The sequence below is a fragment of the Rhinatrema bivittatum genome, chromosome 1, assembly GCF_901001135.1.
Source record: "Rhinatrema bivittatum chromosome 1, aRhiBiv1.1, whole genome shotgun sequence".
NCBI lineage: Eukaryota > Metazoa > Chordata > Amphibia > Gymnophiona > Rhinatrematidae > Rhinatrema > Rhinatrema bivittatum.
The window spans coordinates 831,136,571-831,269,822 of NC_042615.1; the positions used below are offsets into that span (position 1 = coordinate 831,136,571).

Here is a 133,252-nt window from a genome sequence, read left to right on the forward strand (position 1 = left end):
AAACTTCCCAAGAGTTAGAAGTGCAAGGCAAGGCAAGAAAAAGCAGGCAGAAGGGGGAGAATGGGAAATGCCCGGGGCCGACGAGGAGCTGGAGGAGGCAGAGGCGGCGGTGGCATTTACATTGCAAGCACAGGGTCTGGAATCGAAGGCTCTCTGAGAAGCAAGGCGGACAAATAAAATACAAAGCAAGGCAGGAGAAATCAGATGCGTTTGCAGAACTTCCCGTCAGGGTGGAGAAATCAGGCTGGGTGGGAGCACTGAAGCTGCAAGTTTGGTGCACAAAAGCCTCTGATGGCAGGGGGAGGAGAGGAGGCGGCGGCGGCTGGCAGCAGGCGGGAGCTGTCCGAGGTGCTGAGCGGCGGCGGCGGCGGCGGTGGCTCCGGGCTTTCAGCACCGCTCCGGCCGGACAGCTCCCCCCCCCCCCCCCCCCCCGCAGCCTCTGCTTACCCGTCAGGCAGGTGGCGAGCAGCAGCAGCAGCAGCAGCTGGCCCAGAGCGCGAGCCCGGGCCCTCGCGCGCCGCATCCCGGGCCCCTTGCACCGCTCCGACAAAAGGGGCTTCCTGGCTCGGGGCTTTTCTCACGCTCCGGCTCCAGCAACATGCCAGCCCGTGACGTCAGCAGCCCAGCGCAGCCGGGGATTGGCTGCCGGCCCTGCCACTTAGCCAGCCCCCCGCCCTCGCTGTGCCTGAGCAGAAGTGCGCCACAAGAGGGGGAGGGGAGGGGGCTCAGAGAGGAGGGGGGGGGGGGGGGGTCAGCCCTGCTCTCACCCCCCCCCCCCCGGCGGCGCTTTAAACTTCCCGGTCCCAGCTCGCCCCCACCTCACCCCCGCAGAGCCGCTTCCAGGAAGGCTCTCCCCGCCCTCTGCATAATGCACTTCCCATCCCCCTCCCATCCGCGCTTCCAGCCAAGGGGAGGGCTCGGCGCTGAAAGCTCCTCTGCACGACTAATAAGTGCATTTATTTTTTTTTTTCAGGAGAGACATTTATTATTAATTCATTTCTATGGCAATTAATACTGCTCCCGGCTGCCTGAACTAATTTGCTGCTGGAATAATAATAATAATAATAATAATAATAAGAGAGGCGGCAGCCGCCTGGCACTCAAAATAGCACTTTCCCTAATGAATGACTGGACCTGCAGCACTGAGGAAACACAATGTTCGCCCTCAGTGTGAAGGGAGGCCTGAAGTGGCTTCCTGGCCTTGTTACTTCCACTTATCTCATCCTCTGTACAATAGAAGAACACCCGGAGCTGTGGGCAGATACACAAGAGACGGTCCCTGCTCCGTGGAGCTTACAATCTACCCAAGTGGGAGCTTTTACAGTAAATGCCATTAAAAGTTCCCAGCTAATTTACTGGCAAGAGAAGGTACCTGGAGATTTCACTTTATACTTAATTAACTAATGAAACTTCCGTTTAGAAATTTGGGCTGCCTTTACCTGTGGGTGAAAGGGGCAGCTGCAACTAGCAGCAGCCTGAGCAAATGGAGCCAGGGCTCTGCCACTGCTCTGTGTATGGTGGGAGCTTGACCTCTACTGCTTAACCCCTACCGCTCTGTTATGTAGGCGGTTGCTTCTGCCGTGCAGGGCCGTACCCTATGTGCTCTGATCATTAAGAGAGCGATGTGGCAGGCGGCCCCTGGAGCCTAGCAAGGGTCGGAGACTCTGAGGGAGGGAAAGCCTTTCCAGATGTGTTGGCTGACACATGAAGAGATTCAGGGCCTGTGGCTTTAGTCTCCAGCCTGGAGTCTGCCATGGACACTGGGGAGAGGAGGCCACCAGCTCCCGGCTGCCAAGGCTCACTTTCTCTTCCTACATCCCCCATCTCCAGCCTGAACTCTTTGTCCTTTGAATAATCCTCCACCTGATGAATGCTGTGTCCAGTTGTGAGTAATGATTGGGATTGTATTGCGTTCTTTGGACCAGAAGATTTATTATTATTATTATTATTATTATTATTGTGTTGCTAAAAGGTAGTGGATATTGAATAATATCCAGCTGTGTGTGCTGCTGTTATCTCTGCTATTTGAGCCTATGACTCATACGATGTTGACATAGCGTTGATGCACCAGAAGAATAAATACAGAGTTTATAAACTGGATCCAACAAACTATTGTATTGCACTGGGTTGATTTAATCTCAGGATTTGCGTTTGTGATCCAGAGTCTGACAAGGGAGGCTGAAAGAGTTAAGGCAGGACTTTCACTTGGGCGTGGTGAGCGGGGATTGAGGGGGAGGGGGACGAGCAGTCACATAATGGAAATAAGTTATTAAGATTTTTGTTTTTCCATTTCCCTGTTCAGTAAGCACCCCTCATACCCTCCTCACCACCATCAACCCAACCGAATCTGAACCCACAAACCAGGTGCCAGGTCCTTCCTGGGGATCACAGCAGAATAGTAAAATTACCCTCAGAAGCAATGATCCTATCTGCACGTCTGGATCAGCTGGATATAAGCGAGCTCACATTTGGCAAGCCTGGTTACTTCTGGCTGGCTCTCAGTTGGCCAGCACTGGAAATGCACATTAGCCACCTGTTGGTAGTCCCTGTCCAAAATCTGCTCCTAACTGCTTAAATTCAACCACCTTGTGCATTTGGGTGGCTATTTCTAGCCAATGAGCACGAGGAATTTTTACACACACACACACACACACTCACACATACACTCACACACACACACACATACACACACACTCACACTCACAGACACACTCACAGACACACACACACACACACTCACACATACACACACACTCACAGACACACACACACTCACACACACTCACACACACACACACTCACACACACACTCACACACACACACACACACACACTCACACACACTAAACAATGTATCCAGTGCAGTTTTCACAATCACAGTGCCACAGCTCGGACACCCTCCGCTTCTTCCCACCCTCCCCTGCAGATGAGCAAGGCTCGGCCAGGAACTGATGTGAACACAGAAAATCTGCTCCAGTGATCACACACATGAGTAATAGTCTTATAACGAGATATGACTTCATCATGACCCATTTTATCGCTTTCAGATGTTGATGACTGTACAGTAATGGTATTTACTGCGCTGCAGGTTAGTTGTGTTCCTGGCTCTGTCATTGTGTAAGCTGGGTTAAGTCGCTTTTAACTCTCTCTGCATTTCATTTCTAATCCTGGATCTGCCTTTCACTCTCTTTCAGGCCGATGCAATATCGTGGCGTTAAAAAAAACCGGGCGTCCAAACCGGGCGCACATCTTCTGAGGGCGCGCACGTCCACTTCTCCTGGGTGCTCATTTGCCACGAGCCGCCGCGCTAAAAAGGGATGCACAATGGGTAACTTGTGGGTCCCCAGCGCTCTGCATCCGGCACCCAGGAGCAGTGGCTGTGCACCCACGCTACAGCCTGGCCAGGGCTCCCTCCCCACCCCCCCCCCCACCCCCGGCAGCGCTGCTCCTGAACGATCCTTTGCACTAAAGCTTGTCAGAGAAAAGGACCGTTCCCTTGTCAGCACAGCTTTCTGAAAGGGGATTGGTCCTTCCACTGACACGTGACAGTGAATGCACCAATCAGCAGTAAGCAGAGTGAATAAATGAACATGAAGTGCCGGACACGTAATATTAAAATATCCACTCTTTCATTTACCACTGGCAGGGTTTCCAATGGGCCGGGCCTTGGGGGCGCTGCTCAGGAGGAACCACGGAAAGCAGGACTCTCTGAGTGCCGCATGCGTCAGTGCCAGCTTCCCGGGCAGGCGCATTAGCTGCGCGGCAATTTCTGGCATTGCGGGGTAATTAACTAATAGCCTCACCTACGTGGAATCTGCCTTTGCCGGGCGCCGTTAGCTGTGCACTCGGTGGGATGCGCGCTCTGGACATGCCAAGCCCCGTATTGCCTCGGGTTTCATTTTAGCGCGTCCAAAACGTGCGTCCAATGGAGCGCAGCATAGTGCATCGGCGGCCTGTTTGCGCGACTTCGGGAGAGTCCCTTTATCTTCCCGTGCCTCAGTTCTGATCCCAGCTCTGCTCCTGATCCCCTCTCATTTCACCTCATCCTCATCTGTCCTGATACGAATGTCCTTCAGGAGCTGCCGGGGGCCCGTGTCTCCCCCAATTCACTCTTCTTCTCCCCATCTCTCCCATGTCACTGCTCTCTCCTCTCTCCCCCATATCACTACTCTCCCCATCTCTCCCATGTCACTGCTCTCTCCTCTCTCCCCCATATCACTACTCTCCCCATCTCTCCCATGTCACTGCTCTCTCCTCTCTCCCCATATCACTACTCTCCCCGCCTCTCCCATGTCACTGCTCTCTCCTCTCTCCCCCATATCACTACTCTCCCCGTCTCTCCCATGCCACTGCTCTCTCCTCTCTCCCCCATATCACTACTCTCCCCGTCTCTCCCATGTCACTGCTCTCTCCTCTCTCCCCCATATCACTACTCTCCCCGTCTCTCCCATGTCACTGCTGTCTCCTCTCTCCCCCATATCACTACTCTCCCCGTCTCTCCCATGTCACTGCTCTCTCCTCTCTCCACCATATCACTACTCTCCCCGTCTCTCCCATGTCACTGCTCTCTCCTCTCTCCACCATATCACTACTCTCCCCGTCTCTCCCATGTCACTGCTCTCTCCTCTCTCCCCCATATCACTACTCTCCCCGTCTCTCCCATGTCACTGCTCTCTCCTCTCTCCCCCATATCACTACTCTCCCCGTCTCTCCCATGTCACTGCTCTCTCCTCTCTCCCCCCATATCACTACTCTCCCCGTCTCTCCCATGTCACTGCTCTCTCCTCTCTCCCCCATATCACTACTCTCCCCGTCTCTCCCATGTCACTGCTCTCTCCTCTCTCCCCCATATCACTACTCTCCCCGTCTCTCCCATGTCACTGCTCTCTCCTCTCTCCCCCATATCACTACTCTCCCCGTCTCTCCCATGTCACTGCTCTCTCCCCCATATCACTACTCTCCCCATCTCTCCCATGTCACTGCTCTCTCCTCTCTCCCCCATATCACTACTCTCCCCGTCTCTCCCATGTCACTGCTCTCTCCTCTCTCCCCCATATCACTACTCTCCCCGTCTCTCCCATGTCACTGCTCTCTCCTCTCTCCCCCATATCACTACTCTCCCCGTCTCTCCATTGTCACTGCTCTCTCCCCCATATCACTACTCTCCCCATCTCTCCCATGTCACTGCTCTCTCCTCTCCCCCATATCACTACTCTCCCCATCTCTCCCATGTCACTGCTCTCTCCCCCATATCACTACTCTCCCCATCTCTCCCATGTCACTGCTCTCTCCCCCATATCACTACTCTCCCCATCTCTCCTCCATATCACTGCTCTCTCCTCTCCCCCATATCACTACTCTCCCCATCTCTCCCATGTCACCATACCCTCCTTCACTCCCATCTCCTGCAGTCTCTTCCAACTCACTGCTCTCCCGCCACTCCCATGTCCCTGCTCTCCTTCTGTCACTCTCTTCTCATTGCTCACCGAGACTCCCTGCTCACTGCTTCCAGCAGCGCCTCCATGTCACTTCCCCCTCCTGCAATACCCACCTCACTCCTGTCCTCCTCACTCCCCTCTCACTGTTTCCACCAGGAGCTCCTAAGATGCTGATCTGTTCCTTTCCCTCTCATCTTGTTACCCTCTTCCTGTCACTTCACTTACAGCGGAGGCAGCAGAAATCGAGGGGACCACAGTGGCAATGGCCCTCACAAAAAAAGTTTGAGCTGCCATCGGTAACAACAGCTCCCCTTCTCCTAAATTTCCAAATGGCACCCTATGCTGAAAAATGCAAGAGTGTGAGACCTCCTCTGGCTAGAGGGCTGCAGGGGAGTACAAGAGAGTGACACTTCCTCTGGCTAGCATGCAGCAGGAGAGTACAAGAGAGTGACACCTTCTCTGGCTAGAGTGCAGCAGGAGAGTACAAGAGAGTACGACCTCTTCTGGCTAGAGTGCTGCAGGAGAGTACAAGAGAGTAAGACCTCATCTGGCTAGAGTGTTGCAGGAGAGTACAAGAGAGTAAGACCTCATCTGGCTAGAGTGTTTCAGGAGAGTACAAGAGATTAAGAGCTCCTTTGGCTAGAGTGCAGCAGGAGAGTAAAAGAGAGTAAGACCTCCTCTAGCTAGAGTGCAACAGAAGAGTGCAAGAGAGTGACACCTCCTCTGGCTAGAGTGCTGCAGAACAGTACAATAGAGTGGCACTTCCTCTGGCTAGAGTACTGCAAGACAGTGAGACATCCTCTGGCTAGAGTGCTGCAGGAGAGTGCAAGAGATTAAGAACTCCTTTGGCTAGAGTGCAGCAGGAGAGTAAAAGAGAGTAAGACCTCCTCTGGCTAGAGTGCTGCAGGAGAGTACAAGAGATTGAGACCTCCTCTGGCTAGAGTGCAACAGGAGAGTGCAAGAGAGTGGCACCTCCTCTGGCTAGAGTGCTGCAAGACAATGACACCTCATTTGGCTAAAATGTTGCAAGAGAGTGACACCTACTCTGTCTAGAGTGCTGCAGAAGATACAATAGAGTGACACTTCCTCTGGCTAGAGTACTGCAAGACAGTGAGATATCCTTTGGCTAGATTGCTGCAGGAGAGTGCAAGAGAGTGGGACCTCCTCAGGCTAGAGTGCTGCAGGAGAGTGCAAGAGAGTAGGACCTCCTCTGGCTAGAGTGCTGCAGGAGAGTGCAAGAGAGTGAGACCTCCTCTGGCTAGAGTGCTGCAGGAGAGTGCAAGAGAGTGAGACTGGCTAGAGTGCTGCAGGAGAGAGCAAAAGAGTGAGACCTCCTCTGGCTAGAGTGCTGCAGGAGAGTGCAAGAGAGTGGGACCTCCTCTGGCTAGAGTGCTGCAGGAGAGTGCAAGAGAGTGGGACCTCCTCTGGCTAGAGTGCTGCAGGAGAGTGCAAGAGAGTGAGACCTGCTCTGGCTAGAGTGCTGCAGGAGAGTGCAAGAGAGTGAGACCTCCTCTGGCTAGAGTGCTGCAGGAGAGTGCAAGAGAGTGAGACCTCCTCTGGCTAGAGTGCTGCAGGAGAGAGCAAGAGAGTGATACCTCCTCTGGCTAGAGTGCTGCAGGAGAGTGCAAGAGAGTGGGACCTCCTCTTGCTAGAGTGCTGCAGGAGAGTGCAAGAGAGTGAGACATCCTCTGGCTAGAGTGCTGCAGGAGAGTGCAAGAGAGTGAGACATCCTGGCTAGAGTGCTGCAGGAGAGTGCAAGAGAGTGGGACCTCCTCTTGCTAGAGTGCTGCAGGAGAGTGCAAGAGAGTGAGACATCCTCTGGCTAGAGTGCTGCAGGAGAGTGCAAGAGTGAGACATCCTGGCTAGAGTGCTGCAGGAGAGTGCAAGAGAGTGAGACATCCTCTGGCTAGAGTGCTGCAGGAGAGTGCAAGAGAGTGGGACCTCCTCTTGCTAGAGTGCTGCAGGAGAGTGAAAGAGAGTGAGACCTCCTCTGGCTAGAGTGCTGCAGGAGACTGCAAGAGAGTGAGACTTCCTCTGGCTAGAGTGCTGCAGGAGAGTGCTAGAGAGTGAGACCTTCTCTGGCTAGAGTGCTGCAGGAGAGTGCAAGAGAGTGAGACCTGCTCTGGCTAGAGTGCTGCAGGAGAGTGCAAGAGAGTGAGACATCCTCTGGCTAGAGTGGTGCAGGAGAGTGCAAGAGAGTGAGACCTGCTCTGGCTAGAGTGCGGCAGGAGAGTGCAAGAGAGTGAGACCTCCTCTGGCTAGAGTGCTGCAGGAGAGTGCAAGAGTGAGTGGTGTGCTTGCTGGTCCTGCACCTCCTCTCCTCAGCAGAGGATCTGCTGGTTCTCCCCTCTCCCACTCTGGATAATCTTACATTGTCACAGACCTGTTCTGTCTGCTGGAAGGAGCACAAATCACAGTCAGCGTACAAGAAAGAGAAAGCAGGAGGTGCACCTGTGTCATCAGCTTGTGACAGACTGGCAGCAGCAGAAGAACAGACCACAAGGTGAGGACTCTGTTTCTGTTGGGGGGTTTTTTCTCCTGCTGGGCCACTGCACGTGAGCTGGCTGGGCTGACCTTGCAGGAGGGCTGTGAAGTGGCCATTGACAGAGCCAATGGAGACCGTGAGTGCCTGACCAGAGGGTGAAGGAAGTGTGCAGGTGGCTGCGGCAGGCGGTAAGGGCAGGAACTTTACAGGATGCAGTGCCCTTAGCCAGCCCAAAGAGGGGATCCTCACTAACGGGCCGATACAGTAAAGTCCGCTCTCCTGTGCACGCGATTCTGTATTTAAATGAGGCCCAGCTGTAGAAACAGGCAAAAGGAGGTGCTAGGGACACTAGCGCGTCCCTAGCACCTCCTTTTGGACCGGAGCGGTGGCTGTCAGCGGGTTTGACAGCCGACACTCAATTTTGCCGGTGTCTGTTCTCGAGCCCGCTGACAGCCACGGGCTCGGAAACCGGACGCCGGCAAAATTGAGCGTCCGGTGTTCGGCCTGACAGCCGCGGGCCGACTTCAAATTTTTTTTTTCTTTTTGGAAATTTTCTGGACCTCCGACTTAATATCGCTATGATATTAATTTCCCGGTGCCCGAAGAAATTAGTGCCTACCTTTGGGTAGGCGCTAATTTCTGAAAGCAAAATGTGTGGCTTGGCTGCACATTTTACTTTCTGTATCACGCGGGAATAACTAATAGGGCTATCAACATACATTTGCATGTTGCGGGCGCTATTAGGTGCCGCGGGTTGGACGCGCGTTTTTGGCCCCTTACTGAATAAGGGGTAAGGGAAAATGCACGTCCAGTGGCGGGTTAACAGTGCGCTCCGTCGGAGCACACTGTACTGTATCGGCCTGTAAGTGCGCACATGAGCAGCAGTAGAAGCAGTGTGTGTGTGTGTATATATCTGAGGGAGCGTGCGAGTGTGTGTCAGGGTCTGAGCGTGTCTCGGAAAGTGTGTGTCACTGAGAGAATGCAAGTTTGTGTGTGTCAGTTTCTGAGATAAGAACAGAGTGTGAGTGTGAGTCACCCCTCTTTCCCTACCAATCTGAGGCTCACCAGCTATGCAGATGCCACTGCTTTTAGCGACTTTTTACCCAATCTGGAGCCTTTTCACAGTGCTCTGGTGACTTTCTTCACGTGGGAGCTGGCGACACCGCACGTGCATCAGAACGGGGTGAGCCACCCAGGCCCTTCCAGCCTTAGGAAGCTCAGGAGCAGACCGTCCCTGCCCTCAAGCAGAAGGAAGACCCTAGCAGTGCCAGTTTCTAGCATTAAGAATTTTTGTGGTAGGTCTGGGAATGCATAATTCTCATCTTTGATTTATGCAAAGAACGTAGATAAGAAAGAAAGACATTAACCTTTGCAAATTGGCAGCGGGGGCGGGGCTGGGGGTGGAGCCAGGGGCGGAGCTTGCTTGCCTCCCCCCCCAGCTGCCCCTACCTTACAGGAATAAGTTCCCACCAGCTTCCTTGCTCAACTCTTTGCCCTTCCCTGGTTCCTGGTCAGCGCTGACCCAGCCCTGCCTGCATCTCCTGGTCTGTACCTGTCCCAGCCTTCCCTGTCTCTCTCCTCCCTGTGTATCCCTCCTCTCTCCCCCTCACACCGACTTTCAGTGCATCTCTCTCTCTCCATCACTATCTGCCCCACCTCCCTTTGTGTTTCTCTCCCTCTCACACACACACAGTTTCTCTTTCTCCCCCTCCCTCTACATGCCCCTGCTCTTTTTCTCTCTGTCCCTCTCCCTGTCTCTCTCTCACACATACACAATTTCTCTCTCCATCTCTCCCTCCCTCCACATGCCCCTGCTCCTTTTCCCTCTCTCTCTCTCTCACACACATACACAGTTTCTCTCTCCATCTCTCCCTCCCTCCACATGCCCCTGCTCTCTGTCCCTCTCTCTCTCTCTCTGTGTGTTTCTCTCTCACACACACAGTTTCTCTCTCTCCCCTTCCTTCCACGTGTCCCTGCTCTCTTTCTCTTTGTCCCTGTCCCTCTCTGTCTCTCTCTCTCACACATACACAGTTTCTCTCTCTCTCACTCCCTCCCTCCACATGCCCCTGCTCCTTTTCCCTCTCTCTCTCTCTCTCACACATACACAGTTTCTCTCTCCATCTCTCCCTCCCTCCACATGCCCCTGCTCTCTGTCCCTCTCTCTCTCTCTCTGTGTTTCTCTCTCACACACACAGTTTCTCTCTCTCCCCTTCCTTCCACGTGTCCCTGCTCTCTTTCTCTCTGTCCCTGTCCCTCTCTGTCTCTCTCTCTCACACACACACAGTTTCTCTCTCTCCCCTTCCTTCCACGTGTCCCTGCTCTCTTTCTCTTTGTCCCTGTCCCTCTCTGTCTCTCTCTCTCACACATACACAGTTTCTCTCTCTCTCACTCCCTCCCTCCACATGCCCCTGCTCCTTTTCCCTCTCTCTCTCTCTCTCACACATACACAGTTTCTCTCTCCATCTCTCCCTCCTTCCACATGCCCCTGCTCTCTGTCCCTCTCTCTCTCTCTCTGTGTTTCTCTCTCACACACACAGTTTCTCTCTCTCCCCTTCCTTCCACGTGTCCCTGCTCTCTTTCTCTCTGTCCCTGTCCCTCTCTGTCTCTCTCTCTCACACACACACACAGTTTCTCTCTCTCCCCTTCCTTCCACGTGTCCCTGCTCTCTTTCTCTTTGTCCCTGTCCCTCTCTGTCTCTCTCTCTCACACATACACAGTTTCTCTCTCTCTCACTCCCTCCCTCCACATGCCCCTGCTCCTTTTCCCTCTCTCTCTCTCTCTCACACATACACAGTTTCTCTCTCCATCTCTCCCTCCCTCCACATGCCCCTGCTCTCTGTCCCTCTCTCTCTCTCTGTGTTTCTCTCTCACACACAGTTTCTCTCTCTCCCCTTCCTTCCACGTGTCCCTGCTCTCTTTCTCTCTGTCCCTGTCCCTCTCTGTCTCTCTCTCTCACACACACACAGTTTCTCTCTCTCCCCTTCCTTCCACGTGTCCCTGCTCTCTTTCTCTTTGTCCCTGTCCCTCTCTGTCTCTCTCTCTCACACATACACAGTTTCTCTCTCTCTCACTCCCTCCCTCCACATGTCCCTGCTCTTTTTCTCTCTGTCTCTTTCTCACACACACAGTTTCTCTCTCCCCCTCCCTCCACGTGTCCCTGCTCTCATTCCCTCTGTCCCTCTCCCTCTCTGTCTCTCTCAAACACACAGTTTCTCTCTCTCCCCCTCCCTCCACTTGTCCCTGCTCTCTTTCTCTCTGTCCCTCTTCCTCTCTGACTCTCTCTCACACACACAGTGTCTCTCTCTCTCACTCCCTCCCTCCACATGTCCCTGCTCTTTTTCTCTGTCTCTTTCTCACACACACAGTTTCTCTCTCTCCCCCTCCCTCCACTTGTCCCTGCTCTCTTTCTCTCTGTCCCTGTCCCTCTCTCACACACACACACAGTTTCTCTCTCTCCCCCTCTCTCCACGTGTCCCTGCTCTCTTTCTCTCTGTTCCTCTCCCTCTCTATCTCTCTCTCACAAACACACAGTTTCTCTCTCTCCCCCTCCCTCCACATGCCCCTGCTCTCTTTCTCTCTGTCCCTCTCCCTCTCTGTCTCTCTCTCTCACACACACACAGTTTCTCTCTCCCCCCCCCCCCTCCACGTGTCCCTGCTCTCTTTCTCTCTGTCCCTCTCCCTCTCTGTCACTCTCTCTCACACACACAGTTTCTCTCTCTCCCCCTCATTCCACGTGTCCCTGCTCTCTTTCTCTCTGTCCCTGTCCCTCTCTCCCTCACACACACACAGTTTCTCTCTCTCCCCCTCATTCCACATGTCCCTGCTCTCTTTCTCTCTGTCCCTCTCCCTCTCTGTCCCTCTCTCTCTCACACACACACAGTTTCTCTCTCTCCCCCCCTCCCTCCACGTGTCCCTGCTCTCTTTCTCTCTGTCCCTCTTCCTCTCTGTCTCTCTCTCTCACAAACACACAGTTTCTCTCTCTCCCCCTCCCTCCACATGCCCCTGCTCTCATTCTATTTGTCCCTCCCCCCTCTCCTTTTCAATGTATCACTATCCCTCGCTATCTTTCCTTCCCCTCTCCATGTCCCTCACCCTCGTTGTCTGTGCCTCTCCTTCCTGGTGTATCCCTGACCCTGTCCCTCTCAGTTTATGTCTCTCCCTCCCTCTCTGTGTACCTTCCCTCTCATTTTCTGTCCCTCTTCCTCATGGTGTGTGATTGGAGGAGTAGCCTAGTGACTAGCGCAGCGGAGGGAAACCAGGCGTTCACATCCCACTGACACTCCTTGTGACCTGGGACAAGTCACCTCACCCTCCAATGCCTCAGCTACAAACTTCAATTGTGAGTCCTCTGGCACCCGGAAATACCTTCTGTACCTGAAGGTGATCCACTCTGAAAGGCTGAAAAGCAGAATATAAATCAAATAAACAAAATCTCACTTCAGTGCCGGGAAAAGTAGTGGAAACTATTCTCAAGATCAAAATCACAGAACATATAGAAAGACATGGTTTAATGGAACAAAGTCAGCATGGCTTTACCCAGGGCAAGTCTTGCCTCACAAATCTTCATTTTTTTGAAGGGGTTAATAAACATGTGGATACAGGTGAACCGGTAGATGCAGTGTACTTGGATTTTCAGAAGGCGTTTGACAAAGTTCCTCATGAGAGGTTTCTAAGAAAACTAAAAAGTCATGGGATAGGAGGTGATGTCCTTTCGTGAATTACAAACTGGCTAAAAGACAGGAAATAGAGAGTAGGATTAAATGGTCAATTTTCTCAGTGGAAAAGGGCAAACAGTGGAGTGCCTCAGGGATCTTTATTGGGACCCTTACTGTTCAATATATTTATAAATGATCTGGAAAGGAATACGACGAGTGAGGTAATCGAATTTACAGAGGATACAAAATTGTTCAGAGTAGTTAAATCACAAGCAGACTGTGATACATTACAGGAGGACCTTGCAAGACTGGAAGATTGGGCATCCAAATGGCAGATGAAATTTAATGTGGATAAGTGCAAGGTGATGCATATAGGGAAAAATAACCCTTGCTGTAGTTACACGATGTTGGGTTCCATATTAGGAGCTACCACCCAGGAAAAAGATCTAGGCATCATAGTGGATAACACATTGAAATCGTCGGTTCAGTGTGCTGCAGCAGTCAAAAAAGCAAACAGAATATTGGGAATTATTAGAAAGGGAACAGTGAATAAAACGGAAAATGTCATAATGCCTCTGTATCGCTCCATGGTGAGACCGCACCTTGAATACTGTGTACAATTGTGGTTGCCACATCTCAAAAAAGATATAGTTGTGATGGAGAAGGTACAGAGAAGGGCGACCAAAATGATAAAGGGGATGGAAAAGCTCCCTTATGAGGAAAGACTAAAGAGGTTAGGACTTTTCAGCTTGGAGAAGAGACAGCTGAGGGGGGATATGATAGAGGTCTTTAAGATCATGAGAGGTCTTGAACGAGTAGATGTGAATCCGTTATTTACACTTTTGGATAATAGAAGGACTAGGGGGCACTCCATGAAGTTAGCAAGTAGCACATTTAAGACTAATCAGAGAACATTCTTTTTCACTCAATGCACAATTAAGCTCTGGAATTTGTTGCCAGAGGATGTGGTTAGTGCAGTTAGTGTAGATGGGTTCAAAAAAGGTTTGGATAAGTTCTTGGAGGAGAAGTCCATTAACTGCTATTAATCAAGTTTACTTAGGGAATAGCCACTGCTATTAATTGCATCAGTAGCATGGGATCTTCTTAGTGTTTGGGTAATTGCCAGGTTCTTGTGGCCTGGTTTTGGCCTCTGTTGGAAACAGGATGCTGGGCTTGATGGACCCTTGCTCTGACCCAGCATGGCCATTTCTTATGTTCTTATGTTCCTCCCATTTACCTGCCTCTCTCGCTCCCTCCCTCCCTCCCTGTATGTCCCTGTCGATCCCGGTCTCCCTCACTCCCCTCTCTCTACCTGTCCCTCTTCCTCCCTGCATTTCAAAATTGTGATAAATCATTTCATTCGGAGAGCAAGGCAAAGCCCCTGTAGCAGGTAGGAATGTAATGTAAGGTAGTCATGTGCGCTCCACCTTCATAGATCAATGCACGTTAACCAACAAAAAAACAATGCTAATCGTCAACAGAGCATGAGATATTTAAACCACGCAGTGGCGTCCATGAAAGCTTCCCAGTAACCAGCGGACACGCAACGGGGAACAGCGTAACCCAAGAAGCCTTCCAACCGCAGGCCTGAGGGCCCTGCCACCTGGCCAGGAGAAGCAGGACCCTCACCCTGTACAGTGAGGCAAAGCAGGAAACCCCTCCCCCTTACCCACCTCTTCCAAAAGTGCTGTCCCCAACTGCCCTTCCCAAGCCAAGCAACTCTCCCGCCAACCCTGCAGACAGCTCCCCATGCCACCCACCTCCCACCCGAATGTACACCCTCTCCCCACCCTCCACCCCCCCTCCAACTCTCAAATCCCCCTTACCTCGCCCCCCCCTCCCGTCCTAACCCCCATCCGTTCACCTCATCTGCCCTTCCCCGGGCGTCCCCTACCTTTTGGTTTCAGCAGAACGGCCGCTCGCTGTAAAGGACATCACTGCCCGGCGAGGAAGGGAGCGGCTCTCTCCGCGCCCCCCTCCCCCCCCCCCCCCCGCCCCGCCGGGCCTGCTTCTGCCCTGACACCCGCCGGAGGGCCGCCCCCCCGGCCCCCCCCGTGATTCTGCCCCCCCAGAGCTGAGGGCTGGCCTGAGGAGAGAGGGCGGTTCCCTTTAAGACACCCGGCTCACCTTGTTGTGCCTTGCTGATGTCACAGTGGCCGTTTGTCCGTGCATAGATTGTGCCAGGGCTGCCACTAGGGACTGAGGCTTTATCTGGGCGCTCCTACACCCGGCAGCGCTCTGCTGACACCCCTCAGGATCCCCCCCGTCCAGGAGCTGGCCGCAGGTAGGTCTCTGCCTCCCGGGGGGGGGGGGGAGGGGGTCAGGGGGGGGGCGGGAGAAGGCTACGCAGTGTGTCCGCCCGTCTGTCTGTCTGTCTGTCTGTGTGTACGTATGTTCGTGTGCCTCTCTCCAGGCGTCCCGGTCTGTCTCCGGGTAAGGAGCAGACCGAGGCTCTTCTCCACCCCCACCCCCGACAACGCGCGGCGCTGCCCGGGAACGTTTCCTCCGGCTCACCGCTTTTGCGTGCCCGGCCCGTGGTGGCGCGGGCGGTGAGAAGAGGCAGCGGCACCTGCTCATGTTTTTGTTTTTTTTTTTGTTTTTCTTTTTTTGCCGGCTCCATGCAGGGAAAAAAAATATCCTGCAGCTGCCGCCTGCTCTTGCCAGCTGCCCTCGCGCTGCTCAGCCCTATACGCGGGGGGGGGGGGAGGGGTAGAAAGCCGCCACCTGCCTCGCCCGCGTGCTCTCCCGCTTGCTTCTGTCGTGGGGGGGGGGGGTGGGGCCATCTGTCCGAGCGCCGGGCTGGTTCCACGTGGGAGCCGTCGCCCCCGGGCCGGCGCCTTACCCCCGACAGGGTGGCTCCCGCCGTGCGCCCCCAGCCGTCCACGTGCCGGTCAGAGAGAGCCGCTGAGCTGCTGCCCTCACCCGCTGGCGCACTCTGCCGGCTTGCCCCGGGTGGGAGCCGGACCCTACAGCCGCGCTCCAGCTGGGAACCTTTCTCCTCATCCTTGCTCCTAGCTCCCGGGTCTGTCTGTCTGTCTGCGCGCTCGTGGCCGTCTGGGGGGTCTGTGGAAGGTGTGGAAGTGAGGGGGAGGGTTCTTCCTGGCCTGTCTGATGAGCGTCAGCCCTGCAAACCCTCACCCTGGGCGGACCATTGCCCCTTCCGTGCAGCGCTGAGTCCCCTGCCCTGGACTGGGTCACCTCATTACTCTAGAAATGCCCCAGGAGGCAGGTAGGAGCCGGAGTCCTGCAGCGGGGAGCGGAAGGCGCAAGCACCGGGCCGGGCCAGAATTCAGCCAGTGCTGTTATTAGAAGCCCGGGGGGGTGGCGTTAGGACCGGCATGGGGGGTTTCGCTATCTCTTATCTCCTCTTCATGTCGGCTCTCATGACAGCAGCCTCCTGCCCTCCCAGGCTATATTTCCTGAATATTGCCCCCTCGGACCACCCCCTCCCCCCCCCTGCCTCGGCGAGGCCAGAATCCTCAGCCGCCGGCAGCATTCACTTCCTGGAGGTCAGGCAGGGCGAGTCCCTTCCAGGGCCAGACGGCACCGGCCTGAACTCCGAGCCGTCCCCGAGGTCAGCGGCCCCGAGCTACGCTCGCGTTCTCCTCGCCCCCTGGGGGGTGCCTTCCTGCAGTGCCGGGACGGCGCCTCCGGGCCTCCAGCACGCGCCCGTCTCGGCCCAGAAATGACCCGGCAAGAGCCTCGGGAGCTATTTTGAAGCTGGAAATCGTCCTCCCAGCTCCAGCCGGCTCTGATGCTCCTTGTCGGAGTTTTATTTACCCCCCCCCCCCCCCCCGGGTATCAGGGGCTGAGTGAGGGTGGAAGAGCGAAGGGCGGCCCTGAGGCTGTGAGCGCTGCAGCCACGCAGGCCGTGCCGGCGAGGGGGACGATGTCGGGTCACGTGCGCGGGGCGGCGGAACGCACACACGGGCAAATCGCGGGAAGACGTCGGCGCCGCCGAACACCCCCGCACCGGCTCTCGGCTGCATCTCTGTCCCGCCGTGGCGGTGCTGCTGCCCTTCAGTGGCGACATTCACGGGAGTGGTCCCGAAAACTCCCGCACTGCCGCAGACCCCCCCCCGGAGAAGGCCGGGGGCAGAGTCTGCTGTGCCGCGCACGGCTGAGACGGAGAAGCCGGCAGGGCGCCCCTTGCTTCCGCGGCCTGATAGGAAGAGACGAGCGGCAAGGCAGAGGTTGGACGTGCGGCAGGGGAGCCCCGCGCTGCTCCGTCCTGCGTCAGGGTGCGGAGTTGCTCTTGGTTTCCACGCTCCGCCTCACCCCAGGCCCCCTCCCCTGCTCGTCAGCGCCAGCCTGGCAACCGAAGCGGGAAGCCCGGGGCGGGTTTCTCCGGCTGCGTGAGATTCCTTGCAGGGGTCCCGCGTGCCTTGTCTGTGTCCTGGGCTTAACCTTGGAGCTGGGGAAGGTGGCGAGGGCTGGAGCTTGGGAAGCGGCATTGAGAGGACGTGCGTGGGGGTGGGGGGAGGGCAGACGTGCACCTCTCCCCCGCCCCCGCGATGCACAGGTGAGGGTAACTCTGACCTTCCCAGGTGTGGCGTGGGCAGGGAGGTGACTGGACGGGGGGGAAAGGTTTGCTACAAACAGGTAAAATGGGCCTGGCAGTGCCTTCTGAAGTGCGGGAAAGTGCAGATCCCGATCACGGAAAGATAAAACTAAGCAGCTGCGGAGGAGAGAAGCGACACCTCGGACCTGTGGCAAACAGAGGAGGAGACTGAGCAGTGAAACGTTTAGAAAGTGGCTGAGCCGGGTGGGTAAAAGGCCCTGCAGTTAGTGACAGGTTTGCTACAAAGCTTCTGAGTGTGGCTTTTTCGGCAGGGTTTGTGATGGGTCTCAATGTGCCCAGTACTGGAGGGAGTTTGCATTGCTGTTAATTAGATCTAAAATCTGATTAGTTTCATATAATCAGAACTCGTTAATTTTTTTATTCCACTTTTATAGGATTACATGCAGGTATTTCTCTATCCTCAGAGGATTTATAATCTAAGTTTGCAGCTGAGGGTTAAGTGACTTGCCCAAGGTCACAAGGAGAAGCGGTGGGATTTGAACTCTGCTCTCCTGGCTCATAGTGCACTGCTCTAACCACTAGGCTACTCCTCCACTCAATACCAGTATAAAAGAACTGACTTCATCATGGCTTAATGGCACACACTCCTGCTCCAACCCCCTACTGCTTAACAAGGTAGAGAGGAGATTCCTGATCCCTTGCATAGAGGTTAAGGATCTTTTATGTACAGAACTATTAATAATAGTAATAATAATAATAATAATTGTGTGTGTGTGTATATATATATAATATATATATATATATATATATATACAATGTATGTGTGTGTGTGTGTATATATATAATATATCTGTCTCTGTGTGTGTGTGTATATATATATAATATATGTGTCTGTGTGTATATATATTTATATATATAATGTGTGTGTGTGTGTGTGTATATATAATATATGTGTCTGTATGTGTATATATAAAAGGCTTATGTCATTCTCTTGCAAAGGTTTTTTTGTTATAATGTAAACCAAATTGATTTGTAACTTGTTACAAGAATATCGGTATATAAGAGTCCTAAATAAATAAATAAATAAATAATGTCATGTCACTCTGTGGCCGTCAGGTAATGATGCTCTGATCAGTAGAAACTGCACTGTGCAAAGACAATATGCTCTGTCTGCAAAGCCCATTCTCTCAGGCTCAGACACTCACTCTCACATACTCACACATACTCACTCACGTACACTCATATGCACACATACATTGACACACTCTCACATGCTCACGCATACTCACACACACACACTCATATGCACTCACACACACACACATACTTGCATGCACACATACATTCACACACGCACACTCATATGCACTCACACTCGCACACACACACACATACTTACTTGCATGCACACATACATACTCACACACGCCCACTCATATGCACTCACACTTGCACACACACACACATACACACTTGCATGCACACATACATTCACACACTCACATGCTCATGCATACTCACACTTGTGTATGTATGTGCATGCACTCACACTTGCATGCACATACATACACACTTGCATACACACATACATTCAAACACTCACACGCTCATGCATACTCACACACACACTCATATGCACTCACACTCGCACACACACACATACACACTTGCATGCACACATACATTCACACACTCACACGCTCATGCGTACTCACAAACACACACATATGTGTGCGTGTGTGAGTATGTGTGAGCTCACACTTGTGTATGTATGTGCGTGCACTCACACTTGCATGCACATACATACACACTTGCATGCACACATACATTCACACACTCACGCTCACGCATACTCACACACGCACACTCATATGCACTCACACTCACACACACATACTCACTTGCATGCACACATACATTCACACACTCTCACGCATACTCACACACACACACACTCATATGCACTCACACTTGCACACATACACACATACTCGCATGCACACATGCATTCACACACTCACACGCTCATGCATACTCACACATGCACTCATATGCACTCACACCTGCACGCACACACATACACACTTGCATGCACACATACATTCACACACTCACGCATACTCACACATGCACACTCATATGCACTCACACTTGCACGCACACACACATACACACTTGCATGCACACATACATTCACACACTCTCCCATGCTCACGCACACTCATATGCACTCACACTCGCACACGCACACATGCTCACTTGCACGCACACATACATTAACACACTCTCACACATACTCACACACGCACACTCATATGCACTCACACATGCACGCACACACACACTCGCATGCACACATACATTCACACACTTTCCCATGCTCACGCATACTCACACACTCACACACACACACTCATATGCACTCACACACACACACATGCACACATACATTCACACACTCTCACACGCTCACACATACCTACACACGCACACTCATATCCACTCACACTCGCACACACACAGGCTGTTCTCTTAATTTGTTGATTCTTATGGCCTGGATTGGCCACTGTTGGAAACAGGATGCTGGGCTTGATGGACGCTTGGTCTGACCCAGTATGGCATGTTCTTATCTTTTCCACTTTTCTTTGGGTCTGAAAAGGTACATTAGTTGCGAAGCAGCCAACCTGAGCAATGCCGGGTACTTGTTGGTAATATGCTCTATGTGCAAAGCCGTCTCTGTCCCACTCCCACACGCACACATACAGGATGTGAGGTCCATGCGGCCCTCTCATGGGATGGGCTCCTGCAGTGAGCCTCTCCTGCTTTGGTTGCCATGGGATGGGATCCGTGGTGGTCATCTTACAGAGCTCTCCCTCTGGTGTCAGTCGGTCCTGATTGCGTGAGTCTGAGCCCTAAGTGAGTGGGCCGTGTCCCACCCATGGCTACCCCACTGTTGTGGATTGTGAGCTGGTAAAAAAAAGAAAGGAAACAGAGAGTAAAACTAACTGGCCAGTCTCTTACTTCAGTGCCCCTGGATTTTTTTTAATCATCCTCTGCAAGAATCGTTATTTAGTGCTCTACACAGTTGGGCAACGAGAGACGTCTGATATGTTGTCAATGTAATTTATAGGGAGGTTCCCTGAGTGTTTAAATAAAACAATATTTATCGTTTTCACTTTTGTTCAATTTTAAAATTTATACCTGCTCTGGATCAGACAACCTGAGCAAGGCTGGTCAGTTTTTGCTAATAGAGAGAGACATGTTTAATAATCCCTAGCTCGGGGTGTTATGTTTTTTGTACAGGGCAAGGGTGCACTTTTTCACTTGGCCCAGCTAGCTCTCTGACTGAAGTCATTGCAAATGATAAAGGGCAGCGTTCCTAACCAAAACACAAAACTGCAGCCGCTGGCAGTGAGAATCAACCTCCTGCAAAGAGTCTCCTTGACTACATCCCTCTAATCTGCTACCTAATAGCCAACAGCACAGGCAAGCAACAGCACCTGCGCCCATTGTATGTTCTTGGAAAATCATTTACACGTATGCACACACACACACGCATCACTACAGGAGTCAGAGCAGACCCACACACACAAGCATGCATGCAGGTATCACATACAGGTGTCAAAAAGATACACACACACACACACACACAGATTTCACCTATGGGTGATCCAGAAAATTACAGACCTGTGAGTCTGACGTTTGTGCCAGGCAAAATGGTAGAAACTATAATAAAGAACAAAATTGCTAAACATATAGATAAGAACATGCCATACTGGGTCAGACCAAGGGTCCATCAAGCCCAGCATCCTGTTTCCAACAGAGGCCAATCCAGGCCATAAGAACCTGGCAAGTAACCAAAAACTAAGTCTATTCCATGTAACCATTGCTAATGGCAGTGGCTATTTTCTAAGTGAACTTAATAGCAAGTAATGGACTTCTCCTCCAAGAACTTATCCAATCCTTTTTTAAACACAGCTATACTAACTGCACTAACCACATTCTCTGGCAACAAATTCCAGAGTTTAATTGTGCGTTGAGTAAAAAAGAACTTTCTCCGATTAGTTTTAAATGTGTCCCATGCTAACTTCATGGAGTGCCCCCTAGTCTTTCTACTATCCGAAAGAGTAAATAACCGATTCACATCTACCCGTTCTAGACCTCTCATGATTTTAAACACCTCTATCATATCCCCCCCTCAGCCGTCTCTTCTCCAAGCTGAAAAGTCCTAACCTCTTTAGTCTTTCCTCATATGGGAGCTGTTCCATTCCCCTTATCATTTTGGTTGCCCTTCTCTGTACCTTCTCCATCACAATTATATCTTTTTTGAGATGCGGCGACCAGAATTGTACACAGTATTCAAGGTGCGGTCTCACCATGGAGCGATACAGAGGCATTATGACATTTTCCGTTTTATTCACCATTCCCTTTCTAATAATTCCCAACATTTTGTTTGCTTTTTTGACTGCCGTAGCACACTGAGCCAACGATTTTAATGTGTTATCCACTATGATGCCTAGATCTCTTTCTTGGGTTGTAGCACCTAATATAACATTGTATAACTATAGCATGTGTTATTTTTCCCTATATGCATCACCTTGCAATTTTCCACAATAAATTTCATCTACCATTTGGATGCCCAATTTTCCAGTCTCACAAGGTCTACCTGCAATTTATCACAATCTGCTTGTGATTTAACTACTCTGAACAATTATGTGTCATCTGCAAATTTGATTATCTCACTCGTCGTATTTCTTTCCAGATCATTTATAAATATATTGAAAAGTAAGGGTCCCAATACAGATCCCTGAGGCACTCCACTGCCCACTCCCTTCCACTGACAAAATTGACCATTTAATCCTACTCTCTGTTTCCTGTCTTTTAGCCAGTTTGCAATCCACGAAAGGACATCGCCTCCTATCCCATGACTTTTTACTTTTCCTAGAAGCCTCTCATGAGGAACTTTGTCAAACGCCTTCTGAAAATCCAAGTATACTATATCTACCGGTTCACCTTTATCCACATGTTTATTAACTCCTTCAAAAAAGTGAAGCAGATTTGTGAGGCAAGACTTGCCCTGGGTAAAGCCATGCTGACTTTGTTCCATAAGCACAGTTTAATGGGATAAAGCCAACATGGATTTAGCCAAGGGAAGTCTTGCCTCACAAATTTGCTACTTTTTTTTTGAGAGGGTAAATAAACCTGTGGATAAAGGTGAGCCAGCTGATACAGTGTATCTGGATTTCCAGAAAGCTTTTGACAAAATCCCTCATGAGAGACTTCTTACGAAATTAGAAAGCCATGGGATAGGGGGCAGTGTTCTACTGTGGATTGCCAACTGGTTAAAAGAAAACAGAGCGTAGGGCTGAATGGTAAATTTTCCCAATGGAGAAAGGTGAATAGTGGAGTGTCCCGGGGATCTGTTCTGGGACCGATGCTTTTTAATATATTTATAAATGACCTGGAAATGGGAAGAACAAGTGAGGTGATCAAGTTTGCCATTGACACAAAATTATTCAAAATTGTTAAATCACAAAACAATTGTGAGAAATTGCAAGAGGACCTTGCAACACTGGGAGACAAAATTTAATGTGGACAAGTGAAAAGTCTTGCACTTAGGGAAGAAAAACCCAAATTATTGCTACACAATGCAAGATTCACCATTAGGAGTCACCACTCAGGGAAAGGATCTAGGTGTCATCATTGAAAATACATTGAAATCTGCTCACTCCATAGAGAAACCATATAATGAGCATTGTGTGCAGCAGCAGCCAAGAAAGCAAATAGAGTGCTGGGGATTACTAGGAAAGGAATGGAGAATAAAACAGAGAATATCATAATGTCTCTGTATCACCCCATAGAGAAACCATACAATGAGCACTGTGTGCAGCAGCAGCCAAGAAAGCAAACAGAATGCTAGGGATTATTAGGAAAGGAATGGAGAATAAAACAGAGAATATCATAATGCCCCTGTATCGCTCCATAGAGAAACCATACAATGAGCATTGTGTGCAGCAGCAGCCAAGAAAGCAAATAGAATGCTGGGGATTATTAGGGAAGGAATGGAGAATAAAACAGAGAATATCATAATGCCCCTGTATCACTCCATAGAGAAACCATACAATGAGCATTGTGTGCAGCAGCAGCCAAGAAAGCAAATAGAATGCTGGGGATTATTAGGAAAGGAATGGAGAATAAAACAGAGAATATCATAATGTCTCTGTATCACCCCATAGAGAAACCATACAATGAGCATTGTGTGCAGCAGCAGCCAAGAAAGCAAATAGAATGCTGGGGATTATTAGGGAAGGAATGGAGAATAAAACAGAGAATATCATAATGTCTCTGTATCACTCCATAGAGAAACCATACAATGAGCATTGTGTGCAGCAGCAGCCAAGAAAGCAAATAGAATGCTGGGGATTATTAGGGAAGGAATGGAGAATAAAACAGAGAATATCATAATGCCCCTGTATCACTCCATAGAGAAACCATACAATGAGCATTGTGTGCAGCAGCAGCCAAGAAAGCAGATAGAGTGCTGGGGATTATTAGGAAAGGAATGGAGAATAAAACAGAGAATATCATAATGTCTCTGTATCACCCCATAGAGAAACCATACAATGAGCACTGTGTGCAGCAGCAGCCAAGAAAGCAAATAGAGTGCTGGGGATTATTAGGAAAGGACTGGAGAATAAAACAGAGAATATCATAATGCCTCTGTATCACCTCATAGAGAAACCATACAATGAGCATTGTGTGCAGCAGCAGCCAAGAAAGCAAATAGAGTGCTGGGGATTATTAGGAAAGAAATGGAGAATAAAACAGAGAATATCATAATGACTCTGTATCACTCCATAGAGAAACCATACAATGAGCATTGTGTGCAGCAGCAGCCAAGAAAGCAAACAGAGTGCTGGGGATTATTAGGAAAGGAATGGAGAATAAAACAGAGAATATCATAATGTCTCTGTATCACTCCATAGAGAAACCATACAATGAGCATTGTGTGCAGCAGCAGCCAAGAAAGCAAATAGAGTGCTGGGATTATTAGGAAAGGAATGGAGAATAAAACAGAGAATATCATAATGTCTCTGTATCACCCCATAGAGAAACCATACAATGAGCATTGTGTGCAGCAGCAGCCAAGAAAGCAGATAGAGTGCTGGGGATTATTAGGAAAGGAATGGAGAATAAAACAGAGAATATCATAATGTCTCTGTATCACCTCATAGAGAAACCATACAATCAGCATTGTGTGCAGCAGCAGCCAAGAAAGCAAATAGAGTGCTGGGGATTATTAGGAAAGGAATGGAGAATAAAACAGAGAATATCATAATGTCTCTGTATCACTCCATAGAGAAACCATACAATGAGCATTGTGTGCAGCAGCAGCCAAGAAAGCAAATAGAATGCTGGGGATTATTAGGGAAGGAATGGAGAATAAAACAGAGAATATCATAATGCCCCTGTATCACTCCATAGAGAAACCATACAATGAGCATTGTGTGCAGCAGCAGCCAAGAAAGCAAACAGAGTGCTGGGGATTATTAGAAAGGGAATGGTGAATAAAACAGAGAATATCATAATGCCTCTGTATCACTCCATAGAGAAACCATACAATGAGCACTGTGTGCAGCAGCAGCCAAGAAAGCAAACAGAGTGCTGGGGATTATTAGGAAAGGAATGGAGAATAAAACAGAGAATATCATAATGCCCCTGTATCACTCCATAGAGAAACCATACAATGAGCATTGTGTGCAGCAGCAGCCAAGAAAGCAAACAGAGTGCTGGGGATTATTAGAAAGGGAATGGTGAATAAAACAGAGAATATCATAATGCCTCTGTATCACTCCATAGAGAAACCATACAATGAGCACTGTGTGCAGCAGCAGCCAAGACAGCAAACAGAGTGCTGGCGATTATTAGAAAGGGAATGGTGAATAAAACAGAGAATATCATAATGCCTCTGTATCACTCCATACAGAAACCATACAATGAGCACTGTGTGCAGCAGCAGCCAAGACAGCAAATAGAGTGCTGGGGATTATTAGGGAAGGAATGGAGAATAAAACAGAGAGTATCATAATGTCTCTGTATCACTCCATAGAGAAACCATACAATGAGCATTGTATGCAGCAGCAGCCAAGAAAGCAAATAGAGCGCTGGGGATTATTAGGGAAGGAATGGAGAATAAAACAGAGAATATCATAATGTCTCTGTATCACTCCATAGAGAAACCATACAATGAGCATTGTGTGCAGCAGCAGCCAAGAAAGCAAATAGAGCGCTGGGGATTATTAGGGAAGGAATGGAGAATAAAACAGAGAGTATCATAATGTCTCTGTATCACTCCATAGAGAAACCATACAATGAGCATTGTGTGCAGCAGCAGCCAAGAAAGCAAATAGAGCGCTGGGGATTATTAGGGAAGGAATGGAGAATAAAACAGAGAATATCATAATGTCTCTGTAACACTCCATAGAGAAACCATACAATGAGCATTGTGTGCAGCAGCAGCCAAGAAAGCAAATAGAGCGCTGGGGATTATTAGGGAAGGAATGGAGAATAAAACAGAGAATATCATAATGTCTCTGTATCACTCCATAGAGAAACCATACAATGAGCATTGTGTGCAGCAGCAGCCAAGAAAGCAAATAGAGCGCTGGGGATTATTAGGGAAGGAATGGAGAATAAAACAGAGAATATCATAATGTCTCTGTATCGCTCCATAGAGAAACCATAAAATGAGCATTGTGTGCAGCAGCAGCCAAGAAAGCAAATAGAGTGCTGGGGATTATTAGGAAAGGAATGCAGAATAAAACAGAGAATATCATAATGTCTCTGTATCGCTCCATAGAGAAACCATACAATGAGCACTGTGTGCAGCAGCAGCCAAGACAGCAAATAGAGTGCTGGGGATTATTAGGAAGGAATGGAGAATAAAACAGAGAATATCATAATGTCTCTGTATCACTCCATAGAGAAACCATACAATGAGCATTGTGTGCAGCAGCAGCAGCTAAGAAAGCAAATAGAGTGCTGGGGATTATTAGGAAAGGAATGGAGAATAAAACAGAGAATATCATAATGTCTCTGTATCGCTCCATAGAGAAACCATAAAATGAGCATTGTGTGCAGCAGCAGCCAAGAAAGCAAATAGAGTGCTGGGGATTATTAGGAAAGGAATGCAGAATAAAACAGAGAATATCATAATGTCTCTGTATCGCTCCATAGAGAAACCATACAATGAGCACTGTGTGCAGCAGCAGCCAAGACAGCAAATAGAGTGCTGGGGATTATTAGGAAGGAATGGAGAATAAAACAGAGAATATCATAATGTCTCTGTATCACTCCATAGAGAAACCATACAATGAGCATTGTGTGCAGCAGCAGCAGCTAAGAAAGCAAATAGAGTGCTGGGGATTATTAGGAAAGGAATGGAGAATAAAACAGAGAATATCATACTGTCTCTGTATCACTCCATAGAGAAACCATACAATGAGCATTGTGTGCAGCAGCAGCCAAGAAAGCAAATAGAGTGCTGGGGATTATTAGGGAAGGAATGGAGAATAAAACAGAGAATATCAGAATGTCTCTGTATCACTCCATAAAGAAACCATACAATGAGCAGTGTGCGCAGCAGCAGCAGCAGCAGCCAAGAAAGCAAATAGAGTGCTGGGGATTATTAGGAAAGGAATGGAGAATAAAACAGAGAATATCATAATGCCTCTGTATCACTCCATAGAGAAACCATACAATGAGCACTGTGTGCAGCAGCAGCCAAGAAAGCAAATAGAATGCTGGGGATTATTAGGAAAGGAATGGAGAATAAAACAGAGAATATCCTAATGCCTCTGTATCACTCCATAGAGAAACCATACAATGAGCACTGTGTGCAGCAGCAGCCAAGACAGCAAATAGAGTGCTGGGGATTATTAGGAAGGAATGGAGAATAAAACAGTGAATATCATAATGTCTCTGTATCGCTCCATAGAGAAACCACACAATGAGCATTGTGTGCAGCAGCAGCCAAGAAAGCAAATAGAGTGCAAGGGATTATTAGGAAAGGAATGGAGAATAAAATAGAGAATATCATAATGCCTCTGTATCGCTCCATGGTGAGAGCTCATCTTGAGTATTGTGTACAGTTCTGGTCACCGCATCTCAAGAAAGATATAGCAGGATTAGAAATGGTACAGAGAAGGGCGACCAAAATGAGAGGATGGAGCAATTCCCCTATGAAAAAAGGCTAAAGAGGTTAAGAGTCTTCAGCATGGAGAAGAGACGGCTGAGGGGGGATATGACAGAGGTCTATAAAATAATGAGTGGAGTGGAACGAGTAAACATTAATCAGTTGTTTACTCTTTTGAAAAGTACAAAGACCAGGGGACACACAATGAAGTTACTAAGTGATACATTTAAAACTAATAAAAAATATTTTTTTACTGAATGCATAATTATTTCTGGAATTCATTGCCAGAGGATGTGGTGAAAGCTATTAGTGTAGGTGCATTTAAAAAAAGGTTTAGACAAGTTTCTGAAGGAAAAGTCCATGTACCATTATTAAGATGGACTTGGAGAAATCCACTGCTTATTCCTGTTATAAGCAACAGGAATCTTTTTACCCCTTGGGTTCCTGCCAGGGACTTGTGACCTGGATTAGCTTGATGGATCCTCAGTCTGACTCAGTATGGCAAGCCTTATGTTGTTATAGCCTTATGAATATGCATACTCATACACACACACAGACAAATACACTCTCATGCAGCATCTCCTACAAGCATCAAAACAGAGACACACTCACACTCAGACTGTCACTGTAAGAGATTCTGTATAACTATGCACACACACACACGAACAAACGTACGCAGGAATCATCTACAGGTTTCTTCTCAGATATCCGTGCAAGTGCGTGGTTACTTATAATAAAGATATATATATATTTTATGAGGCAGGAATCTATTCTGATAGGGGCTACGTTTCTTCTCAGATATCCGTGCAAGTGCATGGTTACTTATAATAAACATGTATATATATTTTATGAGGCAGGAATCTATTCTGATAGGGGCTACGTTTCTTCTCAGATATCCGTGCAAGTGCGTGGTTACATATAATAAAGATATATATATATTCTATGTGGCAGGAATCTATTCTGATAGGGGCTACGTTTCTACTCAGATATCCGTACAAGTGCGTGATAACTTATAATAAAGATGTATATATATTTTATGAGGCAGGAATCTATTCTGATAGGGGATAGGTTTCTTCTCAATTACCCGTGCAAGTGCGTGGTTACTTATAATAAAGATGTATATATATTTTATGAGGCAGGAATCTATTTTGATAGGGGATAAGTTACTTATCACATATCCGTGCAAGTGCGTGGTTACTTATAATAAAGATGTATATATATTTTATGAGGCAGGAATCTATTCTGATAGGGGCTAAGTTTCTACTCAGATATCCGTGCAAGTGCGTGGTTACTTATAATAAAGATGTATATATATTTTATGAGGCAGGAATCTATTCTGATAGGGGCTACGTTTCTTCTCAGATATCCGTGCAAGTGCGAGGTTACTTATAATAAAGAAGTATATATATTTTATGAGGCAGGAATCTATTCTGATAGGGGCTACGTTTCTTCTCAGATATCCGTGCAAGTGCGTGGTTACTTATAATAAAGATGTATGTATATTTTATGAGGCAGGAATCTATTTTGATATGGGCTAAGTTTCTTCTCAGATATCCGTGCAAGTGCGAGGTTACTTATAATAAAGATGTATATATATTTTATGAGGCAGGAATCTATTTTGATAGGGGATAAGTTACTTATCACATATCCGTGCAAGTGCGTGGTTACTTATAATAAAGATGTATATATATTTTATGAGGCAGGAATCTATTTTGATAGGGGATAAGTTACTTATCACATATCCGTGCAAGTGCGTGGTTACTTATAATAAAGATGTATATATATTTTATGAGGCAGGAATCTATTTTGATAGGGGATAAGTTACTTATCACATATCCGTGCAAGTGCGTGGTTACATATAATAAAGATGTATATATATTTTATGAGGCAGGAATCTATTCTGATAGGGGCTAAGTTTCTACTCAGATATCCGTGCAAGTGCATGGTTACTTATAATAAACATGTATATATATTTTATGAGGCAGGAATCTATTCTGATAGGGGCTACGTTTCTTCTCAGATATCCGTGCAAGTGCATGGTTACTTATAATAAACATGTATATATATTTTATGAGGCAGGAATCTATTCTGATAGGGGCTACGTTTCTTCTCAGATATCCGTGCAAGTGCGTGGTTACTTATAATAAAGATGTATATATATTTTATGAGGCAGGAATCTATTCTGATAGGGGCTAAGTTTCTACTCAGATATCCGTGCAAGTGCATGGTTACTTATAATAAACATGTATATATATTTTATGTGGTAGGAATCTATTCTGATAGGGGCTACGTTTCTTCTCAGATATCCGTGCAAGTGCATGGTTACTTATAATAAAGATGTATATATATTTTATGAGGCAGGAATCTATTCTGATAGGGGCTACGTTTCTTCTCAGATATCCGTGCAAGTGCGTGGTTACTTATAATAAAGATGTATATATATTTTATGAGGCAGGAATCTATTCTGATAGGAGATAAGTTTCTTCTCAGATATCCGTGCAAGTGCATGGTTACTTATAATAAAGATGTATATATATTTTATGAGGCAGGAATCTATTCTGATAGGGGCTACGTTTCTTTTCAGATATCCGTGCAAGTGCGTGGTTACTTATAATAAAGATGTATATATATTTTATGAGGCAGGAATCTATTTTTATAGGGGCTAAGTTTCTTCTCAGATATCCGTGCAAGTGCGTGGTTACATATAATAAAGATATATATATTTTTTATGTGGCAGGAATCTATTCTGATAGGGGATAAGTTTCTACTCAGATATCCGTGCAAGTGCATGGTTACTTATAATAAAGATGTATATATATTTTATGAGGCAGGAATCTATTCTGATAGGGGCTATGTTTCTTCTCAGATATCCGTGCAAGTGCGTGGTTACTTATAATAAAGATGTATATATATTTTATGAGGCAGGAATCTATTTTGATAGGGGCTAAGTTTCTTCTCAGATATCCGTGCAAGTGCGTGGTTACATATAATAAAGATATATATATATTTTATGTGGCAGGAATCTATTCTGATAGGGGATAAGTTTCTTCTCAATTACCCGTGCAAGTGCGTGGTTACTTATAATAAAGATGTATATATATTTTATGACACACTTCCTTATTCCAACACAAATTTTTGGACATAAGATTCATTGACCTTCATACTAGGCATCATAGTGTGGTAAATTTTTACCCGTGTCACTCTGCCTTCTATATAATCATAGGTCAGTCCATTTCATTTTTTGTATTTTTCTTAATGCAATTAAAACACCCGGTGATGATAAAACTTTTTTTTAAATGTGGATTAGAGTTATTAACCAAACTTATCTGTATATCGCCATATTCAGTACATGCTTTTTTCTCTTCCCGTATCTGGTCTTTGTCAAGCTCTGATGCCCTTAGTTAAATCAGCAATACGTCACTTATTCATATTGCTGAAATTTGCCCAATATGGCAAATAGGGCAAATTTCAGCAATATGAATAAGTGACGTATTGCTGATTTAACTAAGGGCATCAGAGCTTGACAAAGACCAGATACGGGAAGAGAAAAAAGCATGTACTGAATATGGCGATATACAGATAAGTTTGGTTAATAACTCTAATCCACATTTAAAAAAAAGTTTTATCATCACCGGGTGTTTTAATTGCATTAAGAAAAATACAAAAAATGAAATGGACTGACCTATGATTATATAGAAGGCAGAGTGACACGGGTAAAAATTTACCACACTATGATGCCTAGTATGAAGGTCAATGAATCTTACGTCCAAAAATTTGTGTTGGAATAAGGAAGTGTGTCCTTGATAACTGTGGGTGTTTGCTGTGGGACGAGTTTCCTATCATTAAACAGACAGGCTGGTTTGAGGTTAAGTCAAGTGTATATATTTTATGAGGCAGGAATCTATTTTGATAGGGGCTAAGTTTCTTCTCAGATATCCGTGCAAGTGCGTGGTTACATATAATAAAGATATATATATTTTTTATGTGGCAGGAATCTATTCTGATAGGGGCTACGTTTCTTCTCAGATATCCGTGCAAGTGCGTGGTTACTTATAATAAAGATGTATATATATTTTATGAGGCAGGACTCTATTCTGATAGGGGCTATGTTTCTTCTCAGATATCCGTGCAAGTGCGTGGTTACTTATAATAAAGATGTATATATATTTTATGAGGCAGGAATCTATTCTGATAGGGGCTATGTTTCTTCTCAGATATCCGTGCAAGTGCGTGGTTACTTATAATAAAGATATATATATATTTTATGAGGCAGGAATCTATTCTGATAGGGGCTACGTTTCTTCTCAGATATGCGTGCAAGTGCGTGGTTACTTATAATAAAGATATATATATATTTTATGAGGCAGGAATCTATTCTGATAGGGGATAAGTTTCTACTCAGATATCCGTGCAAGTGCATGGTTACTTATAATAAAGATGTATATATATTTTATGAGGCAGGAATCTATTCTGATAGGGGCTATGTTTCTTCTCAGATATCCGTGCAAGTGCGTGGTTACTTATAATAAAGATGTATATATATTTTATGAGGCAGGAATCTATTTTGATAGGGGCTAAGTTTCTTCTCAGATATCCGTGCAAGTGCGTGGTTACATATAATAAAGATATATATATATTTTATGTGGCAGGAATCTATTCTGATAGGGGATAAGTTTCTACTCAGATATCCGTGCAAGTGCGTGGTTACTTATAATAAAGATGTATATATATTTTATGAGGCAGGAATCTATTCTGATAGGGGCTACGTTTCTTCTCAGATATCCGTGCAAGTGCGTGGTTACTTATAATAAAGAAATATATATATTTTATGAGGCAGGAATCTATTCTGATAGGGGCTACGTTTCTTCTCAGATATCCGTGCAAGTGCATGGTTACTTATAATAAAGATGTATATATATTTTATGAGGCAGGAATCTATTCTGTTAGGGGCTACGTTTCTTCTCAGATATCCGTGCAAGTGCGTGGTTACTTATAATAAAGATGTATATATATTTTATGAGGCAGGAATCTATTATGATATGGGTTAAGTTTCTTCTCAATTACCCGTGCAAGTGCGTGGTTACTTATAATAAAGATGTATATATATTTTATGAGGCAGGAATCTATTCTGATAGGGGCTACGTTTCTTCTCAGATATCCGTGCAAGTGCATGGTTACTTATAATAAAGATGTATATTATATATTTTATGAGGCAGGAATCTATTCTGATAGGGGCTAAGTTTCTACTCAGATATCCGTGCAAGTGCATGGTTACTTATAATAAACATGTATATATATTTTATGAGGCAGGAATCTATTCTGATAGGGGCTACGTTTCTTCTCAGATATCCGTGCAAGTGCATGGTTACTTATAATAAAGATGTATATTATATATTTTATGAGGCAGGAATCTATTCTGATAGGGGCTAAGTTTCTACTCAGATATCCGTGCAAGTGCATGGTTACTTATAATAAACATGTATATATATTTTATGTGGTAGGAATCTATTCTGATAGGGGCTAAGTTTCTACTCAGATATCCGTGCAAGTGCATGGTTACTTATAATAAACATGTATATATATTTTATGTGGTAGGAATCTATTCTGATAGGGGCTACGTTTCTTCTCAGATATCCGTGCAAGTGCGTGGTTACTTATAATAAAGATGTATATATATTTTATGAGGCAGGAATCTATTCTGATAGGGGCTACGTTACTTATCACATATCCGTGCAAGTGAGTGGTTACTTATAATAAAGATATATATATATATATTATGAGGCAGGAATCTATTCTGATAGGGGCTAAGGGGCGGATTTTAAATGCCCTGCACGCGTAAATCCGCCCGGATTTACCCGCGCAGAGCCCTCGTGCGCCGGCACGGCTATTTTGCATAGGTCGCCGGCGCGCGCAGAGAAACGGGATGCGCATAAGTCCTGGGGCTTCGTAAAAGGGGCGGGGAGGGGGCGTGTCGGGGGCATTCCCGAAATGACACGGCGTTTTGGGGGCTTGACGCGGCTTTTCAGGTTCGGGCCTGGGGACGTGGCACCGGCCCGGGGGTGTGGTCGAGGCCTCCGGACCAGCCCACGGGTCAGGTGAAGGCGCGCCAGCAGCCCGCTGACGCGCGCAGGTTTACATCTCCTTTCAGCAGGCGTAAATCTGCCAACAAAGGTAAGGGGGGGTTTAGATAGGGCCGGGGGGTGGGTTAGGTAGGGGAAGGTGGGGGAAGGTGGGGGGAGGGCGAAGAAAATTCCCTCCGAGTCCGCTCTGAAATCGGAACGGCCTCGGAGGGAACAGGCAGCACGCTGGGCTCGGCGCGCGCAGGTTACACTAATGTGCACCCCCTTGCGCGCGCCAACCCAGGATTTTATAAGATACGTGCGGCTACACGCGTATCTTATAAAATCCAGCGTACCTTTGTTCGCGCCTGGTGCGCGAACAAAAGTACGCGATCGTGCAAATTTTTAAAATCTACCCCTAAGTTACTTATCACATATCCGTGCAAGTGCATGGTTACTTATAATAAAGATGTATATATATTTTATGAGGCAGGAATCTATTCTGATAGGGGCTACGTTTCTTCTCAGATATCCGTGCAAGTGCGTGGTTACTTGTAATAAACATGTAGAAATATATTTTATGAGGCGGGAATCTATTCTGATATGGGTTAAGTTTCTTCTCAATTACCCGTGCAAGTGCGTGGTTACTTATAATAAAGATGTATATATATTTTATGAGGCAGGACTCTATTCTGATATGGGTTAAGTTTCTTCTCAATTACCCGTGCAAGTGCGTGGTTACTTATAATAAAGATGTATATATATTTTATGAGGCAGGAATCTATTCTGATAGGGGCTACGTTTCTTCTCAGATATCCGTGCAAGTGCGTGGTTACTTATAATAAAGATGTATATATATTTTATGAGGCAGGAATCTATTTTGATAGGGGCTAAGTTTCTTCTCAGATATCCGTGCAAGTGCGAGGTTACTTATAATAAAGATGTTTATATATTTTATGAGGCAGGAATCTATTTTGATAGGGGCTAAGTTTCTTCTCAGATATCCGTGCAAGTACGTGGTTACTTATAATAAAGATGTATATATATTTTATGAGGCAGGAATCTATTCTGATAGGGGCTACGTTTCTTCTCAGATATCCGTGCAAGTGTGTGGTTACTTATAATAAAGATGTATATATATTTTATGAGGCAGGAATCTATTCTGATAGGGGCTACGTTTCTTCTCAGATATCCGTGCAAGTGCGTGGTTACTTATAATAAAGATGTATATATATTTTATGAGGCAGGAATCTATTCTGATAGGGGCTAAGTTTCTTCTCAGATATCCGTGCAAGTGAGTGGTTACTTGTAATAAACATGTAGAAATATATTTTATGAGGCGGGAATCTATTCTGATATGGGTTAAGTTTCTTCTCAATTACCCGTGCAAGTGCGTGGTTACTTATAATAAAGATGTATATATATTTTATGAGGCAGGAATCTATTCCGATAGGGGCTACGTTTCTTCTCAGATATCCGTGCAAGTGTGTGGTTACTTATAATAAAGATGTATATATATTTTATGAGGCAGGAATCTATTCTGATAGGGGCTACGTTTCTTCTCAGATATCCGTGCATGTGCGTGGTTACTTATTTATTTATTTATTTAAAATTTTTATATACCGGCATTCATGTTGCAAACACATCATGCCGGTTTACATATAACAGGGGTGTACAGTAAACAATTCAATAACCTATTTGTGTAGAAGGAAGCAGTTACAAATAACAAGGTAATAGAACTGGGAGGAGAGAAGAAAAGAAAGAGAATAACATTAGGTATAGGTATTTACATTAGTAATAAACTTGTAATAAACATGTAGAAATATATTTTATGAGGCGTAATAAACTTGTAATAAACATGTAGAAATATATTTTATGAGGCGGGAATCTATTCTGATATGGGTTAAGTTTCTTCTCAATTACCCGTGCAAGTGCGTGGTTACTTATAATAAAGATGTATATATATTTTATGAGACAGGAATCTATTCTGATAGGGGCTACGTTTCTTCTCAGATATCCGTGCAAGTGCATAGTTACTTATAATAAAGATGTATATATATTTTATGAGGCAGGAATCTATTCTGATAGGGGCTACGTTTCTTCTCAGATATCCGTGCAAGTGCGTGGTTACTTATAATAAAGATGTATATATATTTTATGAGGCAGGAATCTATTCTGATAGGGGATACGTTTCTTCTCAGATATCCGTGCAAGTGCGTGGTTACTTATAATAAAGATGTATATATATTTTATGAGGCAGGAATCTATTTTGATAGGGGCTAAGTTTCTTCTCAGATATCCGTGCAAGTGCGTGGTTACATATAATAAAGATATATATATATTTTATGTGGCAGGAATCTATTCTGATAGGGGATAAGTTTCTACTCAGATATCCGTGCAAGTGCGTGGTTACTTATAATAAAGATGTATATATATTTTATGAGGCAGGAATCTATTCTGATAGGGGCTACGTTTCTTCTCAGATATCAGTGCAAGTGCGTGGTTACTTATAATAAAGATATATATATATTTTATGAGGCAGGAATCTATTCTGATAGGGGCTACGTTTCTTCTCAGATATCCGTGCAAGTGCGTGGTTACTTATAATAAAGATGTATATATATTTTATGAGGCAGGAATCTATTCTGATAGGGGCTACGTTTCTTCTCAGATATCCGTGCAAGTGTGTGGTTACTTATAATAAAGATGTATATATATTTTATGAGGCAGGAATCTATTCTGATAGGGGATAAGTTTCTTCTCAGATATCCGTGCAAGTGCGTGGTTACTTATAATAAAGATGTATATATATTTTATGAGGCAGGAATCTATTCTGATAGGGGATAAGTTTCTTCTCAGATATCCGTGCAAGTGCGTGGTTACTTATAATAAAGATGTATATATATTTTATGAGGCAGGAATCTATTCTGATAGGGGATAAGTTTCTTCTCAGATATCCGTGCAAGTGCATGGTTACTTATAATAAAGATGTATATTATATATTTTATGAGGCAGGAATCTATTTTGATAGGGGATAAGTTACTTATCACATATCCGTGCAAGTGCGTAGTTACTTATAATAAAGATGTATATATATTTTATGAGGCAGGAATCTATTTTGATGGGGATAAGTTACTTATCAGATATCCGTGCAAGTGCGTGGTTACTTATAATAAAGATGTATATATATTTTATGAGGCAGGAATCTATTCTGATAGGGGATAAGTTACTTATCACATATCCGTGCAAGTGCGTGGTTACTTATAATAAAGATATATATATATATTATGAGGCAGGAATCTATTCTGATAGGGGCTAAGGGGCGGATTTTAAATGCCCTGCACGCGTAAATCCGGGCGGATTTACGCGCGCAGAGCCCTCATGCGCCGGCACGGCTATTTTGCATAGGTCGCCGGCGCGCGCAGAGAAACGGGATGCGCGTAAGTCCTGGGGCTTCGTAAAAGGGGCGGGGAGGGGGCGTGTCGGGGGCATTCCCGAAATGACACGGCGTTTTGGGGGCTTGACGCGGCTTTTCAGGTTCGGGCCCGGGGACGTGGCACCGGCCCGGGGGTGTGGTCGAGGCCTCCGGACCAGCCCACGGGTCAGGTGAAGGCGCGCCAGCAGCCCGCTGGCGCGCGCAGGTTTACATCTCCTTTCAGCAGGCGTAAATCTGCCAACAAAGGTAAGGGGGGGGTTTAGATAGGGCCGGGGGGTGGGTTAGGTAGGGGAAGGTGGGGGAGGGCGAAGAAAGTTCCCTCCGAGTCCGCTCTGAAATCGGAGCGGCCTCGGAGGGAACAGGCAGCACGCTGGGCTCGGCGCGAGCAGGTTACACTAATGTGCACCCCCTTGCGCGCGCCAACCCAGGATTTTATAAGATACGTGCGGCTACACGCGTATCTTATAAAATCCAGCGTACCTTTGTTCGCGCCTCGTGCGCAAACAAAAGTACGCGATCGTGCAAATTTTTAAAATCTACCCCTAAGTTACTTATCACATATCCGTGCAAGTGCATGGTTACTTATAATAAAGATGTATATATATTTTATGAGGCAGGAATCTATTCTGATAGGGGCTACGTTTCTTCTCAGATATCCGTGCAAGTGCGTGCTTACTTGTATTAAACATGTAGAAATATATTTTATGAGGCGGGAATCTATTCTGATATGGGTTAAGTTTCTTCTCAATTACCCGTGCAAGTGCGTGGTTACTTATAATAAAGATATATATATATTTTATGAGACAGGAATCTATTCTGATAGGGGCTACGTTTCTTCTCAGATATCCGTGCAAGTGCGTGGTTACTTATAATAAAGATATATATATATATTTTATGAGACAGGAATCTATTCCGATAGGGGCTAAGTATTTTCTCAGATATCCGTGCAAGTGCGTGGTTACTTATAATAAAGATATATATATATATTTTATGAGACAGGAATCTATTCCGATAGGGGCTAAGTATTTTCTCAGATATCCGTGCAAGTGCGTGGTTACTTATAATAAAGATGTATATATATTTTATGAGGCAGGAATCTATTCTGATAGGGGCTAAGTATTTTCTCAGATATCCGTGCATGTGCGTGGTTACTTATAATAAAGATGTATATATATTTTATGTGGCAGGAATCTATTCTGATAGGGGCTACGTTTCTACTCAGATATCCGTGCAAGTGCGTGATAACTTATAATAAAGATATCTATATATTTTATGAGGCAGGAATCTATTCTGATAGGGGCTAAGTTTCTTCTCAGATATCCGTACAAGTGCGAGGTTACTTATAATAAAGATATATATATATTTTATGAGGCAGGAATCTATTCTGATAGGGGCTACGTTTCTTCTCAGATATCCATGCAAGTGCGTGGTTACTTATAATAAAGATATATATATATATATTTTATGAGACAGGAATCTATTCCGATAGGGGCTAAGTATTTTCTCAGATATCCCTGCAAGTGCGTTGTTACTTATAATAAAGATGTATATATATTTTATGAGGCAGGAATCTATTCTGATAGGGGCTACGTTTCTTCTCAGATATCCGTGCAAGTGCGTGGTTACTTATAATAAAGATGTATATATATTTTATGAGGCAGGAATCTATTCTGATAGGGGCTACGTTTCTTCTCAGATATCCGTGCAAGTGCGTGGTTACTTATAATAAAGATATATATATATATTTTATGAGACAGGAATCTATTCCGATAGGGGCTAAGTATTTTCTCAGATATCCGTGCAAGTGCGTGGTTACTTATAATAAAGATGTATATATATTTTATGAGGCAGGAATCTATTCTGATAGGTGCTAAGTTTCTTCTCAGATATCCATGCAAGTGCGTGGTTACTTATAATAAAGATGTATATATATATTTTATGAGGCAGGAATCTATTCTGATAGGGGCTACGTTTCTTCTCAGATATCCGTGCAAGTGCATGGTTACTTATAATAAAGATATATATATATTTTATGAGGCAGGATTCTATTCTGATAGGGGCTACGTTTCTTCTCAGATATCCGTGCAAGTGCGTGGTTACTTAAATTAAAGATATATATATATTTTATGAGGCAGGAATCTATTCTGATAAAGGATAGGTTTCTACTCAGATATCCGTGCAAGTGCGTGGTTACTTATAATAAACATGTATATATATTTTATGAGGCAGGAATCTATTCTGATAGGGGTTAAGTTTCTTCTCAGATATCCGTGCAAGTGCGTGGTTACTTATAATAAAGATGTATATATATTTTATGAGGCAGGAATCTATTCTGATAGGGGATTAGTTTCTTCTCAGATATCCGTGCAAGTGCATGGTTACTTATAATAAAGATGTATATTATATATTTTATGAGGCAGGAATCTATTTTGATAGGGGATAAGTTACTTATCACATATCCGTGCAAGTGCGTAGTTACTTATAATAAAGATGTATATATATTTTATGAGGCAGGAATCTATTTTGATGGGGATAAGTTACTTATCAGATATCCGTGCAAGTGCGTGGTTACTTATAATAAAGATGTATATATATTTTATGAGGCAGGAATCTATTCTGATAGGGGATAAGTTACTTATCACATATCCGTGCAAGTGCGTGGTTACTTATAATAAAGATATATATATATATTATGAGGCAGGAATCTATTCTGATAGGGGCTAAGGGGCGGATTTTAAATGCCCTGCACGCGTAAATCCGCCTGGATTTACGCGCGCAGAGCCCTCATGCGCCGGCACGGCTATTTTGCATAGGTCGCCGGCGCGCGCAGAGAAACGGGATGCGCGTAAGTCCTGGGGCTTCGTAAAAGGGGCGGGGCGGGGGCGTGTCGGGGGCATTCCCGAAATGACACGGCGTTTGGGGGCTTGACGCGGCTTTTCAGGTTCGGGCCCGGGGACGTGGCACCGGCCCGGGGGTGTGGTCGAGGCCTCCGGACCAGCCCACGGGTCAGGTGAAGGCGCGCCAGCAGCCCGCTGGCGCGCGCAGGTTTACATCTCCTTTCAGCAGGCGTAAATCTGCCAACAAAGGTAAGGGGGGGTTTAGATAGGGCCGGGGGGTGGGTTAGGTAGGGGAAGGTGGGGGAGGGCGAAGAAAGTTCCCTCCGAGTCCGCTCTGAAATCGGAACGGCCTCGGAGGGAACAGGCAGCACGCTGGGCTCGGCGCGAGCAGGTTACACTAATGTGCACCCCCTTGCGCGCGCCAACCCAGGATTTTATAAGATACGTGCGGCTACACGCGTATCTTATAAAATCCAGCGTACCTTTGTTCGCGCCTGGTGCGCGAACAAAAGTACGCGATCGTGCAAATTTTTAAAATCTACCCCTAAGTTACTTATCACATATCCGTGCAAGTGCATGGTTACTTATAATAAAGATGTATATATATTTTATGAGGCAGGAATCTATTCTGATAGGGGCTACGTTTCTTCTCAGATATCCGTGCAAGTGCGTGGTTACTTGTAATAAACATGTAGAAATATATTTTATGAGGCGGGAATCTATTCTGATATGGGTTAAGTTTCTTCTCAATTACCCGTGCAAGTGCGTGGTTACTTATAATAAAGATGTATATATATTTTATGAGGCAGGACTCTATTCTGATAGGGGTTAAGTTTCTTCTCAATTACCCGTGCAAGTGCGTGGTTACTTATAATAAAGATGTATATATATTTTATGAGGCAGGAATCTATTCTGATAGGGGCTACGTTTCTTCTCAGATATCCGTGCAAGTGCGTGGTTACTTATAATAAAGATGTATATATATTTTATGAGGCAGGAATCTATTTTGATAGGGGCTAAGTTTCTTCTCAGATATCCGTGCAAGTGCGAGGTTACTTATAATAAAGATGTTTATATATTTTATGAGGCAGGAATCTATTTTGATAGGGGCTAAGTTTCTTCTCAGATATCCGTGCAAGTACGTGGTTACTTATAATAAAGATGTATATATATTTTATGAGGCAGGAATCTATTCTGATAGGGGCTACGTTTCTTCTCAGATATCCGTGCAAGTGTGTGGTTACTTATAATAAAGATGTATATATATTTTATGAGGCAGGAATCTATTCTGATAGGGGCTACGTTTCTTCTCAGATATCCGTGCAAGTGCGTGGTTACTTATAATAAAGATGTATATATATTTTATGAGGCAGGAATCTATTCTGATAGGGGCTAAGTTTCTTCTCAGATATCCGTGCAAGTGAGTGGTTACTTGTAATAAACATGTAGAAATATATTTTATGAGGCGGGAATCTATTCTGATATGGGTTAAGTTTCTTCTCAATTACCCGTGCAAGTGCGTGGTTACTTATAATAAAGATGTATATATATTTTATGAGGCAGGAATCTATTCCGATAGGGGCTACGTTTCTTCTCAGATATCCGTGCAAGTGTGTGGTTACTTATAATAAAGATGTATATATATTTTATGAGGCAGGAATCTATTCTGATAGGGGCTACGTTTCTTCTCAGATATCCGTGCATGTGCGTGGTTACTTATTTATTTATTTATTTAAAATTTTTATATACCGGCATTCATGTTGCAAACACATCATGCCGGTTTACATATAACAGGGGTGTACAGTAAACAATTCAATAACCTATTTGTGTAGAAGGAAGCAGTTACAAATAACAAGGTAATAGAACTGGGAGGAGAGAAGAAAAGAAAGAGAATAACATTAGGTATAGGTATTTACATTAGTAATAAACTTGTAATAAACATGTAGAAATATATTTTATGAGGCGTAATAAACTTGTAATAAACATGTAGAAATATATTTTATGAGGCGGGAATCTATTCTGATATGGGTTAAGTTTCTTCTCAATTACCCGTGCAAGTGCGTGGTTACTTATAATAAAGATGTATATATATTTTATGAGACAGGAATCTATTCTGATAGGGGCTACGTTTCTTCTCAGATATCCGTGCGTGCATAGTTACTTATAATAAAGATGTATATATATTTTATGAGGCAGGAATCTATTCTGATAGGGGCTACGTTTCTTCTCAGATATCCGTGCAAGTGCGTGGTTACTTATAATAAAGATGTATATATATTTTATGAGGCAGGAATCTATTCTGATAGGGGATACGTTTCTTCTCAGATATCCGTGCAAGTGCGTGGTTACTTATAATAAAGATGTATATATATTTTATGAGGCAGGAATCTATTTTGATAGGGGCTAAGTTTCTTCTCAGATATCCGTGCAAGTGCGTGGTTACATATAATAAAGATATATATATATATTTTATGTGGCAGGAATCTATTCTGATAGGGGATAAGTTTCTACTCAGATATCCGTGCAAGTGCGTGGTTACTTATAATAAAGATGTATATATATTTTATGAGGCAGGAATCTATTCTGATAGGGGCTACGTTTCTTCTCAGATATCCGTGCAAGTGCGTGGTTACTTATAATAAAGATATATATATATTTTATGAGGCAGGAATCTATTCTGATAGGGGCTACGTTTCTTCTCAGATATCCGTGCAAGTGCGTGGTTACTTATAATAAAGATGTATATATATTTTATGAGGCAGGAATCTATTCTGATAGGGGCTACGTTTCTTCTCAGATATCCGTGCAAGTGTGTGGTTACTTATAATAAAGATGTATATATATTTTATGAGGCAGGAATCTATTCTGATAGGGGATAAGTTTCTTCTCAGATATCCGTGCAAGTGCGTGGTTACTTATAATAAAGATGTATATATATTTTATGAGGCAGGAATCTATTCTGATAGGGGATAAGTTTCTTCTCAGATATCCGTGCAAGTGCGTGGTTACTTATAATAAAGATGTATATATATTTTATGAGGCAGGAATCTATTCTGATAGGGGATAAGTTTCTTCTCAGATATCCGTGCAAGTGCATGGTTACTTATAATAAAGATGTATATTATATATTTATGAGGCAGGAATCTATTTTGATAGGGGATAAGTTACTTATCACATATCCGTGCAAGTGCGTAGTTACTTATAATAAAGATGTATATATATTTTATGAGGCAGGAATCTATTTTGATGGGGATAAGTTACTTATCAGATATCCGTGCAAGTGCGTGGTTACTTATAATAAAGATGTATATATATTTTATGAGGCAGGAATCTATTCTGATAGGGGATAAGTTACTTATCACATATCCGTGCAAGTGCGTGGTTACTTATAATAAAGATATATATATATTTATGAGGCAGGAATCTATTCTGATAGGGGCTAAGGGGCGGATTTTAAATGCCCTGCAGCGCGTAAATCCGGGCGGATTTACGCGCGCAGAGCCCTCATGCGCCGGCACGGCTATTTTGCATAGGTCGCCGGCGCGCGCAGAGAACCGGGATGCGCGTAAGTCCTGGGGCTTCGTAAAAGGGGCGGGGAGGGGGGCGTGTCGGGGGCATTCCCGAAATGACACGGCGTTTTGGGGGCTTGACGCGGCTTTTCAGGTTCGGGCCCGGGGACGTGGCACCGGCCCGGGGGTGTGGTCGAGGCCTCCGGACCAGCCCACGGGTCAGGTGAAGGCGCGCCAGCAGCCCGCTGGCGCGCGCAGGTTTACATCTCCTTTCAGCAGGCGTAAATCTGCCAACAAAGGTAAGGGGGGGGTTTAGATAGGGCCGGGGGGGTGGGTTAGGTAGGGGGAAGGTGGGGGGAGGGCGAAGAAAGTTCCCTCCGAGTCCGCTCTGAAATCGGAGCGGCCTCGGAGGGAACAGGCAGCACGCTGGGCTCGGCGCGAGCAGGTTACACTAATGTGCACCCCCTTGCGCGCGCCAACCCAGGATTTTATAAGATACGTGCGGCTACACGCGTATCTTATAAAATCCAGCGTACCTTTGTTCGCGCCTCGTGCGCAAACAAAAGTACGCGATCGTGCAAATTTTTAAAATCTACCCCTAAGTTACTTATCACATATCCGTGCAAGTGCATGGTTACTTATAATAAAGATGTATATATATTTTATGAGGCAGGAATCTATTCTGATAGGGGCTACGTTTCTTCTCAGATATCCGTGCAAGTGCGTGCTTACTTGTATTAAACATGTAGAAATATATTTTATGAGGCGGGAATCTATTCTGATATGGGTTAAGTTTCTTCTCAATTACCCGTGCAAGTGCGTGGTTACTTATAATAAAGATATATATATATTTTATGAGACAGGAATCTATTCTGATAGGGGCTACGTTTCTTCTCAGATATCCGTGCAAGTGCGTGGTTACTTATAATAAAGATATATATATATTTTATGAGACAGGAATCTATTCCGATAGGGGCTAAGTATTTTCTCAGATATCCGTGCAAGTGCGTGGTTACTTATAATAAAGATATATATATATATTTTATGAGGACAGGAATCTATTCTGATAGGGGCTAAGTATTCTTCTCAGATATCCGTGCAAGTGCGTGGTTACTTATAATAAAGATGTATATATATTTTATGAGGCAGGAATCTATTCTGATAGGGGCTAAGTATTCTTCTCAGATATCCGTGCATGTGCGTGGTTACTTATAATAAAGATGTATATATATTTTATGTGGCAGGAATCTATTCTGATAGGGGCTACGTTTCTACTCAGGTATCCGTGCAAGTGCGTGATAACTTATAATAAAGATATATATATATTTTATGAGGCAGGAATCTATTCTGATAGGGGCTAAGTTTCTTCTCAGATATCCGTGCCAAGTGCGAGGTTACTTATAATAAAGATATATATATATTTTATGAGGCAGGAATCTATTCTGATAGGGGCTACGTTTCTTCTCAGATATCCGTGCAAGTGCGTGGTTACTTATAATAAAGATATATATATATATTTTATGAGGCAGGAATCTATTCCGATAGGGGCTAAGTATTTTCTCAGATATCCCTGCAAGTGCGTGGTTACTTATAATAAAGATGTATATATATTTTATGAGGCAGGAATCTATTCTGATAGGGGCTACGTTTCTTCTCAGATATCCGTGCAAGTGCGTGGTTACTTATAATAAAGATGTATATATATTTTATGAGGCAGGAATCTATTCTGATAGGGGCTACGTTTCTTCTCAGATATCCGTGCAAGTGCGTGGTTACTTATAATAAAGATATATATATATATTTTATGAGACAGGAATCTATTCTGATAGGGGCTAAGTATTTTCTCAGATATCCGTGCAAGTGCGTGGTTACTTATAATAAAGATGTATATATATTTTATGAGGCAGGAATCTATTCTGATAGGTGCTAAGTTTCTTCTCAGATATCCATGCAAGTGCGTGGTTACTTATAATAAAGATGTATATATATTTTATGAGGCAGGAATCTATTCTGATAGGGGCTACGTTTCTTCTCAGATATCCGTGCAAGTGCATGGTTACTTATAATAAAGATATATATATATTTTATGAGGCAGGATTCTATTCTGATAGGGGCTACGTTTCTTCTCAGATATCCGTGCAAGTGCGTGGTTACTTAAATTAAAGATATATATATATTTTATGAGGCAGGAATCTATTCTGATAAAGGATAGGTTTCTACTCAGATATCCGTGCAAGTGCGTGGTTACTTATAATAAACATGTATATATATTTTATGAGGCAGGAATCTATTCTGATAGGGGTTAAGTTTCTTCTCAGATATCCGTGCAAGTGCGTGGTTACTTATAATAAAGATGTATATATATTTTATGAGGCAGGAATCTATTCTGATAGGGGATTAGTTTCTTCTCAGATATCCGTGCAAGTGCATGGTTACTTATAATAAAGATGTATATTATATATTTTATGAGGCAGGAATCTATTTTGATAGGGGATAAGTTACTTATCACATATCCGTGCAAGTGCGTAGTTACTTATAATAAAGATGTATATATATTTTATGAGGCAGGAATCTATTTTGATGGGGATAAGTTACTTATCAGATATCCGTGCAAGTGCGTGGTTACTTATAATAAAGATGTATATATATTTTATGAGGCAGGAATCTATTCTGATAGGGGATAAGTTACTTATCACATATCCGTGCAAGTGCGTGGTTACTTATAATAAAGATATATATATATATTATGAGGCAGGAATCTATTCTGATAGGGGCTAAGGGGCGGATTTTAAATGCCCTGCACGCGTAAATCCGCCTGGATTTACGCGCGCAGAGCCCTCATGCGCCGGCACGGCTATTTTGCATAGGTCGCCGGCGCGCGCAGAGAAACGGGATGCGCGTAAGTCCTGGGGCTTCGTAAAAGGGGCGGGGAGGGGGCGTGTCGGGGGCATTCCCGAAATGACACGGCGTTTTGGGGGCTTGACGCGGCTTTTCAGGTTCGGGCCCGGGGACGTGGCACCGGCCCGGGGGTGTGGTCGAGGCCTCCGGACCAGCCCACGGGTCAGGTGAAGGCGCGCCAGCAGCCCGCTGGCGCGCGCAGGTTTACATCTCCTTTCAGCAGGCGTAAATCTGCCAACAAAGGTAAGGGGGGGTTTAGATAGGGCCGGGGGGTGGGTTAGGTAGGGGAAGGTGGGGGAGGGCGAAGAAAGTTCCCTCCGAGTCCGCTCTGAAATCGGAACGGCCTCGGAGGGAACAGGCAGCACGCTGGGCTCGGCGCGAGCAGGTTACACTAATGTGCACCCCCTTGCGCGCGCCAACCCAGGATTTTATAAGATACGTGCGGCTACACGCGTATCTTATAAAATCCAGCGTACCTTTGTTCGCGCCTCGTGCGCGAACAAAAGTACGCGATCGTGCAAATTTTTAAAATCTACCCCTAAGTTACTTATCACATATCCGTGCAAGTGCATGGTTACTTATAATAAAGATGTATATATATTTTATGAGGCAGGAATCTATTCTGATAGGGGCTACGTTTCTTCTCAGATATCCGTGCAAGTGCGTGGTTACTTGTATTAAACATGTAGAAATATATTTTATGAGGCGGGAATCTATTCTGATATGGGTTAAGTTTCTTCTCAATTACCCGTGCAAGTGCGTGGTTACTTATAATAAAGATGTATATATATTTTATGAGACAGGAATCTATTCTGATAGGGGCTACGTTTCTTCTCAGATATCCGTGCAAGTGCGTGGTTACTTATAATAAAGATATATATATATTTTATGAGACAGGAATCTATTCCGATAGGGGCTAAGTATTTTCTCAGATATCCGTGCAAGTGCGTGGTTACTTATAATAAAGATATATATATATATTTTATGAGACAGGAATCTATTCCGATAGGGGCTAAGTATTTTCTCAGATATCCGTGCAAGTGCGTGGTTACTTATGATAAAGATGTATATATATTTTATGAGGCAGGAATCTATTCTGATAGGGGCTAAGTATTTTCTCAGATATCCGTGCAAGTGCGTGGTTACTTATAATAAAGATGTATATATATTTTATGAGGCAGGACTCTATTCTGATTGGGGCTACGTTTCTTCTCAGATATCCGTGGAAGTGCATGGTTACATCTAATAAAGATATATATGTATTTTATGTGGCAGGAATCTATTCTGATAGGGGCTACGTTTCTACTCAGATATCCGTGCAAGTGCGTGATAACTTATAATAAAGATATCTATATATTTTATGAGGCAGGAATCTATTCTGATAGGGGCTACGTTTCTTCTCAGATATCCGTGCAAGTGCGTGGTTACTTATAATAAAGATGTATATATATTTTATGAGGCAGGAATCTATTCTGATAGGGGTTAAGTTTCTTCTCAATTACCCGTGCAAGTGCGTGGTTACTTATAATAAAGATGTATATATATTTTATGAGGCAGGAATCTATTCTGATAGGGGCTAAGTTTCTTCTCAGATATCCGTGCAAGTGCGTGCTTACTTATAATAAAGATGTATATATATTTTATGAGGCAGGAATCTATTCTGATAGGGGCTACGTTTCTTCTCAGATATCCGTGCAAGTGCGTGGTTACTTATAATAAAGATGTATATATATTTTATGAGGCAGGAATCTATTCTGATAGGGGATAAGTTTCTTCTCAGATATCCGTGCAAGTGCATGGTTACTTATAATAAAGATGTATATATATTTTATGAGGCAGGACTCTATTCTGATAGGGGCTACGTTTCTTCTCAGATATCCATGCAAGTGCGTGGTTACTTATAATAAAGATATATATATATATTTTATGAGACAGGAATCTATTCCGATAGGGGCTAAGTATTTTCTCAGATATCCCTGCAAGTGTGTTGTTACTTATAATAAAGATGTATATATATTTTATGAGGCAGGAATCTATTCTGATAGGGGCTACGTTTCTTCTCAGATATCCGTGCAAGTGCGTGGTTACTTATAATAAAGATGTATATATATTTTATGAGGCAGGAATCTATTCTGATAGGGGCTACGTTTCTTCTCAGATATCCGTGCAAGTGGATGGTTACTTAAATTAAAGATATATATATATTTTATGAGGCAGGAATCTATTCTGATAGGTGCTAAGTTTCTTCTCAGATATCCATGCAAGTGCGTGGTTACTTATAATAAAGATGTATATATATATTTTATGAGGCAGGAATCTATTCTGATAGGGGCTACGTTTCTTCTCAGATATCCGTGCAAGTGCATGGTTACTTATAATAAAGATATATATATATTTTATGAGGCAGGAATCTATTCTGATAGGGGTTAAGTTTCTTCTCAGATATCCGTGCAAGTGGATGGTTACTTAAATTAAAGATATATATATATTTTATGAGGCAGGATTCTATTCTGATAGGGGCTACGTTTCTTCTCAGATATCCGTGCAAGTGCGTGGTTACTTAAATTAAAGATATATATATATTTTATGAGGCAGGAATCTATTCTGATAAGGGATAGGTTTCTACTCAGATATCCGTGCAAGTGCGTGGTTACTTATAATAAACATGTATATATATTTTATGAGGCAGGAATCTATTCTGATAGGGGTTAAGTTTCTTCTCAGATATCCGTGCAAGTGCGTGGTTACTTATAATAAAGATGTATATATATTTTATGAGGCAGGAATCTATTCTGATAGGGGCTAAGTTTCTTCTCAGATATCCGTGCAAGTGAGTGGTTACTTATAATAAAGATGTATATATATTTTATGAGGCAGGAATCTATTCTGATAGGGGCTAAGTTTCTTCTCAGATATCCGTGCAAGTGCATGGTTACTTATAATAAAGATGTATATATATTTTATGAATACAAATATAAATGGATCCACAGGTCTCAGGAAATAATTGACATCAACAATTTATAAATGGTTCCTGACTATAGGAGAGCGGTGGGGAGCTCGTGGAGACCTCATATATTGAATGCCCAAGGGAAGGCTAATACAAGCTCATATAGCGTAAGCTTATTTTAATTTATAATCATCGGTCTCAAGGAGTATTTGAGGGGGCGCCATAGAAGTATAGCTGCCCCAATTATGCACTTAGTGTCAATTGTATCATAAATTTGTACTTAACTTGCAAATTTAAATATCCGGCATCGGGGTCCAAATGCTACTGAAGGTGATGGTAAAAGTGGAAAACACCAACTTTGATCCGACACGCCGTGTTTCGGAGGAAACCTCCTTCTTCAGGGAGTCGGGTACCACTGTTACCTGCTGTTGTAACAGACCGGAGATGCTTGCTACTGTTAGAAATAGAATGGGTACAAGAGAACAAGTGCATAATATGAAGCCCACCACTGGAAAAAGATGGCAGTAACAGAGGAAAAAACACTTACTATATGTGAAGCGTTAACTCAGTTTGTCGCGCCCTAAGGCGGCTCTGTGTGATTCTGCAGGAGAAACAATACATAATCAAATGTTATGACCTTGTATTGAGTGTTTTAGCCCGGGGAACCTAACCCATATCGATGTTACCTTGTCGCGATCGTAGAGTCACTCGCTGGACCGTGTAATTACTATCGGCCGCGGGGAACGTCTGGACTCTGACTTTTATAGACACTAAAGGCGCCAAAAGTGTGGGTGTGTCCAAATAAGGATACATACGTCACAGTGGAGGCCATTTTAAAACAAGAACTGTCCATAAAAGGGAAGGAATCTATTCTGATAGGGGCTAAGTTTCTTCTCAGATATCCGTGCAAGTGCGTGGTTACTTATAATAAAGATGTATATATATTTTATGAGTCAGGAATCTATTCTGATAGGGGCTACGTTTCTTCTCAGATATCCGTGCAAGTGCGTGGTTACTTATAATAAAGATGTATATATATTTTATGAGGCAGGAATCTATTCTGATAGGGGCTACGTTTCTTCTCAGATATCCGTGCAAGTGCGTGGTTACTTATAATAAAGATATATATATATTTTATGAGGCAGGAATCTATTCTGATAGGGGCTACGTTTCTTCTCAGATATCCGTGCAAGTGCGTGGTTACTTATAATAAAGATGTATATATATTTTATGAGGCAGGATTCTATTCTGATAGGGGCTACGTTTCTTCTCAGATATCCGTGCAAGTGCGTGGTTACTTATAATAAAGATATATATATATTTTATGAGGCAGGAATCTATTCTGATAGGGGCTAAGGGGCGGATTTTAAATGCCCTGCGCGCGTAAATCCGGGTGGATTTACGCGCGCAGAGCCCTCGCGCACCGGCACGGCTATTTTGCATAGGTCGCCGGCGCGCGCAGAGACCCGGGATGCGCGTAAGTCCTGGGGCTTCGTAAAAGGGGCGGGGAGGGGGTGTGTCGGGGGCATTCCCGAAATGACACGGCGTTTTGGGGGCGTGACGCGGCTTTTCAGGTTCGGGCCCGGGGACGTGGCACCGGCCCGGGGGTGTGGTCGAGGCCTCCGGACCAGCCCACGGGTCAGGTGAAGGCGCGCCAGCAGCCCGCTGACGCGCGCAGGTTTACATCTCCTTTCAGCAGGCGTAAATCTGCCAACAAAGGTAAGGGGGGGTTTAGATAGGGCCGGGGGGGTGGGTTAGGTAGGGGAAGGTGGGGGAAGGTGGGGGGAGGGCGAAGGAAAGTTTCCTCCGAGTCCGCTCTGAAATCGGAGCGGCCTCGGAGGGAACAGGCAGCACGCTGGGCTCGACGCGCGCAGGTTACACTAATGTGCACCCTCTTGCGCGCGCCAACCCAGGATTTTATAAGATACGTGCGGCTACACGCGTATCTTATAAAATCCAGCGTACCTTTGTTCGCGCCTGGTGCGCGAACAAAAGTACGCGATCGCGCAAATTTTTAAAATCTACCCCTAAGTTACTTATCACATATCCGTGCAAGTGCATGGTTACTTATAATAAAGATGTATATATATTTTATGAGGCAGGAATCTATTCTGATAGGGGCTACGTTTCTACTCAGATATCAGTGCAAGTGCGTGGTTACTTATAATAAAGATGTATATATATTTTATGAGGCAGGAATCTATTCTGATAGGGGCTAAGTTTCTTCTCAGATATCCGTGCAAGTGCATGGTTACTTATAATAAAGATGTATATATATTTTATGAGGCAGGAATCTATTCTGATAGGGGCTACGTTTCTTCTCAGATATCCGTGCAAGTGCGTGGTTACTTATAATAAAGATGTATATATATTTTATGAGGCAGGAATCTATTCTGATAGGGGCTACGTTTCTTCTCAGATATCCGTGCAAGTGCGTGATTACTTATAATAAAGATGTATATATATTTTATGAGGCAGGAATCTATTCTGATAGGGGCTACGTTTCCTCTCAGATATCCGTGCAAGTGCGTGATTACTTATAATAAAGATGTATATATATTTTATGAGGCAGGAATCTATTCTGATAGGGGCTACGTTTCTTCTCAGATATCCGTGCAAGTGCATGGTTACTTATAATAAAGATATATATATATTTTATGAGGCAGGAATCTATTCTGATAGGGGCTACGTTTCTTCTCAGATATCCGTGCAAGTGCGTGGTTACTTATAATAAAGATGTATATATATTTTATGAGGCAGGAATCTATTCTGATAGGGGCTACGTTTCTTCTCAGATATCCGTGCAAGTGCGTGGTTACTTATAATAAAGATGTATATATATTTTATGAGGCAGGAATTCTATTCTGATAGGGGCTACGTTTCTTCTCAGATATCCGTGCAAGTGCGTGGTTACTTATAATTAAAGATATATATATATTTTATGAGGCAGGAATCTATTCCGATAAGGGATAGGTTTCTACTCAGATATCCGTGCAAGTGCGTGGTTACTTATAATAAACATGTATATATATTTTATGAGGCAGGAATCTATTCTGATAGGGGCTACGTTTCTACTCAGGTATCCGTGCAAGTGCGTGATAACTTATAATAAAGATATATATATATATTATGAGGCAGGAATCTATTCTGATAGGGGTTAAGTTTCTTCTCAATTACCCGTGCAAGTGCGTGGTTACTTATAATAAAGATGTATATATATTTTATGTGGTAGGAATCTATTCTGATAGGGTCTACGTTTCTACTCAGGTTTCCGTGCAAGTGCGTGATAACTTATAATAAAGATGTATATATATTTTATGAGGCAGGAATCTATTCTGATAGGGGTTAAGTTTCTTCTCAATTACCCGTGCAAGTGCGTGGTTACTTATAATAAAGATGTATATATATTTTATGAGGCAGGAATCTATTCCGATAGGGGCTAAGTATTTTCTCAGATATCCGTGCAAGTGCGTGGTTACTTATAATAAAGATGTATATATATTTTATGAGGCAGGAATCTATTCTGATAGGGGCTACGTTTCTTCTCAGATATCCGTGCAAGTGCGTGGTTACTTATAATAAAGATATATATATATTTTATGAGGCAGGATTCTATTCTGATAGGGGCTACGTTTCTTCTCAGATATCTGAGCAAGTGCGTGGTTACTTAAATTAAAGATATATATATATTTTATGAGGCAGGACTCTATTCTGATAAGGGATAGGTTTCTACTCAGATATACGTGCAAGTGCGTGGTTACTTATAATAAACATGTATATATATTTTATGAGGCAGGAATCTATTCTGATAGGGGCTACGTTTCTACTCAGGTATCCGTGCAAGTGCGTGATAACTTATAATAAAGATATATATATATTTTATGAGGCAGGAATCTATTCTGATAGGGGTTAAGTTTCTTCTCAATTACCCGTGCAAGTGCGTGGTTACTTATAATAAAGATGTATATATATTTTATGAGGCAGGAATCTATTCTGATAGGGGCTAGGTTTCTACTCAGATATCCGTGCAAGTGCGTGGTTACTTATAATAAAGATATATATATATTTTATGAGACAGGAATCTATTCTGATAGGGGCTACGTTTCTTCTCAGATATCCGTGCAAGTGCGTGGTTACTTATAATAAAGATATATATATATATTTTATGAGGCAGGAATCTATTCTGATAGGGGCTAAGTATTCTTCTCAGATATCCGTGCAAGTGCGTGGTTACTTATAATAAAGATGTATATATATTTTATGAGGCAGGAATCTATTCTGATAGGGGCTACGTTTCTTCTCAGATATCCGTGCAAGTGCGTGGTTACTTATAATAAAGATGTATATATATTTTATGAGGCAGGAATCTATTCTGATAGGGGCTACGTTTCTTCTCAGATAGCCGTGCAAGTGGATGGTTACTTAAATTAAAGATATATATATATATTTTATGAGGCAGGAATCTATTCTGATAGGGGCTACGTTTCTTCTCAGATATCCGTGCAAGTGGATGGTTACTTATAATAAAGATATATATATATTTTATGAGGCAGGATTCTATTCTGATAGGGGCTACGTTTCTTCTCAGATATCCGTGCAAGTGCGTGGTTACTTAAATTAAAGATATATATATATATTATGAGGCAGGAATCTATTCTGATAGGGGATAGGTTTCTACTCAGATATCCGTGCAAGTGCGTGGTTACTTATAATAAACATGTATATATATTTTATGAGGCAGGAATCTATTCTGATAGGGGTTAAGTTTCTTCTCAGATATCCGTGCAAGTGCGAGGTTACTTATAATAAAGATATATATATATTTTATGAGGCAGGAATCTATTCTGATAGGGGCTAAGTTTCTTCTCAGATATCCGTGCAAGTGAGTGGTTACTTATAATAAAGATGTATATATATTTTATGAGGCAGGAATCTATTCTGATAGGGGAATAAGTTTCTTCTCAGATATCCGTGCAAGTGCATGGTTACTTATAATAAAGATGTATATATATTTTATGAGGCAGGACTCTATTCTGATAGGGGCTACGTTTCTTCTCAGATATCCGTGCAAGTGCGTGGTTACTTATAATAAAGATGTATATATATTTTATGAGGCAGGAATCTATTCTGATAGGGGCTACGTTTCTTCTCAGATATCCGTGGAAGTGCGTGGTTACTTATAATAAAGATATATATATATTTTATGAGGCAGGAATCTATTCTGATAGGGGCTACGTTTCTTCTCAGATATCCGTGCAAGTGCGTGGTTACTTATAATAAAGATGTATATATATATTTTATGAGGCAGGAATCTATTCTGATAGGGGCTACGTTTCTTCTCAGATATCCGTGCAAGTGCATGGTTACTTATAATAAAGATATATATATATTTTATGAGGCAGGATTCTATTCTGATAGGGGCTACGTTTCTTCTCAGATATCCGTGCAAGTGCGTGGTTACTTATAATAAAGATGTATATATATATTTTATGAGGCAGGAATCTATTCTGATAGGGGCTACGTTTCTTCTCAGATATCCGTGCAAGTGCATGGTTACTTATAATAAAGATGTATATATATTTTATGAGGCAGGAATCTATTCTGATAGGGGCTACGTTTCTTCTCAGATATCCGTGCAAGTGCGTGGTTACTTATAATAAAGATGTATATATATTTTATGAGGCAGGAATCTATTCTGATAGGGGCTACGTTTCTTCTCAGATATCCGTGCAAGTGCGTGGTTACTTATAATAAAGATGTATATATATTTTATGAGGCAGGAATCTATTCTGATAGGGGCTACGTTTCTACTCAGGTTATCCGTGCAAGTGTATGGTTACTTATAATAAAGATATATATATATTTTATGAGGCAGGAATCTATTCTGATAGGGGTTAAGTTTCTTCTCAATTACCCGTGCAAGTGCGTGGTTACTTATAATAAAGATGTATATATATTTTATGTGGCAGGAATCTATTCTGATAGGGGCTACGTTTCTACTCAGATATCCGTGCAAGTGCGTGGTTACTTATAATAAAGATGTATATATATTTTATGAGGCAGGAATCTATTCTGATAGGGGTTAAGTTTCTTCTCAGATTACCCGTGCAAGTGCGTGGTTACTTATAATAAAGATGTATATATATTTTATGAGGCAGGAATCTATTCTGATAGGGGCTAAGTTTCTTCTCAGATATCCGTGCAAGTGAGTGGTTACTTATAATAAAGATGTATATATATTTTATGAGGCAGGAATCTATTCTGATAGGGGATAGGTTTCTACTCAGATATCCGTGCAAGTGCGTGGTTACTTATAATAAAGATATATATATATTTTATGAGACAGGAATCTATTCTGATAGGGGCTACGTTTCTTCTCAGATATCCGTGCAAGTGCGTGGTTACTTATAATAAAGATGTATATATATTTTATGAGGCAGGTATCTATTCTGATAGAGGCTACGTTTCTTCTCAGATATCCGTGCAAGTGCGTGGTTACTTATAATAAAGATATATATATATTTTATGAGGCAGGATTCTATTCTGATAGGGGCTACGTTTCTTCTCAGATATCTGTGCAAGTGCGTGGTTACTTAAAAAAGATATATGGGGCAGAGAGAGAGAACTGAGACCGCGAGGTGAGGAGAAAGAACTTGGATCTCCCTCGCCTGAATTTTCTTAAAATATTACCAGCTGAGAAGTCCTCGCATAGACGCTTGTTACTGCCTGAGTTCCTTCCTGCCTGTCGCGCCGCTGACGTCATCAGGGGGTGGGACCGGTAAGGACAAAATCGGCCCCCCCTGCGGCGTGTAGACGGGCAGAGAGAGAGAACTGAGACCGCGAGGTGAGGAGAAAGAACTTGGATCCCCCTCGCCTGAATTTTCTTAAAATATTACCAGCTGAGAAGTCCTCGCATAGACGCTTGTTACTGCCTGAGTTCCTTCCTGCCTGTCGCGCCGCTGACGTCATCAGGGGGTGGGACCGGTAAGGACAAAATCGGCCCCCCCTGCGGCGCGCAGACGACGCCGGCGCGTTGCCGAAGCCGCGCGCGCCAAAGGGGCGCGCCGCTTTGACGAGATTGAACTTATTCTTAAGATATTTTCATTGAAATAAGATCTACAGGTAACTTCTCGGTGAGTAACAGTGATATTTTCTCTCTCTCTACCTCAATACTGTTTGCCGTTGAAAAAAAAAAGCTAGAGATATCCACAAGGACTGATATTTATGAACAGACAATGCCTCATACTAAACGTAAGGCCCGTGTAAGGGAGATTGTATCTTCATCTCCATTACCGGGTTCATCTCAATCCCACATTCCATCATTCTTTGCGGCAACAACAACTACCAAGCCGGAGGACAGTGCCGCATTAGAGGCAGATTTAGAGCGAGAATCAGCCTCTTTGGCAGAAGCCATCTCTTTGAGCCCCTGTGCTCCCAATATCCCAGCTCCACCAACTGTCCTACTGGACAAAATTGATGATACTTCATTTCCTGGTATAAAATTAAGTGAAGCAGGACCTGAGATGGGAAACATTGAAGCAGGGGTTCGAGAACTGGGTCAGTCTGAAGCTAGAATAATTGTAAATCCAACAACACCAGTGATTACAATGGATGTGCTATGGGCTGCAATTAAATCTCTTGAGAATGCAATAATAAATTTAACGAAAACACATGTAGAAGTCCAAAAGAAAACTTCGGAAATAGAGAAAAAAGTAATAACTAATCAGGCTAATCTAGAAAGTCAAGAACAACGTTTGGGTAAAGTAGAAAATATTCAAAATAACTTGGTTAAGAGCGAAACATTAAATATGAGGAAATTAGAATATATGGAAAACAACTTCAGGTATTCTAATATAAGAGTTTTAAATTTTCCTTTTTAAGAATGATTTCCCCGAAGGATATGTTTAAAGAATATTTACTACATATATTAAAAATTCCTGAACAGGCTATGCCTGTATTTGCTAAAATTTATTATATCGAGAAAAAATCTACTATAAGAGAAGTGCAGCAAGAGCAATCCATTGAATTGTCAGAGATTTTAGAAACTACTCTTGATACAGCTATAACAGTACGAGAAACTCTTTTTGTCTCTTTCCTGTTCCCACATGAAAGGGATACAGTCTTGCATTTATTTTTACGCAATAGACTGTTACACTTTCATGGTCAACAGATCTGGATTTATCCAGATCTGTCTAGGGCAACTCAGGTAAGGAGACGGGAATTTCTCAGATTGAAGTCTGAAACCCTGTTGAAGGGAGCCAGATTTTTGTTAAGATACCCTTGCAAGTGTGAAATCTGGTATAAAGATCAAAAGTATGTTTTCTTTGAGGTTCTAGCTTTACAGACATTCCTAGATTCACATCCCCAAAATGCAGAAAATGATTGAGAGCAAATAAACATAGAATGTGTTGTTATCTCTACTTGTTTAAAAATTATGGTAATTCCATTTATACCTTGTAATTTTCGCTTAGTTGTATTTCTCTCCAACGGTACACATTTTCTTTAAGATATTGCTATTATTTGATTATAAGGGTAATTATTGATTATTGCCTTATTATGATTGTTTATGTGTATGTAAGATGCATATTATTTCTGTTTTTTGCCTGTTATAATCTTAGGAAAATTAAAATAAAGAATTTAAAAAAATTAAAGATATATATATATTTTATGAGGCAGGACTCTATTCTGATAAGGGATAGGTTTCTACTCAGATATCCGTGCAAGTGCGTGGTTACTTATAATAAACATGTATATATATTTTATGAGGCAGGAATCTATTCTGATAGGGGCTACGTTTCTACTCAGGTATCCGTGCAAGTGCGTGATAACTTATAATAAAGATATATATATATTTTATGAGGCAGGAATCTATTCTGATAGGGGTTAAGTTTCTTCTCAATTACCCATGCAAGTGCGTGGTTACTTATAATAAAGATGTATATATATTTTATGAGGCAGGAATCTATTCTGATAGGGGCTAAGTTTCTACTCAGATATCCGTGCAAGTGCGTGGTTACTTATAATAAAGATATATATATATTTTATGAGGCAGGAATCTATTCTGATAGGGGTTAAATTTCTTCTCAATTACCCGTGCAAGTGCGTGGTTACTTATAATAAAGATATATATATATATTTTATGAGGCAAGAATCTATTCTGATAGGGGATAGGTTTCTACTCAGATATCAGTGCAAGTGCGTGGTTACTTATAATAAACATGTATATATATTTTATGAGACAGGAATCTATTCCGATAGGGGCTAAGTATTTTCTCAGATATCCCTGCAAGTGCGTGGTTACTTATAATAAAGATGTATATATATTTTATGAGGCAGGAATCTATTCTGATAGGGGCTACGTTTCTTCTCAGATATCCGTGCAAGTGCGTGGTTACTTATAATAAAGATGTATATATATTTTATGAGGCAGGAATCTATTTTGATAGGGGCTAAGTTTCTTCTCAGATATCCGTGCAAGTGCGTGGTTACTTATAATAAAGATATATATATATTTTATGAGGCAGGAATGTATTCTGATAGGGGCTACGTTTCTTCTCAGATATCCGTGCAAGTGCATGGTTACTTATAATAAAGATGTATATATATTTTATGAGGCAGGAATCTATTTTGATAGGGGCTAAGTTTCTTCTCAGATATCCGTGCAAGTGCGTGGTTACTTAAATTAAAGATATATATATATTTTATGAGGCAGGAATCTATTCTGATAGGGGCTACGTTTCTTCTCAGATATCCGTGCAAGTGCGTGGTTACTTATAATAAAGATATATATATATATTATGAGGCAGGAATCTATTCTGATAGGGGATAGGTTTCTACTCAGATATCCGTGCAAGTGCGTGGTTACTTATAATAAACATGTATATATATTTTATGAGGCAGGAATCTATTCTGATAGGGGTTAAGTTTCTTCTCAATTACCCGTGCAAGTGCGTGGTTACTTACAATAAAGATGTATATATATTTTATGAGGCAGGAATCTATTCTGATAGGGGCTAAGTTTCTTCTCAGATATCCGTGCAAGTGCGAGGTTACTTATAATAAAGATATATATATATTTTATGAGGCAGGAATCTATTCTGATAGGGGCTAAGTTTCTTCTCAGATATCCGTGCAAGTGAGTGGTTACTTATAATAAAGATGTATATATATTTTATGAGGCAGGAATCTATTTTGATAGGGGATAAGTTTCTTCTCAGATATCCGTGCAAGTGCATGGTTACTTATAATAAAGATGTATATATATTTTATGAGGCAGGAATCTATTCTGATAGGGGCTACGTTTCTTCTCAGGTATCCGTGCAAGTGCGTGATAACTTATAATAAAGATATATATATATTTTATGAGGCAGGAATCTATTCTGATAGGGGTTAAGTTTCTTCTCAATTACCCGTGCAAGTGCGTGGTTACTTATAATAAAGATGTATATATATTTTATGTGGTAGGAATCTATTCTGATAGGGGCTACGTTTCTACTCAGGTATCCGTGCAAGTGCGTGATAACTTATAATAAAGATGTATATATATTTTATGAGGCAGGAATCTATTCTGATAGGGGTTAAGTTTCTTCTCAATTACCCGTGCAAGTGCGTGGTTACTTATAATAAAGATGTATATATATTTTATGAGGCAGGAATCTATTCTGATAGGGGCTAAGTTTCTTCTCAGATATCCGTGCAAGTGAGTGGTTACTTATAATAAAGATGTATATATATTTTATGAGGCAGGAATCTATTCTGATAGGGGATAGGTTTCTACTCAGATATCCGTGCAAGTGCGTGGTTACTTATAATAAAGATATATATATATATTTTATGAGACAGGAATCTATTCTGATAGGGGCTACGTTTCTTCTCAGATATCCGTGCAAGTGCGTGGTTACTTATAATAAAGATGTATATATATTTTATGAGGCAGGTATCTATTCTGATAGAGGCTACGTTTCTTCTCAGATATCCGTGCAAGTGCGTGGTTACTTATAATAAAGATATATATATATTTTATGAGGCAGGATTCTATTCTGATAGGGGCTACGTTTCTTCTCAGATATCTGTGCAAGTGCGTGGTTACTTAAAAAAGATATATGGGGCAGAGAGAGAGAACTGAGACCGCGAGGTGAGGAGAAAGAACTTGGATCTCCCTCGCCTGAATTTTCTTAAAATATTACCAGCTGAGAAGTCCTCGCATAGACGCTTGTTACTGCCTGAGTTCCTTCCTGCCTGTCGCGCCGCTGACGTCATCAGGGGGTGGGACCGGTAAGGACAAAATCGGCCCCCCCTGCGGCGTGTAGACGGGCAGAGAGAGAGAACTGAGACCGCGAGGTGAGGAGAAAGAACTTGGATCCCCCTCGCCTGAATTTTCTTAAAATATTACCAGCTGAGAAGTCCTCGCATAGACGCTTGTTACTGCCTGAGTTCCTTCCTGCCTGTCGCGCCGCTGACGTCATCAGGGGGTGGGACCGGTAAGGACAAAATCGGCCCCCCCTGCGGCGTGTAGACGGGCAGAGAGAGAGAACTGAGACCGCGAGGTGAGGAGAAAGAACTTGGATCCCCCTCGCCTGAATTTTCTTAAAATATTACCAGCTGAGAAGTCCTCGCATAGACGCTTGTTACTGCCTGAGTTCCTTCCTGCCTGTCGCGCCGCTGACGTCATCAGGGGGTGGGACCGGTAAGGACAAAATCGGCCCCCCCTGCGGCGCGCAGACGACGCCGGCGCGTTGCCGAAGCCGCGCGCGCCAAAGGGGCGCGCCGCTTTGACGAGATTGAACTTATTCTTAAGATATTTTCATTGAAATAAGATCTACAGGTAACTTCTCGGTGAGTAACAGTGATATTTTCTCTCTCTCTACCTCAATACTGTTTGCCGTTGAAAAAAAAAGCTAGAGATATCCACAAGGACTGATATTTATGAACAGACAATGCCTCATACTAAACGTAAGGCCCGTGTAAGGGAGATTGTATCTTCATCTCCATTACCGGGTTCATCTCAATCCCACATTCCATCATTCTTTGCGGCAACAACAACTACCAAGCCGGAGGACAGTGCCGCATTAGAGGCAGATTTAGAGCGAGAATCAGCCTCTTTGGCAGAAGCCATCTCTTTGAGCCCCTGTGCTCCCAATATCCCAGCTCCACCAACTGTCCTACAGGACAAAATTGATGATACTTCATTTCCTGGTATAAAATTAAGTGAAGCAGGACCTGAGATGGGAAACATTGAAGCAGGGGTTCGAGAACTGGGTCAGTCTGAAGCTAGAATAATTGTAAATCCAACAACACCAGTGATTACAATGGATGTGCTATGGGCTGCAATTAAATCTCTTGAGAATGCAATAATAAATTTAACGAAAACACATGTAGAAGTCCAAAAGAAAACTTCGGAAATAGAGAAAAAAGTAATAACTAATCAGGCTAATCTAGAAAGTCAAGAACAACGTTTGGGTAAAGTAGAAAATATTCAAAATAACTTGGTTAAGAGCGAAACATTAAATATGAGGAAATTAGAATATATGGAAAACAACTTCAGGTATTCTAATATAAGAGTTTTAAATTTTCCTTTTTTAAGAATGATTTCCCCGAAGGATATGTTTAAAGAATATTTACTACATATATTAAAAATTCCTGAACAGGCTATGCCTGTATTTGCTAAAATTTATTATATCGAGAAAAAATCTACTATAAGAGAAGTGCAGCAAGAGCAATCCATTGAATTGTCAGAGATTTTAGAAACTACTCTTGATACAGCTATAACAGTACGAGAAACTCTTTTTGTCTCTTTCCTGTTCCCACATGAAAGGGATACAGTCTTGCATTTATTTTTACGCAATAGACTGTTACACTTTCATGGTCAACAGATCTGGATTTATCCAGATCTGTCTAGGGCAACTCAGGTAAGGAGACGGGAATTTCTCAGATTGAAGTCTGAAACCCTGTTGAAGGGAGCCAGATTTTTGTTAAGATACCCTTGCAAGTGTGAAATCTGGTATAAAGATCAAAAGTATGTTTTCTTTGAGGTTCTAGCTTTACAGACATTCCTAGATTCACATCCCCAAAATGCAGAAAATGATTGAGAGCAAATAAACATAGAATGTGTTGTTATCTCTACTTGTTTAAAAATTATGGTAATTCCATTTATACCTTGTAATTTTCGCTTAGTTGTATTTCTCTCCAACGGTACACATTTTCTTTAAGATATTGCTATTATTTGATTATAAGGGTAATTATTGATTATTGCCTTATTATGATTGTTTATGTGTATGTAAGATGCATATTATTTCTGTTTTTTGCCTGTTATAATCTTAGGAAAATTAAAATAAAGAATTTAAAAAAATTAAAGATATATATATATTTTATGAGGCAGGACTCTATTCTGATAAGGGATAGGTTTCTACTCAGATATCCGTGCAAGTGCGTGGTTACTTATAATAAACATGTATATATATTTTATGAGGCAGGAATCTATTCTGATAGGGGCTACGTTTCTACTCAGGTATCCGTGCAAGTGCGTGGTTACTTATAATAAACATGTATATATATTTTATGAGGCAGGAATCTATTCTGATAGGGGCTACGTTTCTTCTCAGATATCCGTGCAAGTGCGTGGTTACTTATAATAAAGATGTATATATATTTTATGAGGCAGGAATCTATTCTGATAGGGGCTACGTTTCTACTCAGGTATCCGTGCAAGTGCGTGATAACTTATAATAAAGATATATATATATTTTATGAGGCAGGAATCTATTCTGATAGGGGTTAAGTTTCTTCTCAATTACCCGTGCAAGTGCGTGGTTACTTATAATAAAGATGTATATATATTTTATGAGGCAGGAATCTATTCTGATAGGGGCTAAGTTTCTACTCAGATATCCGTGCAAGTGCGTGGTTACTTATAATAAAGATATATATATATTTTATGAGGCAGGAATCTATTCTGATAGGGGTTAAATTTCTTCTCAATTACCCGTGCAAGTGCGTGGTTACTTATAATAAAGATATATATATATATTTTATGAGGCAAGAATCTATTCTGATAGGGGATAGGTTTCTACTCAGATATCAGTGCAAGTGCGTGGTTACTTATAATAAACATGTATATATATTTTATGAGACAGGAATCTATTCCGATAGGGGCTAAGTATTTTCTCAGATATCCCTGCAAGTGCGTGGTTACTTATAATAAAGATGTATATATATTTTATGAGGCAGGAATCTATTCTGATAGGGGCTACGTTTCTTCTCAGATATCCGTGCAAGTGCGTGGTTACTTATAATAAAGATGTATATATATTTTATGAGGCAGGAATCTATTCTGATAGGGGCTACGTTTCTTCTCAGATTTCCGTGCAAGTGGATGGTTACTTAAATTAAAGATATATATATATATTTTATGAGGCAGGAATCTATTCTGATAGGGGCTACGTTTCTTCTCAGATATCCGTGCAAGTGGATGGTTACTTATAATAAAGATATATATATATTTTATGAGGCAGGATTCTATTCTGATAGGGGCTACGTTTCTTCTCAGATATCCGTGCAAGTGCGTGGTTACTTAAATTAAAGATATATATATATTTTATGAGGCAGGAATCTATTCTGATAGGGGCTACGTTTCTTCTCAGATATCCGTGCAAGTGCGTGGTTACTTATAATAAAGATATATATATATTATGAGGCAGGAATCTATTCTGATAGGGGATAGGTTTCTACTCAGATATCCGTGCAAGTGCGTGGTTACTTATAATAAACATGTATATATATTTTATGAGGCAGGAATCTATTCTGATAGGGGTTAAGTTTCTTCTCAATTACCCGTGCAAGTGCGTGGTTACTTACAATAAAGATGTATATATATTTTATGAGGCAGGAATCTATTCTGATAGGGGCTAAGTTTCTTCTCAGATATCCGTGCAAGTGCGAGGTTACTTATAATAAAGATATATATATATTTTATGAGGCAGGAATCTATTCTGATAGGGGCTAAGTTTCTTCTCAGATATCCGTGCAAGTGAGTGGTTACTTATAATAAAGATGTATATATATTTTATGAGGCAGGAATCTATTTTGATAGGGGATAAGTTTCTTCTCAGATATCCGTGCAAGTGCATGGTTACTTATAATAAAGATGTATATATATTTTATGAGGCAGGAATCTATTCTGATAGGGGCTACGTTTCTTCTCAGATATCCGTGCAAGTGCGAGGTTACTTATAATAAAGATATATATATATTTTATGAGGCAGGACTCTATTCTGATAGGGGCTACGTTTCTTCTCAGATATCCGTGCAAGTGCGTGGTTACTTATAATAAAGATGTATATATATTTTATGAGGCAGGAATCTATTCTGATAGGGGCTACGTTTCTTCTCAGATATCCGTGGAAGTGCGTGGTTACTTATAATAAAGATATATATATATTTTATGAGGCAGGAATCTATTCTGATAGGGGCTACGTTTCTTCTCAGATATCCGTGCAAGTGCGTGGTTACTTATAATAAAGATGTATATATATATTTTATGAGGCAGGAATCTATTCTGATAGGGGCTACGTTTCTTCTCAGATATCCGTGCAAGTGCATGGTTACTTATAATAAAGATATATATATATTTTATGAGGCAGGATTCTATTCTGATAGGGGCTACGTTTCTTCTCAGATATCCGTGCAAGTGCGTGGTTACTTATAATAAAGATGTATATATATATTTTATGAGGCAGGAATCTATTCTGATAGGGGCTACGTTTCTTCTCAGATATCCGTGCAAGTGCATGGTTACTTATAATAAAGATATATATATATTTTATGAGGCAGGATTCTATTCTGATAGGGGCTACGTTTCTTCTCAGATATCCGTGCAAGTGCATGGTTACTTATAATAAAGATATATATATATTTTATGAGGCAGGAATCTATTCTGATAGGGGCTACGTTTCTTCTCAGATATCCGTGCAAGGGCGTGGTTACTTATAATAAAGATGTATATATATATTTTATGAGGCAGGAATCTATTCTGATAGGGGCTACGTTTCTTCTCAGATATCCGTGCAAGTGCATGGTTACTTATAATAAAGATGTATATATATTTTATGAGGCAGGAATCTATTCTGATAGGGGCTACGTTTCTTCTCAGATATCCGTGCAAGTGCGCGGTTACTTATAATAAAGATGTATATATATTTTATGAGGCAGGAATTTATTCTGATAGGGGCTACGTTTCTACTCAGGTATCCGTGCAAGTGCGTGATAACTTATAATAAAGATATATATATATTTTATGAGGCAGGAATCTATTCTGATAGGGGTTAAGTTTCTTCTCAATTACCCGTGCAAGTGCGTGGTTACTTATAATAAAGATGTATATATATTTTATGTGGTAGGAATCTATTCTGATAGGGGCTACGTTTCTACTCAGGTATCCGTGCAAGTGCGTGATAACTTATAATAAAGATGTATATATATTTTATGAGGCAGGAATCTATTCTGATAGGGGTTAAGTTTCTTCTCAATTACCCGTGCAAGTGCGTGGTTACTTATAATAAAGATGTATATATATTTTATGAGGCAGGAATCTATTCCGATAGGGGCTAAGTATTTTCTCAGATATCCGTGCAAGTGCGTGGTTACTTATAATAAAGATATATATATATTTTATGAGGCAGGAATCTATTCTGATAGGGGCTACGTTTCTTCTCAGATATCCGTGCAAGTGCGTGGTTACTTATAATAAAGATATATATATATTTTATGAGGCAGGAATCTATTCTGATAGGGGTTAAGTTTCTTCTCAATTACCCGTGCAAGTGCGTGGTTACTTATAATAAAGATGTATATATATTTTATGAGGCAGGAATCTATTCTGATAGGGGCTAAGTTTCTACTCAGATATCCGTGCAAGTGCGTGGTTACTTATAATAAAGATGTATATATATTTTATGAGGCAGGAATCTATTCTGATAGGGGCTAAGTTTCTTCTCAGATATCCGTGCAAGTGCGTGGTTACTTATAATAAAGATATATATATATTGTATGAGGCAGTAATCTATTCTGATAGGGGATAAGTTACTTATCACATATCCGTGCAAGTGCGTGGTTACTTATAATAAAGATGTATATATATTTTATGAGGCAGGAATCTATTCTGATAGGGGCTACGTTTCTTCTCAGATATCCGTGCAAGTGCGTGGTTACTTATAATAAAGATGTGTATATATTTTATGAGGCAGGAATCTATTCTGATAGGGGATAAGTTTCTTCTCAGATATCCGTGCAAGTGCGTGGTTACTTATAATAAAGATATATATATATTTTATGAGGCAGGAATCTATTCTGATAGGGGCTACGTTTCTTCTCAGATATCCGTGCAAGTGCGTGGTTACTTATAATAAAGATGTATATATATTTTATGAGGCAGGAATCTATTCTGATAGGGGCTAAGTTTCTTCTCAGATATCTGTGCAAGTGCGTGGTTCCTTATAATAAAGATGTATATATATTTTATGAGGCAGGAATCTATTCTGATAGGGGCTACGTTTCTTCTCAGATATCCGTGCAAGTGTGTGGTTACTTATAATAAAGATGTATATATATTTTATGAGGCAGGAATCTATTCTGATAGGGGCTAAGTTTCTTCTCAGATATCCGTGCAAGTGCGCTCCAGCCCCCCATATCTCTCTGCCAATTACTAATTAATTCCACCAGGCCAGATTCCCCTAAAACTGCACCGCCCACCCACACTTCCCCCTGGCCAGCCGGAGGTCGGAGGGGACTGGACTCCAGCTATTGCTCTCCAAAATGTTGTTATTTACAGGCAAAGTGAAACTGCCAAGAGCCTGCTTACCTCAGCAGTGCCGGAAACAAAATGCCGCAGTCCTCAGATAAACAAAGCGCCTGCTATCCTCACCCCTCTCCCCAAGGAGGACGCTCTGCGGTGCAACCAGAATTCCCCTCCCCCAGGCTAAATGCTTGGTCCCGGACCTTTAAGGACGGTCAAACATAAGAACATAAGAAAATGCCATACTGGGTCAGACCAAGGGTCCATCAAGCCCAGCATCCTGTTTCCAACAGTGGCCAATCCAAGTTACAAGTACCTGGCAAGTACCCAGACACTAAGTGTATTCCATGTAACCATTGCTAATGACACGTCTTTACAAATCCCCCCTCTCAGCTTGATCTTGTCAGATCTGCGTCTCCCTGGTTGAATTCCTGGGGAAGAGAATCATATTTTCTTTCCCCTTCCACCTCTCTACCTGCCTCTGGCCAAACCGAAAGGGACTGCTTTCCAGTGAGGCATGCTTAACCTCAGCGGTGTACAGAGGACGGTGTGGCGCTGATAGCCGACAGGGAGGCCCATGCGGCTGCTGGAGGACCTCATCCCTCCGACGGCTGAGCAGGGAAACTACTGCCATTCTGCGTGCCAGCCGCACACAGCAGGAAGATCGGCTCATCCCACCGTGGCCTGAAGAAAAAGGTCACGCCCAAGCCTGCAGGTGCTCCTCCTCCTCCTTGCCTGCGTGGCTCTGGGGAAAAAAAAAAGCATTGCTGGAGCCGCGGTGGCTTGAAGGAGGAGAAGCATCGGCCGCGTACAGAAAAGGAGCGGTGTCTGTAGCTGTGGATCCCACCTCGTGGCGGCCTGAGAAGATTAGGGCCGCCTCGGAGTCCATCACAAGGTGACCCCCGAAGAGGAGGCCCAGATGTGAGAGAGAGGCTGAGGCCCTGTAGAGTGTGTGTGTGCATGAGAGTGAGTTGAGAAGTTGTGTGTGAGTGAGAGTGAGTTGAGAGACTGTGTGTTGGAGTGAGAGCCTGAATGCTCAGACAGAAAGCATGTGAGAGCCTCTCTGTGTGTGTGAGAGACAACATGTGACTGAGAGCATGTGTGTTTAAGTGAGACAGATTGTGAGAGTGACAGAGCATGTGTGTGTGTAAGTCAGACAGCTTATTAAAGAGAGAGACAGTGTGTATGTATGTATGAGAGAGAGCATGTAAATGAGAGCTGTGTGTGCGTGAGACAGCATGTGAGTGTGAGAGCCTGTGTGTGGGTGTATATGTGAGAAAGACAGCATGTGAGAATGAGAGCCTGTGTATGTGTGAGAGAGAGACAGCATGTGAGAATGAGAGCCTGAGTGTGTGTGTGACAACATTTGAGAATGAGAGCCTAAATGTGTGTGTGTGTGACAGTGTGTGAGAATGAGAGCCTAAATGTGTGTGTGTGTGTGTGACAGTGTGTGAGAATGAGAGCCTGAGTGTGTGTGTGTGTGTGAGAGAGAGAGACAGCGGATGAGAGTCTGTGTGTGTATGTGTGTGTGTGTGAGACAGTGTGTGAGAATGAGAGCCTGAGTGTGTGTGTGTGTGTGTGAGAGAGAGACAGCGGATGAGAATGAGTCTGTGTGTGTGTGAGACAGTGTGTGAGAATGAGAGCCTGAGTGTGTGTGTGTGTGTGTGTGTGTGAGAGAGAGAGAGAGAGAGAGAGACAGCGGATGAGAATGAGAGCCTGAGTGTGAGTGTGTTTGTGTGTGTGAGAGAGAGAGAGAGAGCGGATGAGAATGAGAGTCTGTGTGTGTGTGTGTGAGACAGTGTGTGAGAATGAGAGCCTGAGTGTGTGTGTGTGTGAGAGAGAGAGAGAGAGACAGCGGATGAGAATGAGAGCCTGAGTGTGTGTGTGTGCGTGTGTGTGTGTGTGTGTGAGAGAGAGAGAGACAGCGGATGAGAATGAGAGTCTGTGTGTGTGTGTGTGTGTGAGACAGTGTGTGAGAATGAGAGCCTGAGTGTGTGTGTGTGTGTGACAGTGTGTGAGAATGAGAACCTGAGTGTGTGTGTGTGTGAGAGAGAGAGAGAGAGAGACAGCAGATGATAATGAGAGCCTGAGTGTGTGTGTGTGTGTGAGAGAGAGAGAGAGAGAGAGAGAGACAGACAGCGGATGAGCATGAGAGTCTGTGTGTGTGTGTGTGAGACAGTGTGTGAGAATGAGAGCCTGAGAGTGTGTGTGTGTGTGTGTGTGTGTGTGTGAGAGAGAGAGACAGCAGATGAGAAGGAGAGTCTGTGTGTGTGTGTGTGTGTGTGAGACAGTGTGTGAGAATGAGAGCCTGAGTGTGTGTGTGTGTGTGTGTGTGAGAGAGAGAGAGAGAGAGAGAGACAGCGGATGAGAATGAGAGTCTGAGTGTGTGTGTGTGTGTGTGTGAGAGACAGTGTGTGAGAATGAGAGACTGAGTGTGTGTGTGTGTGTGTGTGTGTTTCTTTATGTTTCTTGATTTTATTTGTTTTATGAGGAATGGAGGTGCTGTTTTTCCATTGTTACACACAGAGTCTGGCTTCTTGGGGTTTCCATTTCAGTTTTTGTCTGCATATTGCTGATTCTAATTTGGGATCCTTTATTCTATATTTGGGGAGGGTCTGCATGCTCTGTGCATGTGACCATGATGAGAGATTCTGCTAGCATGCAGTGTCTGTGTAGGGATCTATAGCAATCGGGTTTGTTTTGTTTCCTCAGTAGGTGGTGTATTGGGATTCTGGGACCCAGTGTAATATTTACCTGTGCTTTTTCACAGGTAGGGTTCTTGTTGTTTGAGTCCTTGAGTTAATGTCTGTTGTGATAGGTTTCCTATATAGATTCTGAGTGTCTTTTTTGCGGGGTTTTGTGTTAATTCACAATCGGGCCGATACAGTAAAAGTCACGGGAGAGCGGGCAAGCGCCCGCTCTCCTGTGCGCGTGATTCTGTATTCAAATGAGGGCCCGCGGCAAAAAGAGGCGCTAGGGACACTAGCGCGTCCCTAGCGCCTCTTTTTGGACAGGAGCGGTGGCTGTCATCGGGTTTGACAGCCGACGCTCAATTTTGCCGGCGTCGATTCTCAAACACACTGACAGCCACGGGTTCGGAAACCGGACGCCGGCAAAATTGAGCGTCCGGTTTTCAACCCGTGAGCAGCGGGGCCGATTTCAATTTTTTTTTTAAACTTTTTTTAACTTACGGGACCTCCGACTTAATATCGCCATGATATTAAGTCGGAGGGTGCACAGAAAAGCAGTTTTTACTGCTTTTCTGTGCAATTTCCCGGTGCCCGGAGAAATTAGCGCCTACCTTTGGGTAGCGCACTGTACTGTATCGGCTTGAATGTGTCTAGCACTGGAAGGTTTTTGTCCTGCTAATACTGTGAGGTGACACCAAAATTTGAAAATATCTTTTACTATGATGAACTGTAAGGGACACATCCAAGCACCATTGTTTGGGAGAATTTCAGTGGATGCGCAGTGAGTTACAGAACTGGAGGTGCAGGGTTTATATTACGGGAAATTAGCGCCTACCTTTGGGTAGGCGCTAATTTCTGAAAGTAAAATGTGCGGCTTGGCTGCACATTTTCCTTTCCGAATCGCACGGGAATACCTAATAGGGCCATCAACATGCATTTGCATGTTGCTGGGTGCTTTTAGGTTCGGGGGGTTGGACGCGCGTTTTCAACGCGCTATAACCCCTTACTGAATAAGGGGTATAGCTAGCGTGTCGAAAACGCGCGTCCAATCGTGGGTTAACCCACATTCAAGCCGATACAGTACAGTGCGCTCCGCCGGAGCGCACTGTACTGTATCGGCTTGAATGTGTCTAGCACTGGAAGGTTTTTGTCCTGCTAATACTGTGAGGTGACACCAAAATTTGAAAATATCTTTTACTATGATGAACTGTAAGGGACACATCCAAGCTCCATTGTTTGGGAGAATTTCAGTGGATGCGCAGTGAGTTACAGAACTGGAGGTGCAGGGTTTATATTAAGGGAAACATCCAAGCTCCATTGTTGGGGGAATTTCTGTGGATGCGCAGTGAGTTACAGAACTGGAGGTGCAGGGTTTATATTAAGGGAAACATCCAAGCTCCATTGTTGGGGGAATTTCTGTGGATGCGCAGTGAGTTACAGAACTGGAGGTGCAGGGTTTATATTAAGGGAAACATCCAAGCTCCATTGTTGGGGGAATTTCTGGGGATGCGCAGTGAGTTACAGAACTGGAGGTGCAGGATTTATATTAAGGGAAACATCCAAGCTCCATTGTTGGGGAATTTCTGTGGATGCACAGTGAGTTACAGCACTGGAGGTGCAGGATTTATATTAAGGGAAACATCCAAGCTCCATTGTTGGGGAATTTCTGTGGATGCACAGTGAGTTACAGAACAGGAGGTGCAGGGTTTATATTAAGGGAAACATCCAAGCTCCATTGTTGAGGGAATTTCTGTGGATGCGCAGTGAGTTACAGCACTGGAGGTGCAGGATTTATATTAAGGGAAATATCCAAGCTCCATTGTTGGGGAATTTCTGTGGATGCGCAGTGAGTTACAGAACTGGAGGTGCAGGGATTATATTAAGGGAAACATCCAAGCTCCAATGTTTGGGGGAATTTCTGTGGATGCGCAGTGAGTTACAGAACTGGAGGTGCAGGGTTTATATTAAGGGAAACATCCAAGCTCCATTGCTGGGGGAATTTCCGTGGATGCACAGTGAGTTACAGCACTGGAGGTGCAGGGTTTATATTAAGGGAAACATCCAAGCTCCATTGTTGGGGGAATTTCTGGGGATGCGCAGTGAGTTACAGAACTGGAGGTGCAGGATTTATATTAAGGGAAACATCCAAGCTCCATTGTTGGGGGAATTTCTGTGAATGCACAGTGAGTTACAGAACTGGAGGTGCAGGGTTTATATTAAGGGAAACATCCAAGCTCCATTGTTGGGGAATTTCTGTGGATGCACAGTGAGTTACAGAACTGGAGGTGCAGGGTTTATATTAAGGGAAACATCCAAGCTCCATTGTTGGGGGAATTTCTGTGGATGCGCAGTGAGTTACAGAACTGGAGGTGCAGGGTTTATATTAAGGGAAACATCCAAGCTCCATTGTTGGGGGAATTTCTGTGGATGCGCAGTGAGTTACAGAACTGGAGGTGCAGGGTTTATATTAAGGGAAATATCCAAGCTCCATTGTTGGGGGAATTTCTGTGGATGCGCAGTGAGTTACAGAACTGGTGGTGCAGGGTTTATATTAAGGGAAACATCCAAACTCCATTGTTGGGGGAATTTCTGTGGATGCACAGTGAGTTACAGAACTGAAGGTGCAGGGTTTTTATTAAGGGAAACATCCAAGCTCCATTGTTGGATGAATTTCTGTGGATGCGCAGTGAGTTACAGAACTGGAGGTGCAGGGTTTATATTAAGGGAAACATCCAAGCTCCATTGTTGGGGGAATTTCTGTGGATGCGCAGTGAGTTACAGAACTGGAGGTGCAGGGTTTATATTAAGGGAAACATCCAAGCTCCATTGTTGGGGGAATTTCTGTGGATGCACAGTGAGTTACAGAACTGGAGGTGCAGGGTTTATATTAAGGGAAACATCCAAGCTCCATTGTTGGGGGAATTTCTGGGGATGCACAGTGAGTTACAGAACTGGAGGTGCAGGGTTTATATTAAGGGAAGCATCCAAGCTCCATTGTTGGGGGAATTTCTGTGGATGGGCAGTGAGTTACAGAACTGGAGGTGCAGGATTTATATTAAGGGAAACATCCAAGCTCCATTGCAGGGGGAATTGCTGTGGATGTGCAGTGAGTTACAGAACTGGAGGTGCAGGGTTTATATTAAGGGCAACATCCAAGCTCCATTGTTGGGGGAATTTCTGTGGATGCGCAGTGTTACAGGACTGGAGGTGCAGGGTTTATATTAAGGGAAACATCCAAGCTCCATTGTTGGGGGAATTTCAGTGGATGCACAGAGTTACAGAACTGGAGGTGCAGGGTTTATATTAAGGGAAACATCCAAGCTCCATTGTTGGGGGAATTTCTGTGGATGCTCAGTGAGTTACAGAACTGGAGGTGCAGGATTTATATTAAGGGAAACATCCAAGCTCCATTGCAGGGGGAATTGCTGTGGATGTGCAGTGAGTTACAGAACTGGAGGTGCAGGGTTTATATTAAGGGAAACATCCAAGCTCCATTGTTGGGGGAATTTCTGTGGATGCGCAGTGTTACAGGACTGGAGGTGCAGGGTTTATATTAAGGGAAACATCCAAGCTCCATTGTTGGGGGAATTTCTGTGGATGCGCAGTGTTACAGAACTGGAGGTGCAGGGTTTATATTAAGGGAAACATCCAAGCTCCATTGTTGGGGGAATTTCTGTGGATGCTCAGTGAGTTACAGAACTGGAGGTGCAGGGTTTATATTAAGGGATACATCCAAGCTCCATTGTTGGGGAATTTCTGTGGATGTGCAGTGAGTTACAGAACTGGAGGTGCAGGGTTTATATTAAGGGAAACATCCAAGCTCCATTGTTGTGGGAATTTCTGTGGATGGGCAGTTAGTTACAGAACTGGAGGTGCAGGGTTTATATTAAGGGAAACATCCAAGCTCCATTGTTGGGGAATTTCTGTGGATGCGCAGTGAGTTACAGAACTGGAGGTGCAGGGTTTATATTAAGGGAAATATCCAAGCTCCATTGTTAGGGAATTTCTGTGGATGCTCAGTGAGTTACAGAACTGGAGGTGCAGGGTTTATATTAAGGGAAACATCCAAGCTCCATTGTTGGGGGAATTTCCGTGGATGCACAGTGAGTTACAGCACTGGAGGTGCAGGGTTTATATTAAGGGAAACATCCAAGCTCCATTGCTGGGGGAATTTCTGTGGATGCGCAGTGAGTTACAGCACTGGAGGTGCAGGATTTATATTAAGGGAAACATCCAAACTCCATTGTTGGGGGAATTTCTGTGGATGTGCAGTGAGTTACAGAACTGGAGGTGCAGGGTTTATATTAAGGGAAACATCCAAGCTCCATTATTGGGGGAATTTCTGTGGATGCACAATGAGTTACAGAACTGGAGGTGCAGGGTTTATATTAAGGGAAACATCCAAGCTCCATTGTTGGGGGAATTTCTGTGGATGCACAATGAGTTACAGAACTGGAGGTGCAGGGTTTATATTAAGGGAAACATCCAAGCTCCATTGTTGGGGGAATTTCTGTGGATGCACAGTGAGTTACAGAACTGGAGGTGCAGGATTTATATTGACATTCTGTCCCTTCCTATATATTCCAGTCGTCACTCTCATAGCCATAGAGTATTAGTTGAATGAGGCTATCATATAATTTTATAGACATTTTACTAGAAATATGAAAGCAGCCAGCTTTATAAAATTATGCAGAAGACCTTTGGACTGTCTTATTAAGACTTTTTTTATAGGCAGTTTTAAAGCAGGGGGTCATGCTATGGAGCTGGGGTTGATATGAGGAAAGGTCATTTTGGTTCCCTCCCCCTCCAAATTCTTTTCTGTAGAAATGCCACTGATTTTCTGTGACCTTAACATTAGTATAAGAAGGATGTGTGGGCACTGGAGAGGCTCACAAATGCATTGTCCCCCCACCCCCCATGCGCTGGAGACCCTTGGTGTGCCACTGCTTAACTTATCCAGGGTTACCCTCCCCCACCCTTTGGGGGAATGAGTTAAGGGTTACCGGAGTACCCAGGGTGCCCTCTGATCCATGTCCCCATGCAAAGCTGACGTATGTCTTCCCAATCAATACATCAAATTTTCTTTTGTCTTCAGGAGAATTCTGACCATAGCAGTCTCCAAATATTGGGACTTTTCAGATTTTTCTTCTCCGCTGCTGTCTCCATGTTCTGAGTATTTTCGACTCCATGCTGTACAGGTTTGCATCGACCTGTGGAGAGACTTCCAGTGGAGATGTCTCGAATGCAGGCTGGTCTAGCTCAACGGGCTGTAAGCTGGCCCCACAGTCTCAAACTGGGAATAATGGTGCCCCAGAACAATGAGGTATGGAAGCTCACGACGTATCCCCACTTCTGTATTGTCTTGCCCCGCCACAGTTGTCAGTAGAACCTGACTGGTTGGGTGCTGTTGCTGGTCATCATGCATGCAAGCGACTGTCGCCTTCTTCTTGTAATCATTATACCCACTCTGGGCTAGCTCCTTCCAGATATGAGTGTTTCCTAATCCTGAGTCTACCAGAGCTTGGGGAGGTATCTCATCCAGGACAACCGGGATCCCAAAATGAGGCACATCAATGAAACGTTGCTAGACTGCACTTGCACTCTTCGTCTTCCGGCCATGGACAGTCTTTGACACCTTGCGCTGTCTCTCAATAATGGGAGCAGGCCTGTGGGTTTAGATCTAGCCATCATCTTTCCTCTGGAGGTTTTGGCTCACTCGTTGAAACTTTCACATCTAGTGCTGGTTATGTCACCAGGTTGACATCCATAGATTTGCTCCCTTTGTAGAGACTGTCTTTGGTCAAATGACCTTTCTTTCCATGGTTCAAATAAGCTGGCAGGCCTAGGGTTTGTGATCAGAGTACAGAACCAGAGCTGTCCAGCTCTGAGGATCATTGCTGGGGTATTGCACTCTCAGTGCCGTGCCAAGGACCCTGTGTGGATTGCCTTTCTAGGTTTTTTATTAATCCTGGCATCAACTAAGCCTGATAGAAGGCATCCACTGTTTCCAGGATGAGCCCTGGGTGCCGACACATCCACTTCCACATAGGTCGGTCTAGCCCATTGAGGAACTGCTCCAGAAGGATCTTATTGAGTACTTAGAGGCTTGATTTCACCTCTGGCTGTAGCCACTTTCATCTGGCATCCTTCATTCTATGAAAAAGACTCTGTGGACTTTTGCTGGAACTGTTGCCGGTAGGTTTCTATAGTGTAACCCGCCCTTTCCAGGATGGTGGTTTTGACTTCTAAATAGATGGCTCTTCCCTCTGAGTTGGCAACCTACAAAGGCGCTTGGCTTTTACCTGTAAGAAGATTCACCAGGTAGGTGGTCCAGGTGGCTTCTGGCCAGCCAGCTAGTCATGCGGGCAGTTCTCTCAGAATTCCTTAAGAAATCACCCAGGTCTTCTCCTGACTTCATTTTAAACAATGTTACGGTGGCTTGCATTGCTTGAGCTTATCCGTGCCAGCACCCCCTATTGCTGGTTAAAGTGTAGGTCTTAAACCATTCTCTGGAGTTGCTGCCGTTCTTCCATAAGGTCTGCAGAACTAATCACTCCAAGTTAGTTAACAAGCCTTGGTACTATTGAGGTTTTTACATAGAAACATAGAAATGACGGCAGAAGAAGACCAACAGGCCCAACCAGTCTGCCCAGCAAGCTCTTATACTTATTTTTACATACCTTTCTGTTACCCCGACTGCTGAGTTCAGGGCCCTTATTGGTAACATTTTGATTCCAATTTCCTTCCAACCCCACGACTGATGCAGAGAGCAGTGTTGGAGCTGCATCAAAGTGAAGTATAAGGCTTAATGTTTGAGGGTACTAACCTTCATAACGAGAAGTTATCCCAATGTTTGCACACTCATACTGCTCAGATCAATGCCTTGTTAGATGTTGTCTGGATGTAAATCCTCTTTTCCTCATTTTCCTCCTGCCGTTGGATATGCATTCAAGGTGAAGTATCAGGTTTGATTGGTTTAGGGTAGTAACTGCCTCAACAAGCAAGCTACTCCCACGTTTATTTGTTTAACTAGACTGTGCAATTCAGTCTGTGTTGGTTGTTGTCTGAATGTAAATCCTATTTCTTCAATCCCGCCTACCATTGAAATGGTGAGCTCTACTAGATATGCATTCAAAGTGAAGTGTCTGGTTTAATTGGTTAGGGGTAGTAACCGACACAATAAGCAAGCTACTCCCATGCTTATTTGTTTACCCAGACTGGGCAATTCAGTCCTTGTTGGTTTTGTCTGAATATAAATCCTCTTTTCTTCACACACACACACACACCCCGCTGTTGAAGCAGTGAGATATGCTGGATATGCATTCAAAGTGAAGCATCTGGCTTAATTGTTTCGGGGTAGTTTTGCAGCCATCCCTTTCCAATGGCTTCACTCTGCCTACCTCTCTTTGTTTGCTACTCCTCATGCTGCGGATGGACGCCTGGCTGCCGCGGTGTCTGCCTGCCATCCTCTCTGGCATCCCTGCTACTAATGGCAGCAACAAGCAGTGGCTATTCCCTGTTGATTAAAAACAGTTTATGGACTTCCCCCTCCAGGAACTTATCCAAACCTTTTTTAAACCCAGCTACACTACCTGCCTTAACCACATACTCTGGCAACGAATTCCAGAGTTTAATTGTGCGTTGAGTGAAAAAGAATTTTCTCCGATTTGTTTTAAATGTGCTACATGCTAACTTCATGTAGCTTTCTGTAGATACATTTATATGCAAACTTTCAAATATTGAAAATGCTTTCCCCTCCCCAGCTCCGCCCCTGGAAAGCTTTGCACACATGCAGAGAGCAGTACGCATGAAATCGTGTTTCACATGGACTCTTCCTGTACAGGGTTACTGCATATAAATCCTTTTGCAAAGGACCATCCCCTTGAATGTCCTGTATCTTTGAAGGATTTGTGTTGCAGGTCCTGTAGCAAGAAAGGCTGATGTGCATGGAGCAGGAAAGAGACCTTGGGGTGATAGTGTTTAATGATCTGAAGTCGGCGAAACAATGTGACAAGGCGATAGCTAAAGCCAGAAGAATGCTGGGCTGCATAGAGAGAGGAATATCGAGTAAGAAAAGGGAAGTGATTATCCTCTTGTACAGGGCCTTGGTGAGGCCTCACCTGGAGTACTGTGTTCAGTTCTGGAGACCGTATCTCCGACGGGACAGAGACAGGATGGAGGCGGTCCAGAGATGGGCGACCAAAAAGGTGGATGGTCTTCATAAAATGACTTATGAGGAGAAATTGAAGAATCTAAATATGTACACCCTGGAGGAAAGGAGGAGCAGGGGTGATATGATACAGACTTTCAGATACTTGAAAGGTTTTAATGATCCAAAGACAACGACAAACCTTTTCCATAGGAAAAAAATCAGCAGAACCAGGGGTCACGATTTGAAGCTCCAGGGAGGAAGACTCAGAACCAATGTCAGGAAGTATTTCTTCACGGAGAGGGTGGTGGATGCCTGGAACGCCCTTCCAGAGGAAGTGGTGAAGACCAGAACTGTGAAGGACTTCAAAGGGGCGTGGGATAAACACTGTGGATCCATCAAGTCTAGAGGATGTGAATGAAGAGGGGGTGGCTCGCGGGAATGAAGGCTACTACCTGGAGATAATACCCTTATTCAATATACATACACATGGTTAATGCGACTCCAACATTGCTCTAAGCTTCAACGGCAAGAGGAAATGTGAAGAAAAAAAAAAGGATTTGCATTCACAAAAAAGCGGGGAGTAGCTTGCTTGTTACGGCGGTTACTACCCCCAAACCAAATAAGCCTGATACTTTACTTTCAATGCATATCTAGCATAGCTCTCTGCTTCAACGGCAGGGGAGAAAGTCTGATACTTCACTTCCAACGCATATCCAGCATAGCTCTCTGCTTCAACGGCAGGGGGAATGAAGAAAAGTGGATCTATATATCGACAACAACCAACAAGGACTGAATTACATAGTCGAGTAAACAAAAGTATGAGTGTAGCTTACTTATTGAGGCAGTTACTACCCCTAACTAAGCTACATATTCAATTAGATGCAGTTCCAGCACTGTTCTCTACATTAATGGTGGGGTGGAAGAGAAATAGAACTAAAAGGTACTAAGAGCCAAGCGTAACAAGTAAGAGGGAAAAAAAAAAGTGCTTAGCTTGCTGGGCAGACTGGATGGGCCGTTTGGTCTTCTTCTGCTGTCATTTCTATGTTTCTATATTTGGGTAGCCTCCATCCTCTTAACATCCTTACGAAAGTCCAAGCTCCTGAATCGAGCGCTGTACTCTGAGTGCATTCTTGCATAGTCTCCCCTGACCATCCCAGAACATGGAATATCTTGACTTCACGTCACAGACCCAAATTATGACGGGTCTGTGTGAGAGTCAGGGGGAGAGAAACCTTCTGTTCCGAGAGACCTCAGCAGGAAGGCCGTGGTGTAGTCTGAGCAATATGGGGATGAAATCAAAGTGAACAATGTTCACCTTGTGCTTCACCGAAGCAGGACGGGAGGGAGGTGCCAGGTTAGTACCTGACTATTTTAAGGGAGGGCGTTGGTTGGCTGCCTGCATTTGACGATATATCAAATTGAATAAATAAATAAATAAACATAGTGCTTTAAGGGGTACATTTTCAGGAAGGTGCCTGTTTTGATTGTTTTAAGTTTATGTTGCAAATCACTTTGGAAAACTTGTCTGGAAGGTGATTAATAAATTATTTTAAATAAAATAAATAAAGTGCAAAGATGTGCCTGTGCAGTACAAGGCGACTTTCAAGCAGAAGACACTCACATGTATTGAGTTTGAACATCAGGCTGGTACGTGGATAGGCGTGCACGTGTACATTTGGGAAAAATACATGGGAGGTGTGTAAAGTGCGGCCTGCGAGCCTGATTCTCGCAGTACTTTCTGCTCAGAAAGCTTTGTAAAACACAACCTGAAGATTGAGAACATAAGAACATGCCATACAGGGCCAGATCGAGGGTCCATCAAGCCCAGCATCCTGTTTCCAACAGAGGCCAAACCAGGCCACAAGAACCTGGCAAGTACCCAAACACTAAATAAATCCCAAGCTACTGTTGCTTATTGATTAATAGCAGTTTATGGACCTCTCCTCTAGGAGAAACCCAGGAAACCTGATTTACCAGCACTAGGAAAAGAGTCAGAGAAAGCATCTGCGTTCGTGCTTTCCATATTTGAAGGAAAGCTTGGCATTGTATATGCACAGGGTTATGCCTGCTCCAAGCAGGACATAACTTTCTGCGGAGATATCCGAACAATGTGGAATGTGCCTTGGAGGCTGGGAGGAGGCATCCCCAGGGAGGGGAGGGGGGTTATGCTCTGGGCAGGATCAGGAAATAATACTCCGAGATTGCATTTTCAAATCTACACCCATTTTTTTCCTGCAAAATCTACCGCTGCAATAACAGGCAAAAAGGCAAGAACCAAGTCTGTGGGAAAAACCTAGCTGCGGACTTTGCCTCCTTATCCATGCCCACCAATGCCTCTCTCATGCAGACACGTTTGTTTACATTATTGAGAGGTGGAGATTTAGGGAGTCAAAAACCCACTTACCTGCCTACAGCTGGCTTCCATGGGTTACCAGTGGGACAGTTCACTGAAGCTACTTAAGTCCCTGTGCGACTCTATTTCATCTGCAAGGGACTTGCACCGGCATGAAAATGTAGAAGCCTGCATTTACACACGAGTCAGTGAAACCACTCACAGCTGGGTGCAAGTGCGGGACGGGGGCTGCAGGGCAGAACTCAAGAGGCTGCAGAAAACTTGCAACACGGCGACATAACTTGACACGCAGCTTTGCCTTCAAACCATCCCTCTGGCTTTGTGGCCCCCACCCCAGGCAGCTTTCCCTGTGTCCCCGGGGTCAGCGCTGAGAGGAAGGATTTGAAAGTGCAGATTACGTGTTTGGCGTCTTCTCTGCGCCTTGTGATCCTCTCTCGCACCTTTGCTGGTGTCTTCTCTTTCATCTTCAGTGTGTGCCCGCGTGCTCTCGTGGGTCTGCGTTTGAACACAGGAGACGGTGTGTGTGGCAGGGCTGGGTGTGAGTGAGGGGTGAGGGGCGCTATTACTACAGCGAGAATGGTTAAGGTGCAGAGCTGGCTGGCGAGCAAGGGGAGTGGGTGCCAGAGTCAGGAGGGAGAGGGTCCGAGGAGAGTGGAAAGGCCTGAGAGAATGAGTGGGGAGAAGAAGAAGGTCAGAGGGCTGGAATGACGAGGTCAGGGGAACAAGAGGAGGAGGTGAAGAGGTGGACAAGTACACAGGAGCCCTTAGAAGAAAGCCGTGGAGCGAGGGGGAAGACTGAGAAGGCATCGAGGCTGAGGAGATTCAGAGATGGAACATGAGGGACGGAGAAAGGACAAGAGAAGGAGAAGGAGGGAAGGGAGCAGGCAGAGAGCCCTCATGACCCAAAGGCCTCCCCCGGCCACACACCATCGCCTCCCCATGTTTCACTGCTGCCAAAGCTCAGAAGAGACTTTACAGATGGGAAAAATGAGAGGATGCTCCCAATGTTGTATATGGAAAGCGATGCAGAACAATCTCCAGTCCAGCCAAGCAAATATTTCGTGAGGCATCGCTGCCAAGATCACCGACATGAGTGTCCAGCACATTTGAGTGACCACATGAAATTTCCCATCAGCAATGTATGATGCAAGCTTTGATTCATAGCGTCCTGAGAAAAGGCACGCACAGGAAGACCAGTGGGGTAATATAAGAACATAAGAACTGCCATACTGGGTCAGACCAAAGGCCCATCAAGCCCAGCATCCTGTTTCCAACAGTGGCCAAGCCAGGTCACAAGAACCTGGCAGGATCCCAATGGATAGATATATTCTAAGCTGCTTATCCCGGGAATAAGCCGTGGATTTCTGCAACTCTCCCTTAATAATGGTTTATGGACTTTTCCTCCAGGAACTTGATCAAACCTTTTTAAACGCAGCTACACTAACAGCTTTCACCACATCCTCTGGCAATGAATTGCAGATCTTAATTTTGCATTGAGTAAAAAAAATATTTTCTCTTAAGAACAAAAGAACATAAGAAATTGCCATGCTGGGTCAGACCAAGGGTCCATCAAGCCCAGCATCCTGTTTCCAACAGAGGCCAAACCAGGCCACAAGAACCTGGCAATTACCCAAACACCTAGAAGATCCCATGCTACTGATGCAATTAATAGCAGTGACTATTCCCTAAGTAAACTTGATTAATAGCAGTTAATGGACTTCTCTTCCAAGAACTTATCCAAACCTTTTTTGAACCCAGCTACACTAACTGCACTAACCACATCCTCTGGCAACAAATTCCAGAGATTTATTGTGCGTTGAGTGAAAAAGAATTTTCTCCGATTAGTCTTAAATGTGCTACTTGCTAACTTCATGGAATGCCCCCTAGTCCTTCTATTATTCGAAAGTGTAAATAACCGAGTCACATCTACTCGTTCAAGACCTCTCATGATCTTAAAGACCTCTATGATATCCCCCCTCAGCCATCTCTTCTCCAAGCTGAACAGCCCTAACCTCTTCAGCCTTTCCTCATAGGGGAGCTGTTCCATCCCCTTTATCATCTTGGTCGCCCTTCTCTGTACCTTTTCTAATTCTGCTATATCTTTCTTGAGATCCGGTGACAAGAACTGCACACAGTCCTGAAGATGAGGTCTCACCATGGAGTGATACATAGACATTATGATATTCTCTATTTTATTCTCCATTCCTTTCCTAATAATCCCCAGCACTCTATTTGCTTTCTTGGCTGCTGCTGCACACAATGCTCATTGTATGGTTTCTCTATGGAGTGATACAGAGAGATTATGATATTCTCTGTTTTATTCTCCAGTCCTTCCCTAATAATCCCCAGCACTCTATTTGCTTTCTTGTCTGCTGCTGCACACAATGCTCATTGTATGGTTTCTCTATGGAGTGATACAGAGACATTATGATATTCTCTGTTTTATTCTCTATTCCTTTCCTAATAATCCCTAGCACTCTGCTTTCTTGGCTGCTGCTGCACACAATGCTCATTGTATGGTTGGTTTCTCTATGGAGCGATACAGAGACATTATGATATTCTCTGTTTTATTCTCCAGTCGTTTCCTAATAATCCCCAGCACTCTATTTGCTTTCTTGGCTGCTGCTGCACACAATGCTCATTGTATGGTTTCACTTTGGAGTGATACACAGGCATTATGATATTCTCTGTTTTATTCTCCATTCCTTTCCTAATAATCCCCAGCACTCTATTTGCTTTCTTGGCTGCTGCTGCACACAATGCTCATTGTATGGTTTCTCTATGGAGTGATACAGATGCATTATGATATTCTCTGTTTTATTCTCCATTCCTTTCCTATTAATCCCTAGCACTCTATTTGCTTTCTTGGTTGCTGCTGCACACTGAGCAGAAGATTTTAACGTTTTTTCAATGATGACCCCTAAGTCCTTTTCCAGACTTGGACACATATCTCTGCTAAGTGTGTGCTTTATGGTAATAGCTATCTGCATAGGTATTGCCGTAACCTATCTGCAACCACGGGGTGGGGAAGAGAGAGACTATAAGGCTCTGGTAGTACTTAGGTATTTATATCTCTATATGAGGCCCACATAGTAACTCAAGGTGAGGTTCAGGTTGTAGTGTAGGGGTTAAGATTCTCTACCTGGGTAACATCAAGCTTGGTTGAGAAAACACTATACAAATCTCACAAAGATGAGAGGGACATCAAGCTAGGTTGAGAGAACATTGTACAAATGTCATCGTTGTGTGTTTCCTTACTCCGAGGGTCATCAAATCTTCACAAGAGAGCACTGTTCTGTTCATCATCTCACTCTGCAAGTCAAAGTGGCCCCTAACCCCTACACTACTACCTAAACCTCACCTCGAGTTACTAGGTGGGCCTCCTGTAAATAGCTAACTATTTTCGGCGTTAAAACTGTGCGATATTGTGCGTTATGGCTTCGCAAAGTGTGAAGCCAGCCCACTTTTACAAAAATCCCACCCCCGACTCCTCTTTTAAAAATTTGCATCGCACCCTGCGTTATGGTGCTTTTCGTGGGTGTTAAGGTGTTTTTTGCATGCGAAAAACGCCTCAATGCATGCGAAAACACCATAACACAAGTTGGAAAATAACCCCCTTAGATTGTAAGCCCTGTGGGGATAGGAAAATACCTGCAGTACCTGAATGTAATTCGCTTTGATGTGCAGAAAAAAGTGCAAAAAGCGAAATATAAAATAAAGACAATTATGAAAACACAATAGAGAAAGACATACAATAAACATTTCCACACAGAAAAGGCCTGCATGCATAGAAGAACAAGGGATTGGAGTAGAACATTCTCAAGCCCCCTGAGGAGTAGCCCATCCAATGGGGAGGGAGGCAAAAGAAGGAGATGAGAAGGTGGCAGGGGGTAGAATAATCAGGTATAGGGACAGGATCTTGACCCCCAGGGTGAGTGCCTGTATACAGCACATGCCCCTGAGGCATGGCCTGGAGGGAGGCAGTGGGCACAGTGCATGCTGCTACCAGTGACATAGCAGCCCCCCTAGGTTCATTATCAACTTCCAGGCTGACCATTTCTCACCTTCAGCTCGGGCTTTAAATTTTCTTACCAACTGATATTTGTTCTTGGAGTGTCAAGGTGGTGGCGTGGATTACAAACTGGTTAAGTGACAGCAGACAGCGTGTGATGGTAAATGGAACCTGCTCTGAAGAGAGAACGGTGTTAAGTGGAGCGCCACAAGGATCGGTGTTGGGACCGGTTCTGTTCAATATCTTTGTGAGTGATATTGTGGAAGGGATAGAAGGTAAAATTTGTCTGTTTGCAGATGATACTAAGGTCTGCAATAGAGTGGACATGCCTGAAAGAGTAGAGAGAATGAAAAGTGATTTAAGAAAGCTGGACGAGTGGTCGAAGATATGGTAGCTGGGATTCAATGCCAAGAAGTGCAGAGTCGTGCATCTGGGGTGCTGTAATCCAAAAGAGCTGTATGTGATGGGCAATGAAAGACTGATGAGTGGGACCAAGAGGGACCTTGGTGTGACAGTGTCTGGAGATCTGAAGATGGCAAAGCAATGTGACAAGGTGATAACTAAAGCCAGAAGAATGCCGGGCTGCATAGAGAGAGGAATAACCAGTAAGAATACAATACTCCAGGTGAGGCCTTGGTGAGGCCTCACCTGGAGTATTGTGTTCAGTTCTGGAGTCCGTATCTCAAAAGGGTCAGATGTGGGATGGACATGGTCCAGAGAAGAGCAACCAAAATGGTGAGGAGTCAGCACTGGAAGACTTATCAGGAGAGGCAGAAGGATCTGAATATGTACATCCTGGAGGAGAGGAGGTGCAGGGGAGATAGGATATAGACCTTCAGATACCTGAAAGGTTTTAATGATGCACATTCAACAACCTTTTCCATTGGAAAGAGTTGAGTAGAATTTGGGGTCACATAATGAAACTCCAGGGAGGACGACTCAGAACCAATGTCAGGAAATATTTCTTCACAGAGAGGGTGGTGAATGCCTGGAATGCCCTGCTGGAGGAGGTGGTGAAGATGGGAACAGTGAGGGAATTCAAAGGGGCACGGAATAAACACTGTGGATCCCTAAAGGCTGGAGGATGGAAATGAAGAAAAGAGCGCATGGGGGTAACTTGCTGGTGCGGCAGTTACTACCCTTAACCAATAATAAGCTTTCATACTGATGCAGCTCCATCATTGCTCTCTGCTTCAATGGTAGAGGGGGAAAGGGGAATTGGATTTGAACAGCAACCGAGGGCCCCGACTTTTACGGTCTGGGTAAACAAATAAGTATGGGGGTAACTTGCTGATGCAGTGGTTACTACCTATAACCAATAAGCCCGATACTTTGATGCAAGTCCAACATTGCTCTCTGCTTCAGTGGCAAGGCGTAACGGGGAATTGGATTCAAACAGCAACCAGCGAGGGCCCTGACTTTTATGGTGTGGGAAACTGATAAGCATGGGGGAAACCTACACGACACAGCAGATGCTACCATGAGCTTAAGGGGCAGATTGGATGGGCCATTTGGTCCTTTTCTGCCGTCATTTCTCTGTTTCCTTCCAGATGAGCTTGGTGAATTCTGTCATCCTTTTGGCCTCCACGAGGAGGCGGATGCATGCATCCAGAACCCTTTCTCTGAAGTAATGTTTCCTTATGTTGCTTCTCAGTCTAAGCCCCTTTCAACCTTATTGTGTGACCTCTTCCTTTCCACTAAAAAGATTTGCCCCTTCAAATCCTTTATACCTTTGAGGTATTTAAGTATCGCTAACCTGTGTCCCGCCTTTCTCCTCTGTGTTTAGCCCCATTTTATAGGGCTGTTGGTGCAGACCTTTATTTATTTTTATATACCGATATTCGATCTGAGATCACATCGGTTTATATTCAGGTACTGTAGGTATTTCTCTATCCCCAGAGGGCTTACAATCTAAGTTTGTACCTGAGGCAATGGAGGGTAAAGTGACCTTGACCTTTTAATGAACTTTCTCTGTCTGTCCTTTCGGAGGTATGGCCGCTTCCAGGTGAGGCCTCACCGACATCCTGCAGAGAGGCATCGGTGCCTTTTCCTTCCCCTTCTGATAACATCTCTCTCCGGTGCTAGTGTTCCCAAACGTTTCCTAGCCTGAGGCAGAGCTAGGCATAGGAAAGCTGCACCCTGTGTTTGTGATGAGAAATCCCATTCTGTGCCCAGGAGTTTCACGTGAGCAGTCGTCCTGCCCAGCCTGAAAAATCAAACTCACGCACTGTCAGGCACGGCACCGCTGGGAAGTCGCCCGCCACCATCGACCTGGTCAAATACCCTGCGTGGTGCAAAAGAAAGTGCCAGTTTGCAATTACTTTGACATCAGTGTGGAAAAGTAAATCTTCGCTGCTTGCACAGAACGGAGAAATGGTTATTTGTTAAGGGCTGTGGTTTGAATATGTGGCCTGGCCCACACTGCTCTCTACCACACTAAAGGCAGCATTTTGACCACAAGAGACATCACACCAGGCCATCAGCATGTCAGGGTTTCCTTCCTTGGCCTCACATATAAACCCTTTCAATTCTTTAGTCAAGGCGGTGACTCATCACCGGAGGCACTAATAGCATTTTCCCAGTGAAGATTTACTCTCCTTTTGATGTAGGCTGCTATCGCCCTAAGACTCACTGCGCCCGGACGTTTTCCGTGGCACTGTCTCCGACCCTATACCCCACGTTGGCCTGGAGCTGAGCTTGGATGCCAACAGCATCCCACTTCAGCATGCCTACAAGTTTAAAATGCAGTTTTCACACTCCCCACCGAGGGCCTGCAAGCTGAATTTCACAGGAAAACTTTCATCTGTCAATCCTGAAGTGGCTGGGGCCACATTGATTCTTTACCCCATGCCTGCCTCAGCCTCTGCCTTGGTACTACCCCTTTTATTTAAGGGGCTTTTTCTGCATCACCTCATAAGAACATGCCATGCTGGGTCAGACCAAGGGTCCATCAAGCCCAGCATCCTGTTTCCAACAGAGGCCAAACCAGGTCACAAGAACCTGTCAATAACCCAAACACTAAGAAGATCCCATGCTACTGATGCAATTAATAGCAGTGGCTATTCCCTAAGTAAATTTGATAAATAGCAGTTAATGGACTTCTCCTCCAAGAAATCCAATCCTTTTTTAAACCCAGCTACACCAACTGCACTAACCACATCCTCTGGCAACAAATTCCAGAGCTTTATTGTGCATTGAGTGAAAAAGAATTTTCACTTAAATGTGCTACTTGCTAACTTCATGGAATGCCCCCTCGTCCTTCTATTATTCAAAAGTGTAAATAACCGATTCACATCTACCCGTTCTAGACCTCTCATGATTTTAAACACCTCTATCATATCCCCCCTCAGCCATCTCTTCTCCAAGCTGAAGAGTCCTAACCTCTTTAGTCTTTCCTCATAGGGGCGCTGTTCCATCCCCTTTATCATTTTGGTAGCCCTTCTCTGTTCCTTCTCCATCGCAATTATATCTTTTTTGAGATGCGGCGACCAGAATTGTACACAGTATTCAAGGTGCGGTCTCACCATGGAGTGATACAGAGGCATTATGACATTTTCCGTTTTATTCACCATTAGCCTCAGTCTTCAGTGTAGCTCATAAGTTGTGAGATCTGTGCTGCCAGCCTTCCATGGTGCTCACTGACACGGAGGATCCTCTGGCAAGTTCCTTCCCTATCAGGAACAGGCAGTCAATCATAAACTGCAAATATCACTTGGAGGTTTGCTGCTCCAAAGGTGAATTTAATGCAAATAAGTTTCTTCCCTGGTAACAACTGCTCAGACAGCATCAACGGCTGCCACACAATTCCAGGGTCTTAATTTTTCCAGGGACTTCGAGTCGGACTTGACTTTCCCACAGACTGCTTTAGGTCCAGCTGTAGAGGATCACTATGGAGAGTTTCAGTGCCTCCCTCTTTCTTCCTTAAACTGCTCGCTCTGTGTGTATTAAAATCTAAATATATGTGCTACTCTGCCTCTACCAGACCGCACTGCCTGGGTTTCTTTCACTGAATTTATATCGTGGGTCCTTCCCGACGCAGTCCCATCGGCAAAATATGGCTGTGTTGGGGGACTATATTTCTTTTGAATATTCATGAATAAATCAGCTCTGCCAGCATACTGAAAATTCACCTCTTGGAATGAGTGATCTTTTCCCAAAATTGAACAGTCTTACCTTATCGTGTTCCTGTTACTGACATTTTATTTGTGATTACTTTACGTTCCATGTCTACATGTGAGGTCCGCCACCTTTGCATCAGGCAGGTAAGTTACCAAGCGATCCTCAGGCCCACCAGCCACCCAGCTATCTACATTCCTAATAATCAAAGCACCAACTGTGATGGCCAACCTAACCCTTCCCTCCTGGACATTAACCCCTGGAGACTGAGTGTAAGAGGAAAGTATGTCACCTGGACAGCAGGTCCTTGCTCCAAGATCACTTCCCACAATAATATACTATGCTATCTGACCAGGTGACCTTGTTCCTCTAAAGCAGCACAGGGGCTACTGGACTGGAATTGGGACTTGGCTAGTCCCTGAAGGTCTCTACTTACCTCTGTTTCCCTCAGCTCCTCCAGATCTGCTACTTAAGCCTCCAGCGATCAGACTTGGTCGCCGAGGGCTTGGAGCTCTTTGCACCAGTTGCACACATACAACCTCACCCACTGGTACACAATAATACATGCGACACTTTATTTATTTACTGCCTTTAGCAAATAAATTTAAACAAAAACAGTTTACAACATTGAGCATAAAAATAATAAATACTAAACTTTCATAAAGTGAAAGTAAAAATAAATATGTACATCAATAGGACTGGATATATGCAAAGGAACAAATTATGACTGTTGAGTTCCTAGTTAATTTAGGTTGCTATGGGAGTATGGATGTATAATTCAGAGTTATTTAAATTTATATGATATAATTACAGTGGTCCCTTGACTTACAAACTCAATTGGTTCCAGAGGGCAGGTTGTAACTCAAGTTGGTTGTAAGTCAAGACTATTTTTTCCATAGGAAATAATGGAAATACCCATAATGCATTCCAAACCTCCCAAAAGCACCCCTTATCTAACCATTTCTATAATAAAAAATGATTGTATAATGTCTGTAATTACCAGAAACACCACTACTGTCCTAGTGTACTCACCAAAAAGTTACAAAATGTGCCTAGCCTACCAGAAACAACAATTTCACCTCCTCCACCAGTTCCTTTATGATATCTGCATAAGGACTCTCTACCTGGGTAACATCAAGCTAGGTTGAGAGAACATTGCACAAATCTCATCTTTGGGCGAGTTTCCTCACTCCGAAGGTCATCAAATCTTCACAAGACTGCACTACTCTGTTTGTATGCCACACTCTGCATGTCAAAGTGGCCCCTAACCCCTACACTAATTCTTACACCTCACCTAGAGTAACTAGGTGGGCCTCATATAGGGGTATAAATACCTACCTAGTATGAGGGCATTATGGCGCTCTCCCCCCCGAATGGAAATATTTTGGTTGTAACTCGAGATCTGTTCATAACTCAAAACCAGAATTTTGGTCATTACTCGAACTTTGGTCATACCTCAAGACCGGGAAAGTTGGTCATAACCTGAGTTGGTCATAACTCGAACCGGTCGTAACTCGAGGGCCCACTGTAATGTTAATTTGGCAATGACCTGCAAGGAGACAAATAATCTAATTGAAGATGGCTAGGCCATTCCCTTGTTCTAGATAAATCGCAGATTGTTTTTTGCTGTGAAAATGTCTCTTGCCCTCTACATGGGATAAGAGTTTATAAACCAAATAATGAGCCTGGGGTAAGTAGGAGATGAGGTGGTTGAGGGGAAAGAAAGACACTAAAAGAAATTACCTACCTCCCTAGCCTTTTTTTTTTTTAATCAGACACATACACACTAAAAGAAATTACTTACCTTTCCTAGCTTTTAATCAAGACATACATAGACACTACAAGCTAATTTACCCTACAATTTTACCTCTCCCAAACTTTTAAGTCCCAAAATTATCCAGCATACAATACTTACCAACCCTTTTTGGCCACCAGCCAAATCTTCTCAGTACTCCCTCAGGATTGAGGGTTACTGAGCTCTTCCCCTGCAATATATCTTGTACTTCAAAGGCAAACTTGTACTAACAAACCCTTTTGATGATAGTTTGCTAGTCACCCTGTGCTGTTGTTCCTGTGTAACAACTTGATACCTACTCAAATCAATCACATTTCTCGCACACCTTTTCAAAGCAAGTGTGGTAGGTCCAGCGGTGAATGGCTGAATGGCTTGATAAGTCAGAGGAAACACCAAGTAGACTCTCACTGTGACTTCAGAGCGCTTTATTTACAGTGGATTTAACACAAATTGGCAGCTCGCCTTCACATCATGTGTTACAACAAAACAATATCACTCCACTTACTTCAGGTATGCACAGACCTTTAGTTACGGGAGGTCCTTGCAATCAGTAGCTCTCGCTCTCTCTCTGTTTCTCAGGGCCTCTTCCCCAAGCTCTCTCTGCCCTGCCAACTTAACCCCTGGCTAAAAGGATCTCCCCTGGACCAGAATACCTGGCAGTGCTGATTCTTAAGGAGGACCAGGCCAGCTACCTGTGACCGGTTCTTTAAGGTGGTTTGAGGGATTTTGTTATGGACTCCCTCACAGCAAATTACCAACCCTTTTCTGGATTTTATTTTCTAGTCAAGACATACAGACAGACACTAAAAGAAATTACATACCATCCTAGCCTTTCTTTTAAATCATGGCACACACACACTAACAGTAAAGGAAATTACCAGCCTCCTTAGCCTGTTTTTTTAATCAAAGAACTGTGTTCTTGTAGGACTGTTACTGCTGAGCCTTCACCTCCCGCCCTGCCTCTCTCTTGGTTGTATTGTCTGTTTTATTAAATATGAATGGTGTGCTGTAATCCGCTTTGATCACTTTTTTTTGGAAAATCGTAGAATATAAGATTATATAAATAAGTAGGTTATAATGGGGTGCTTTGAACTCACAAGCTAAAATGTTTAAAATAGAAAAACCTTCTCCTAGCCTGCCTCTCTCTTGGTTTACTGCCTGTGTTCTGCCATTGTTCCAGTCTAGCCTCCTCCTGAGCCCCTTTCATGGTGCCTCGGGGTGCTCTTCCCACTGTTTGTAAGGCTTTACTTCTCTCCCAGTGCCTTGGGCTGTTCATAGCTCTGTTGGGGCTACTTTTCCCCCTATTACTGTGCCTTGGGTTATTCATGCCACTTTTGGTGTCCGTTTGCCCCATTCTTGGTGTCTGGAAGTTCTGTTCCTGTGCAACTGATGTCTACCGGCAACTTTCTTTAAAATGGGATAGAAAACTCCAATGTTAGATATTAAAATAGGATGCATTGCTTCCCTCTTTGACTTTAATGGAGAATGAATGACAGAAATAAACAAATACAATTTTGGGGCCCAACAAACCAAAATAACAAAATATTTTTCTGCATGCATCCCTAGTACTCTCCGCTCCCACCACTAATCAAAGGAGCAGAGAATCTGTCAAAATGTTTCACCCATATCCCCTTTCAGAAATTCCGTGCCCCATCAATGATTGCCGGACAGTATATCTCTGTGCCACATCTCACCAATGGGGAAACACTGCCCTATGCATGCCACTATTCCACCGTGGGCTGATTCCATTGCCCTGCCACACTGTTTGGCCATCTTCAGATCATCAGATGCACTCACCCTCCCATCTAGGCGTTGCCAATAAGTCCATGTCATAATGGACTGAGCCAGTCCATGTCACAATGGACTGAGCCAGTCCTGCTTTATCTTACCGCCTGCATGGTGAGACAAGTGCTTTTCTTAAGGAAATCAAAACTACAGGTCCATGCATGCAGTAAAGTTCACTGAAATAGCCTGTCCCTTGGATATGCAAGTGTTAGCAACCCTATGTGCAATTTGATGGTTCTCATTACTTCAACCATCTTCCTTGAATTTTTTCTTCAAATGCTTTTTTCCAGTTTCTTTGATTGCGCTCAACACTTCAAAGAAGCATTTACTAAAATTACCTGATCCGATGTGGACAGTAACCAATCTACGGCCAGTATTAATACTGAGGGACTTAATTATTGGAGGAATCAGCTGGGGTAGGAAAGCAAATCAACCAAGGAGAATGCAGTTTGTGGGAATGTATAAGGATAGCAACCTAGGTGAGGACTAGTTTTGTGTCTGGTCCTTAGAAACCAGGAGGGGGACTGAGAGGTCAGGGAACATTTTGGCACAAGGACCGCAATGTCATAGTGTTGCAGAGCAGTACTAAAGCAGAAGAGACATGATAAATAAACCAAGACATTCAATTTTAAAAAGGCCCAACTATCCATTTCTGAGTGGCTTGCTGGCTAAGGTCAAGCCAAGAACTCGAAATTGCATTTATAGCCCTCCGTTTCACCAGACTCTGTTCTGGTGAAGGCAAGAACCCGAAATTGCATTTATAGCCCTCCGTTTCACCAGACTCTGTTCTGGTGAAGCCAAGAACCCGAAATTGCATTTATAGCCCTCCGTCTCATCAGATTCTGTTCTGGTGAAGCCATGAACCCGAAATTGCATTTATAGCCCTCCGTTTCACCAGACTCTGTTCTGGTGAAGCCAAGAACCCAAAATTGCATTTATAGCCCTCCGTCTCATCAGATTCTGTTCTGGTGAAGGCAAGAACCCAAAATTGCATTTATAGCCCTCCGTTTCACCAGACTCTGTTCTGGTGAAGCCAAGAACCCGAAATTGCATTTATAGCCCTCCATTTCACCAGACTCTGTTCTGGTGAAGCCAAGAACCCGAAATTGCATTTATAGCCCTCCGTCTCATCAGATTCTGTTCTGGTGAAGGCAAGAACCCAAAATTGCATTTATAGCCCTCCGTCTCATCAGATTCTGTTCTGGTGAAGGCAAGAACCCAAAATTGCATTTATAGCCCTCCGTTTCACCAGACTCTGTTCTGGTGAAGCCAAGAACCCGAAATTGCATTTATAGCCCTCCGTCTCATCAGATTCTGTTCTGGTGAAGGCAAGAACCCGAAATTGCATTTATAGCCCTCCGTTTTACCAGACTCTGTTCTGGTGAAGCCAAGAACCCAAAATTGCATTTATAGCCCTCCGTCTCATCAGACTCTGTTCTGGTGAAGCCAAGAACCCGAAATTGCATTTATAGCCCTCCATTTCACCAGACTCTGTTCTGGTGAAGCCAAGAACCCAAAATTGCATTTATAGCCCTCCGTCTCATCAGATTCTGTTCTGGTGAAGGCAAGAACCCAAAATTGCATTTATAGCCCTCCGTTTCACCAGACTCTGTTCTGGTGAAGCCAAGAACCCGAAATTGCATTTATAGCCCTCCATTTCACCAGACTCTGTTCTGGTGAAGCCAAGAACCCGAAATTGCATTTATAGCCCTCCGTCTCATCAGATTCTGTTCTGGTGAAGGCAAGAACCCAAAATTGCATTTATAGCCCTCCGTCTCATCAGATTCTGTTCTGGTGAAGGCAAGAACCCAAAATTGCATTTATAGCCCTCCGTTTCACCAGACTCTGTTCTGGTGAAGCCAAGAACCCGAAATTGCATTTATAGCCCTCCGTCTCATCAGATTCTGTTCTGGTGAAGGCAAGAACCCGAAATTGCATTTATAGCCCTCCGTTTTACCAGACTCTGTTCTGGTGAAGCCAAGAACCCAAAATTGCATTTATAGCCCTCCGTCTCATCAGACTCTGTTCTGGTGAAGCCAAGAACCCGAAATTGCATTTATAGCCCTCCGTTTTACCAGACTCTGTTCTGGTGAAGCCAAGAACCCGAAATTGCATTTATAGCCCTCCGTTTCACCAGACTCTGTTCTGGTGAAGCCAAGAACCCGAAATTGCATTTATAGCCCTCCGTCTCATCAGACTCTGTTCTGGTGAAGCCAAGAACCCGAAATTGCATTTATAGCCCTCCGTTTCACCAGACTCTGTTCTGGTGAAGCCAAGAACCCGAAATTGCATTTATAGCCCTCCGTCTCATCAGACTCTGTTCTGGTGAAGCCAAGAACCCGAAATTGCATTTATAGCCCTCCGTTTTACCAGACTCTGTTCTGGTGAAGCCAAGAACCCGAAATTGCATTTATAGCCCTCCGTCTCATCAGATTCTGTTCTGGTGAAGCCATGAACCCGAAATTGCATTTATAGCCCTCCGTTTCACCAGACTCTGTTCTGGTGAAGCCAAGAACCCGAAATTGCATTTATAGCCCTCCGTTTTACCAGACTCTGTTCTGGTGAAGCCAAGAACCCGAAATTGCATTTATAGCCCTCCGTTTCACCAGACTCTGTTCTGGTGAAGCCAAGAACCCGAAATTGCATTTATAGCCCTCCGTTTTACCAGACTCTGTTCTGGTGAAGCCAAGAACCCGAAATTGCATTTATAGCCCTCCGTTTCACCAGACTCTGTTCTGGTGAAGCCAAGAACCCGAAATTGCATTTATAGCCCTCCGTCTCATCAGACTCTGTTCTGGTGAAGCCAAGAACCCGAAATTGCATTTATAGCCCTCCGTTTTACCAGACTCTGTTCTGGTGAAGCCAAGAACCCGAAATTGCATTTATAGCCCTCCGTTTCACCAGACTCTGTTCTGGTGAAGCCAAGAACCCGAAATTGCATTTATAGCCCTCCGTCTCATCAGACTCTGTTCTGGTGAAGCCAAGAACCCGAAATTGCATATATAGCCCTCCGTTTTACCAGACTCTGTTCTGGTGAAGCCAAGAACCCGAAATTGCATTTATAGCCCTCCGTCTCATCAGATTCTGTTCTGGTGAAGCCATGAACCCGAAATTGCATTTATAGCCCTCCGTTTCACCAGACTCTGTTCTGGTGAAGCCAAGAACCCGAAATTGCATTTATAGCCCTCCGTTTCACCAGACTCTGTTCTGGTGAAGCCAAGAACCCGAAATTGCATTTATAGCCCTCCGTTTCACCAGACTCTGTTCTGGTGAAGCCAAGAACCCGAAATTGCATTTATAGCCCTCCGTTTTACCAGACTCTGTTCTGGTGAAGCCAAGAAACCGAAATTGCATTTATAGCCCTCCGTTTTACCAGACTCTGTTCTGGTGAAGCCAAGAACCCGAAATTGCATTTATAGCCCTCCGTTTTACCAGACTCTGTTCTGGTGAAGCCAAGAACCCGAAATTGCATTTATAGCCCTCCGTTTTACCAGACTCTGTTCTGGTGAAGCCAAGAACCCGAAATTGTATTAATAGTTCTCCATTTTACCAGAATCTGTTCTGTCTTTCCCAAATTTATTGGAAAAGACACCAGAGAGAAACGGGAGGACTTAAAAAGATTTTGCACGTTTGTGAAGAGGTGAGCAGGCCCACAGGACACAAATGTCAGAACCAAAACAGTAAATATGTTTTCAAACGCCTTGCACCATTGCAGATTATGGGGGCACTTTGAATGAGCATTTAAAGGGACAATTTGAAAGGGCTGGGGCCCGCACAGCCCCCTTTGCAAACGAGGTGCGAGACCATCCTGCGTCGCACCTGCTGCTTTCCCCAACTCAAACCCCCCCACCCCCCGCAGCTCTTTGGAAAGCGGTGATGACAACCGTGGGAACGTTTTTACTGTCCTGGAGAACGCCCTACCTGGCTACCTACCTCATTACCCGGGTGTCTTCAGGAATACCGCCCCCCCCCCCCCCGGACTCAGCTACAGAGACAAGTAAAATGGGGGAAGCAATGAAGTAAAAAGAGGGTAAGGAAGAGAGAAACGTTTACACTAGAAAGGGCAAAGTGTGTAAGGCAGGTGATGGGAGGACAATCTGAAATTAGCCACGGGGCCTATGTAATTACCTGAAATTCAGCACGCAGCTTCTTAACTCCCACGGCACCAAGCATAAAATGAGGATGAAGATTGTCCTCAGGTTTCAACCCTGGGGGGGACGGCTGATGGATAACTGAGTTCGTCCACCAGGAAGAGGGAGCCAAGACTTAGCCCAGACACAAGCCCGAGCTGAGGGAAGAGGGTATGTGAGAGGATCCATAAGAAACTCCTTCCAACCCCCTTAAAGGTCTGGTCACAGGTAGCTGGCCTGGTCCTCCTTAAGGATCAGCACTGCAAGGGATTCTGGTCCAGGGAGTGCCCCCAGGCTTAGTGCACCGAAAAATGGGATTTATGCACATAAAATACCGACAGCGGAACTCCGGCTTCCGATGGTAGACTAACACTAGCCCTGGGAACATTAGTCTCCACCTCAGACCAGGAGTAACACTTCTGGCACTAAGAAAAGACGAGATAAGCCAGAGGGGGGGAGAGTAATAGTAGCAATTAGGAAATGCCTTCATCTGCATGGGATTTCGGGGTGAGGGCGCTGAATCGGAAGGAAAGCTTGCACACAGCTGCGGGTAAATCTTTGCGCACCTTCTTACATCGGGCCCCGTGAAAGAAATCTTGCTAAAGGCTGCAAGCCCCAGCCCAGAAGGCTCCTTAAGCAACATTATGAATGAGGAGAGGGGGGATTCTGCTGGTCACATCGTGGCTGCCGCGGGAAACAAACTTACTGGGCAGAGCCGCACAGCTGAAGTCCAAAGCAACTTTTTTTTGCTTCCTTATTTATTGTGAACCACTTGGGGAAGAAAACCTAATAATGGGAAACAAACCCAGAAGGCATGAGCTTTCCGCAAGCCAGAATTGGGGAAAGGAAGAGCAGGAGTGGGTGCCATCTGTCTAGGTCTGCTGGGGGAAATGGTCAGAATGGATCCTCGTATTTTGGGACTCCACTGCGGTCGGGCATGTTCCTAAGGACTGCTCTCCCCAGAGTCCTTTAGAGGAAAGTTGGATTTGCTGGAGCTTGCGAGAAATTCTTTGAGGTAACCCCCATCATAAATCCTATTGTGCCATGGCAGCCCTTAGCATGACTTCTGCTGGGAATACACGGGGCCCCCAGCCATGTCCAGCACGCATTAGTGGTTAGTATGGTAAAGTGTTACTACTCTGTGCTTCCATAATATTCTTACCAGGGGTTTTACATGTGCTTTTATTGAATTATTAAATTTATTAGAATTTAATCCAAATGACTATAAATTGCCCTATAAAAGTCATCCATATGAATAGATTTCTTACCGTATCATGAAATTAATTCATGGAAAATTACTTAGTAATGACAAATTGAAAAGAAATCTATAAATGTACATTCATGTGTTCTCTGTACTTACCAGTGGTCATTGGAAACCTGGAGAAAGAGCGATATCAGCAACACAGTGAGTGATAACAGCTCAGGAACCTGGAAACCACACTTAGGGGACTGCATGATCCCTCAGGAACGTGGCAATAACACTCAAGAGCGTGATAACAACCTGGGAACAAGCATTAGCATCTTGCGAGCCAGGATACAGCACATCGGAGTTAGGGATCTCATCAGACCGGGATCCTGGAACGAACACGGCTAATCGAACCATGCTGCCAGATGGAGATCCTGGAGCAAGCACAGCCAAATGAGCCGTGCTGCCAGTTGGTAGCCCTGGAGCAAGGACGGCCAAGTGAGCCATGCTGCCAGATGGAAGTCCTGAAGCCGGAAGAGAAATGCAAGTGCTACCAGCAGGTGGAGAGAGATGATGACGACGATGTCAATGATGAACAGGCCACAATGTACCAGGATCTGGAGCATCAGGAACTTGCGAAGCAACTTGAACAGTACTGTCATCTGGAGAACTTGGAGAAAGCAGAGCATAAGAGGAGGTACCAATGGTTAGAAAATGTGGAGAAAGCAAAACAGTATGAGCAGTACCAACAGATAGAGAACCAGGACTTAGCCAAGAGAAATGAATGGTACCGGGAAAAGGAGAACCTTGAGAAAACCCAGCAAAACAAGCGATACCAGCAGGTGGAGAGCCAAGAAAAAGCACAGCAAAATGAAAGATACCAGGATCTAGAGAAGATGGACTCATCACGAAGATGCAAACAGTACTGCCAGCTGCACAACATGGAGTCGGCAAAGATATGCGAGAAGTACTGCCAGCTGCACAACATGGAGTCGGCAAAGATGTGCGAGAAGTACCGGCAGCTGCACAATAAGGAATCAGCAAAGATGAGCGAGCAGTACCGACAGTTGGAGAATATGGAGACGGGAAAGGTGAGAGAACTTTACAAGCATCTGGACAATAAGGACTCAACCAAAAGGTGTGAGGAGTATCAACAGCTGGCAAATATGGAGTCAAGAAAGGTGAGGGACCATTACAGGCATCTGGACAATACTGACTTAGTAAAGAGGGGTGAGGAATACCGGCAGGTGGAGAATATGGAGCTAGGAAAGATGAAAGATATATATCAAGAGGTGAACGACAGAGAAACAGCAAACAGGAGGGAGCACTACCAGCAGGCGCAGAAGATGGAGTCCGCAAAGAGGAATCAGAAATACTGGCAACTGGAGAATTCAGAGTCAGGAAAAACAAATGAGCACTACAGGCAGCTGGACAGAGAGAAGACAGGAAGGAGGCGAGAGCAATTCCAGGAACTGGACAACCAAGAGGTAGTACGGCGGTGTGAACAGTACCGACAGGTGGAGAACATGGAATCGGGGAAACTGAAGGAGCTTTACAGGCAGCTGGAGAAGATGGAGTCGGGGAAGATAAACGATAAATACAGGCAGCTGGAGAAGATAGAGTCGGGGAAGAGGAGAGAGCAGTACCAGCAGGTGGACAGCCAAGAGGCAGTGAAAAGGAATGAGCTCTACCAGCAGGTGGACAGCAAGGAGGCCGCAAAGAGGTGCGAGAAATACTGGCAAGTGGAGTGTTCAGAGAAAGCTCATCAAAATCAGTATTACAAGCAGCTCGAGAGCCTGGAAAAGGAGAAGAGGAACAAGTGCTACCAACAGCTGGAGAACATGGAGAGGCAAGATCGTGAGGACCGATACCAGAAGCTGGAGAACCACAGGAAAGCTTGGAGAGGGCCAGGCAGAATTAATTGTATAGAGTGCCGGAGAACCTGGTAACGAGGGAGTAAGGGAAGCAACAGCAACCTTGGAAAAGCCAGCAGCTCCTGTAGGACAGCAGGAAATGCTAGTGATGTCAGAATCAAACAAAACCAGAAATGTCAAATTGATTGTTCAGAATAGGAATAAAGCAATGATTAAGCAATGCCCTCAAGAAAAGAGTCATTCAGTTTTGAGTGGTGAAGCTTTGGTAGAGTGTGGAAAATAAATAGGTATACAATAAAAGCATTCAAATGAATAGCATGCGCAAAACCAGAACATGCCACAATATACGAACCAGCACAGAACTGGGCACTGGAGGGCATGGGCTTTGTTAAAAAGAGGGGAAGGGAAAAACCTAATTGCATTAAAGTTTATAAAGTACCAGGTCCAGATGGCATTTATCCTAGGGCTTGTAATCATTTCAGTAAAGTCCTTGCAAGACACCTACAAGAACACTTTCATTGCAGGCAAGATCTCAGCAGACTGTTACAATGGTTTATAAGAAGGTCACTAAAACCAAACTGGAGAATCACAAGAGCAGTAATCTTGATTTCCATGCCAGGAAAGATAATAGATGTCATTATTAAAGAACAGCTTAAATATCCTGCCTTATTCTTCTGTTGGTAACTCTCCATTGTTGCTCATTGTTGCGTTCTGGTAGCCATCACTCACAGTTATCATGATTTTTTTTCTTTTTATGTTATTATTACACAATCTTGCCATGGCAGCAATAATCCTAACACATATAAACCAACCTCCAGTTATTAAATTGCGCTTCAAATTCCTTTTATCTAATACTCACACAATGATCACTGTCAAGGAAACTTCCCTATACATTTGACCTCATAATAGGCTCCTAACAGCATGCGTCTGCCTTCTTAGCCTTATTTATAATCACAGGTCTAGTCTTGGTTTTTTCAAAAATGTTTCTTTTGCACATAAAACATTAGTACTTATCTTTATCTTGAAGTGTTCATTCAGTTAACCCCATATATAATCATGATAACCGAACATGCGTCTGTGTTTCAATACTCAGGATCTGCATCAGGGGGATGTTTCCATCATGTTTAAATCAGATTTTCAAATGATTTGATCAAACCAGCATTACTACCTAACTTGGGCCTGGATTTATCAAAATGCAGTAAATATCGCATGCAATAGGAAAAGGGGTATGTTTTATTGTAATAGCCTGTTTATCACAAAGTGCACTATTTTACCATTACCGAAGAGTGAGATACACTGGGGGGAGGAGAGAGAGAGCGAGCACCTAGTTATAAGGGCCTTATAGTAGTTAGGTATATATACCTCTATATGAGGCCCACCTAATAACTCGAGGTGAGGTTTAGGTAGTAGTGTATGGCTTAGGGGCCACTTTGATATTCAGAGTGAGATGTACAAACAGAACAGTACACTCTTGTGAAGATTTGATGTCCTTCGGAGCGAGGAAATTCACCCAAAGATGAGATTTGTACAATGTTTTCTCAACCTAGCTTGATGGACTCTCTATCTGGGTAACATCAGCCCACTTGGCCAGAAATCCCGCCCCAATCTCCTCCCCTTTTCCAAATTTGCATCTCACCATGCATTATGTTGCTGTTCGCATGCGCAAACGCCTTAATGCATGCGAAAACGCCATAAAGCACTTTGATAAATGACCCCCTTGGTGCCAAAAATGGACCGGGTTCATCGAAAATTTGATTTAAACATGACGGAAACATCCCCCTGAAGCAGATCTTGAGTATCAAAACACAGACCGGAGGTTGGTTTGTGTGTGTATCTATGTCCCTTGGTTTTAACATCCCACTCAACTAGACGCAATAATCCTAAACCAAGAATTAAGAAGCAATGACTCCCTTCAGAGCCTGGTAGAAGAGCGTTGTAAACAGACCTGAAAGTACTGCTACATACAGTGCCACAGCCAGAGAGTCCCTAGCCCTAACCAGCATGAGGAGCAGGAGCAGGATTTAAAATCAAACCCAGGTCACCAGCACATCAGCATGCAACTCTATTGCTGGGCCATCAGACCAACCCCAGATTAAATGCTATATCTGAAAGGTCAAGGGAAGGAAACAATGGTCAACATGAGTTCAGGGCAATAGCTTTTGGCCAACAAACCAGTGTCTACAGAATGTGAGCATTGATCTTCATACAGAATTAAGTTAGATATAAATTATTTGAACTTTACTAAGGCTTTGTCATAGTATCACACAAAGTGCTGCCGTTCAAGGTGAGCTAAATAAAAGAAAATTATTCCTTTCCTGCTAATTTTCGTTCCTGTAATACCATGGATCATTCCAGACGGTGGGTTATGTTCCCTGTCCAGCAGATGGAGTCAGAACACAAAATTCCCAGGGGAGGACCCATATAACCACGCCTCCCCTGTAACAGCTCTCAGTAACTAGACTAACAAAGCCCAAAAGAGAGACTAAAAACAGAGGGATCAAATAATCAAAGAAGGAATTGAAATAACCGCTGTCCAAATAAACAGCAACTAAATTCTGAACAGTGAACTTGCAAACAGCAGTGCATGAACAAAAAAGATGCGCAGTATTCGAAATACAGAGTAAAAGATTGTTAAGACAGGTAGGCAGGGATGTCCCACAAGCAAACCCCCAAACCAAGGGAGGGTGTCTGGAATGATCCATGGTATTACAGGAACGAAAATTAGCAGATAAGGAATAATTTTCTTTCCCCTCTACATACCAGGATCATTCCAGACGTTGGGATGTACCAAAGCTTTCCCATCACGGGTGGGCCGCAGACAGCCCTGCTCGTATTTATTTATTTATTTATTTATTTAAAGCTTTTCTATACCGACTTTCATGATACAGATCAAATCAAATCGGTTTACAGGGAACAAAAGCATTATAACGTTAACCATAACCAGAAGGAGCGGAAAGTTACAATAAAACAGGGGGATGTAACTGGGAGGTGATAAGCAGAGGGGGAAAGAAAAACTCAATAACTAATTACAACTAAAGAGATGGCAGGTACTAGAGCCTATTACCTTGTCTCCAAGCTGACCGCCCGACGGAGCACCGACGTCCAGGCGATAATGTCTTGCAAAAGTATGGATCGACTTCCAGGTGGCCGCCCTACAAATCTCCTGAGTGGAGACGGAGGAGCTCTCCGCCCAAGATGTCGCCTGGGCTTGAAGAGAATGAGCCTTGACAACCAGCGGAGGGGACTTACCTACGCCAAGGTACGCTGCTATGATCGCTCCCTTCAACCACCGCGCTTTAGATTGTTTGGAGGCCATGCAACCCTTCCGGGGTCCGGACCAGAGGATAAACAGATGATCAGAGAGCCGAAAATCATTAGTCACCTCCAGATAGCGTATCAGAGACTGCCGTACATCCAGTCTACGCAGGTCTCCAGACTCAGAAGAGGCAAAAGATGGTAATTCCACCGATTGGTTGAGGTGGAATGCCAAAACCACTTTAGGGAGAAAAGAAGGAACCGTCCTCAGCGAAACCCATTCAGGCGTGAAACGAAGGTATGGTTCACGACAGGATAGGGCCTGCAGCTCGGAAATATGTCTTGCTGAACTGATTGCCACGAGGAAAATAGTCTTGAGAGTGACGTCCTTGATGGTAGCCGAGCTTAGAGGTTCAAACGGCGAACCACAGAGGACTCGGAACACCAGATTCAGATTCCACGACGGACAAGGTGGGCAAATCGGAGGCTTCAAGTGTTTCACTCCTTTAAGGAAACGTGAGACGTCCAGATGCGAGGACAGAAACTCCTTATTTCCACTGCGAAGAAAAGCCCCCAAGGCCGCCACCTGAACCCAAAGAGAATTGTAAGCAAGACCCAAATCCAAACCTGCCTGCAAGAAAGAAAGGACTTGTGGCACTGAGGCCTGCATGGGAAGAATGTCATTCGCTCCACACCAATCCTCAAAGACCTTCCAGACTCGAACATAGGTAACAGAGGTGGACATCTTACGTGCTTTCAGTAGCATTGAAATAACCGGCTCCAGATAACCGCGCCTCCTCAACTGACACCTCTCAAAAGCCAGGCCGCAAGACAGAAGCGATCTGCCTCCTTGAAAAATATTGGTCCCTGGTGTAGAAGACGTAGCAGCTGACCGAGACGAAGGGGACCCTCCACCGTCAAATTGCGCAGATCCGCGAACCACGGTCGTCGGGGCCACTCTGGCGCCACAAGGATCACCGGCCCTTGGTGTGCCTCTATCCTGCGGATGACCTTGCCCACGAGGGGCCACGGTGGGAAAAATATTGGAGACAGTGGCGCGGCCAGGGCAGGACCAGCGCGTCCACACCCTTGGCGCCGCACTCCCGCCTGCGGCTGAAGAAGCGGGCGGCCTTTGCATTTCCGGCGGTTGCCATTAGGTCTACGTGCGGTGTCCCCCATCGCCGTACTATTATTCGCATCACCTGCTGCGAGAGCTCCCACTCTCCGGGATCCAAGTTTTGTCGGCTGAGAAAGACTGCCTGTACGTTGTCCACTCCCGCTATATGCGAGGCCGCTAGTCGTTGGAGGTGAAGCTCTGCCCATTCTATCAATTTGTCGGTTTCCAGAGAGACCAACCGATTTCTCGTGCCTCCCTGGCGATTGATGTACGCCACTGTAGTCGCATTGTCAGATAGCACCCTGACTGCTTGATGGCGTACTATGGGGAAGAAACCCTGTAATGCCAGACGGACCGCCCTAGTCTCCAAGCGGTTGATGGGCCACTTCGACTGTTCCTCTGTCCATCGACCCTGGATTGAGCTGTCCCGACAGACCGCTCCCCAGCCTGTGAGGCTGGCGTCCGTGGTGATAATCACCCAATCCGGGTCCTCCAGCGACACCCCCTGAGCTAGGTGCCGCGGTTCCAGCCACCAATGGAGACTGATGAAGGTTCCTCTCGGAATCTGAAGGATTGCCTGGAAATCTCTCGACACCGACTGCCACCGGGAGAGTAGGGATCTCTGCAGAGGCCTCAGATGCATGAATGCCCAAGGAACCAGATCGATGGTCGAGGCCATGGTCCCCAGTACCTGCAGGTAGTCCCAGGCAGTGGGCGTCTCGAGCGCCATAAATCCTTGAATCTGCTGACGCAGAGAATGAGCTCTGCCTGGATGCAGAAAAACCCTGGCATTCTTGGTGTCGAAGTGAGCTCCCAGAAAATCCAACGATTGGGACAGGACCAGGCTGCTCTTGGTGAAGTTGACAATCCATCCCAGAGATTGGAGAAGTTGTACCACTCTGTCGACTGCGAGGATACACTGCGCTCGTGACTTTGCACGGATGAGCCAATCGTCTAGGTAAGGATGCACAAGGATGCCTTCCTTGCGCAAGGTTGCCGCCACTACCACCATGATCTTCGTGAAAACCCGTGGAGCTGTGGCCAGGCCAAAGGGAAGAGCGCGAAATTGGAAGTGTTGACCCAAAATTTTGAAGCGTAGGTAACGCTGATGAGCTTGACAAATTGGTATGTGGAGATACGCCTCCGTGAGATCCAACGAAGCCAAGAATTCTCCCGGATGAACTGCCGCTAACACTGAACGGAGCGTCTCCATGCGGAAACGAGGGACTCTGAGGGACCGGTTGACCTGCTTGAGGTCCAGGATAGGACGAAAAGTACTTTACTTCTTGGGAACCACAAAGTAGATTGAATAATGCCCCCGGCCCAGTTTGGCGGCTGGCACCGGCACTATGGCCCCCAATTGAAGGAGACTATCGAGGGTCTGCCGCACGGCTCCCTGTTTGATTAAGGACCCGCAAGGGGAAAACAGGAACCGGTCCCGAGGAGCGCAAACAAAATCCAAAGCGTAACCGCGTCTTAGAATATCCAGAACCCATTGATCCGACGTGATTTGGACCCACTCTTCGTAGAAGAGAGCAAGGCGTCCCCCCAGTAGAGGGACCACCTCGCGGGTCCGTCTGGCATCATTGGGTAGATTTAGCGGATGTACCAGCACCCTGCGCTTCCTTACCCTGGCGGCGCCCACGAAAGGGCCGGTTCCAGGAGTGCGAACGAGAAGAGGGAGCCCGAGGTGGCTGTTGCCTCTGAGGACGCACTCTCCGCTGGTTACGATAACGGTTTCTGGAGTAATTATATGATCTTGACAAACGGGGTCGATCTTCGGGCAACTTGTGTACCGCGTTCTCATTAAGGGACTTGATGATCTGATCCAAGTCTTCGAAGAGGCATCAGCTGACCAATTGCGAAGCAAAAGGAGCAGACGCACTGAGACCGCCGCCACCATGGTTCGGGCTAGGACCCTTAAAAGATCATATAAAGCATCCGCTCCATAGGCAACCACGGCTTCCAGTCTGTCTGCCTGGTGAGCCTCAGCGTCTGGTAAGGACTGGGAGGTGAGAAGCTGCTGCACCCACCGAAGACCCGTTCGCTGTGCGAGGGAACTGCAGATAGCCGCCCGCATCCCTAAGGCCGAGACCTCAAAGATACGCTTGAGGTAAACCTCCAGGAATAGTGGTATGCTTTGTGACCGCTGATACCGCAGAATCTACGGCGGGAACGTTGAAAATTTCCAAAAAATGGGCCGGCAGAGGATACAATTTTTTTTTTCCATGGCTCTACCGACCCTAAGGTTGGCCTCCGGGGAATCCCATTCCCGAGTAATCAACTGCAAGATCTTGTGATGAGTGGGAAAAGACTTGGCTAGAAGCCGCAGTCCTGCTAGGAGGGGATCCCCCTTCTTGAGAGCCGGGTCAGGCCCCACCGGTTCCGGAGGGGGATCAATATCCATTTCCTGGAGGATGTAGGGAATGAGGTCATCTAACTCCGCCGCTTGGAAGATGCGGAGGACCCTAGGGTCGTCCACCTGGGCCGCCAAGGTGGGGTCGTCCACGTCAGGGTCCTGGGATTGTCCTTCCCCAGACGAAGTCTGTATTATTGATGGTGTCCCGGTAGGGCCAAGAGATGTCCCCGTTCCCCCGCCTACTAAAGGGGGGCGAGCCTGAGGGAGGGTCCCACCCAGGAGGGGGGCAGGACATGGTATCTTGGGGGGAGAGGGTCCCCAGGTCCCGAAGGTCGTGTCTCTGCTCTGAAGAAAAGCCCTGTGCATCAGGACTATGAATTCAGGGGAAAAGGCCTGGCATCCTGAGGGGTCACCCCCCTCTGCCTATCAGGATTAGACTCGGAGTAAGGGTCTAAAACGGGCCTAGAAGTGGCGAACGGAATATCCGTGTCCTCCTCAGAAAGCGCGGCATCAGAATCTTGCAACAAAATGGCCGCCGTTCCCGCGTTGAGAGGGAACGGGACCTGGCTCTTCCTTCCCACGCGGTCTGCAGCTCGAACGTCCTTGCTAGTAGCTGGCGCACATTCCCCCTCGGGGAAGCAGCCTGAGCACAGACCCTCTTCAGAAAATAATCCGGCCCTGTCGGAGCCCTCACCAGGCGCCGCGGACTGCATCGCCGCAGGGAGAGAGAGAGAGGGGGGAGGGAGGCTCTACAGGAGGCTCGCGCCTAAAATGAGTGCCGACCCAGCAACGGACGCTTGCCGCAGTCCCCCACCGACCTAAAGAAGAACTGACGGGGAATTAACCTCCCGACAGCAGGCGGCCCCGGGGAATGGTGCTTCGCGGGGCCGCAGGTCGGGACGTCGGTCGCTCCCCAAAAGGGAGAGGGGAAAACCTGGGTCAGGAGGGAGAGGCCGGCGCTACCGACTTTCACCTCAGAGAGCCGAACGGAGTCCAAAAATTGCAGTCTTCTGCTGAAAAAGAAGATGAAACAAAAGTACACTTACCCCAAACTGAGCCCTCAGTGAGGAAAATGAGAAAAGGAAGAAAACAGGAGGAGAGGGATAGTCCTTTTCCACAGCCGGACCTTTCACTATGGAACTCTATTCCCCCGGATCTAAGGCAAGAACCGTGCCTACCTACTTTCAGAAAAAGGCTTAAGACTTGGCTTTTTAAGCAAGCCTTCCCAGATCCCAATTGAAGGACAGCAACATCATCATATAAGAGACTTCACAATATAATGTAAATAATTAATCCTAACTGCTCGGTTATCTTACTCTAATTCTCTCCCCAGTTATATGATCCTGTTGTATTGTAACTTTAAGATCTCTCTGCACTTGTTTATGTTCCGTTCTTTCGTTCACACCCCCTTGTTATATGTAAACCGGCATGATGTGGTTTCTAATCACGAATGCCGGTATAGAAAAACTCTAAATAAATAAATAAATAAAACTGGCAACAGCCTGTCAGCAAGTCACCAGGCTACAGAGCGATGAGCCAGCACCAGCAGAGAGCTCTCCCCCTGCTGTAAGAGGAGCCTTAGCAAAGTGACCTAAACTGTAAATTTAAAACTTCCTTTTTTTTTTTTTTTTTAAACTTGATCCCCCTGAGGAGGTAGCCCTAAGCTAACAAGCTGGGGACCACACGTCCCCTGCTCACATCTGCTGGAGTCAGAACGTTACTGAGAGCTGTTACAGGGGAGGCCTGGTTATATGGGTCCTCCCCTGGGAATTGTGTGTTCTGACTCCATCTGCTGGACATGGAACATAACCACAGTCTGGAATGATCCTGGTATGTACAGGGAAAATTTGGTTGGAGGGTACCTTCTGGTGAGCAGCAGTCAATGGACACTATTCCAAGGGATATAGAATGCCAGTGACATCCCTACAGGGTCAATGCCGAGTCTGCAGACAAAGGAGCGGATACCTCAAAGATATATAACTGCATGCCAGGAAATCCTGATCAATTTAAAGGGTCTTTTTACAAGTTAGGTCTTGCAGATGGACCTCAGATGGAATAGAGTCACTTTCCCACCAAGGCAAATTCTGTTAGACAGCTGTGAATAACAGCAGTGCACTCCGCTGGTCTGCATCCAGACTGGTCTGACTTTACATTCCATGTCATTACAGCATTTACAGACTGCCTTCTAGAAATAAATGCTATAAAGTGGTTAACATCATTAAAAAAAATATATATCATAAAAATGCAAAAACATGAAAATGCTGATACATAACCCAACTCCAACCTCCACTCTCACCAGGGGTAGGGCAGAGCAACCTAATACGACTCATCAAAATACAATAAAACAGCATAAAAGATTAAAACATCACTTCCTTCTCAACAAAAATTATCCAAAACAGCCTTAGCGCCTCTCTCAGGACCTGAGCCCAGTTTCTACCCAAAGGGCAACTTCACTAATAAAAACAGCACAAATTCCTACAATCACAGAACCAAAAAACAGCAAGAAAATCAAGCATGTCTTCTAATCGCATTTTTAAATTACATTTTTTTTTTTTTAAACGTGTGTCTTACAAACTGGGTGAAACACAATTATTCATGGCCACCATGGAATGGCAACTCAACACCCAACAAATATAATCGGACACCTTTTTGTGAAAATAGTAACTCAGTTTAACATAACAACAACAAAAGATATTCACCAAAGCTTGAAAATACTTACCTTGCAGTATGTCCCGAAATAATGTGAACCTTCTCGTTCCATACAAAGCACAATGCTGTTCTAAATCAGCAGATGAAACCAATGTCCTGACAAGTTTAACTTAAAAACGTATTTGGAAGATTTATTTGATTTCCTACTGTTTTTTGGTTCTCCCCACGGGATGGCATGACAGCAGAGAAAGGAGCCTCGATTAACCTCTCAGTTGCTGGAACACGAAATCAAACTTTTTTCTTGCTGAGACCCAGGGTCATCACGGAACAGTGCTTGGCACTGCCTCTGCCCAGGAAAGGTATGTACCCAGGTTAGATCACACTAGTACATACTTCCTAGAGACCAACTAGTCAGCTAGGTTAATGCAAGAGACCCGTATGCATTTCTGAGGAGGTGTCTGAAAAGGGAAAGGCAAAAAAGATAGAGATCTCAGAAAGGGAAGAATATCTGGGAAGCCTGAGGAACGTAGGGAAGGTAAATCAGGATGGCAGAGCCATCAGAGAAGTACAATGAACTAAGACAGCAAAGTCACCTGAAGTCCATTACATTAATAGGATACAGTTATTCTGTTTGGAAAGGAGAGGGGGAGAAGCTCTTTGTCTAAAAAAAAAAATAATATCAGAGCGACTGAAATGCAGGGGGTGTGGGAAAAGGAGGAGACATTGTGAATCATAGATGGCACTTCCATCTATACAAATGTAGTCTACAGAGCTCCAAGTCAGGCAGAGGAAGTGGACAGAGACCTGGTCAAAGATATCCAAAAAGGTGAGAATGAAGGGGACGGGGATAATGGGAGATTTCAGCCTGCCAGATGTGTGCTGTAGAATTCTGTCTGCGAACTTAGTTAAAAGTAAAGTGATCGTGGACTTCCTTTGAGGGGCTCTCTTTAGACAAATGGTAATGGTTCCCATGAGGGAAGGGGTGATACTGGACCTGCCACTTACAAATGGAGAAAGCATCTCTAATGTAGGTGCCCCCCTGAGCACCAGTGGTCATCAGACAGTGTGGTCTGATACAACGACCAAAGTGGAGAGCAGTCCCACCAAGCTCAAACGTCCTGGAATTGGAAAACACCAACGCTGGTCAACTGGGGAAGTACCTTAAGTAAGTGCTGGCAAGGTGGGAGGAGGTAGGAGACATGGAAGAAGGAAGCTCGTCTCAAGGCTACAAATCTTCATGCCAGGAAAGTAAGCAAGAGAAAAAATTAACCACTAGGGTTTTCCCAAAAAATGGCTGAAAAATTAAGGACAAAAGTACAAAAGATCTCAAAATGAAGACCACAGGGAAGCTTTCAGGTTGGCAGAGGTGCAAGTGGAAGGAACAAAGGAGAGACATGAGGGGACGACTTTTTCAGGTATGTCGGTGAAAGAAGGAACAACAGAGTGGAGAGATTACTTACCTGATAATCTCGTTTTCCTTAGTGTATGCAGATGGACTCAGAACAAATGGGTATAGTGTGCTCGTGCTAGCAGTTGGAGACGGATCTGACGTCAGCACGGGTACATATACCCCCGCAGGAAGTGCAGCAACTCAGTAATCTTCCTTGCAAAAGCTGTAGCTGACCGATCGATTAAATGAACAGGATTACCCTGACCGATTGATAGTAGCTGGAGACCGCCAGTGTTCTCAACCGGAAGGCGTCGACACCCGGTAGGGTGGATGCCCTATATAAGGAAACATGGCTTACCGTGAGACGGTGAATCCCCATGTATACCGGCAGCCGGGCGGGATGCTGAGTCCATCTGCAAAAACTAAGGAAAACGAGATTATCAGGTAAGTAATCTCTCCATTTCCTAGCGTGTAGCAGATGGACTCAGAACAAATGGGATGTACAAAAGCTGTTCCCAGACTGGGTGGGAAGCTGCCCGAGGTCCGTTTAGGATTGCCCTCGCAAATGCTGTGTCCTCCCTAGCCTGGACGTCCAGACAGTAGAATCTGGAGAAGGTATGGAGGGAGGACCACGTTGCCGCTTTACATATCTCTGCCGGCGACAGCATCCTAGTTTCTGCACAGGAGGCCGCCTGCGCTCTGGTAGAATGAGCCTTGATCCGTAGAGGTGGTGGTTTTCCCGCCTCTACGTAGGCCGCCTTGATAACTTCTTTGATCCAGCGGGCAATGGTAGCCCGTGAGGCTGCTTCCCCTTGCTTCTTCCCGCTGTGAAGGACGAACAGGTGGTCCGTCTTTCGTACTGCTTCCGACCTTTCCAGGTATCCGGACAGCAGCCTGCCGATGTCGAGATGGCGCAGTATTCGACCTTCTTCAGACTTCTTCAAACCTTCCGTGGTTGGCAAGGATATGGTTTGGTTGAGGTGGAAGTGTGAGACTACTTTGGGTAAGAAGGAAGGAACCGTGCGAAGATGGATAGCCCCAGGGGTGATTCTGAGAAACGGATCGCGACAGGACAGTGCTTGTAGCTCTGAGATGCGGCATGCTGAGCATACGGCCAGCAAGAACACCATCTTCAAGGTTAATAAACGGAGGGACAGGCCTCGGAGGGGTCTGAAAGCGGGTCCCGCTAGGAATTCCAAAACTAGGTTGAGGTTCCACAGGGGCACTGGCCACTTCAGTGGCGGGCGAATGTGTTTGACCCCTTTCAGGAAACGTGAAACGTCTGGGTGTGTGGCGATGCTGTTGCCGTCACTCCTGGGGCCGTAGCATGATAGTGCTGCCACCTGAACCTTGATTGAATTGAGAGATAGACCCTTCTGAAGCCCATCCTGCAGGAAATCCAAAATGATGGGGATTTTGGCAGCATGCGGATTGGTGCTACAAGTCTCACACCAGGCTTCAAATCCTCTCCAGATCCTTATATAAGTTAGTGATGTGGAGAACTTGCATGCTCGGAGGAGTGTATCTATCACCGACGCCGAGTATCCCCTTTTCTTCAGTCGAGCCCTCTCAATGGCCAGACCGTAAGAGAGAATTGAGCTGGATCCTCGTGGAGGATGGGACCTTGCCGCAGCAGGTCCCTGTGAGGAGGCAGGGGTAGAGGATCCCCTGCCAGTAGCCTTCTCATGTCTGTGTACCAGGGTCTTCTTGGCAGGTCTGGGGCCACCAGAAGAACTAGGCCTCTGTGCCGCTGAATCTTGTGTATAATGGCACCCAGCAGGGGCCATGGGGGAAAGGCATATAGCAGGATCTCCTGAGGCCATGGCTGTACCAGGGCGTCGATCCCCTGGGATAGAGGATCTCGCCTGCGACTGAAATATCTGGGTACTTTAGCGTTGGACCTGTCCGCTAGTAGGTCCATGCCCGGAGTCCCCCACTGATTCGTCCCCCAGGTTTAGGCTTTCTCTGCTGAGGAAGTCTGCTGTGGCATTGTCCTTCCCGGCGATGTGGACGGCGGAGATGTCCCTGAGATTTGCTTCTGCCCACGCCATCAGGGGGGCTATTTCTAAGGATACCTGTCGGCTTCTGGTTCCGCCCTGTCGGTTGATGTATGCCACCGTGGTGGCATTGTCCAACATCACTCTGACTGCTCTGTTGCGAAGTCTGTGGGCAAACTGCAGGCATGCCAACCTGACTGCCCATGCCTCTAGTCGGTTGATGTTCCACCCAGACTCTTCTCTGTTCCACCGCCCTTGGGCGGTTAGTTCTTCGCAGTGTGCTCCCCAGCCGCTCAGGCTGGCATCTGTAGTGAGCAGGGTCCAGGTTGGAGAGGACATTTTTGACCCCCGGCTAATGTGGCCGGGCTGCAGTCACCACCGTAACTGATGCCGTACTCTGGCTGGTAGAGGTAGATGCACGGTGTAGTTCTGTAATCGTGGGCTCCACCGAGACAAAAGGGTGCGTTGCAATGGTCTCATATGAGCCCGCGCCCATGGTACCACTTCCAGAGTGGAGGCCATTAGGCCGAGGACCTGTAGGTAATCCCAAGCTGTAGGCCGGGTGGCGCTCAGCAAAGTCTGCAAACAATGCCGGAGTTTTAATTTCCTCTTGGAGGTCAGGCTGACTTTGTCTCCCTGGGTGTCAAATCGGACTCCGAGGTATTCCAGCGACTGCGAAGGCTGTAGGGAACTCTTGTTTGTGTTGACTACCTATCCTAGGCTTTCCAGGAGAGATATAACTCTGTTGGTTGCCCAGTGGCTCTCCTCCGGTGACTTTGCCCTGATCAGCCAATCGTCCAGGTAGGGATGGACGAGAATTCCTCCCTTCCTGAGTGATGCCGCCACCACTACTATTACCTTGGTAAAGGTCCGTGGCGCGGTGGCTAACCCGAAGGGTACAGCCCGGAACTGAAAGTGTTGTCCCAGGACTTTGAAGCATAAGTAGCACTGATGATCCCGATGAATTGGGATATGCAAGTAAGCTTCTGACAGATCCAGGGATGTGAGATACTCCCCTGGTTGTATGGCACTTCGGACTGACCGCAGAGTTTCCATGCGAAATCTTGGGACCCTTAAGTGCCGGTTGACCGACTTGAGGTCCAGGACGGGTCTGAAGGTGCCCCCCTTCTTGGGTACGATGAAATAAATGGAGTAATGCCCAGAATTTATCTCCCATGCAGGCACTGGGATTATGGCTTTTAGGGACAGGAACCTTCCCAGGGTAGCTTCCAGCGCCGCCCTCTTGAGGGGCAGACAAGGAGATTGCATAAACTTGTCCGGAGGGAGGTGAAGGAAGTCCAGGTAATACCCTTCCCAGACAATGTCGAGGACCCACTGGTCCGAAGTAATCTCGACCCACCTGCGGTAGAATAGGGTTAGCCTGCCCCCTATGGCTTCGTCCCCCAGATGGGTCGGCTGATTCTCATTGTGGGGTGCGGCTGGGACCCGAACCCGAGCCGGCTCCCCGCTTGCTGTGCCTGGTCCGAAAGGACTGGTTCCTGGTCTGAGAACGAGGTGCTTGGTAGCGAGTCCTGTAAGGGTTGAAGCGTTGAGAGCTTCTACCTCTGGATGGCCTAGGAAAAGGGCGCTGGTTCCTCCTTGACTTGTCTTCTGGTAGACGGGGCAACGGAGAAGCGCCCCATTTGTTAGCCAGTTTCTCGAGGTCACTGCCAAACAGGAGGGATCCCTTAAAGGGCATTCTGGTAAGGCGTGTCTTGGAGGAGGAGTCGGCTGACCAATTTCGCAGCCAGAGCTGACTCCGGGCTGCCACTGAGGATGACACTCCCTTGGCTGCCGTACGGACTAGATCGGAGGCAGCGTCAGTGAGGAACGAGAGTGCCGATTCCATTTCTTCTCCCGGGGTGTTGGTCCTGGCTTGTGATAAACAGGAACGCGTCACCACAGTGCAGCAGGTCACAATTCGTAGGGACATGGCTGCCACCTCAAAGGCTTGTTTCAGAATGGCGTCCATGCGCCGGTCATGTGCATCCTTGAGGGCCGCCCCTCCCTCCACCGGAATGGTGGTGCGCTTCACAATTGCGCAAACTATGGCGTCTACTTTAGGGCACGCCAGCAGCTCTTTGGTTGCCGGGTCCAGGGGGTACATGCCAGACAAGGACAGACCCCCTTTGAATGAGGCCTCCAGCGCATTCCACTCGAGCTCGATTAGCTGCTGTGCTGCTTGCAGGAGGGGGAAGTGGTGGGCCGTTTGACGAAGGCCTTCCAGCAGGGGGTTCATTATAGGTTCCCCTGGGGTGCCGCGGCCCGGGATAGCCAGCTCAGACAGGCATTGAGAGACCAGGTCTGGGAGATCCTCCTTAAGAAAGAAGCGTCTCATGGTTCGATACGGCTCTATCCCCGAGGGAAGTTCTCCCTCCTCGGGGAGCTCTTCTTCTTCCACAGAGCAATCTGAATCCCCATAAGTGGGGCTTCCAGGTGGCGGGTGGCCGTGCCTAGGTCTTGAGGGTCCAGGGGCCGGGTTATCTGGTACGTATGAGACCGTTCGGGGATCAGACTGCATCTGGACAAAGGCGTGGATCCCCTTGAATAATTCCACCCATGAGAGCGAAGCAGGTTCTAGCCTTAGGGGCACCAGGTCTCTAGGGTTCCCTGGCTGCTCAGCACAGCCTGCTAGGTCCGGGGTGTGCCCTGAAGAACTAGCAATTACGCTGAGCTGGGACCGGCCCTGGCCTGGAACTCCCAGGGCCTCCTCACATTGGGCACATAGGAAGTCTGCTTCTTCGCTCTGTGTGGCTCTGAGGTGGCATGCTGAGCAGAGGCCTAGAGCTCTTATGCCTGATTCTGGAGGCGCCGGCTCTGCGGACGCATGGGCTCTCATACGCGCCATTGCGTCTGTTATCTCTATGCGCTTTGTAATATGCGCGAAGATGTGCGCCTATCAGCGTGTGCTTATCAACGGGCGGCTGTCAACGTGCGCTTATGAATGTGCGCCGATGAACGTGCGCCTAGCAACGTGGACTAACAGCGTGCGCTTAGCAGCGTGCGCCTAGCAACATGGGCTAACAGCGTGGCTTAGCAACGTGCGCCTATCAACAATGTGCGCCCAATTATTTTCGGGCGCCTAACTTACGCGCCCGTCGTCTGTGCACTGAGTCTGAGCACTAGGGCGAGGTGGCGAACCAGGGCAGATGGTGACGGCGAGCAGGCAGGCAAAATGGCGACCTCCTAGGTGGGCTGCTACGCAGGCAGACCCCGCTAATACTCGCTTCCTCGGAGACCAATAAAGTAAAGATGTACGCCTTACCTGATCTTCGGCGCTTCCTGGCTGCGACCCGGGCGGTCTCCGGCTGCGGGGAGGAGAGGGTGATTACCGTCACCGCCTCGCTCGAGGAAGTACACCTGCTGCCTCTAGACCGCGCCCGAACTCGTCTCGCTCGGGGGCCAAGTCCTCACCGCGAACGGATCGGGACTGAAGCCGCCTCTATGCCGCCCCGAGCCCTTCTCACTCGGGGGCTAGATCCCTGCCGCGAATTGGCCACCGGACCGAGGCTCGTACCTCCGAGGGACCACGGAAATCACCTCGGGAAACTCAACTGGGGGAGGGACCCAATGGTATCACCGCAGGAGTGCGGGGCTCGTCTTCAGGTAGGACTTCTATGAAATTTTAGTCGTTAAGAATTTGGAAAAACGCTCAGCGAGCGTGAGGTAGCTCCAAACTGCTTTGGAGACGGAAATTACTGAGTTGCTGCACTTCCTGTGGGGGTATATGTACCCCGTGCTGACGTCAGATCCATCTCCAACTGCTAGCATGAGCACACTATACCCATTTGTTCTGAGTCCATCTGCTACACGCTAGGAAAGTGACTTTTATTTATTTGGGTGTTTTATATACCGTCGTTCCAAGATAAGATCCCGACAGTTTACAGAATCATCATTCGGCTTCTGGACCAACGTTCCCATTCTAGGTCAGCATTCATATTCTGGGTCAATACAAACCGCGAATACGTAGTCTAGGTCATATCCATGCATTATCTAGTTTCTTACAATAGTAAATACCTATTCTAGGTCATGACAACAGCATCAAGTATAAGTTAATTAAGGTGCTAGGGAGGATTGTAACCTATAATTTTCATTTCATTATCCTACCTGCCATAGTCAGAATGCTGTCTTTTTACACTTTACATCGCTTAGTTCTTTTTGTTATTAAAGTTCTGGCAGTGAAGGGGAAAAGGAACAGTAGAAATGCTAAAGGAATATTTTTGTTGGCATTCACTGAAGAAGGGTTTGGAGGACTGCCGATTCTGGAAAGGGTGCATATGGTAGTAGTGTGGTAGCCACATCATTCACAGAAGAAAACGTTTGTGTGGCTTGAAAAACTGAAAGTGGATAAAGCCATGGAACTGGTTGGGATGTAGTCTTGGATATTAAGGGAACTCAGAGGGTCCGGGTGGGGGATGGCTGCTGAAGGATCTGTTCAACAGATTTTTGGGAGCCACATTAGGGTCTTCAGGACTGGAGAAAGGTGGATGTTGTCCTCTATAAAACAGGTAACGGGGAGGATGGGGAATACAAGCTGGCAATTCTGGCTTTGGTGGTGGGCAGATTTAATACAGAAGACAGGGATAGTGATGCATCATGAATACGGCGGGTTGTGGGATCTGAGGCAGCATGTCGGATGAATCCGATTCATTTCTTCAATTGGGTAATTAGACAAATCTGATCGGAGCCGGGTGTGCATAGGAGGCTGAAAAATTAACTGAGCAGCCAGGGGGAATGAACTCGATGAGTAAATGGTTGAGGGACAGAAGACAGAGTGTGCTGGAAATGGAGATGGCCTTGAACAAAGGAAGGGGGCAATTCAGGTGTCCCTACTGTGCTCAGTCCTGTTGTCCTTTGCATCCCCATCTCATCCCATCCAATCCAGGCATACACACACACTCGTTCACACCCTTCTCTTTCACACATACAAATACTGCCCTTGCCCCATTCTCTAAAAACATAAGAGATTGCCATACTGGGTCAGACCAAGGGTCCATCAAGCCCCGCATCCTGTTTCCAACAGTGCCCATCCAGGCCATAAGAACCTGGCAAGTACCCAAAAACAAAGTCTATTCCATGTTACTGTTGCTAGTAATAGCAGTGGCTATTTTCTAATTCAACTTGATTAATAGCAGGTAATGGACTTCTCCAAGAACTTATCCAATCCTTTTTTAAACACAGCTAAACTAACTGCACTAACCACATCCTCTGGCAACAAATTCCAGAGCTTAATTGTGCGTTGAGTGAAAAAGAACTTTCTCCGATTAGTTTTAAATGTGCCACATGCTAACTTCATGGAGTGCCCCCTAGTCCTTCTATTATCCGAAAGACTAAATAACCGATTCACATTTACCTGTTCAAGACCTCTCATGATTTTAAACCTCTATCATATCCCCCCTCAGCCGTCTCTTCTCCAAGCTAAAAAGTCCTAACCTCTTTAGTATTTCCTCATAGGGGAGCCATTTCATCCCCTTTATCATTTTGGTGCCCTTCTCTGTACCTTCTCCAGTGCAATTATATCTTTAATTTAGATGCAGTGACCAGAACTGTACAGAGTAATCAAGGTACGATCTCACCATGGAGCGATACAGAGGCATTATGACATTTTCCGTTTTATTCACCATTCCCTTCCTAATAGTTCCTAACATTCTGTTTGCTTTTTTGACTGCTGCAGCACACTGACCCGACTATTTCAATGTATTATCCACTATGATGCCTAGATCTTTTTCCTGGGTGGTAGCTCCTAATATGGAACCTAACATCATGTAACTACAGCAAGGGTTATTTTTCCCTATATGCAACATTTTGCACTTGTCCACATTAAATTATCTGCCATTTCGATGCCCAATCTTGCAGTCTTGCAAGGTCCTCTGCAATTTATCACAATCCACTTGATTTAACTTCTCTGAATAATTTTGTATCATCTGCAAATTTGATTACCTCACTCGTTGTATTCCTTTCCAGATCATTTAAAAGTATATTGAAAAGTAAAGTCCCAATACAGATCCCTGAGGCACTCCACTGTCCACTCCCTTCCACTGAGAAAATTGTTCATTTAATCCTACTCTGTTTCCTGTCTTTTAGCCAGTTTGCAATCCACAAAAGGACATCGCCACCTATCCCATGACTTTTTACTTTTCCTAGAAGCCTCTCATGAGGAACTTTGTCAAACGCCTTCTGAAAATCCAAGTATACTACATCTACCGGTTCACCTTTATCCACATGTTTATTAACTCCTTCAAAAAAGTGAAGCAGATTTGTGAGGCAAGACTTGCCTTGGGTAAAGCCATTAAACCATGTCTTTCTATATGTTCTGTGATTTTGATGTTTAGAACACTTTCCACTATTTTTCCTGGCACTGAAGTCAGGCTAACCGATCTGTAGTTTCCCGGTCGCCCCTGGAGCCCTTTTTAAATATTGGGGTTACATTAGCTATCCTCCAGTCTTTAGGTACAATGGATGATTTTAATGATAGGTTACAAATTTTTACTAATAGGTCTGAAATTTCATTTTTTTAGTTCCTTCAGAACTCTGGGGTGTATTCCATCCGGTCCAGGTGATTTACTACTCTTCAGTTTGTCAATCAGGCCTACCACATCTTCTAGGTTCAACGTGATTTGGTTCAGTCCATCTGAATCATTACCCATGAAAACCTTCTCCAGTACGAGTACCTCTCCCAACATCCTCTTCAGTAAACACCGAAGCAAAGAAATAATTTAATCTTTCCGCGATGGCCTTAACTTCGCTAAGTGCCCCTTTAACCCCTCGATCATCAAATGGTCCAACTGACTCCCTCACAGGCTTTTTGCTTTGGATATATTTTTAAAAGTTTTTACTGTGAGTTTTTGCCTCTACAGCCAACTTCTTTTCAAATTCTCTCTTAGCCTGTCTTATCAATGTCTTACATTTAACTTGCCTACGCTTATACATTATCCTATTTTCTTCTGTTAGATCATTCTTCCAATTTTTGAATGAAGATCTTTTCACTAAAATAGCTTCTTTCATCTCCCCTTTTAACCATGCCGGTAATCGTTTTGCCTTCATTCCTCCAAACCATGCACTGCTTTGTTCTAGTTTAAAAGCTGCTCTCGCTCTTTTTTAAAGGTTAGCACCAGCAGTCTGGTTCCACCCTGGTTAAGGTGGAACCCATTCTTTCAGAAAAAGCTCCCCTTTCCCCAAAAGGTTCCCCAGTTCCTTACAAAACTGAGTCCCTCTTCCTTGCACCATCGTCTCATCCACGCATTTAGACTCCGGAGCTCTGCCTGCCTCTGGTGACCTGCGCGTGGAATAAGAAGTAACCATTCCCTTCTCTTCACACACACAAATACTGCTCTCGTCCCCATTCTCTCTCTCACTAACTCATCTAGCACCAATGCCTTCTCTTTCACACAAAAATACTGCCCTGGCCCCCATTCTCTCTCACACACATATACCTAGCCCCAATGCCTTCTCGTTCACACACAAATACTGCCCTCGCCCACATTCTCTCTCACATACACACACACACCCCCACACCCCTGCCAGTGTCTTTGCATTGTAAGTTCCAAAGTTAGGTACTGGCCATTACAACTCCCTCTACAGTGCTGCATATATCTGGTGACATTATGCAATTTAATGTGTCCTGCACAGGTGGGGGCCATAAGAATGTCTCTCTTCGGGCAGGGACCCTGGCTAGCTGTAGCGCTGTCTCTTTTCTCCCCATGGGTGTGAGTCCTTTGTTGGATGGGGGGAGTTACTTTTCAAGGCCCCGATTGCTAAGGATGTCTTATAAGTCCGTATACCCCTGGGAGAGGAGTACCCCATAAGAACATTCACACTGGGGGCATGGTGCAAACATCACTCCAGATGCGGAGATGGTGTCCAAATCAAAGTTTACTTACAGCTAATAAATAGATTAGGGGCACAATTCACTCCGTATGACCTCCACAGATAAGGTTAACTTGATTACAGTTCCTTCTCCTAATCTGCGCAAGAGATTTCCTCACCAGGACCACATGTATCTCCACTCTCCAGAATGTAGAAAAGCGAGGGCCTTGGGTAGAGAAAAGAAAATTGGTTCTTACCTGCTAATTTTCATTCCTATAGTACCAAGGACCAGTCCAGAGAAGTGGGTTGTGTTTCCCTACCAGCAGGTGGAGTCAGAGAACAATTAGAACTTTGGGCACTGCTACATAACGAGAGTGCCACCTGCAGTCCCTCAGTATTGACCTGTACCCAAGCCAAACAACCAAAACTAACGGGCGAAAGGGCGACCAAAAACCACTGTCCCCCACTTCACCCCAAGGAAACAACATGAGTAAATAAACCATTAGAAAAAAAACTGCTCCAACAATCGTAATCTGGGAAAAAAGAGCTCTATGAAAAACTAGGCAAATTGTAGCCATCACCGTCTTTCGGTATCTGAAGTAATGGGTGGGCCTCTGGACTGATCCTTGGTACTATAGGAATGAAAATTAGCAGGTAAGAACCAATTTTCTTTTCCCTATACGTACAAGGATCAGTCCGGAGAAGTGGGATGTACCCAAGCCACCCTACACTGTGCGGGAACCCGAAAGACCTGCGCGTAGAACATTTGCACCGAAGGACGCCTCATCAGAGGCCTTAACGTCCAAGCGATAATGCTTAGTAAATATGTGCAAAGAGGACCACACTGCCGCCCGGCCGATCTCCTGAGGTGATAGCAACTGACACTCTGCCCAGAAAGCAGCCTGAGCCCTGGTGGAATGAGCTCAGAGACCCAAAGGCACTTGGCGGCCTCAGACCAAGTATGCTGAAATAATAGTCTCTTTAATCCATCAAGAAATGGTCACTTTAGACGCCTTGTCCCCTTTCTTTGCACCCCCGAAAAAAATGAACAAATGATCGGAGCATCTGAAGTCATTGGTAACCCTTAGATAACGCAATAAGACCCGACGCACATCCAAAAGAAGAAGATCCTTGTCCCGAGGCGACCCCCTGGAAACCTGCGGGAACCCTGGAAGCTCCACTGTCTGATTAACATGAAAGACCGAAACCACCTTAGGAACAAAGGAAGGAACCGTGCATAACGTCACCCTATCGTCGTGAATCCGCAAAAAAGGGTCACGGCATGACAGGGCCTGCAATTCAGAAATCCGACGCGCTGAGCAACTGGCCACCAAGAACACAGTCTTCAAGGTTAGATCTTTCAGGGAAGCAGTGCGTAGAGGTTCGAAAACAGCGCCACAGAGCACACACAATACAAGATTTAAACTCCAATCTGGAGACACTGCACGGACGGGAAGTCGTAAATGTTTGACCCCCTTGAGAAATCGAACAATGTCAGGGTGTGCTGCAAGCGAACCACTGGCAAACTTTCCCCACAAGGCTCCCAAGGCCGCTACCTGGACCCGAAGAGAATTGAACTCCAAACCCTTCTTGAGCCCCTGATGCAGAAAATCCAGTACCAGTGAGACCCCGACCGTTAAAGGATCGCAAGAGCATTGATGACACCAGGTCTCAAAGAGCCTCCATACCCTCACATAGGCCAGGGAAGTGGACGGACGTCTTGCCTGCAATAGAGTGGAAATAACTTGTTCAGAATAACCACTCAATCGTAAACGTTGCCTCTCAAAAGCCAAGCCGCGAGAGAGAAGCGATCCTCCCGATCCGAAAAGATGGGACCTTGACGAAGTAGATGTGGTAGATGAGCCAGCTGCAAGGGACCCTCTAGGGTCAAGCGAATCAGATCCGCGAACCATGGGCGGTGTGGCCACTCTGGAGCCACCAGCACCACCCTTCCGGGGTGGAGTTCTATGCGACAGAGAAGCCGACCGATGAGAGGCCAGGGGGGAAGGCATACAACAGAATCCCCGTTGGCCAGGGGCACACCAGAGCATCGAGACCGATTGAGCCTTGTTCTTTTCGACGGCTGAAGAAGCGTTCTGTCTTCACATTCTCCTGCGTTGCCATCAGATCCAACTATGGGACCCCCCATCTGGCACAAATGCGGTTCCATGCTTCGGGAGACAGTTCTCACTCTCCCGGGTCGAGTTGTCTGCTGAGAAAATCCGCCTGCACGTTGTCCACGCCTGCGACATGCGTCGCGGCAATTCCCCCGCGATGATTCTGTTCCGCCCAAGCGAACAGAAGACGTGCTTTGAGCGCCACCGCAGGACTTCTCGTCTCGCCCTGTCAGTTGATGTAGGCCGCCGTGATCGCATTGTCGGAGAACACTTGAACCATGCGTCCCTGAATCCAGGGTAGAAACACTTGTAGGGCAAGACGTACCGCTCTTGTCTCGAGACGATTGATGGATCTCGAGCCCTCTGTTGGAGACCAAAGCCCTTGGGCGGATCTGGTGTCGCACACAGCTCCCCAACCTGACTCACATCGGTGGAGACTATCAGCCAATTCGTTGGGTTCAAATCCACCCCCTTCTCCAGATTGGCACGCGAAAGCCACCACGACAGACTGGCTTTGGACTCTGGAAGCAGAGACAAAGGTAGGTGGAACTGCTCAGACATCGGACTCCACCGTGACAACAGCGCACGCTGTAGCAGACGTAAGTGGGCGAACACCCACGGAACCAAGTCTAAAGTGGACGCCATGGATCCCAGCACTTGCAGATGATGCCACACAGTGGGTGTTTGTCTGAGAAGAAGCGCCTGTATCTGGCTCTGCAACCTGGCTACCCAGTCCGATGCCAGAAAGTCTGCCTCGTAAGGTATCGAAACGGGCTCCCAAATAGGTCAGCTCTTGGGTGGGTTCCAGGTGACACTTCTGAAGATTGATGACCCATCCGAGCGATCTGAAGGTGAACATCACCATGCGAACCGATCTTTCGCAGTCGTCCCTGGTCTTGGCACGAATCAGACAGTCGTCCAGGTATGGATGGACCAGGATCCCCTGCTTGCGAAGGAAGGCTGCTACCACCACCATGACTTTGGTGAAAGTTCGAGGAGCCGTCGCCAGACCAAATGGAAGGGCCTGAAATTGGAAGTGTTGTCCCAAGACCTTGAAGCATAGAAACCTCTGGTGACGAAGCTGTATCGGAATACGCAGATAAGCCTCCATAAGATCCAGGGACGCAAGGAACTCCCCCTTCTGAACAGCAGCCAGTACCGTCCGCAGGGTTTCCATGTGAAAACGAGAGATTCGGAGACAATGGTTCACCTTTTGTAGGTCTAGGATGGGACAAAATGTGCTCTCCTTTTTGGGAACCACAAAGTAAACAGAGTAACTTCCCCGACCCTCTTCTGCCTCCGGAACTGGGACAATGGCCTATAGCTGGATCAGGCGCTGCAGGGTCTCCCGTACCGCTTCCTGCTTGCTGCGCGAGGCCATGCATGACTCCACAAACACCTCCTGCACGTGACGTGAAAACTCTAGAGCGTAGCCTTCTCTGATCACCTCCAGGACCCAACGGTCAGATGATCCTTGCCCATTCCGTGTAAAAGCTGGACAATCTGCCCCGACAGCTTCGACGATGGAATGGGGACTTGTGACTTCATTGGGAGGGTTTACTACCTCCTGTCCCAAGGTGTCCAGAATACCGGCCGGGACGACGACCCCCTCGAAAGGACTGTTGCCGTCCTGAGGTCTGCTTAGACGTGGAAGGAGAGGAATACCTGCCGAAACGAAATCAGCGTGAATCCCGAAAACGCAGCCGCGAAGGAAACACCTTTCTGGCGGGCCTTTATCTTCCGGCAACTTATGCCCCTTAGGTTCTCCGAGTAGCTTTACCAACTGCTCCAGTTCCTCACCGAACAGGAGCTTACCCTTAAACGGGAGGTTACACAGCTGAGATTTTGAAGACAAATCCGCTGACCAATTGCGCAGCCACAGCAGTCGGCGCGCAGCCACTACAGAAACCATGCTACGCGCTGAAGTTCGCACTAGGTCGTAAGGCGCATCTGCTGCATATGCAATGCCCGCCTCCAAACCGCCCTCCCAAGGCAGCACCACTGCCAGCTCCTGTAGTGGTGTTAGAGGCCTGAACCCAGCACAAACATGCATGAGGCTAGCGCAGATCGTGGCCCGAAGACTCAATGCAGCCACTTCAAAGACTCGCTTCAACTGGATCTCCAGCTTACGGTCCTGCATATCTTTTAAAGCGGCAGCACCCGCTACCGGAATAGTGGTCTTCTTTGTCACAGTCGAAACTGCCGCATCCACCTTTGGAATTTTCAGAAGATCCAAGACATCTGTTGAAAGAGGATAGAGCTTGGCCATAGCTCTGCCCACCTTGAGCCCCGCGTCCGGAGCGTCCCACTCGCGGGTCACCAGCTTGCGAACCTTTTTAGGCAGTGGAAAGGATGAAGTGGACCGCCCCGTATTCCATCAAGAACCAGATTAACCCCATCACTATCTGATTCTTCCTGAGGGATCTTAAGCCCCAGAACTTCCAACACCTGGGGAATGAGGGGTCGTAGTTCCTTCCGCTTAAAAAGGCGGACCACACTGGGATCATCCCCTTCTGTGGGTGGCAAATCATCATCATCTGCAGCATCTTGATCAGGGTCCCCAAGATCAGGAACCAAATCCGAAACCTGAGCCGAACCCAGATCCGAAACTCCGGAGGGTGAGGGAGGGGTCTGCGGCCCCTGGGGACCATCACTTCCCCCGTGGCCTGCGGTTCCTCCAGTCGACCCTTCTTGAACAGCGGCTCAGAAAGACCCACTGACTGAATTTGCCTCCTGAAGCCCGCCTGCTTTCTGGCCAGGAAAGCCTGGTGCATTAACAAGACAAACTCCGGCAAAAACCCTGGTGCATTAACAAGACAAACTCCGGCAAAAACCCTCCGGGTCTCCATCTGCCAGAATGGGATCCAGAGGAGCTGGTTCACCCAGTCCCCCAGCACTGTCCTACGCCACAAGGGCTAAGACTGGAGGGGATCCCTCCTCCCTTGAGCCTCGGCATGAAGACCCCCCCCCCCCCCCCCCCGCCCCGGGGGGGGGGCTCAGGCCCGACAAACTCTCCATCCCTAGGAAGGATAAGGGAGGGAAAAAATAAAACTCAATTCTGCCTTCGCGCCCACACGCCTGACAGAGCGCGGAGAGAAAGCGAGGGCCCCTTGAAAAAAACCGCGCCCGAGAGGGGGGGCGGAGGTATCTGACGCCCCTCAGGAAACGAATCACATCCGGGTGAGCCGCTAAGGCATGACCGTCCACCCGACCCAGGAGAGAGCCGAGCGCAGAGACCTGAACGCGTAGAGAACTGAAGGAGAGGCCCTTAGAGAGACCCTTCTGAAGAAAAGAAAGAAACAAAGGGATCGAGGCGGAGCGCGCCGAGACACCCGCCTCCGTGCACGTGGACTCAAAAACCTTCCAGATGCGCACATAGGCCAGAGAAGTCGACTGCTTCCGGGCTCACAGTAGAGTAGAGATGACCTCCTCCCTATAACCTTTGCGCCTCAGGCGACGCCGTTCAAAAGCCAGGCCGCTAGACAGAAGCGATCGGCCTGGTCGAAAAATACAGGACCCTGCCGGATGAGACGAGGAAGATGACCGAGGCGCAGGGGCCCGTCCACCGCTAGATTGATGAGATCCGCGAACCACGGCCTTCGCGGCCACTCGGGAGCGACAAGAATCACCGGGCCCCGGTGGAGTTCGATTCTCCTGAGGATTTTCCCCACCAGAGGCCACGGGGGAAACACGTACAGAAGGACGTCCGCTGGCCAAGGCAGAGCCAGAGCATCCACGCCCTCTGCGCCGTGCTCCCTCCAACGGCTGAAGAACCGATTGGCCTTGGCATTGCGCAGAGTCGCCATGAGATCGAGGTGAGGGGGACCCCACCTGTCCACTATCAGAGCCATGGCCGCGTCCGAGAGTTCCCACTCTCCCGGATCGAGTGACTGCCGGCTGAGGAAGTCGGCTTGAACATTGTCTTTGCCTGCGATGTGAGAGGCCGCAAGGCACTGTAGGTGACACTCCGCCCAAGCGAGGGAGACGGCTGGCTTCTAAGGCTACCAGGGGACTGCGAGTGCCCCCTTGGCGACTGATGTAGGCGACTGTGGTGGAGTTGTCTGCCAGGAGTCGTACCGCCTTGCCGCGGACCAGAGGAAGGAACTCCTGAAGAGCCAGGCGGACCGCTAAAGTTTCCAGTCGATTGATGTGCCAGCGTGACTGAGTCTGCGACCATGTTCCCTGGGTGGACTGAGAAAGGCAGACCGCACCCCAGCCCAACAGGCTGGCGTCCGGGTCACTATCGTCCACTGTGGAGCTTGAAGAGGCATCCCTTGCAGAAGGTGAGGAAGAGACAGCCACCACTGTAATTAGTCGACAGTAGAATCCAAGAACAGAAGGACTACGTGGAACTGCTCCGACACTGGCTGCCAAGGGGACAGCAAAGCTTTCTGCAACGGACGCATATGAGCAAAGGCCCAGGGGACAAGGTCGATGGTAGAAGCCATGGATCCCAGGACTTGGAGATAATCCCAGGCTGTAGGAGAATGTAGCGCAATTAGATTCCGGACCTGATCGATCAGTTGAGGGGCGCGCGCCCGTGGCAAGAAAACCTTGCTACTCAGGTGTCGAAGTGAGCTCCCAGAAATTCCTACTCCTGGGAGGGCTGAAGCTTGCTCTTGGAAAAGTTCACTATCCACCCGAGGGAGGCAAGGAGCTCCAAGACGCGATCCACCGCCCGCTGACAAGAGGTCTCCGACTTGCCCGAATGAGCCAATCGTCCAGATAGGGATGGACAAGAATCCCCTCCCGGCGCAGGACCGCCGCTACTACTACCATGACCTTCATGAAGGTGCGAGGAGCGGTCGCGAGGCCGAAGGGGAGAGCTCGAAACTGGAAGTCCTGGTTGAGAATGTGGAACCGGAGATACTTCTGGTAGTCGCGGTGAATGGGAATATGAAAATATGCTTCTGCGAGATCGAGGGAAGCAAGGGAAACTCTCCGGGACAGACCGCCGCAATGACCACCCGCAGGGTTTCCAAATCGGAAGTGGAGGATCTTGAGGGCCCGGTTGACCCTCTTGAGGTCCAGGATGGGGCGGAAGGACCCGTCCTTTTTGGGCACGGTGAAGTAAATAGAATACTGGCCGGCGCCACGCTCCCTCACCGGGACTAGGACCACCGCCCCCCAGATCCAGAAGCTTGGAGAGAGTCTGGACCACCATGTCCTTCTTGGGCCCGTCCGCAAGTCGAAAAAAGAAAAAGAGATCCGGCAGTTCCCTGATGAGCTCGAAAGCGTACCCGTCTTTGATGATGTCGAGGACCCACTGATCCGACGTGATCTTGACCCATTCCTCGAAGAACAGGGAGAGGCGGGCCGCCGAGGTAAGGGACCGAGGAATGGGTCGGCTGAACTTCATTATGTGGCAGGTTTGGTGGTGGCACGCATGGGCTGGCCCTCGCGAAAGGGCCGTCTGCCACGAAAGGACTGCGACCAGGACTGAGCACGAGCAGACCCCCCTCGCAGAACCGCCCCCGAGAAGCGAAGCGACGCTGGTCCCTGAAGCGAGAGCAGGACGACGCGAAGGATCGGGAAGACTTAGGGCGGTCCTCTGGAAGCTTATGGACCTTGTTGTTGCCAAGGAGTCCATAAGCTTCTTGAGATCCTCGCCAAAGAGCATCTTACCTTTGAAGGGAAGCGTGCCCAGCCGGGTCTTCGAGGACTGATCAGCCGACCAGTGCGAAGCCAAAGGAGCCTCCGGGCAGCGACTGCCGAAATTATCGCCTTCGCCTGCACATGGACCAAATCGTAGAGGGCGTCCGATACGTAGGCGGTTACTGCCTCCAGACGTTCAGCTTGTTCTGCCTCACCTGGCGGAAGATCCCGGGCGCAGAGTAACTGTTGAACCCACTGAAGGCCCGCCCGCATCATGAGGCTGCTACAGCAAGACGCTCGGACCCCGAGGGCCAGAATGTCGAAGATGCGCTTCAGGTGAGCCTCCAACTTACGATCTTGTGGATCCTTCAAAGCCGTGGAACCTTCCACCGGGATCGTGGTGTGCTTGGCCACCGCAGAGACATAAGAATCCACCGATGGATATCGCAGCAGCTCCAAGCCCTCTTCCGGGAGGGGATAGAGCTTATCCAACGCACACCCACCCGGAGCGAACCCTCAGGAGCCTCCCATTTCCGCAGGATAAGGAGCTTGAGCATGGGGTGGAAGGGAAAGGCCAAGGCCGGAGCCCCCCCAGAACCGGGTTCATATCCTTAGGGAGCGAGGCCATGAGATTATCCACGGAGGGACTCTCCAGACCCAGCTCCTGCAACACAAAGGGAAGGAGGGGCTCTAATTCTTCCTTACGAAAAAGACGAAGGGCTCTGGGGTCATCCCCCTCTAGGGGAGGGGGGCATCCGCCGAATCCGAGGAAGCAGCAGGGTCCGAGGACCCAGGAGACACCGAGGGGGGTGGGGGCACCCCCGGGACTCCTGCACCCGAACTGGTCCCTGGGGCTCCGCAGCCGGTCCAGCGGTCAACGGTGCTGAGCGAGGGATTTTTGGCGGGGGGGGGGGGGGGGGGGGGGGCATTCGTCCTGCTCATGCAGGCTAGCTAGATAAGATTTGTGCATGAGGAGGACGAAATCCGCTGAAATGGGACCCTGGATTTGCCGGGGGGGGGGGGGAAGGGGGGGCAAGGGAAGATCAGGACCCCCTCCTGGGAACCCGCGGGGGCCAAATCGGGGGTTAAATCAAAAAAATCTGGCCCCCCAGCTCCAGGGAGCACTGAAATCGGCCCCAATGAAAAATCCAAGATGGCGGCCGTTCCCGGATCTGCCGACCCGGGAAAGGGCCTAGCCATGCCGGGAGGAGTGGAGCCCCGGGCTAAATTTGCTTGTCCTGCCGGGGAGGGACCTTCCCCACCCGGCAGGCAAGCAGTGCAGAGGCCCTGACGCGAAAACGCAAAGAAGGCAGCCCACAAGAAAGGCAGTCTGCCAGCCGGGACATAGCTAAGCCGCGGCTGAAGAAAAAAAAGCTGAAAAAAGCTTGATTGACAGCCTGCAACAGCAGGAGAGAGCAGGCGGGAAACCTGCTGCCGTCTGCTTCTCTGGCTGCCGGTTCTAGCCCTACTCTGACCAGAAAAAAATAAAAAGCTGGTCAACTGCTGCAAGTAAGTTAGAGGTAGGTGAGTACCTGCAACTTATTTAAAGTTTGAAACTAATGTTTTTTGGGGTTTTTTTTACTGAGCGCAGCAGCGGGTTCAAAACCCTCTCGGCAGCCACATGGGGGGGGGGAACGAGGCCCAGAGAGCGTCGGTCCCCACACCTGGAAGCGTCCACGGACTCAGGCTATGCAGGGAACCCCCTCCTGCAAAAGGGGCAAAGCCCTCCTGAGCCGAGCAAGAGCTGGGAGACGGCACCGTCTCCCACACAGAAACAGGAAAAATCACTAAAAAGAAGGCAAAATTTCCTTCTAGTTTTTTTTTTTTTGACAAGAAAAACTTGCTTGAGCCTAGCAAAAGAAAGAAGAGGCTGACTAGCCTACAGCAGAGAACCGAAGGGGAGATGCTGCACCTGCTGGAGACAGACGAATACTGAAGGAGAGGCTCTGTCCTGATATAGGGCAATCCTGCAAGTTTTAGTCTGTCTCCACCTGCTGGAAAGGAGGCTCAACCCACTATCTGGACTGATCCGGGTACGTACAGGAAAGAATGGTTATCAGTTACATAAAAGTAATCCCCTATTATTATTATTATTTATTTAATAACTTTTATATACCGACGAACGTTGGGAACATCTCGCCGGTTTACATGTAACAGAACTTAGCAACAGGCTTTACAATTATTGCATATTTTATTTAGGGATTTTATATACCGATTTTCTTGATACAGATCAAATCAACTCGGTTTACATAGAACGATAGTACATTAACAGTAACTAGTCAAACCTCAAAAGAGGAGACAGATTGTGAGCAGAAGGTAAAAAGTTACATTATAACAAGGGTGAGTAACTAGGAATTGGAAATGAAGAGACAGATAATCAAAGTAGAGAGATATAACAGAGAGAAGGGGCTTGAAGCCAACCTCAGGAGAATAACTCTAGCAATATAACATGATTATATGACATTCTGCTAGTTATTGAAGTACAGCTGATTGAAAAATATCTTAGTAGGATATAGTCTAGGAGACAGGAAAGGCTCTACCGAAAAGCCAAGTCTTCAGTTTCTTTTTAAAGTCTATGAGGCAGGTTTCCTGTCGGAGGTCTGGGGGTAGTGTATTCCAAATAGTGGGGCCTGCTGTTGAAAAGGCCCGGTCCCTGATAGATAATCTTTGTACCAATTTGATTGGGGGAACATGAAGGGATCCCTTATAGGCATCTCTCAAAGGTCTAGCTGAAGAGTGTAATTTGAGAGGGTGTAGTAGGTCTAGTGGAGTCTGGTGGTGGATGTTTTTATGAATAATGGTGAGGAATTTGTGAACAATTCTAAAATTAACTGGAAGCCAATGTTTTAACCATAATTAAATATTTTAATTTATTTAATAAAATTTAATAAATAAATAATTTAACCAATAATTAAATAAGGAACATTAAGAACATACAAATAACAGATTAGATTATACAAGTAGAAATTAAGCCCTTCTTCTCACTCCCCTAGCACTTCTTCCTTTTCAGCTTCTCCTGACCTCTCCCAAAGTAATCCCAGGCAGGGGCTTAATGTGCCTACTGACAAATCCAGGCCTGACTCTAGCTGCTGATCTTGTCAACCTCCATCCCCTCCAGAGGGGTTCCTCTCAAAATCTCTGCCCCCTCCAGTCAGCCTCTCTTTACATTGCCCTGCTCCTCTCACCTCCCCAGCCCACCCCTTCAGCACTTTCTGCATCAATCTCTTCTTATAACTCCAAACTGATCCTGTCTTCACCTCCCTCCCCCCTTTCCCTCCCAGCCTCACCTCCTCCTCTCCAACCCTCGTCACAAACCCCCAGCTGATCCCATTTATCCCCCTATATCCTCCAATCTTCTTTCATTCCCCTCCTCTCATACCTGCCACAGCCAATTCCCTGCCCAGCTGATCCAACTCTCAAACTCCACCTGCATCGGTTCCCTCCCCTTGGACCAGGGCCAGCCGGAACATTTTCCTTTGTGCCCTGGGCACGAGGAGGGTGACAACCAGTGAGAAGAGGGGGCAGGACCGATGACGGGGACACCATTTTTCTCTGGGGTGGGAGAAACGGGGCACACTCAGCTCACCCTTCCTCTCAAGCCCAGCCATGATCTGCAGGCAGCGGTGCAGGATACCGGTGATCCCATACAAGCTCACAGGCCCCGCAGTGGCCGCGATCCCTCACCTAGGGCTTTCCACTAACTCGAAAGCTCAGTGCTGACTCACTGGCCCCAGGCTGCCTTCCACTAACCAGTGCTGCTCCTGCCGCTGCCGGTCTAGGCACTCGTGGCCCGCCCCCGGCATGACCCCATCGTGTCCGCTCGCCGCTGCACGTTCCGCGTAGGCAGGGGTTTCTGGCTCACGAATGGCCCACGCGTAGGAAAAGCGCAAGGCTCCTGCAGGCCGCCCACGTGGGTACAACGCGGGGTCAGGCGTGGCTTAGAACGCAGCGTCACGCGGGTAGGCCGCCTGGATTCTCCGCGCGCACAGGCGGGGAACCGCAGCCGCAGTCCGGGAGGTGGCGCTTGCGCCGCAACATTTCACCGCTTTAAAAAGGCACCCCCACGAGACGGATCCCCGCTTTGTGCGGCTCGTGGAGGTGCGTGACGACGTCACCCCCGCCCGGCGCCCTCCGATCTGCCTGCCGATGTGCTGCGCCCTCAGGCTGCGGCTTCCCGCGAGCTACAGACGTCACAGGTTTCCCGCTTAGCGCGGAGGCTCCTCCCCTCCCGCTCAGCGCCTCCTGGGATGGGAAGAGAGCTGCGCTGTGCCCGCCCCTTCTCCCATCCCGTGCTCTGATTGGATGTCATGGGGAGAGGAAGCGGGGCACAACACACCTCTCAGCTCCTTCTGTCTCCACAGCAACGGTCCACTGTTAACCCGCCCCTTTCTCCTTCCCGTGCTCTGATTGGATGTCGTGGGGAGAGGAGGCGGGGCATTGCGCATCACTCCGTTTCCGGTAGCTGCCCCCTGCCGGGAGCTGCTGAAGTGAGGCAGGGGAGAGATAGATAGGGAGGGGGCAGGCATAGGGAAGGGGGGAGAACAAGGAAGTGGAGAGAAAGAGGCGGCATGGGATGGAGAGGGGAGAGACAAGGATGAGGGCATGGGAAGGAGGGGGCGTGTGGAGGGACCAGTGGCACAGTGATGGAAGGATTAAAGGAAAGGAGGGGGGAGAGCCAGCTGGGGAAGGGAGACTGCAGAGGGAGGGCAGGAAGAAGTCCCAGGGGTGAAAGGTAAATAATTATATATATATGAGTTAGAGGGGGGAGAGCCAGCTGGGGAAGGAGGTAAGGGAGACTGCAGAGGGAGGGCTTGAAGAAGACCCAGGGGTGAAAGGTAAATAATTATATATATATGAGTTAGAGGGGGGAGAGCCAGCTGGGGAAGGGGGTAAGGGAGACTGCAGAGGGAGGGCTGGAAGAAGTCCGGGGGTGAAAGGTAAATAATTATATATATATGAGTTAGAGGGGGGAGAGCCAGCTGGGGAAGGGAGACTGCAGAGGGAGGGCAGGAAGAAGTCCCGGGGGTGAAAGGTAAATAATTATATATATATGAGTTAGAAGGGGGGAGAGCCAGCTGGGGAAGGGGGTAAGGGAGACTGCAGAGGGAGGGCTGGAAGAAGACCCGGGGGTGAAAGGTAAATAATTATATATATGAGTTAGAGGGGGGGAGAGCCATGGGGAAGGGAGACTGCAGAGGGAGGGCTGGAAGAAGTCCCGGGGGTGAAAGGTAAATAATTATATATATATGAGTTAGAGGGGGGAGAGCCAGCTGGGGAAGGGGGAGACTGAGAGGGAGGGCTGGAAGAAGTCCTGGGGGTGAAAGGTAAATAATTATATATATATGAGTTAGAGGGGGGAGAGCCAGCTGGGAAGGGGAAGGGAGACTGCAGAGGGAGGGCAGGAGAAGTCCCGGGGGTGAAAGGTAAATAATTATATATATGAGTTAGGGGGGGGAGGGAGAGCCAGCGGGGGAAGGGAGACTGCAGGGAGGGAGGGAAGAAGTCCGGGGGTGAAAGGTAAATAATTATATATATGAGTTAGGGGGGAGAGCCAGCTGGGGAAGGGAGACTGCAGAGGGAGGGCAGGAAGAAGACCCAGGGGTGAAAGGTAAATAATTATATATATATGAGTTAGAGGGGGGAGAGCCAGCTGGGGTAAGGGAGACTGCAGAGGGAGGGCAGGAAGAAGTCCCAGGGGTGAAAGGTAAATAATTATATTATGAGTTAGGAGGGGGAGAGCCAGCTGGGGAAGGGGGTAAGGGAGACTGCAGAGGGAGGGCTGGAAGAGTCCCGGGGGTGAAAGGTAAATAATTATAATATATGAGTTAGAGGGGGGAGAGCCAGCTGGGGAAGGGAGACTGCAGAGGGAGGGCTGGAAGAAGTCCCGGGGGTGAAAGGTAAATAATTATATATATGAGTTAGAGGGGGGAGAGCCAGCTGGGGAAGGGAGACTGCAGAGGGAGGGCAGGAAGAAGTCCCAGGGGGAAAGGTAAATAATTATATATATATGAGTTAGAGGGGGGAGAGCCTGGGGAAGGGGGTAAGGGAGACTGCAGAGGGAGGGCAGGAAGAAGTCCCAGGGGTGAAAGGTAAATAATTATATAT

At 45.8% G+C, this 133,252-nt stretch overlaps 1 protein-coding gene across 1 annotated transcript; it reads left to right on the forward strand.

Annotated features, from left to right (window-relative positions):
- The first annotated feature begins 14,770 nt into the window (after positions 1-14,770).
- On the forward strand, positions 14,771-99,084 carry LOC115079421 (uncharacterized protein PFB0765w-like). The gene is made up of 2 exons (XM_029583003.1): positions 14,771-14,862; positions 97,166-99,084. The coding sequence occupies exon 2, from the start codon at positions 97,414-97,416 to the stop codon at positions 98,935-98,937; it is 1,524 nt and encodes a 507-aa protein (XP_029438863.1). The 5' UTR covers positions 14,771-14,862; positions 97,166-97,413; the 3' UTR covers positions 98,938-99,084.
- Positions 99,085-133,252: the final 34,168 nt, after the last annotated feature.

What these genes read in the sequence shown, in the direction of transcription:
- LOC115079421 (XM_029583003.1), top strand. Translation starts at nt 97,414, where the DNA reads ATGGAGATCCTGGAGCAAGCACAGCCAAATGAGCCGTGCTGCCAGTTG.